Source organism: Amblyomma americanum, chromosome 6, assembly GCF_052857255.1.
Source record: "Amblyomma americanum isolate KBUSLIRL-KWMA chromosome 6, ASM5285725v1, whole genome shotgun sequence".
Classification (NCBI taxonomy): Eukaryota; Metazoa; Arthropoda; class Arachnida; order Ixodida; family Ixodidae; genus Amblyomma; species Amblyomma americanum.
In genome coordinates, this window is record NC_135502.1 from 110,170,180 (window position 1) to 110,314,358 (window position 144,179).

The following is a 144,179-nucleotide window of genomic DNA, read 5'->3' on the forward strand; positions in this document are numbered from 1 at the left end:
AAAAAGGTAGGCGCAAGAGCTGGTCTAAAAGTGCTCATGTCAGCACCCAACCAATTAAGAGGACATGTGTGCCAAAGTCAACAGCGAGCAAAGAAAAATCAATGAAAGAAAAAAGCACCGGAAATAACATGGGAAATGTGTGAAAAGAGGGTTTGTAAAATACCTCTGTCATGCGGACGCACCTACATTAGTCAAACAGGGAGCTGTTTGAATGAACGGCTTCGAGAGCACAAAAGATCCCTAAAGGGCGCCATCAGCAGTGAATTAGCAAAACATTGCAGAGAGCATGAATGTGACCTGCAGCTTGGCCACACAATGGCTATCACGTCATATTTTGATCAACGGGCCAGGGAGATTGAAGAAGCCTTCAACATCCGACCAAAGAGCGACGTATGTGTCTGCATACCTTCAATAGTGCTTCGTGACAGAGAAATTGGTTATCTGCGTGCGATGTCTTAATATTTCACCACGTGTACATCTTATGCATTTGTCGTGCTTCTGTTCTTTCCTTATTGCACGAGCAAGATGTATATACTCGATCGAACGTGGATTAAAAATCCTGTTAGTCAGCGTTTATTCCCGCCTCTCTATTCTTTGTTTCGTGCTGCGCTGCTCCCGCCACAAGAACATTAAGTGTGCCAAAATTTTACACCACCAAGGAAGTATGAATTCAAAAAGTCGCCCGATCCCGCCCATATAACAGGAAATAGCAGCGCAATACAGATGTAATTTCAGCCTATTAGATGTGCTCTTTGCATTTAAATGAATACATGCAGGAGACGCATATGTATGCACCATTTAACACACAATGTACGGAGCACTACGGCACCAGCATATAATAATGGCCAATTTTTTCTCTAGCTCTGAGAAATCTGAAAAATAAAGCAATACAAACATAATACAGGCTGAAAGTTGATGCACCTCAAGCAAACATTCTAAAGGGTACAAAAGCATATATGCACACGCAAAAGCAAACGCATGTAAAGAACAACCTGGGTGCCAAAAGAAAAGACGATATGGGCGTACGATACAGATACGCGGTTTCAGGTCACGGATATTCTGCAGGGTGAAACCTCCCTCTGGCTTTGCCTCTCGCACGAGCCTCGGAGTAAGCTTGAGCGTGTAAGAGAGAAAAAAAGGAGGAAAAGAGGAAAAAAAATTAATTCTACGAGGCGAAAATAAAAAAACGAGCATAAACCAACATACCTTGACGACGTTGCCAACGGAAACCCGGGGATGAAATAAAATGCTGCAACTATATACATGAATTCAACGCAGCCTTCTGTCCTGCGCCTTCTCACGGCACAGCGAACGCTCAAACATACGCCTTACATCCTCTTTACACCCCCGTTTTATTTTCTTGTGACTAAGTGTGGAGATAAGACTGCTTGGAGCCGGATGGAAAGGGGGGACGTCTTGAGGTAGGAGCCCTGGCGCGCCGCACCCATGGTATAGCAGACCACGCGTGCGGCACAATACGGCGTGGGAGGCGAGATCAAGGGGATCAAGCACAGGTAATCCGGTGAGGGCGGGTTGAAAGTCAGCGACGCGAACACAACACAAACTATACCGCTGCGACAGGACGGCAATGTAGGTAGAGCAGGTTAATCCATCGGCTCTCGCAGTCTGGTGGGCTTCCGAAGATCTCTCCCGCCTATATGACCGCAGTGGACGACCACGCTGCCACCAACAACACGCCACAGTCGTCGGAGGCGCTGAGGGATGCAGAGTGCGCGCTAGGAGTCGCCCATTGCCTTGAAATCCGCTGCCGCGAACGACGCCTGTAAGAGCGCCATTGTGGTGTAGGGCCGTGAAGCTGCGCAAAAGACTTGCGATGCGCCGCGCGCCGCTGCATCAGTTCCAAAAGGAATTATGTGGGCACGCCGAGGTGCGCGGGAAAGCTGCCATGAATCCGTAGCTAAGAAGTTCACGACAGCCCAGTGATGAGAGCAATAGCTGCCGCGCGCTGGGGCTTTCGCGCGAGCGGCTAGGGGATGCGCCAATACGTGTGCGCAAGATGGCTTCCGTCCAGCGAGGAAGCCGGGCGAGCGCAGCGAGGAATCCGGACGAGCGATGGGGGGCCATTACTGCGCCTCTGCTAGACAGCGGCGCAACGAGGACTGCTGGCAGTTGGAGATGCCTGCAGGGACCGCCGCACCGTGTTGAAGTTGGAAACACTATAGAAGACTGGCATGTTGGTGATCGCCGCTCCCGGCGGTGCGATGAAAAGGCAGACCGCCGTCGCCTGCCTGCCTGCAGCATGGAGCCGACCGCACACGAGACAGATGCGGGGGTGAAAAGCGCTTCTTTCGGCTGTTCCAACAAAACTGCTTGATCTCTCAAAACGGCGAGTGCAAGAGCAAAACCTTCTCTCCCCGTAGCTTTTGGCACGAGGGAGAGAGAAAAGGGAGCGAGAAGTCAATTTGTATTTTTTGTTGAAAAGCATTGGTCCCAAAAACGTGCTCCCAGTTACCTTTCTGGGACCAAAATGCTATGATTTGGTTTTGTTTCTGCTCAACACCCTCGAAAAAACGTTTCTAGGACATTAGGGGGCGCACTTCCCTTTTGCTTGTGTTTCTGTGTCCTGCCTCTACGTCCTGGAAATGTTCGATAAATGTTTTACTGGGACTGGGACATGCTATCTTTTCTGGGCGCACCTGGGGAGGTACGTTGTTTGCTAGGGTACTGGACGTTGTCAAACGCTTTCGTGAGGTCTATAGGTCTAGTAGCTCGTGTGCTTGCCGTGTCTGGGGCGTAGAATTTCTTCCGAGATTTGAAGCATCACGTCCTGCGTGGACAGGTTGCTTCTGAATCCCAGCATCGCATGGGGGAAGAGGTCCTGTTCGTGCATGTGGGCTTGGGGACGGCCGAGAATGACGTGTTCGAAGAGTTTTGCTAAGCATGAGGTGAGCGAGATGGGACGGAGGTTCGTCAATTGAAGTGGTTCTCCTGGCTTTGGATTAATGGTGACCTTATCGTGGGTACATTCCGGAGGGAGGGTGCCCTCCCTCCAGTGTTTGTTGAACAGTTCGGTTACGGCTTGGATCGAATTTTCGTGCAGGTTCCGTAATGATTTGTTGTTGATTTTATCTGCGCCCGGCGCCGACGTGGTGCGCAGTTTGTGCATGACTGCTCTCACTTCCCACGTCGATATGTCTTCGTCGAGCTCGGGGTTCGTAGGGCCAGAATATTGGGGGAGTGGGGTCCTAGCTGTGGTTGTGAGATACTTGTCTTTTAAGTTTTGGATCAGGGTAGTGTCGTCCACATCTAAGTTGTGAACGATGCGGGTGACGTTACGTTGTTGGAAGTCTAGTGTTTTCTGGTTCCAAGAGGCAACGTAGAAGTTTCCACGTGTCTTTCAGTGCCAGATTTTTTTCCATGCGGTTGCAAATCTGGCCCCACTGTTGACCGGTTAGGTGTGCTGCAAGTTCTTCGATCTTTTTTACTAAGGCCGCTATCCTTAGTTTAAGAGGTCTGTTGTGTTTGTTTTTAGCCATCTTTCTTGCATACTGGAGTGTGCGTCCCACATGTGGGGAAGTCTGCTGTCCACGATTTCCGTTTCCCGATTGCTCGGGACTTGGGATGTGGCACTTCCGACGTCCTTCGTGAGCGTATTCACCCATTTTGAAAGGTGTTCTATCTCAGCAGGGGATTAATTCCTTCCAGAGATTCCCAAATTTATCTCAGTCCGTGATTGTTAGTTGTCGTTTTACAGAGGGGGTTATTGACTTTAGTGCGAAGGTTGTTTGAATGACGTAGTGGCCGCTGCCTAGGGAGATCTGCGTGTTGGTCCACTGACATTGTGCGATGTTTTTGGTGATCGTGAGATCGGGGGTGGTGTTTAGCTGCATGCTGTTTCCTATGTGCGTGTGCTGTTGCTATCGCCATCAGAGCAGCCTAGACAAACTCTTCTCCACCCAAACCAAATTCAAAGCATGGGAGAATGGTTCTCTTGTCTTACTACTTACGTTTGTCAAGGACACGTCTCTCTGCAATGAAGGTAAAATTGACCAAAACAGCTAACACGCGACCACGCTATACCACGTGGCAACAGCGGTCGCGTAGCGCCTCAACTGATACCTGTACTTTCGATCCGCTATATATGTGCCAGTATAGCGGCCATCGAAATGAGACCCCCCCGCCCCCCGGGACCACCATTTCCATAAAATTTGGAGGCCATCGGTTTGACGCAGAATGTTCGAAATTTTGATATGTTTGATTTGATATGTTCACGAGGATAAAATTACTGAGATGAACCCCAAAATATGTGTGGGATTCGCACCGACGACGTTTCAACCCCAAGCCATGCAGTTAGAATACCTTCAGACGGCCATTATGGCCGAACTGTTCGTCGCGCAGGGGGTTCCAGATGGTGTCAGACGATTCGCCGTGTCGCCATGCACACGGTTATGAAATTTATTAACTGATATGACGAGGAAATATACCGAATATAGTGAGGGTGACTGTAAATTGCAATAGTATAGTGAAAAACCCATGAGGTAGATGGCGCTGTTCGTGTTTTATTTGCGCTTCGCCTCTCTCGAAACGCGGTCGCTGCGGTCGGGTTCGAACCCTGAAACTCCGGCTCAGTAGCTGAGCGCCCTAACCATTGAGCCACCGCGGCGGGTAAGCCGGACAACGCAGTAACACTGACGAGTGCACTCCGAAGCGAGAGGCTTGGCTTCGGAGCACGCCGCCATGTTGGCTGCTATCTCATTGGGGTCCTTAAGCATCTGCTGTGTTGCGTACGCTATGTGTGTGAAGACACCGTCCCGTTTCTTGGACACTTTTCGATGCATCCGAACCCCACATCCGCTTCCAGCGTTTCGACCAATCAGGTGTGGGCGCTGCGGCCGATCGGAACAGTTTCGACTTATGACAGAAACTCGGTACCCGTCCTCCGGCGTGTCTGTGCTGCGATTGAATGAATGAATGAATGAATGAATGAGCTATTTATTTAGAAAGGGAGGCTCAGGGCCGTTTGTTGGGGAATTGGGTGGTTAAGGAAGGGAAGAGTAGGGGTCTACTGATACATGAAGGGACGGTATGGGAGGTCTAGCCACGCTTTACACTGCTTTGTAAGGCCACTTAGCATATTTGCCGATATCTTCTCAGATGCCGTTAGCTCCGGCTCTGGTTAATGCACGAAATTCCTCGCCATCGGTGGGAAAACCATGCTTGGAACTCTGAACAATGCCAGACTAGGTGGTACAGGTAAGCACGACACATACAGCCACAGTACGGGCACTCCATAACGTTTACGACGACCATGCTGATGTGTCCAACAACTTTGCTCTCCTAACGTGCAGACTAGAGCGTGCCAAAAAGAGGAGTCGTGCACGACTTCCGGCCGTTACACCACCGGGATACCTTGATACCTCAGCTGCTCTGACACGGCATGAGCAGATCTAAATTCATCAATAAGATCATCGCCGATGCCGCCTACACGCCAAACATCGTCCGTAAATGGCTTACCGGCCTTCGCTGGCATCAAGGGGCAACGTTGTCGTTATGGAGAAGGAAGAATGAAAAGGATAGCACACGGGCGTGTTCACTGTCGTGCTAAACCATGTCCGCTGCCATGTGCATGCGGTAGGAGAGTCCAGAGATGTGAGAATACAGAAGAGACGCGCGTGACAACAACCGCGTCTGCCGAAGCGACGACGACGACTTTAGCAACACGTATACCACCGGTGGCACGCAGCCCTCGCCAGGCGCTAAATAACAGCCTCGAATAATAATTTAATAATTGGTTTTGGGGGAAAGGAAATGGCGCAGTATCTGTCTCATATATCGTTGGACACCTGAACCGCGCCGTAAGGGAAGGGATAAAGGAGGGAGTGAAAGAAGAAAGGAAGAAGAGGTGCCGTAGTGGAGGGCTCCGGAATAATTTCGACCACCTGGGGGTCTTTAACGTGCACTGACATCGCACAGCACACGGGCGCCTTACCGTTTTTCCTCCATAAAAACGCAGCCGCCGCGGTCGGGTTCGAACCCGGTTTTAAGTTCCCCGTTTTGGGGGCGAGCTTCCAAAGCCTCGAGGCTTCCCTCTAGGACCCCATACATGCGGGAGTTGTTACTTGAACGAGTTTCAAAATATGCTGTTTCCCTTTATTCTGCCCGTTCACGTTACCTCTGAACCTGTTTTTACCATCCAAGCGTTAGTTTAAATTGTGTTATATTGTCAAAGCGAATATACAGAGTACGCTTGCAGTGCTCAGAAAGGAGTCGCGGAGTCAGCCATGCGGATAAAGGAGGGAGTGAAACAAGGAAGGGAGAAAGAGGTGCCGAAGTGCAGGGCTTCTTTCATTTCATTTCTCCATTCTGCCTGCTGTCCTTTATTTCCGCTTCCCCAGCTCAGGTGCTTCAGTATCGATGGCAGATGCCGGGGCGAGCAAAAATCTTTTCCTTCCTTTTTACTATTATTTTTAATAAAACCACTACCACCACCACCACCACCCCGCTGCCTCTACAAGCTGCCGGCACGTCTTTCTCTTTTTCTTCTTCTTTCTGCCTACCCCCCTCCCCTCCCCCAACCTCGGCGCTGTTCTTTGTTTTCCTATGCCACGGCCAGTGGCTCAATGGTTATGGCACTCGGCTGCTGATCCAAAAGACGCGGGTTTGATTCCGTCCCGAGGCGAAATTCGCGCGGCTGGGACTTTTGAGGAAAGAAAAGTGCGCAGTAACTGTCTCATATTATCGTGGACTCAATAATAATAATAATAATTGGTTTTGGGGGAAAGGAAATGGCGCAGTATCTGTCTCATATATCGTTGGACACCTGAGCCGCGCCGTAAGGGAAGGGATAAGGGAGGGAGTGATAGAAGAAAGGAAGAAAGGTGCCGTAGTGGAGGGCTCCGGAATAATTTCGACCACCTGGGGATCTTTAACGTGCACTGACATCGCACAGCACACGGGCGCCTTAGCGTTTTTCCTCCATAAAAACGCAGCCGCCGCGGTCGGGTTCGAACCCGGGAACTCCGGATCAGTAGTCGAGCGCCCTAACCACTGAGCCACCGCGGCGGGTCGTGGACTCAGCCGCAGCCACAACTGGAACGGCGAGGAGGACAGGGGGAAAGTTTTGGTTTGGCTTATGGGTGTTTAACGTCCCAAAGCGACTCGGGCTGTGAGGGACGCCATATTGAAGGGCTACGAGAATTTCGACCACCTGGGGTTTAACGTACAGTGACGTTGCACGGTACACGGGCCTCTAGAATTTGAGAAAATTGATTTTTGGGGAAAGGAAATGGCGCAGCATCTGTTTCACATTTCGGCGGGCACCTGAACCGCGCCGTAAGGGTAGGGATAAAGGTGGGGGTGAAAGAAGAAAGGAAGAAAGAGGTGCCGTAGTGGAGGGCTCCAGAATAATTCTGACCACCTGTTACACGCAGTGACCGAACTTTCCGCGACTTCTACCTCGGACGATTAACAACTGGACGCCTAAATCCAGTTGTAGTCAACATAGTGCTGTGCGCGTGTTTTTATGCGTTGCATATTGCAATCACTCAGTTCAGCCCTTGGGCGCGTCCGGGCAGCCACCAAACCACGTGACGTGACGTCACGACAGCCGGAGGAAAAGCTGAGCCCCAACTCGCGCGGTCGCGCGCGGCCGCAGCCACCACCTGACTCCCGCTCCTCCCGCTAGGGGCGCTGCGCCGGCGCGTGACGTCACGGAGGAAAAGCTGGACCCCAACTAGCGCGGTCGCGCGCGGCCGCAGCCACCACCTGACTCCCGCTCCTCCCGCTAGGGGCGCTGCGCTATGATTGACGTCACGGCATATGTATAAATGAGCTGCGCTCCTTCGCCGGGACAGTCTTATACCCCTGTCACACGGGCATTTCGAGGGCCCTCGAACCGATAGTCTATCGACTCAAAGGCGATCGAGCGCTGCTACACGGGCAGTTTCAATGGCGATCGAGTCAATAGCCTATCGAGTCAAAGGAGCAGCACGGAACTCCATCGAGATATGCAACGCATTCTTGGCTTAACCAAGCTAAGCCTGGCCATTTTTTATTGCTCCATCATGAACGAATCATGTGCACAACCTGGACACATTTCTTATTGTGTAAACAGTTTGGGTATATTACCTCCCTCCCCCTATCCTCTCTTCCTGTCCCCTTACCTCTTTCATTTCTTTTCTCCATTCTAACTGATATCCTTCATTTCCGCTGTCCCAGCTCAGGTGCTTCAGTATCGATGGTAGATGCCGGGGCTGACAAAAATCTTTTCTTCCCTTTTTATTTTTTTATTCTAATAAAAACCATTTACTACTTACTACTACCACCCGGAGATCTTTAACGTGCACAGACATCGCACTGCAAAGGGGCGCCTTTGCGCTTCGCCTCCATCGAAACGCAGCCGCCGCGTTCTGGTTCGAACCCGGGTACTCCGGATCAGTAGCCGAGCACCCTGCCTCAGTGGTTACGGCGCTCGGCTACTGATCTTAAGCAGATTTTAAGATTTTAAGCAGTTTGACTCTTATGCTATTCCGGCCCGGAGCCGTACCTCGTCGCACATTAGCTAAGGCCGTGTTAAAGCCGCGTAACTCAAAAGGGGCATCATTGTCTGGATTCGGCTTGCCCGCGTACTCGTACTCGGGACCAACCGGGTCCTCTGTGCGACAGAGATACCTGTCACACAGGGTGTCCGCGAGGTGAGCCGTTGTATTTTGGTACCCGTGCAAAGCCCGCCGGAGCTGTCGTTGAGTTTCCCCTCTCATTTGAGCGGGGTCGATGAGACTGCGAAAGAGGTGTCATGTCCCTTTCGAGCTCATCTGACGCGCTGCCGAATTACACTTCTCTGTCCAGTTTGAATCGGTGAGCAGGGCAGCATACGCCGCAGCCTTCTCCGTGAGGTCGACAGTGAGGTGACTGTCCACTGCGGAGATCTCTTCGGTGGTCTGAAGTGTCGTGACGTGTTATCTCTGTATAGTGTTCAGCAGCTTTGCCCACTCCGCATAACCGCCGGAAAAGAGCACGGACGATATCACCTGTGTCCGAAACTTATGCCAATCGGTCAATTTGGCCTGGTCCCACTTTTTGCGAGCCGCCTTCGCCAGAAGAGTTGTCCGGAGAAGGCTGTGATCGCTACCAAGAGTGTCCCCTAGGTTGTCCCAGGAGGCGTCTCTGGTGTTCTTAACGAGAGACAAGTCAGGGCATGGTGTCTTGCGTAACCAAGTTGCCCACACGTGTGGGACAAGCCGGATCCGTGAACAGCGTAAGACGAAGTGTGGAGATGAGCTCCACCAGCTTGCGTCATCTGACCTTCTCAAAGTGGTAGCTCCAATTAAGGCTGGGAGCATTAAGTCCCCAATGATCACTAGAGGTTCCTTGTCAGCCAATTTGAGCGCGCGGTAAAAGACTTCGTTGAAGGTCACGCGTGGTTTATACGGGGGGCAGTAAATGTTAAGGACATGTATTGACGGTTCACATAGCTTAAGTAGCAATATCTTGACCATGCTATATTCCCGTTCAGTCTCTAGTTCGAGGTCGACTAGGACAGCGGTGTACGCCTTTTTCACCAGGATGAACGTGGTAGGAATCCCCTGAGCTGTGAATTTGGAGTCCGCGCCAGGTTCCTGAAGGGCCAGGACCGCCGGTACGGTACCGAGGTGCTGCAGGTACAACTGGAGGTACGGCCGTTTTCTCCAGCGCCGTAGGCCCCTGCAGTTCCATTGGATGATCTCGAATTGCTCCGAATTGTTGGCTTTCCGCTGGGGTCGGCTAGCCATCGTAAATGAAATTTTTTTTTTAATTTGGGGGGGGGGGGGGGGGGCGCCTCACCCCCGAAGCTGATGCGACCCAAGGGAGAGGCACCAGCACCTCCGGAGACAGAGCAACCGGAAAGTTTTCTAGCGAGCTTGTGGCACGGCGAAGGAACATCTTCCGCCTGCGGATCTCTGGTCGCGGAGACCGGGAGCGGGAGCGGCTGAGTTGATTTACAATTTGGTCCTGAACGACAGAGAGAGCATCAGCGACCTGTGTCCTTATGGTGGGGATGACTTCTGTCAAGTCGGCCTGGAGAAGATCCTGAGTGGAGCCCCAGACCGCTTCTACAATTTGGCCTGACAGTGCATGAACTTCGCTTTCCAGGATTGACAAGCGGCGCTCCACCATTGGAAGCCAGCCTGCCGACCACTGTGCTGTCCGACTGCTGCGACATGCTAGACAGCCCGGATGCGACCGAGGCAGTCTCGTCCCGGTTCTCCGGCTCGGCTTCGTGTATGGGCTCGAAAGGCCCAGCTTGGGGTTCTTTACGTCCCCCTAACTTAGCCTCGAGATCCTGAATTTTGCTCGCTAATAATTCTGTTTGGCGCCTAAGTCAAACATTTCTCCGCTGTGGGGCGGCTTCCGTTGGCGAGAGGGAGAGAGTCCCGGAGACAGCCCTAGCCCAATCACTCACCTTGTTTTGGGCGGTCGCCAGGGGCGGGACATCCCCGGCGCTGAAGTTCGGCGACGTCGCCTGGGTCCCGGACATCACATGCGTTTTGACATGCCCTGTAGTGACACTGCGGCTGCGCTCCTTTCGAGTCCCAGGCACAATACAAGCTGAAGAGGTTGCCATCGCCCTAGCTGCTTCTGATTCAAAATCCAAACACATAATAACACTCACGTTTGGCATGTCGCAATTATGAGGCTGGCTGGATAACTCCACTAGCTGAACGAATACTAAGGAACTGCAGCCGGGATACCGATCCTACACACCGCTGCCTGGTTTGGACTCCGGGCCATCAGGGCCTAGCAGGAAACGAAGCTGCAGACGCGGCGGCCCGAGCACTCATTCACCGGGCGTTCCCATTGGCTCCTGAGCACCTGGAACCTGAAGGTAGCTACTTACTCTCCTTCAAAGCTATCACATCCTATTATAAGGATAGGCATCGCCTCTACCCGGCCCCTGCAAAGGGACTGGGGAAGCAAACGAACGCGTTCTACTCCGATTATTCACGAACACAATGCTGTGCCCGGCAGTACTAAAACACTTCGATCCCGCGTTCACTGGCAGGTGCAGACACTGTGGGGATGTGGCTGACGCCTACCACATGGTTTGGGCTTGCCAGCGCAACTCAGCTCTCTCCCCCACCCCAACCCTACCAGAGAGGAATGGGAGGCGGCCCTGCTTGGCTGTTCGGACCTTCAGTCCCAAAAGGCTTTGGTCAAGAGGGCTAAGCTGGCGGCTTCGACCAGTGGGGTCCCGGAATAAGAACTCCACCCATTGCGGGGCTCTTTAAAGAGCCTCACCTCTTTCATTAAATAAAGGCTTTTCACCCACCCGCCTACCCGCTCCTATCAATCTTTTCCCCCTTCCCCACCTCCTTCTATGACACGCTGGCAGTGGGCGTGGAGGCTAACCCTTTAGTAGACAGGACCGTGTGTTCCCCCTTTCCATCCTTCCATCATCCACTGAAGAAGAAGAATGTCCAGGCTTGTTCGCGGCGCAGAACTGGAGGCCATCATCATCATCATCACCAACTGGAATTCCTGTCCTTGGCTGCGTTCCAATACTCCCAAGTAGACGGCTACTTAGACGTCTAGCCGGACAGCCGCCGTCTTGGGACGCGTTCCATTTCTCGGCGAAGCAGTCTCATAAGACTGCTTCGCCGAAGTCCACATCGATGCAGGCTAACTTGCTGTCTAAAGATGGCGGAGCTGATATACGCGGATGAGCGAGTCGTGCTCTTGCGGGCGTCGGACTGTACACGGAGTATAGGAAAGGAAAAATGTGAGTCATTCCATAATGTTATTTGGTACGCAAACTAGTGGCTAATTAATCTTCGTGGACGTGCGATTCCTAGCAGTGAATCACGCAGGAGAAAATCGTGCAGTTGAGAGCTTTGCTACAGCAGCGGACGCTGTAGGTCTGTTTACGTGATCCGGACGATGCCGGATCTTAATTAGCACTTGATTTTAGAGAATACTCGTCGCTGTCGTTGGTTTCCTCGACGGGCGTTAAGACGGCTGGCGTGACGGTTAACAATGTGTTCTTCTGTTGCTGTATTAGTTGCATCAACTCTTTCGCGTGCATTCTTTTTTATCTCTACACTCTCAGAACAAATACACCGGCATGTTGCGAATTGATTTTAGTCGTTGCAGGATTAAAGATCGCTGCTGTATTTAGGTCTCTCGCTGTCTCCGAGTGCCACGTAGGGCAGACAGCGGGTTTAATGTCATGTATGTGTTTTCCTGTTGCAGTGTATATTAGCCGTATCGTATTTCGCGCATATTAATTACAGTCTTTCGTATTCTTATGTTTACAGGACCGTCTGGACGAGCACGTTCGAGGAGCATGTACAGTTGAGCATCAATAATAAAAGAATAATCGCATATCTCTTTAGCGTCGTCTTCGGAGAGCGGTCCCGTCTGCTACAAGTAGACTGACCGATAGGCACATCCACCAGTCCGGTTTACGCGCAAATTCATTCCAGAAGAAATGTGTAAACTTGTTGAAAACACGTTTTTAATTATCTTTATTGCTCAGTTTGTGAAAAATAGTAGTACAACTGTTCATAAGCTTTAGTTACATTATTATGCCGCGAGGCGGCGTGAGCACTAGACAAGTTCCAATACATGGACATGTAGACTGCTTCCTAGACGTCACACTAGACGTCTTGTTAGACGTCTAGAGTATTGGAACGCAGCCCTTGATGCGCGGAGTGTGCGTCCGAGCCGACTTCCGCTTGGCTTGAGTCGGTGGTGCTCTCGGCTTGATGTTTCCGGTACTTGCCGACGCAGCCGGCACCACCGGTGAGGTGGGCACCCGCGCAGAGCAGACATCGGGGGGTGCACTCGTGTTGTGCTTGGCCCTCAGAGGTAGTGGGCATCTGAGAGCCGCATCGGGCACAGCGTCCCGAGTGTGGACGCGAGCAGATGTCAGCCCGGTGCCCCACCGTGCTGCATAGACGGCCGGCACGCGGGGATCGTTTTCTTGTACAGCCTCACAGGGATGCCCCGGTCGCAGCAGAAGGTTTGTCGGGGCCCTTTCCGTTGAAAGGTGACCACTGCGACGTTGCTGTCGCCCACTCCAGCTTCTGCTTGAGGGAAGCCGTCGTTTCGCTGCGGTGAAAGTTGATCATCCCCTTGCAGACCTCGCCAGAAGCTTTGGCGTGCCGCGGCTGGCGGTAGCCGACCGTCGGCGTCACTTCACCGAGTAGCTTCTCAGCGGCTGGCCGAGTTCAGTCCGCACACTAATTTTGGTCATCCAGAGAGTTGCACCTCTCCGCAGTCAGGTATGATGTGGTCTCCGGTTGATTTCGACCACCTGAGGATTTTTAACGTGCGCTGACATCGCACAGCACGCGGGTGCCTTCGCGTTTCGCCTCCATCGAAGCGCGGCCGCCGCGGTCGGGTTTGAAGCCGGGTACACCGGCTCAGTAGACGAGCGCCTTAACCACTGAGCCACCGCGGCGGGTCACTGTTAAGCATACATAAGTGCAGTCTTGTAACTTTTCCGGAGACCTCCACTGCACCTCTTCCTTTCTTCTTTCGCTCCCTCCTTTATCCCTTCCCTCACGGCGCAGTTCGGCTGTCTGTCGGAGCATTATTACGTTTTTGTTTCTTGCTTGGCTGGAGGACGCTCCGCGGGACCGTTGACGGAATCGCTGTGGATCGTAGTCATTGCGCAAGTTGGCCTTAACATGAGAGGCACGCAAGCAGTTCATCTTACGCCTTTTTACACCGATTCCTGCAACCCAATTTACTGTTGCCGCACAGTTCGGCCTACCCGAGAATTCGTCTCAACGAAGTTGTTCTTAACGGGAGTGAACCGATTATCTATAGAACTTACTACCAATACCTTGAGACATGGCCAGACGTGAGGAAAAACCTGGTACCGCTTGCTTCCTCACCTTTGATAGTGTGTCCTATGACTGACCAAATATAGCTTGCAGGTCAAGAACTGCAGATCAGATAGCCAACGCTGGGTTCTCTATGGGATGCATACCTTATAAAATCAGAGGTAGAGAATGGTTGATAGTTTTGTTTTTATTACCTACATTCAGACATGGGGATAGTATTTACATTTTTACATGCATTACATATGTTGACATTGTGACATCATTATTATGCTTGATCATTTTTCAATGTTTAACAGCACTTCGGGATCTAAGAAAATGATTTTCGACATCTATAGTTAAGAAAGTAGGTGTATGTACAAGACGGCATAAATACACCACAGAACCTCGGTGATTCATTTTTTACAGAAGTGGTAAAAACAAATGAATAAAACATCCCGAGACAAAAAAAAAACCAGCAGTGTGCATATCCTTGTGAAAGCCGCAAGTCCCTCGTCCAGACTAGGGCAACTGCAACAATAAAGACGTTGCAGACTGCGCCCCCTTCCGTTTTCCCCTACGTATTGCCTCAACTTAATGTCCCCGTTAAGCAGTTGGGTGCCTTATGACATGTGATGCTTAACATTGGCCAATGCATGACATGTACCGGCCAGATACCACTAAAGACGAAAAATTTCTGGTCGTCACAACGGCCACCTACAAAGTGAGAGGGTTCTTGTGTTACGGCAAACACACCAATCCTTCGTTGCCCATTTGGGTCCATGAAATGTCCTGTGTAGAAAGCAGAGGACTAAAACATTACAATGTGCAGATGTCCACTGATCAATGCAAACAAGGACCTGAGTGTACACAGAACTTGAAATTTTCACTCAATGTACCCTTTACCCAGATGATGTCTGCCGCTGTGCCACTGCACCAAAGACAAATTTGGTGTGCACCACGGATTACAATTTGCCAACTTATCCTGTCAGCGGATTATGGGGTGCACCACGCCCCGTATATACAGCCTGTGCACTCTATACCCTGTGCCACGCATGGGGTTCCATCCTAAACGGGCGCTATGCCATGTCTGGCAACAATTCACAGCAGCGATTGCAAAGCGCATGAGATGGATGAAAAAAAGCGTATCATCCGCAAAAAAATTAGGGACGCAGAACCAGATCACCGAGGGTCCACAGCTCATACTATTCAGCATAGATGAATCTTTCCAGGCAGCTGGAGTATCTTAATCTGAACCTAAGTCAATTCGTATCAAGCCGCAACACATCCATATCCTCGAGTTTGACCTCAAGGCCAATTTTACGTGCTTAAAGAGTCCAGCTCAAAATCTGAAAAGCTAGAACATTCAAAAAACAAACACAATGAACACATATCGTTAAAAGGTGCTTGCAGTTGTAACGGCAGCTTGAGTCATTAAATTACTAGGCTAAAACCGCATAAAATAGCATGCATACCTGACCAGCCGGTATGCCGACACAAAGTTCTGACGTATTCAAATAAACAACATTGTCAAGAAGTGCAGAGATCTGTGTAGAGGTGAGACAGTCAATTGCAGGAGTACACAGATTGCTGCAGCACTTTTGATCTGGACAGGCATCATCAGCAACAAGTGCCTATCCACACAGTAATGGCGCAGTTTTGCAGCAATGTAGGATACTGCTGGTAAGAGCGATATACCTATGATAAGAAGTGATAAAAAAAATAGCACATAGAGCAACAAATAGACGAACCTCATAGCAAGGCTGTAATACATTCTGTTCATATTCAGGCTTACTATCACAAACTCGCGCAGTAAATTCGCGTAAACAGCCTACGCAATAAAGGGAGCAGGGGTTGCAACAGAGAGCAACTGCCATGAACTGAACACGTAACAAAGCAGACCTCCAGAAGTGCAGGAAGCTGGGCACACTGGGAAACCATTGGTACACAGAACGAGAACTGCCACAAAACTTCAAGAAACAGGGGTAGTTTTCCTTTTTTCTGTTGGAGTCCAAGGAAGCAGAATCACAGTCTGTGGCAGACACGTACACATGAGCACTTTCAATGTTCTTGGTTTCATAAAGGGTGCATGAGATGTTGTCGCATTTAAGTCTTCTTCTTGGGAAGCGTGCTGTCAAGCCGAAAGTAGTTTGGCTTCGCTTCGGTCTTTGGCCTGTTGTATTCCAGATGATCGTAGCCATCAGCATCTGCATGTGAGAGCATAAAAGAAGAGAAACTTTTGTTAATAGTGCGCAGCTAATTTGGTTTACAGAAGCCTGAGGTTATGGTATTTGTTAATGCAGCTATAATTGGTGGCATTAAAGGTACCAGAGGCAAAAATTACAACTGTTTCACGAGCCGAAACTATCACAGCCCTTCTCAACCATGTTCACTGAAACTATAGCATGAAATACTCCACATTTTATAACAAACCGACTGACTGAATTGCACAATAATTCCTACGATGAAGCAAAATGCTGAAAAGGACGCTTCAAACATAGAATGAAGCTTTCACAGCAAAAAACTTCAGATGCCACTTCAATGAAGTTACAGCAACTTCAAATTACAAGAAGTAAAGGTTTGGTTTATACGGTTTAACATCCCAAAGCAACTCTGGCTACGAGGGATGCTGTAGTGGAGGGCTCCAGACAATCTCGACCACTTGTTCGACATTACCCAGAACATCTGGTGTTCTTTAATGTACACCGACATCACACAGTACGCAGACCTTCAGCATTTCGCCTCCATCAAATTGCAACCGCTGCTGCCGGTACCGAACCCGCGTCTTCAGGGTCAGCAACCGAGCACCATAACCACTGAGCCACCATGGTGGCTCAAGAAGTAAAGATAACCAAGCTTTTACTAGTAAACAGTGTTGTGCTCCACAGAACTGGAACATGCAATTTCTCCATTTATGGAAGTAACGCAAAATCAACACCCCAATGCTCACGATCACTAAAAGAACAGTTATACACTGCAGAAGTACTTGCTGTTGGGCTAGTTGGTTCACCATAATGCTGAACGGCGCAAAGGAACAAACACAGGAAGATATAGGCACTCTTTCTGTCTCTGTGTCTTCCTGTGTTTGTTCTTTTGCGCCATTCAACTTTAAGAGTTATACACATGACCCTTACAAAAATTCTAATAGACAGTCTACACACACTCTGTGGACTAAAATTTTTGTGAAGAAATGCTGACTCATGTTTGTTGCAAGTGTGCGAAAACGACCAGGCAATGCAAAAAAAAAAAAAGCTCCCGCAAAAGTGCCTATACTGGGGACCCACAGTGTTACAGAAAGCCACAGGCTTCCCATATTTCATTTAGTAAAGGAGTGGTAGCAAAAGCAACCAATGGATATGATTTACAGCATCTTCAAGCAATTGAAATTATGCGTTCAACACCCCTTATAACCTGGTGCCACAAGAGACTGATGTTTATGGGATCAGTTGTCTTTCGGGCCACTAGATGTCACTGGAGGTCACCAGAGGCTGCATCTTGAAGGTGTCCGCTAAGTGCTGTATAAATAGACATGAGATTAAACTGGGCATGTTCACTTGCTCCAAAAAGGGGCAAACGCTGCCACCAATGCGTTGGAATGCAATAGTTATGTAGAAGCTTGCATCGCCTTTAAATCAATAACAAACATTCCAGTTTCTACTTTCAAACGTTTTAATATAAATTTTAAGAGCACAGCAACAATTTTAGCAGTATAAACTGCTGCATTACAATAATTAATGCTATTGAAAGTACAGCTTTAGCACAGCTAACATAACAGGAAAGACGCACCATCTGTCTTTACACAGTCACCACCACTGCACTAGGGGCTCTAACCAATTGGCTTGAACCGAAGCGGGCATGTTCACTTTGTGGATGCAGTTAAAACTTGATTTAACGAAGTTGAGGGGAGCCGTGAATTATTTCGTTAAATCGAGAACTTCGTTAAATTGAATGAGGCATTTCTTGGGCACATAATTCAGTACATTCGATTACAGTAAAACCTCGTTAAAACGTACCCGCTTAAACAGTACTTTCGTTTTAAAAGTAGTAAAGTCAAGTCCCCGACTGAGCACCCATTGAACATAATGCATTTTGCATCCGCATAAACCGTACCAGCTTATCGCGGTCGTATCGGTTAGCACGTACCATTTTCACTTTTCGTCGCACTCGCGCGTGACGAATTCACGCCGGTAGCACCGACCCAAAGGACGGTTCGGCTAGCGGCGCAACAATCTTCCCTAAATACCGCCGACGGGACGGCAAGCCACACAGCTAATGACAAATTGGCACCAAAGTTGGTAATCATACAACTAGCGCAATCTTTTGGGGGTCCGTATGGTCATCGTCATGACTCCCCGCACTACTTTCGAGTGGGTAGCGCCAACACCACGACCGGCGCCGCTAGCGCGTATGAAAAGAAACAACAAAAATTCTTACTCGATAAGAAAGGCCCGAGGGGACTACAAATTTATTTTCCGCCAAAGAAGTCGGTGATCTTTGCCTGCGTGCGCTTTGTGAGCAACGGCCGCACCGATTTCTCGTAGGTCTGAAGTGCTTCCAGCGCGTCTTCCGTCCTCTCGTGTGCGCCGGCAAAATGTCGCAGCAGATCGAGAGCATCCATCACCTGACCTGGTGTCGGCACGGGAGCTTCGGCACCTGCAGGGTCGTCGGCAGCGTCTTCAGCCGTCACTCCCTCCACGCTTCCTACAAGCCGCAACATATCGGCATCAGTCAAAACTTCCGTTGTGACTGCGTTTGCGTCGGCGTTCACGTAGTCTGAGAAACTTATGCCTGTGGGCACTTCATCCACTGAGCGAAGGTGTTCCCAGGCATCTTCATCCTCGTGCACGGCGCTCGCGCAGTACGGACCAGCTTCGGCAGTTTCAGGGCCTAGTGTACCGAAACCGGCAGTCCTGAAGCAGTTGACAATTATCGACGGCCTCAATGCTCTCCAAGCCGCCGCCACCATCTCAACCGCCATAAAAATATCTATTTCCATCTCGCGCTTCAGCTCCAGGTTGAGGAGAACTCTGTCGACGACTCGACGCTTGTATGCGCACTTCACGCTATTAATTATCCCTTGATCCAAGGGCTGAACCACGGACGTTGCATTTGGGGGGAAGTAGCGGAGCTCCACGTTGGTCAGCTCGACCTCTGCAACGTAGTGGGCCGTGCAGTTATCCAGCAACAGGCACACTTTCCTTTTCTGGCGACACATGTAGCTGTCAAATTCCTTCAGCCATGTAGCGAAAATGGCACGCGACATCCACGCCTTTGAATTGGCCACGTACTTCACAGGAAGCTTTTTGGTGCCTTTAAAACAGCGCGGCCTCGCACTCTTTCCGATGACAAGCGGGTCTCGTTCGTCGGTGCCGTCCATGTTGACGCACAGCAAAAGAGTCAGCCTTTGTTTGCTTTGTTTGCCGCCGTGGCACGCCTGCCCCTTCAGGGCGAGTGTTTTTTTAGGCAGCATTTGGTAGAATAGACCGCTCTCGTCGGCGTTGTAGACGTCGCTGGGGGCATATTTTCCCAGAATGTCGGGCACGTTTTCAGACTGCCAGTCGCCGACTACAGCCATGCTTACGCTGCTCGCTTCACCGCATAAGCACTTTCCCGACGATGCCGTGTCGTTCTTTGAAGTGCAACAGCCAGCCGGGACTTGCCTTGAACTCGTTGTCGCCCAGCAAGCACGCGAAAGAGCGAGCTTTTTGTTGGAGCAGGTCTCCACTCACGGGAATACTATTCTTCGCCCGCAAATCCATAAACCAGGCGAAGAGGGCCTCTTCCATTTTGCTTTGAGGAGTGGTCTTCAGCGTTTTTTTGCGCGAGATTCCCCGACGAAGTGGCGCGGAGGATGTCATCTTTCCCTTTCAATATTGTGGAGAGAGTACTCGCTGGAATGCCATGTGATGCAGCCACGTCACATTTCTTCTGTCCACTTGTCACAGCACGAATTATGTCCGCTTTCTCGTCCAGGGTAAGCCTTTTTCGTTTCTTGCAGGGCTCCATCTGCTAGTCAGGAGGGTTAGCGGCGCGCTTGCTCGCACACACCACGTCCGCGTTCACGATAGCAAGGCTAGACTGATGGAGGCCTAACAAGCTGAGCTTGACAAAGACGTGCGTTCAAAGGCGCGGGGAAATCCGCACAAGAGCGAACACAGAGCACAACACACAAACACACACACAAAAAACACGTGAACTGCAACAGCGCCATCTATGAAATGTGGCACGAAACTTTTTTACTGCTGGCGCCATCTCGTGAGCTCGACTCAAAATTAAAACTCGTTTTGCGCCGCGCAGTTTGAAAAAAGCGACGGGATGAAGATGCTCCGCGCTGTTACCGCTGACTCGCAATCAATAAATTTTGGGGTGCTGTCTACAAAATAGACCAAAAATTAACACTTTTTCACCTTTATTTCTCGAAAAAAGGTTCGTTAAATCGGGACAGATCACGGAATCGGTTTCGTTATTTCGGGTTAGTCAAAGCATTGAACCCTATGGGCGTCTGAGGGGGAATTAGGATACCTTCGTTAAATCGAGATTTTCGTTAAATCGGGTTTCGTTAAATCGAGTTTTGACTGTATTTCTGCTTGCTGAGGGCACTGTTGCTGCTGCTGATGATGGTGATAATTCAGTGATAGAACTGCAGACTCACCACTGCTCGATCGGCCTGCAAGCTGCCGCGTGTCAGGGCAGATGGGAACAGTCATGTTGCTGATGTCTCCCTTGTCCTTCACCTCGTCGTAGAAGGGCTCCTTCTTGTCCACGTATGACTTCAGGTCCTCTATGCTCTGGTAAATGTTGGGCTTGAAGTCGAAGTCCTTGCAGTTGCTTTCATAGTCATTGCCTCCACAGGCTCCTGATGTACAGGATTGACAAAGGAAATAGAATAAGGATGTGTTACTGAGACTGCTACCAGTACTGTGCTGCACACCAAGCCTGTGCCACACTGCGGAAACATAACAGTGACATCACCCAAACACATTTGCCAGTGAGCCATCAACAAGTTACCGAACCAATTCATTCCCCTAACATATTGTCTCACTGCACAAACATCAAAGAAACAAGACATTTATTGCGGTGCTGCCTTGGTATGACAGGTTTCGGAAACCAGAAGTAGAAACAAACAGCACTCATCAACACAGTTTCGCATCTTTGCCGGCTGGGTGAATTTCCTGGCGACAATACACCAGCCAAAGCACGCACTTTGCAGTGATCGACCGCTTTTGTGCTTTTTCTGAATACAAACATCATTTACAAAAACGTTTCCTTTCATCGCTTTGTTGTCTGCTGCAGTGCAGCGTCTTTCAGGCAGGCAAATGTCGGCAGGTAGGCTACTGTCGTTGACACCGCCGGCTAGTTTGCGGCTTGTGTGCCTCAATCCTGCCCACTCCTCCGCTGGGGCCGCCGTAGAGGAGCACCATCTGGTCACCGTTCCATTCTTGTGTGCAAATTAGCGTGCACTCCTGACGAGCGTGGCTTTCCAAGGCCCCTTTCTTCTCTGGCGCGGCCCCTCTCTGCCTGTAGTGACACTTCCGTCTTCTGCGCTTACAACAGCACCAGCCGGACTACTCACGGGGTTGAGAGTGACAGCCAGCAACGTCTCTTCGTGGGTGCTGGCAGACGAGTCTGTGAGGTGCTCATGCAAACATGCAGTTGTCATTTCGCCGAAGAAAATAAGCTATTGCGATGGGCGACGAGACAATTCTTGTGAGACGTAGTGGAGGATGTACCATCGGTACAAGCTCAAGGATAGACTTCTGGACGAATTTCCTGCAAAGTTGGGCTCGGATTTCATAGTGAGAACGAGTTATTTGTCAAGGTATCTTGAAAACCGAGACTTAAAAATGAGTAATGTTGCGCTGTTTCTTTGAAATTCTTTGATGAGGAATGTTTGATATAGGCATTTCAGTTTGTACCGCACTTGTTTCGGAAGTGAGACAGCGTAATGTGTAGGCAAGTTTTATGTCATATGTTTGCGTCGTCCAAGCCAGAATCGACGGCACAGAACATCAGCATAACTACAGCTGCAGCAGCCACACACAGCAGTTATTCGTCCTATATTTTTACTACCAAATTCACGAGCCGCTCGGAAGCTCAAGGTGTCAATGGTTTCCGCGGCTATGCATGAAAAGAGGCAGCAGAGAAGCACAGCCAAAATTGTTTTTTCGGTGCGACAAGGAGTTCGCCAACAGTTGTCGCAGAAGTCTACGATATGTGTTACTGGACGAAAGGGATGCGTTTCCAATGAGTTCCATGTTGATGCAGCATGACAGGGTTGGTAACACTACGAAAACATGTTGGTGAGCGGAGTTTGCACATTGTTTCCGCAGTGTGACTCTGCCTTCACCACACTCGAGCAACAGTGAACAGCTGTGACTTATTCTCAATCAGCCAAATTGTTATACACCTTCACAGAAAATAATGAACACAGAAGTTAATGAATCTGCATAATTCAGGATTGCTCATGTCAGACAAAAACTGAAATCATCACCCATTTTATGCAGGCATTCAATTAAAAAAAAAAGCAGCAATTTCTGGAAACAACCTACACAATGCAAAGCTCCGGAAGCAGTACCTTTGAGGCTGTGGGTGTCCTGGTCATCGTCTTCGCAGCAGCCCAGCTTTGCTTTCTCAATGTTGCTCTTGGTGCAGTTCAAATCATTGTGAATGTGCTTGATATTGGACGCTCCCGATGCATTGTTGAGTGCACCATCCAATTGAACAGCTTGGAAAGCATACACAGGATTGTCAAAGTGACGTCGATCTACACAGAACGACCACAACACACGGTGAACCACCCAACCAAGTGAGGAGTGCCAGAAAAACTAGCAAAAACGAAAGAGAAAGACCCTTTGCTACAAAGCCATGCCAAGCCATGCAAACACCAAAAGAAAAAAAGATAATGAAGCATGCAAGCACGCATGCACATGCCCCCTATAATTGTCAACATGCTTACCTGGTGGTGGCCTCGGGTCAGCTGTGTATCTGCAAGATTAAAAATTTCCCATAAGATGACCTGCACCATGCACCCTTCAGTGATCATTGCTGAAGAGAGATCTTTAGAGGTCTCAAACCTTTTATGCAGAGATAATGTTGACTCCATTACTTTTCAGAACGCAGTTGCACAGAGACTACAACCTTATGAATCAGTTTACAAATGTGCAACTTCACTTTTCTCTCTTCCAAAGCATTAATGGTCACATCCTGACCTCATAGATATGAAATGGAGCTGACAAAGACTTCAAAAATTTTCGGCAGCTTTGTTGATAAGGCGATACCAAGCAAAATGAACCAAGCAATGGTAAAAACAAATGACATTTGCCAATATACGGTAAGCTCCTTCTCAGATCTTTGCTCCGGACCAATGCATTTCACTACTAATGGCAGCCATCTAATTGCAGCCATGCACAACAAAGGTGGCAAACAAAAATGGGTACAAGTTCATGCTCTGTCAGAACTGGCAATCACCACATGATTAAATTTTCATGCTAAAAAAAAAATTGAGAAATCATCGTTAACACAGAGTAGACCGACAAGGAGTCTTACTTTTTTGTTGCTTTATATACTCAGTGGAGCTTTTCTTGAAGCATGCATATCAACTTCTAGGCAGCCAACATTACCGACTACTGTTCCAAGCACAATGTTTTGAACCACGTGCTTTGAGCCTTACACAGTGAAGAGAACCAATGAGGAGACTCACGTCACATAGGCCAGCTCATTCTTGAGATGGTTGACCCTTCTCCTGTAGTAGAACACAACGCAGATGACAATGACTGCCACCAGCAGAATGGCCACACAGGTGCCGACCACAATCCCCGAGTTGGACTTTGGCTCCTCTTCAAAGTACATCACGCTTCTGTCCACAAGGCCTGCCCGCAAAAAAAGAAATCACGAGTGAGTTGTAATGAAGGTTTTAAAGCTTCTGCGACTAAAACAAAAAGGCAAGCAGATATGGGTAAAGAACTGTGAAAATTATGAGCCATGGCACTGTGCACAGAGTACTCACGAACATTGCAGTGTTCCCCTCCGAACCCGTGGCGGCACACACAACCCATCACAGGGCTGCACACAAAGTTCTCCTTGCAGTCGCATGACTGCATGCAATGGTCTCCATAGAAGCCTTCAGCACAGACTAGGACAAGAAGAAAAAGCATTTTCATAAGCAGATTTCATAAAGGTTTTCTCTGAAGCAATGTCCAAACTCCATACAATGACACCTTTTTGTTCAACTTTCTCTGCATGCACCGCAAGGTCAAAACATTCTCTCGGCTCTTAACACATTAATTGACCATTTGCGTTGCATGCGCGTTGGAGGCGCAGCCAGTGCCCTCTATAGGCAATTTGGTTTTGGTTGGAAAACATGAGCCGGCTGTGCATTCCTGCGCTGTAGTGCGGCGACTGACGCGAGCTCCTTGCCTCGCTTTTGCTGCGTGTTTGAAAATGCCAGCTCACTGCATGGCCTACAGCTACACGAATTGCGAAAGGGAGCACGAAGTTCTTTCAGAACGTTCCTGTCCAGCACGTTTCGAAACAGTGTTCCTGCTATTTTTCACACTTGCTGACAAGTGCACACAGCTCAGTCATTCTAGAGGAGTTTTGCCATCGACGCACAGGCATATTCGGTGAAAACCGAATGATATATACTAGTATGGACATTCACCATAAATGCTAGAATGTCAAGCTGTGCTATCTGAACAGCAGGAGCATGGCAGAGCGCAACCTCGCGCACATTCGCGCATTCTAACGCTCCTGCAGTCCGTTAGCACGCAAAGCGACGCTCTGAACAGTGATTGAGATAGTACAACGGGTCGTTTACTAATCAGTTAAGTGTGCCCTGTGACAAAAGGTGCTGTACGAAGTTAGCAGAAACTCCTGCTCTATCAAGAAAGCGTACCAATGACGAGAAAGGACCGTAACAACGATGTACTATGCGTTGTCACATAAACACCGGTATTCACAGACGGTGCGCATGCCGACCTCACCAAACCTAATTTATCATTTATTGTTTGAAGATTCATCATCAAGTTCCCTACATAATCTTCCTCCTTGAAGGTCCAGCCGCGATGAGCCTGGCGAACAGCTGAGGTAGCAGAGTGCAGGTAATGCCACACATGGTTGTTTTTCAGGCTACAACGTGAAGAATCTTCTCTCCATTCCATTTATAAAAATGGAAATTGGATATTCTCCTCCTCTATCATCCTCTTTCGTTAGCAAATGCACGTTTCCAGAAAAGAAACAAAACCAAAACAACAAAACAAACGCAGGTGAAATGCCAAACACTGCCTTGCACATGTTTGCTCGAGAACCGCTTTCCAACCAAAAGTGCCGGCGGAGCTTGCCTGTTTGCACAACACGTGGCACTCACTTTTCCGCAAATGGTCGATTACTAACAGCATTTGCTACCACTCTCTTCATTAGCTAGGTGACATGCAGCAGGTCCTCACTCGAAAGGTTTATTCTTGTGGGGCAAGTTGATATTCGAAAGTTTGATGCTCATTAAGGTTTCCTTTAAGCACAAACTTGTGATAAAACCATCACTCTGCACAAGGCTGCTATGAAGCAAACATCTGCGCAATTCCTTGATGTGATTCTCCATTTAAAAATGCACAATTCAAGCCCAACTAGAACAATGTGACCAAGATGATCAATCGAACTCAAAATTCATAATAATGAATTACGAATAACCATTGAATCATTGAGTTTTGGCACAATTCATGCCAGTGACTCGCAGCAGTGGATCCGGCTTTTCAAGCCAACTGAAATTTACAAACTGCCTGTCTTCCATGTATTTTAACATATCGAATAATAGTACCCATTTTTTATACAAAAGCATGTGAAAGCAAACAGCTTGTTGGTACCAAAACGTAGTGGCAATGGTATGCCATACATTTTGAATGAGCACTTTTTGTAAACTTACGCTTCTAAGTTGTGAAGGCTGTATACTTTGCAGAACACAAGAGCTTCATACAGGGTGCAGATGCCAAAGAAAGCATTTTGTTCTTTAAACATGAGCAGCAAGAGAATAGGTACTTCAGTGTATTTATGACAAGGATTCTACTTTCGTATATTTGATTACAGCATAGCAGCTGATGTGAATGACAAAATTACTCTATCTACTGACTGTGTGCATTCACTACAGCAGTGATGTGCACACAATGCTTACCACATCATGAGCTCCCTCAGGTTATAACTGGGTGCAATGCGGATTAGAATATTATGCAGCTCTGTCTGTAACATGCTAAGTTTGTTCATAAAGAAAACTTGCTCAAAACAATGTGGTCAGTTCATGTAATGTCAGTGTCACATTCTATTTTCTGAACTGAATCGACGTCTGGAGCTCAATATAATGATTACTACCAATTTTTAAGTGAACTCAAACAAACTTTTATTGTGAGAATTTGTCAACTGGACTTCTTTTGTCATGCAAAATGACCAGTAAACTTTTATAGATATCACCAGAGATCACAAAGCCCATAGGGTTTGCCATTGAACATATGTTCTAATTGCCTTTCATTTGCAAGTGTTTTAGTTCTCCAACTCTGCTTTTTATTACCCATGGTGAATTCCACATCCAGTGCTCTCATTTTGTCAAAGAACATGTATGTACCACCTGGGACACTGTACACACTTCTGGAATTAGTGCTTGTAGTTTTGTGTGGATGTTGCACATATCAATAATAATAAAAAAATTTGGATGCCTAAGAATAAATAATCCACATATTCTTTCTACATCCCAAAGCAAATATTAAGGACGTCTGGATACCCACTACAAATAACCACAGAAGCAGGTGTTTGCATTTGCAATGGACATCTTTGGGATATATACGGTCACTTGGGAGTTGTCAAAAGGTTTTGGACTGGTTCCCCTTTGAAAGAAGAAAATACTTTTTTCACCAGTATGGCAGCACTTTTTGCTTAACTCTTTCATGTTTTATAATCTACTGCAAACTGGAAGTAAAACAAAAAATATATGCTAAACACAGCTCAGGCAGTAGGTGTGAACTCACTCTCGGTGCAACGGGAGCCCATCCAGCCAGGCTTGCATCTGCATTTGCCATCACTAGCCCGACAAAGGCCTCCATTTTGACAGGTGCATTTCTGGGTGCAGTTGAATCCATATGTCCCATTGGTGCAGGCTGCAATGACATATGAGCAGGGAAGAGAATTGCAATGTTTCGTTTTATTTACCAATTTAGCTTGTATAGAACTACTCTCTCCCGAAAAAAAAAAAATGTTAATTCTGGTTTTGTGTGCTGACATAGGCCACAAAACTATTACACTATACCTGTGCTACATGGGATGCATTGGCATGCCCTGTACTGGATAGATGTCACTGATTCGTTACAACGGGAAAAAGACTCATGGCGTGTGTTAAACAGTGAAGCAGAAAGAGAAGAAAGAAGATGCTACAAAGAGCACTTAGGCAGAAGTATGGGATAGGGAGAGTGTGAGAAGGTGAACACCAGAAACGTTACACAGCAAATGCCAGATAGCATATTGAAATAACTAAGAGTGATGCAACATGTCTTTGAAGCCTTCCTTTACACTGTATAAGGAGTGAAGTTATCACCGAGTGCAATACACTGACATGGCACATAACATTGCTCAGCACGGTATTTTGCTGTGAACAAAATTGATACAAAAATGAAGTGGACATCTGCACAACTAAAAAAAAAAAGCAGCTAACTTCGCATGAAAATAACTGTTACTGTTTCCACATGCAGATGGTAGTAATATGCCATATATATACACGTAATGAATGCCCTCACATAGTGAAAGCACCCTCTACTTTGTTCCTGGAGTAGCATGCCAGGCCAACAACCAGGCAGACCTCTCCAGTCCCATAAAAAGTCCCTCCTCATCCTCTACTTTGGCTGTCAAAAAGTGCTATTTTTGTTCCCTCGTGCAGGAATTCTGGTGTGCAGGAATTAACTGAAGGTAACTGAGGAGGCGTTTTTCTCCTGCAGTAGAATTAGCTAAGCTTATAGTGATGGAATGAATTTAGTGTAACAGGCGTCTTTTGTTTCTGGTGCTCATAGGCTTTGTTATGCTAAGGAGAGAGCCACTTACGTGTGGTGCAGTTGTCGCCTTGCCAACCGGGCATGCAAAGGCAGGCGCCTGTCACCGAGTTGCATTCGCCGCCGTTCTGGCACCTGCATTTCTGAGCACAGTTGTCACCCCACCTATCCACTGGGCAAGCTGAAAAATAAATGGAATGAGATGAGGTGTGAAGACAGTTCTGAGAAGAGTGTTATTCTAAAGCTGCTTGCAATATGTTTATTAGCGCTTCACACTGCAAGATAGCTATGCCATATGTTTACCCTTCACAGTGCCCTTTGTTCAGGAGGATGGACACCAAACTTTTGCTTGCGTGTTTTCTTCTTTCAAATATTGCACAGACATGGATCACCTCATGGTACATGGATCACCTCATAGTACATGGATAACCTCATGGTATTCGCTTACACTCTAAATGATTTCTAATTGAATTGATGCTGTTTCGGTTTCATCAACGAAATGATGGCTATGATGTGTGGCTGGTGTTTAGAACATGCGAGTCAAGAAAAATATGGCATTACAGCTCAGACCATTTATAACGTAACCGCTTATAATTCGGGGCCGCATTATACGCGGCTTTTTGTGACAACCGCTTCGTTTCCCATAGAGTTCACACTCTATGCCATAGTATTGGTGTGCCATAGTATTGGCACACCGCTTAATACGCGGCAGCGCATCACCGGAGACCGCGTATAGTGTGGTGTACCGGAGAGCGCGAGGTGCATGCTTCCCAGATTGCGCAAGAAGGGGGAAACAGGCAGGGCGGGGGAGCGTTGTCAGCGTGGTTCAAGGCAAGACGGAAGGCAGGAGAGGATAGAAAAAAAATAGAAGTCGCAAAGCAGGCGTTTTACCTCTCACTCTCTGATGCGCCTCCATTGGGCGCACTGCTTGGACAAAACTGGAAAGCACGTGATGGCACGGCCAGACGAGCATGCTGGAGCGGCGGCGGCGATGAGCGCATGGCATGACGCTGCAAGCACTGCTCGTAACACGTGCGACAGCGTCTTGTCACGCCTGAGCCCATGAGCGAGATATGTGTCGTCACGTGTAGCAAAAACTTGACAACAAAAGGCAAGTCTACCAGCCTTTGGCGCCTGCTCCTCCAAAAGTCAGGAAACAGCAAGCTCTCGAAACCAAGCAGAGCATTATGAAGGACGTCGAGAGTGGGTTTGAAAAGGCTATGGTGACAAAAAAGTATGGTGTCGCCGACGTTACTGTGTCCGCCATTTTTAAGAACAGCGACAAGTTGCAACAGCTGCAGGAAGACTCCGTGTCGCTTGCAAGGAAGCGGATTTGTGCGTCAAAGTAAAATGATGTCGCCGCTTTGTTTGAATGGTTTCGCGAGGTCCGGGCCCAGAGTGTTCCTATGAGCGGCTCGATATTGCAAGCCAAGGCCAGGTGCCTTGCAAACATTTCGGGCATGATGGTTTCAACCCAGCACGGGTCGTCGTCGTCGTCGCCGACCCTGACAGTGTTGCTTGTGAAGTAGCCGCCTTAGATGAAGACATCGTGGCAGCGGTGCGTGGTCGCGATGAGCCTCTATCTAAGGATGAGCCCGACGATGTGAGTGAAAGAGCAGCAGAAATTTTGTGCAAAGATGTGCTCGACTGCTGCAAGAAACTGTGCCTCTACTGCGCTCAGAGAAACCTCAGCGAGCAAGCACCCAAGTGCTTCACTGTTTTTGAAGACGCCATTAGCAACGCAGCTCAATCGCAGTGCCAGACTAAAATAATGTCGTTCTTTCATTCATTACGACGCTTCGTCATAAAGATCAAATAAACTTCTTTGTTGCCAGTGATTGCAGTGTTGTGCATCTGATACATTGTCAGGTGCACTTTGAAAGGTAGGCTGGTCATCCTGAAAACGCGAATGCATGGAAAAACTAAGTTTTCGTTACAGTGCAGTACTGTTTATAATGCGGATTTTCCCGACTCGCCGGTATGCGTTATAAGCGGTCTATACTGTATAACTGCTTATATGTTGTCATTCCAGCTCTTGAAGCAGGCTGGCTTGAGTGTTGCAGTGAACTGGAACTATGTATCAGCAATTATATTGCAGCTTTTGTCGTGCCTTACATGACCTAGCTGAAAGGTCAACTACACGTCACAGCCATCGTTCGGTTGATGAAACCGAAACTGCATCAAGAAGAAATCAAATTAAAAATTACTTAGCAGTAGTAAGTGAATACCGCATGGTGATCCATGTAATCTAATGTCTGACGCATCATTTGTTAGAAGAAAACAGTGAATTAAAATTAGGCATCCACAGTCCTTTAGCCTTTTCAGGCCCAAATTACTTTTCAATAAAAATTTGACACAGATTTGCCAGTTAATTCACAAAAAAGAGAAAATCTGGGCACAGCCTTCTCTTTATCCATTTTTTTTTTCCCTGTAATTCCAAATGGAATCATTGGGACCTGGTGGATGTGTAATGTGTAATGAGATGAGCTCAGTGAAAAAATGCTTTCCTTTTAAGAGCATTGAGACATGCCAGTCTTTGTAGATATATAGGTACAGTTGACGACCGATTTTTCAGACTCTCTAGGGACCACGAAAACGACCAAAAAATCAGGCAGTCCGGAAAATCAAATTTCACCGAAAAAATCATGAAGTTATTACCAATATGCTGGCGGAAGGGGTCAGTTGTATTGCATACATTCTAAAGCTCCTTATGACTAAATTTCGCCATGCGAAATTTCGCTGCTTTCACGAGCTTGGCCTGGCTGTGCTGCTCTCGACATGTCGCGATGAACGTGCAGGTTACGACAAAGTCTAAACGGGGAAGCGATAATGTTGCTGCGGGAACTGTGCTGCGCCAGTCAGTACGATGGGCCCGGAATGACAATGCAAAGATGGCGAAACAATAAGAACCTAGACACTGCCGAAGCTTGCTTAAGAAAGCAAAAAGCGTCGGAACGAAGTCTGGGTGCTGCGGTGACATTCGAGGCCTTCCTGCCCATGAATAAAACACTTCGTGATAGACTGCACACGCATTTAAACATAGTACCTCGTCCGTACCTGTCACAAAGTAATTCCCGCACAGTCTTGATGTGCTTGACGGTGCCCAAGGGCGGCACGATCGTCGAGCCGGCGAACTGCTTTTATCCACGCTTCGCATTGAAGGCTGTCCAGGGAAGCGCTCGCAAAGCGAAAAAATCCGAGCTTACTTCCCTTTACATATTGGGCATTGCTGCCGTATGCAACACATTTCGTAGGTATCGCCAAATGCGTCGTGCTGAACGCTCGACGGCTGCAGTAATGCACCCCACGTAGGAAGCCGGTTTGTTTACACTTCCACGACCGGTCTCGAGTGGAGCGAGCGACCCTTCCAATATGTTTCGCGACACCGCCTCCAGGGGATGGGCGCATGCGCAGTCGCGTTGTGAAAAAGGCGGATTGTTCTAATGTTTGCTTTTCTGAGACACTGTGTGTAAGAGGCAGGGCAACCAAGTATATTTTTTTCCTGTTTTAATGCCTTGACAATATTCAGCTTGCTCCATTAAGTAAAATTTTTAAAATGAAATTCTAAAAGCTTGAGAGACTGCAAAATTTTTTCAGTGTAATAGTGTGGCAAAAGTGCTTCTTGTGGAAGAGGTTCGCATTATTCTTTTTATTCTCTCTTTGTAAGCAGTTACCGTACTGCGTCGTCAAGGGCAATTTTATTTTTAGCCAATTTATTCATGGTTTTCAACCAGCAGCGTCATTGTGCAACCGCTCGGTTTTTTGCATTGTCTTGTGGTTTTCAATCTCATGTGACGGCTGAAATCACATGCAAGTTTATCGCTTTCCGCATTCTTGCGATGACTAGTTCTTCACCTGATGGATCGATATTAATATCTGACACCTCACCACATGAAGCGGGCACCTCTTGAGACTTCTTGCTTTACTCTCTAAAATTATTGGATTTGGAATTTAGTCATCTACTTTGAAGAAAAGCATTTTTTCTTACATATAAAGTGCATAAAAGTAAGAAAAGGTGATATCTTTAAAAAACATAAGCGAGGTGCAGGATCTCAAACACATATTCTTCTTTAGCGCTTCCACCCCCCAATGATTCCATTTGGAAGCATTGATATTTGCGAGCTCTTCAATAACTCTTACATGAGGTTTTACGAAAGAATTTATTTTGAATGAATAACATCAAGCCTATGTACTAATTTACGTCCTCATAAGAATCAAACACCATTTCTTTTCTTGTACACGGTCAAAGGGAGTAACCGGTATTGCTTGGTATTGGCAGTAGCACTTCTGCAGTGTTTATACTCCCTTCCTAAGCAGCAGCATTTCTCTATGAGGCGAAAGATTTCTATTATAAAGCGTAAATAGCTAAATGCTGCATTCACCATAAAAGCAGCTGTAGCTGCAGTAATTAAGCCGTATGAAGTCTGTGGCGTTTTAAAGCGGGCGATTCCAACTACAATTGCTGGGCCAGAGAGGGTTAAGTGACAATTGGCTAGCTTCTCACATTTCATGCCCTGCCCATACCCATTTCTTCTTCTTGATTTCACCTAGGACGTCACTAACTTTGTTCTTTAACCCATCCTGCCCTCCCTCGTGGAGTAGCAGGGCCAGGGTCATTTTACCACCAGCCGAACTCTCCTCCTTTCCTCTTATTAAAATTTCTCTCTCTCTGCACTACCTCCTTGTCTCTTAACATTATAAGTATTCTTCTCCACACTTCTCTCCATTCTTTTTCATAGATTGCTGTGCTGCATTCAATATCACTTCATCACATTGTGAACGTCAATTTGTTTCCACAGTGCAGCAGACATACAGAGGAGAAAGCCTGTGTGTACACAGACAGGGTCCTGGTTTTTGCACTACAATTTCACTACAACTCCACTGCATATCTAGAGAAGGACAAGAAGAATTCAGTGCGGTTAGTGGAAACAGGTCACTCACACTCGCTGCACCGCAGGCCCATGTAGCCGGCACTGCACTGACACTTGCCAGTGATGTGGTTGCAGGGGCGGCCATCACTGTGCATGCACTCGACACACACCTCCGAGCAATTCTGGCCAAAGGAGCCGGCGGAGCATGCTGCGAGAAGCCAGAGAGGGTGCAATGCAGGAGCTGCCAAGGCTGATGTTAACCACGAGTACAGAGCAACCACATTCAATTAGTGAAAACGACCGTGTGAAGAAAACCAGGCAACATCTAGGGTGGGGATATAACGTGAAGCCCGACTCCCAAGTTGAGGCCGCCATTGACTCAACAGGCTCATCTAGATCAGCACACGAGCATTTCTGGCTGAATGCAAGTAGTGTTACCTAAACAGGACAGAAGAAAAAAAAAACGAGGCAACACAGGTGCAATAAAATCTTAGCTGTAGGTCAGCGCCGCCACTGCCTCACTCTTACCTTCTGTCATTCTTAATTAGCACTGTTTGAATTCAATCATGAAATGACAGGCCACCCACACCTCCTTGGCATTTCTGGACTTTGCTCACATCGATATGTGACCTCCTGGGGATTAAACTCTCCCTAGAAATGCAAAACGTACTACAGAACTGCTGTTTCACTAAATATAAGCAGTATACGTAACAGGCACCTAAAAGGCAATTGTTACGTCATTCATTAGATAGCAGAATAACCACGGTACAGGAAGCCATGATAAACAAAAGTGGAACCCACAGAGATACATGACCATAGATTGGGAGTATGCAAGCGTTCATAGACACAACCTGAGAAGAAAGGTATTCTGATTCAATATTAATCAGTTAGTGACATCCAGCGCTGTTACTCATAACTATTACATAAACATTAAGTGCACATGCAAGATTAAGCTTAAGCTTGCAACAAATTGAACGAAAATGGAACTCAATGCTTATGCACTATTTGTTGCATGTTAACAAGGTTCACAAGACAACGACATAGTAACATACAAAGTACAAACAACATCTCCGAAGAACTTTTTAAATTTATTGATCTTAGTAGCATTTAAAAACAATGAATTTTTGCTTACGATATGGCGAATTTTCAACTCCCATTCAATTAATAAAGCCCTTGTGCAGTGCGTGCACATACCATGAGCTCCCAAAGCAGATTTATCTCTTGCACATAACCTTTCATGTACAAACGAACACAAATTAAACCAGCGGTACATGGGATGAACTGCTTCTGCACAGGTACAAGTGTTGTGAATGAAACGGCAGCTCAATACATATTGACAGGGCATAATGGCAGACTTCTGACACCATCTCCTTGAAGCTGTGAGCGCTTTAGAGTGGATTGCACAAGAGCTTTGCTCTCAGTTGTATGTATCTGTGTTCCATATATAGGCCTCGTGCTCATGATACACTAAACAAAATGACAATCGTGCTCTCGGCTGCAGTTATTGGTTTGGCTCATAAATGTTTAGTGACTAGATAACCAGAAGTAAGGAGTGTTTTAAGAACGTGTAAAGTCAACTGGAGTGCTGCAAAAGAGGAACCTTCACAAAATTTGTGACAGCAACTACAAAGTATTTACATTTAAAGAGACACTGAGCACAAACTGAAGTTGACCTGTACTAATAAAATACCACTTTTAAACAATAAAGAGGCTGTTTTCACTAAAAATGAAGCTTTGATAAGCCAGAAAAGGCCAGAAAATGAAATACAGGTACTGCCTCCACTGGCTACTTTCACAAGAAAGCTGCAATAATGTCAAGACCGATTCTTCTATGCAGATCTCGGAGGTAGGCTTCACTGCCATTCACTTCCAAACAGTAATCAGTCTTTTTCATTACTGATATCGTAAATTTCGAATCGAGTGGAGGGCAAAAAAAAAAAGTGCCATTTTTAAATCAATTTTTCTCAACAATAAATCCTCCTTTTGCTGCCGGACTAACATCAACATAGCCATAAGGAGGCAAACAAGTGATTTCTGCTAAGAGCAAAAATTAGATGGGGAGTTGTTGGTGTTCCTTTATGCAAGCATGGTATAAGACAAAATGAAGAGAGACTCACGTTCATTACAGTCCTTGCCCGTCCACCCGCGTTCGCAGATGCAGACGCCAGTCTCGGGATTGCAAGAGGAATTGTTCTTGCAGTCGCACACGTTTTCACATGACGCTCCCCACTGACCACGAGGACACTGGCTCTCGCAAGACACACCTGCGGGCGAAGCAAGGTTTGCGTTAGCTACTGATTTTCACTCGAAACTGTAGAAAATCAAGTTACACCTTTGAACATAAGGACCCGATTCTGAAAGACCTTTGAGGTGATCGTATGGCAGGGGTATTAGACAGATTAGGACGGAGTCACAGGAACAAGTTCCCTACCTTATTTTCACATATCAAGAAATCAAACCAGCATATAGTTGACTCCTCAAAAAAGTTCTCCAAGCTATTCTAGCATAGTGCCAATGTGCAACCTTGAGGAGATCATGGAAATTGCTTGCCGCTTTAGCATATGAGAAATTAACAGGTGATATACAACATTCCCAAAGGTGAAAACTATAATTCCTTCATGGATGTTGTATTGAGAATACGTGCAAGTGACAGTAAATATGAAATGATAGCAAGACCAACTTATAACAAATTGTTTACGAGTGAGCCAGCAGCAATGAGGTAAGGAAGAATCCTGGGGGTATGCTCTTAGTGACCGTCACATTGAACAAATGGCTTATCACTAGGGAATGTTCATTTTAGCTGTGCGAGAAAATGAGCATAGAGCCTGCTGCAACACCATGCAAATTACAGCTTACTAGAGGATGAGATATGACCACTAGTAAGCAAAAACAAAGCCAAACACACTCACCTTTGATGCCAGGAGCACAGTTGCACTTCCCAGAAACGTGGTCACATCCCAGAGAGTGCTCCCAGTTGCACTTGCACTTGTTCTCACAGTTCTGTCCATACCTCCCGTGCTGATGAGGTAGCCATGCAAAGAAGAGAAAAAAAGAGAAAGCGAGGTCAGGAAATTAGTTACGCAGTGCATGCTTACCATTACGTGTCAAAGACAACTGTATCGCTGATCCTGAAGAAGGTGCAGAAATTTTACTTCTTTACTAGTGTGGACTGCATAGCTATGATTTGAAGCAGAGTCACAAAAGCTGAATTCAGTTTAAGCAAGTGAAATGAAGATCTACTTGGTTTGCATAATATGCGACACATTTACTGCAGCTACCATTTTAACAATAGCTAACTATTTTCCAGCCCAAAGAAAATGTTCTTGTCGACTAAAATTTCTGTACAAACTAATAGTGTGACACTACAGTGAACTCACATTAATTTGTACTCACTTATATTAGAATAGCTTGTCTGTCCACACTGACATCTTGGTACTGTCAACATTTCTATAAAAGAGATTCCCTGAATTCAAAAATCATGTAACTTGAAAAAGTTTTGGTCCTCTTCAAGTCCAAATAATCGAGAGTCAGCTGCATTCAAACTTCAGGCTTGAAAATTGAAGTTTCAGGCAAACTAAAACTGTGCGAATTTGCAATCTGAACAGCGCAATTTTGAAAGAGCAAAGCTAGCACTCACATCACATTTCAACTCGCAGACCTCGCCCAGGTAGCCAGGTGAGCAAGTACACTCTCCAGTCACTGGGTTGCAGGCTGCTCCATTCTTGCACTTGCACTTGCTCTGGCAGTTGAGGCCATAGGTTCCCACAGGGCACAGCTCATTGCACCTCGACTTGGCGTAACCTGATGGAGGAACACATCAAGAACAAGTGTGAGCACTCTTCGAGGCTTGGTATCTGGAATAAAATGCCCGAAATATAGGGTGCTCAAAGGCCCCTTTGAGGAGAGATAACAAAACTGATTTCACTGAAGATGGAGAACTAATACCAAGGGCTTCACTCAGAGAGCATCAGGGGAGAGAAAATAAGTTTCAATTAAAAACTGATAACATTAAGCCACCATTTAATGGCACCTACCTTAAAGAGTCTTTGATGACAAACTAAATTGGCTGGTATCAATAGAGAACGCAACTTAAAAATTGAGGTGCAACCCACAGAACAAGGAGATGGCAAACATTGTGAGGTAGTGGGGCACATTACCAGAGGAGCAAAACATTCAGAGTCGATCATACTAGGCACGTACAAAGGTGCTACCAGCACCTACCGAATTTCTTGCAGCCTTCAGGCAAATTTTAGTGAAAAGTCAAGTGCGCTGAGAATGATATACGACCTCAGCCACAGAAATAATGTAGTAGAGCTGGGCCCATATTCAGGAAGTATCCACAAGGTGGGCATGCACATTTCAATCTGCGCTGATTGATTGCAGCCTTCAAATGTGCAAACGATGGCAGGTGACCTGTTTCTTCTGTCACCTTGGCTGAAAACAGTAATTGCAGCTCACAAGTAAACATTACACAACCTGCACTACAAATCCTTATGATTTATAATGAAGCACTCAAAAGCAGAAACAGGTGGCTGTGTTTGATTTAACCCCTCCTGGTCAGGTGCAGTTTACCCATGGAGAAGGAGGAGGAAAAACTTTAATAAACAAAAAGTACTGCACCGGTCAGCATTCTATCGAGTCTTCCTACCTCTCATGGAGAAACCTCGTCATGATTTGGTTATAAACATTCATTTAAAGCATAGTCCGACAACTGACCGGACGAACACATTTTCACTGTCAGGCGATGCCTAACAGATGACCAAAAAGGGTTAAAGGTGATGGGACCATCTATACAATGTGATCTGAGGTGGTGAAAGTGTTAACTACTTTCAGAAGCAGAGCATGCCCAATTTAAACTATGCCCATTGGGACATGTCCACTTAGTGTGCACTTCCAGATACAGGCTCTGGTGACAACAGTACTAAGCGCTATTGTACTCTCCTGGCACAAGAGTTTGCAGAAGCAGAATTTACACTGCCCAGAATTTTCGCTGCTGAATGTTTGCTTCAGTGAGTTAGTATATTTATGCTGCAATGCTAAAGAAAACAGCCTCCAGGAAGCACATACCTGGAGGACACTGGCAAAGGCCATTGACATGTGAACAGATTCCATTGTTCTCGCAGCTGCAGTTCTGGGAGCAGTTGGTGCCGAACTTGCCAGCAGGGCAACGCTCACTGCAGCTGCAATATTGGCAAAGACGGATCGTCACAACAGTCCAAGACAAAAGAAACAGTGATGAAAGGACACAACAAATAAAAAAAGATATCATTTGAGCTAAATGCGCTCATTTTGCAGAGAAAAATCAGTTTTAATGGTTGCTGCATTTATATGGCATTACACAGGACACGACAACACCAGAGAGGGGCACATTTTTCCCATGTAGGTGTGCCCGGATGTGAACAGTTCCTTCTCTTATCCTGCCCTCCATAAATTCATACAGGCATGAGAAATCAATGAGGCAAACCCATCCAACCAGCCTCCATTCAGGCTCTACCGAGCTCTAAAGGACTGAACTCCCTTCAAGTGCAGTCTACAATTTTGAATTAATCTTCTTGCTAATGATAGACAATATTTTCACAGTAAACAGTTTACTAAAGCCTCCAGGGAAACTCTTGTATTGGCAGTACTGCAAAGTATTGTCCTGCCCAAGTCAGTGGCAAATCTAAGCCTTAGCAGCAAAAAGCAGCATTTCACCAGCTGCCAAACGCAAACGCCACAGTTTGGATGAACTGCTTCCAAGATCCAAGGTGGCAGCTGAAGCTACTTAGTACATGCCACCTAAATCTGCTATCCTAAGCTGACGCTAACTTCATTCAAACAGTGCTCGGAAACCCTGTCCATGTCTTGGCTCCAATCCTTTCCAGCTTAAGATGGATGAAAAATAATAAAGCATGCAGATGCACTGCCTCTCAAGAAACCAGAATGGGCACTTAAGCTGCACCTTAAGGGTATGGCATGATAGTGTTAATGGGTTAATAACCATACAGTCAAAAAACCGCTTACTACGGCTGCAGTTATAATGCTGCTCGCTTATAATGAACGAGGGTGGTGCTATCGTGGACATATGAATTAGGGCAATGGGACAGTGTCTCAGATACAACGAAGAACTGCGGCGGCACAACTCAGAACGAACGAAGAGGCATTGTAAATTCGGCCCGGCAGTCAAAGAACCCGTGCATACATTAAGTGAGGAGCCCCTGCGTCACTTGCCCTCGGAAAATATGGGAACCCAAAATTGCAATAGAAAAGTGAGACATCGCTGACAAAGGCGCAGTTTCACCGAGTAGTGGCATCAGAAACCAATGCCTAGAAAGGCGACCCCTGAGTTGGTGAAAGGCACTGCAAACTTTTGTGTTAACAGGCTTCTGCGCATGAGGAACAGCTGCGACTGGCAGCTGTCGTTTGTGATCGACAAGTCCCACACATTCTGATACTTTCGGAAGTACGCTTTCGTACGCTACAGGTCGAACACAAAGGCCTACATAATGCGTCACTTTTTGATGTTATTCCGGGAGCTTGCAACCACTATAAGTTTCATAAAGAGACGCAAAATTTTTTCATCGAGTGGCTGGTTGAGTTCAACCATATAGGAAAAAAAAAGGAGCTCCTGCTCGTTTTTGACAACTTTGCGACGTACCCCGTGTTGCTATTCTCTGTCTGTGGTGATGGCATTCTGCTCACCACCGAGTGAAAAGTGCAAGATTCAGCCACAGGACACAGGTGTCATTCATGTGCTCAAGGTGTCCTAGCATCAGCGCTACATACAGCACATGCTGATAGTAACTGACACCCAAGGCGGCGACGTCACAGTTCAGATATCTTCGTTCGCCACTTTGGAAATGATTAGAGCCCTGCAGATAGAACTGACAGCGGAGTGCATTGGTTTCGTAAAGCATGGTTTATAGGCGAAGAAACGACTGAAGATACTGTTGAAGATCTGCAACAACACATGTGGATTTGTAACAACCCTTTGTTGGTTCACAGATGACTGGACATGACTTCGACCGGGGAGACTTCGTGAGATATGGATCATGATGCCAGCATTGCAAAGTGATACACTGACAAAACCATTGTACGTGAAGTGCGAGCACTCCCCGAGCGCCAAGAGTCTGATGACAAGGAGAGAGACCTGCCACCGGATGCGTGAACGTTTTAACCATGATTAGTTAAATCGTGCTCTAAGCAGCTTGTTGCTTGGCCTTGCCAAGAAACATACATATTACCACTCTGTAGAGCTTGGAAAGTGCCATGATATGATCTCCCCTGAGGAAGCCGGTGCACATAACAAGCTTTTCTAAGAAACAAACGCCAGTTTCGAAAGACTTCAGTTCAGTTGTTATTGACTGGCTCCAGTATGACAGTAGAATGGTGACTAATGTTCAGTTATAAGAGATTAAAAACAGATACAAATGCGTTAAAATGCAACTAACTGAAATTAATGCTGCAGTTTAAATTCCCTCGGTAATCTGAACTCGCTTAAATCAAACTTGTGGTTCATTCAAACTGATGCTAAAGTTAATAGAAAGGCAACCTTTAACTGAAATACCACATAACCTAACCAATTTTTAGTTCCCTACGAATCTGAATAACTGAGAGTCGGCAGTATGGTGAGCACATGTGCAAGTGCATGCACTCACCATGACTACACAGCAAATCATTACACTTCTATGAAAATACAACCTTGCTCAATCATGAAGTCATTACACTGAGACTCATACAATAATTACACACACAAAAATTTAAATGAAAGAGAACATGAGCTTCGACTACATTCGTTTGCACGTACTTGGAGCCAATGAAGCCTGGTTCACAGACACATGTGCCGTCGACAGGGTCACAGGTGCCGTCATTTTCACAGCTGCAAGTGAGTGCACACTCTGGCCCATAGAAAAGTGGCATGCAGGGACGGGAACAGGTCTCCCCGTTCCAGCCGGGCTTGCACTTGCAGTAGCCAGTCCAAGGGTGGCACCTGTTATCGGAGACACGCCAAATGAAGAGATATGGGTGTATTGGTATTAAATAGGCTTATGCAAAAGTTGGTTTTTTGGTTTGAAGCGAATAGTAATTTTCTTCAAACAATTTCGAAGTGAATATTTCGTTACTTCTGATACAAAAAGTTTAAACGGCTCAATAGCCATTTTCAAAATTATATATATTTTTCAAACACAAAAGGCCATTACATAAAAAAAAGAGGATGCATAGAAGCTTTATCACATTCATTGAAGCTGTGCTGACAAACTTCAAAAATCGCACAGAAATTGCCATCAGAAATAGAGAGCCGACCTGCATGCGGTGCAGACATTTATGCGCTGCGTGTGACCTATATGCGAGGTCTCCAACTGCTGCTCTTAATTGCGATTGCATTGTTACGCAACTGTTTCTTTTAAGCGATAACTCCATGACACCTGTGAGGAGTACGCACCGTGCGCCCATCACCATCCCATGTCAAGCGTCAGAAAGGGGCACTCATCTCCGTGTTTCTCTTCCTAGCTTCCCGTTGTACTCATGCCGTCGCACTTGTTTAGCGAATTTCACGCAGAGAAAAGTGCCTGCAGCAGCTGCAGTTACCTCAGAATCGTTCTGTGGAAGTCAAGGGAGCCGTACGTCCTCCAATTAGAGAGATTTAGCATAGAGGGAATCGTTTCCGCAGGGACTAATACTGTACATGTGCAGATCGCTCTCCAGGCGCCGGTCAGCTGTTTGCACATCGGCGCAGCGGCAGCCAGCATGTGCACACTCGAATATTATCGAACATTAGCAAATGCCTAGTATTAAACAATGAAAAGAACATATAACCACAATGTCTGATCACAGCCTTTCTTGGGTTGGTTCTAAGAGTAACAGTACTGAAATTTTGATCAGATTTTCCTTAACAATGCACACACTATCACCCCTCATGCGTTGCAATACCCGGTATAGAAAAACAGTAACTTAGAAGCAGGTTTTTCTACAATGTGATATATAGGCTCACATAGGCTTTTGAACTCTTGAACTAAATTAAGCTGACAGTGGCATGATATGAAAAAGCAGATGTGCAAATGTGGTGAAATTTGTAAACTTTGGTTACATAAAACCATTACACAGATGGCCACAGGCGACTTGCAAGCACCCGAGATTGCGGACATTGCAAATGCACTGAGGGTGCTCACATGGATGCTTTGCTCCCCGGCATGTTTGCAATACTCAAAAGTGGTTAAAAGCTCAAATTAAAATCCTCCCGAGTGTGTGCTTCTTAATGAACTTTGTTTTTTTTTTTGCTTCTCGCATTTCAGTAAACTGTTGCACAGTGAGTAGCAACCAAAAAAAAACAGTGCAAGGACCTTGCATTTAATTGCACCGGTAGGCCCGCAAGAATGGTGCATCAACGAGTGCAAATTTTGAACCAAACGGGCATTGGCTTGTCAGATATACTGCTAATTTAATCATTTTGAATCTAGCAGCACGGTAACATGCTCAGCTAAGATGATTACTTTACAGCAGCAGAAGCATAGTAGCAAGCAGAGTATGCAACAAGAATGCTCATCAATCAATGAATTTTGTGTATTACTTGATTTGTCAGCTTTTCTTTAAATGCTGAATGCACTTTCCAAAAATGTTCAAGCTTGAAAAATTATATAAACAGCATATTCTAATGCATTAAATGCACACTAAAACGAGAGCACTAACTGCTAGCAGCACTTACATGATAGAATTTTCTTTGTCGCACTGACACACATGCTCGCATCCTGGTCCATACAGTTCATCTGTGCAGGCTGCAGAAGAAAACAAAGCAAAGAACAGTACATTAAAAATAGTCTGCATATTCTAAATAATAAGGGCCAAAAATTAATGTGCATTCATGCACATATGCTTCTATTCCTGCCTTTTAGCTGGCTATATGCGATATTTCCAACATGTCTTACTCGTTAAACAGGCACAATGACTTAAGCGCATATTATTTTGTATTACACACTAGCACTACTAAGATCATATTTCAAAGAAAAGGCAGTATAAAATTCAGGTGTATCCAGATGCCAGCATTAAATTCAATAGTCAGATAGTGCCAAAATGACTGACAGCGGAGTAGAAAATACAATGGGTCGCCAAGACTGCTTTCACATTAGTGTTTAGCATTCTGGAAGGTTTCCTTGAGTGGACAGCATCAAAAGCAAGCTGTGCTCGCTGGCTCCACCAAGCCATCAGCCTTACCTCTGCCTTCACATCGTGGTCCAGTAAAACCAGGAAGGCAGATGCAGTGGCCGTTGGTAACATTGCAACCGGCACCATTTTCACAGTCGCATTTCTGCAAGTATACATGGAAAAAACAATAACATCAGATGATTCACACAAGAACATCCCAGCACATCAGAGCCAATGTGCTGTGCAAGTAATACAAACATTACTTGGCTGTTCAAGAGCCAACCTGCTAGTCTCAAATAGTCTAAAGGCAGAAAATTTAGTTATACTAAATTTAACACATGCGTAAGTTGTGATAAATACTTCTGCGAAATGAATGGGCAACACAGGGTATGTACTAAACACTAATAAATCAATGCCTGAAACCTACAAATAAATATGAGATTCACTCAAATTATTAAGGTTTTGTGTTCCCTCCTATGTGTGCAAAGTGGATGCAGTTTAGTTCAGCTGATAGTAACCTTGCTGTAACTGATTAGGCTTTAATATTGTAAGCATTAAAAGCTGTAAAAGTTATTGCACCAAAGAAAATGCCTTTTAAGCACTTCTTTAATCATATAGATACCGAGACAGCAAACAATGTACGATGAATATCTTATTAAGGTTCATACATCCGAAGCCGGATCTGGATATCCAAAGGAAGAATGAAGCAGATCCAAAAGTGGACATCCAAATCTGGACGTCCGGTGGGCATCTAGAATCCCGGACATCCAAATCCGGATGTCCGGTGGGCTTACGAGGGGCGTCCTACTTAGGACAAATTTTGAAAACGGGCAGGACAAAAAAATCACTTCAGTAAACCGGTATACAGTCGAACCCACTTATAACGATACCGGCTTTAACAATATATCTTTTATAACAATGAAAAGCTATGGTAAAATCTATGGTTTAAAGCTATGGTTTCTATGGTAAAATCCGCTTACTACAATGCCCCGATACCGCATTATCGGTTATAACAAAGAAGTCTGGCTCCTGAGTGCTCGTGCCAAAAGGTAGTGGAATGCAAAATCCTTGAAAACAAAAAAAAAAGAAATTCCACCCTCCCCGCCGCGCACTCATACAATAGAACCTGTTTTCCGGCCTTGTCCGCATGCATCGCTAGCCTCGCGCAACTCTCTCCCACCGCCCTTCTACCCCTCCGAACACAAATGGGCTCCGCCCATAACTCTACGCTGCGCCACCCTCCGAAACACGAATAGACCTCGCCAAAGCGCTGACAGCGCTGATCTGCTCACTCGCCCCTCATTCTGCGCAGTTCTGCCAACGGATGTGGTTGTTTGTGTTAGTTGATTGCGTCAAAGTCGTTCCTGGCCATGTGGTTTCATTGTCTTGGTTGAATCACCACCAAAACAGAAGATGGTTGATCCGCCCGCTGATTATCGGATGACGTTGCCGGTGAAAAGAAAATGCACAGCTATCGATTTGGAGACAAAGTGCAGTATCGTGAAGGACTACAAAGACGGTAAGAAAGTGTGTGACTTGGTTAAGAAGTACGCACTATCGCAACCGACGATGCCGACGATCATTCGCTCCGCTGAGAAGTTCGACAAAGAAAAGTGCTGGCTTGACAGTGGGCGCAAGCGCGTTCAAAAAGGTGCCTATACGGAGGTGGAGGAGGCCCTCTACGAGTGGCTTCTTGGTGCCCGTGCCCAGAACTTGCCAATCACTGGGCCAATTCTGGCCACAAAGGCGAAGCAGTTTGCCCTGCTGATTAACAATAAGGACTTCCAGTCAGGTAGAGGCTGGATACAGCGCTTCAAAGAAAAGCATGGCATTGTCTACAAAGCAGTCATCAGTGAGGGAGCTTCGCTTGATGTGCAGGCAAAGGAGAAGTAGCTGCAGGAAACACTGCCCTGCATCCTCGACAACTATGTTAACGCCGATGTATAAAATGGGGAAATGGCGACGAAACGGGGCTGTTTTCCCAGATGTTGCCCTCCAAGACGCATGCACTGAAAGGAGACACGTGCAAGGGTGGCAAAAACAGCAAGCTGCGCCTCACTGTGTTTTTGTGTGCCAATATGGACGGGAGCGACAAGTGCCCTGCATTTGTCATTGGGAAGTCAAAAAATCCCCGCTGCTTCCGTGGTGCTGCCAGGATACCAGTACGCTCCCGTAACAATCACAAGGCATGGATGAGGCAAAAACTTTTTCGCGAGTGGCTGTTGGAGTTTGATCAGCGCATCGAGCGATCGAAGAGGAAGATGGCGCTCGTCCTGGGTAATTGTAGTGCCCACCACTCCATGCCAAAGCTCTCAAACGTGGAAGTTTTTTCCTGCCTCCGAACACGACGGAAGGCTTGCAGCCCATGGACACCGGCGTGATTGCCAATTTTAAGGTGATGTATCGTCGCCACGTCCTGAGCAAGTTAGTCCTGTTGATGGACATGGCCGCGCGGACAAGAAGCAGGGAGCAACCAGACTTGAAAATCAATCTGCTGATGGTCGTACAGTTTATATTTGGTGCGTGGTCTGAAGCTGGCACTTCTACGGTGTGGAACTGCTTTAGGAAAGTGTGCTTTGTCCGAGGCAGGAGTGACTTAGACGAAGCCTGCGAAGTTCCCACCGACGAAGTGATGCCAGAACGTTGGTCCGCAGTCGATGAGGATGCTTCACCACTCGAAGAGTTTCAGCATGCGGACGACGCATTAGTAAAATCAGAACTTCTCACCGATGAGGCGATCGTCGCAAACGTGCTTGAATCAGACAGTGACGACGACACTGACGGCGACAGCGGCAGCGATGACACGGCAGGGCAGGCTGCCTCAACGTTGTCCTCGCACGAGGCCCTGCAGTTGATTCAGTCCCTCCAGGGCTTCGTTTTCACGAGGGACCTTCCGCTGCACTACGCGGAGTACCTGGATGCCATGGAGAAGGATGTCGGCAAGCTTCGCGTGGGGCAAGCAAGCCTGACTGACATGGGGTTTTCTCGTGCAAGCCAGTGAGTAGTAGTACATGGCAGGATGCTTGTGGCGATTTCCCCCCAGTGTTTCTTCAGGATTTCTCAAGCTGAAAGGTGGCCGCGCCAACCTCCTCATATTTTTTACAAGGCCCCTTTTGGGGCTACCAAAGCAATGCCTTGGAGGTGCTCGCAGGTCACTTGCCATCTGTGACCCCTCTTTGCAGTTGTTATGCCTTTTTTTGTGCAACCCGTTTATAACAATTATCGGTTATAACAATAGAATTTTCGTGGCACTTGAATATTGTTATAAGTGGACTCAACTTCGTGTCTGGTTGTTGTAGAAGGCAGGGAGGGCTAGAGAGCTGCCCACTGAGGGCTCTTATTAGAAGCTCAAATTAGCTTGGCGACCTCTAGTCTTATTTCTTTGCAACACTGATGCTGCTGAAAAACTTATCCATATTGCAGGCTGTAAGAGTAGCACGTGGCGTTGTGTCTGCACTCTTTAGCACAGTTGTGTGAACACAGATGCCGCGCTAACTTCGTATTCGGCACGCCCGCGGTGGCCCGCACACCTAAGCGATCAACCTTTCAGCGGAAGAGTCCTTCTACAAAAGAATCTCTGCAGAACTCCGCTTGTGCATTGAATCTATCGTGTGGACGTAACCTTCCCGGCTGTCTAACTCACTGTGAGGACGTTTCACGGAGAATACGAGTGGGTGCAGTGCTGCATCCTGGACATCACAGGCCCTTCCGCTAACATGTCCTTTCTGCCCCACTCCAGCCAAGGAGGCAGTGCTTAGCCATTTTTTGACAGCTTGATCTGGACTTAGTGCAGCATGCGACTAACAATGCAGACATAGCTACCACCCAAACCACCAGCCAGATGCACGCATGTGGACACATGCGCTTCACACCGAGCCTTAATTCGAGCTGAAAGGTTAATTTGAGCAATGAACAAAAAGCGAGTCTCAAACAATGCGAACGATTGATATTGGTATAGTGCCCCAGTATTCTAGAGCATATTAATTTTGGTCCACCATGTTTGTTTATATTTATCGGATTCTTGCTAAACTTGAATCGTGAATTCAGTATTGCTTTTAACCAAAAAGAAATGCCTTCTAGTGATTCCGAACATTAAACTACAATTTTAAACACTTCAGTAGCTACTTATACACTTTATCTTTATTCCTGATTGCAAAAGAAATAGCCGGCTTAAAAACCAAAACTTGCCAAAACCAATCCCGAGCCCCGCTGAAGTAAATAACAAATATGGCTGGCGTTCTTTGTGGCTGTATAGTGCCTATATAGTGGCTGTCTGCTTGCGAGCTCGATTTGCCGATCTTTTTCGTCGCCAAGCGCTGTTCGAGGATGGTGTGACTGTTGAGATCGACAAATAAGTATCTCATGCATCAGTATGTGATATCTGCTTTTGGTAAAGAACATCCGACAGGAAGAGAAAGAAGCAATTTGCCATTAAGCATCGTTGTACTCTGTAGTTGGGCAGTGGAATAATTCTTGTGAGAATGGTTACTGAAGGGAAGCAAATGTGTGAAAATGCACCCTGGGGCGGTCAAGTAATACCGGTAAATGAAAAAAAACTTGGAAATTAGAAAAAGTTTCCGTGTGTCGCATCGTCGTCTTGTGCCTGTACACCTAGCCTGTACTGCCGAACTCAACTGGAATGCGCGAAATGCAGCGAAAGGTGAGCCCATTTGTCTGATGCGCTCGAGTGGTGCTGTACGAAGGAAAGAAAGCAAATATTTAGAACAGGTACAGAATTTCAGAAATATTCGCGCTCAAGTACAGCCTGATAGGAATGCAACCCCGTGCAGGAACAAGCACTTCATCCCTATGCTGCGTAAATTTTCCTTCATTCGCTCTGCATGCCACAGCTCGAGTGTTCTAGACAAACGTGCTCACCTCTGTATACATGGACAAATCAGCGTGACAGTGTTTGCTGCGATTTTGTAATTTTCCGCATATATATATTTTGTGTCGTGCTTTTCGCTTCGGAAGAAGCCCTCTCGTGCAATAAATGATTTTTCGTTGCACCTATTGCTAGTTTTTTGTTCTAAGTGATAACAGTGGCCTACCGAGGGCCTGCAGCAAAAAGCATGCAGAAACCGCTTGAGTAACCTGGATATGCATGCTACTCTGTGATGGTCCCAGAAATATCCATAAGTCCGCGTTCGGACGTCCGTCGGATAAACTACACATGGTCCGCAGTCTTGCATCGGATAGTCCGACGGATGTCCGGTGGTTGACTTTGGGTAAAAAATGGGTGTTCCAAAGAACATCCGAAAGTCCGAAGCAGGATGGCCGTCGGACTTCCGACGGACGTCAATGGCCATGTGGGTATACGTGTAACTATAATCAAAATGATCAACACTTTCTTATAGTATATAGAACATATATCACCCACCATACAACAGGTGGCCATGACAGCATTATTACAGGTGCTTCACTAGCTATATCAGAGTTTAAGCCTCCAACATTTATAGTCAACTATAGAAGGCACGGCTGTCCCCCCTTGTTATTTTCATACTTAACTAGGTGCAATTTTTACATTGACTTTTAATGTGAAAAACTTCATTTCAAGACATTAATGTTTTCTAAATGTGCAAATACATTCTTCTTTGCAAGAAAGAAGCATACAAAGAGAGGCTAAAACATAAGTTAGAAAGCCTATGCGGGTAACAGCAAAACTTTGTTTCTTTAGAAATGCAAACAGAATGAGTCAGGTATGAGGCAGTATTAATGGGTATATTGTAATAATTTATTCCTATGTATATAAGTCTAACCCCGCTCTTATGTTTTTCGTGGGATTACGGGCAAAAGATGCACAAGCCGGGAAATGTAGAAGCTGAACATAGCGTGTGAAAAAATTGTGCATCACTGTCTGCAGACTTTTTTTTTCGTAAGTGCAACATGCTTCTCAAGAATTTGCAAGGCTTTGTGGCTCTCGCAATCATTCTGTAAGCACACAAAAGTCCTAAATGCCCTGTGATGGCTCTCCTTCTGCCTGAGCAACTGTCAGTAGAGAAGAGGCAACAGCAAGGAGGCGGTGAAGTTGCAGGTCGCTTTAATTTTACACAATCCTTATCTATTACAATCTACAAACAGTGTCTCTTAAGCTATGGACGAAAGAGAAAAAGGGAGTGATAGAAGCAAAAGCCTCGGAACTAATCTGCAGAATCTTACAGTGCTGCCCATGTGCTTTCTGCCATGGCACAGTTTCGTTTTTATGCCTACAGTCCTTTGCGGTCCCGTCGAAGCAGTGACCGAACTGCACCAGCCGCAGAACATGGTGCCAGTCAAGCGCTGTGAAACAATGCTGAGTCCCGCTTTGGCCGGCGTATTGTCGCTGTTCCACACGTGCGCTAAGCGTAAGCTGTCAAAATGCCGCCATTGGGTAAAGTATTGGAGTGAGGGGATAGTATTTGTGACACACCGAGCTAGAGTGCCACCATAACTGCCATGTAACAGCCAAGTTTGTATTGCATGAGTATCTATAGAAGTTAGAGCAGGACTCGCTCACAAAAACATAGCAGGCGGTAAAATGCACCGCTGGGGACGTAATAGCGGGATTATACTGTGTATGGCAAAACAAGGTAGCAAACATAACAAACACTGGAGTGCCCATGAAAGTTGCATGGCTCTACATCTAAACAACTCTGTCAAACTGCTGTTCTTCATTTATCAACTAATGCAGTATGGTGGGTCTTTGGAGAACAACTTGGCATTTTGATCTTTGTGCCAAGGTAGTTGATCTGTGCCGGGAGGCTTGTACCTGAGCAATGTTTTGACCTCCAAACCCAACTGAGCCCTTGTGCATCTTGTGGCCATACCTTGCTGCAGTTGAGGCCGTATGTTCCGACAGGGCACTCGTCCTGGCAGCGTTCGCCCACATACCCAGGTCCACAAAGACACTGGCCGGTCAGGTGTTCGCACAGGGCACCATTGTAGCAGTGGCAGCGCTGGCTGCAGTTGGTCCCATAGAAACCAGCCGGGCACGGATTTGCGCACACAGCACCCTGAGAAGAAATGTGAAGGCTTGCATCACGAGCTACATAAAAGCACTTCCACTGGGACACCTTATATTGTGGTTCTGCAAGGAATACAAGGCACAAACCAAAACAATTTTTCTGTCAGAATAATAAGCGACCAAAACAGAAGCAAGGAACACCTTTGCAATGTTTGTAGCAGCCAAAAAGATCTCGATAAAATCTGGAAGTGGATGAGTAAAAGAGTCAGAGAGGCACCAGTTGAAATTGATGAGCAGAACAAAATTAAAACCGCTTTATATTTTATGGAATGCAATACAGCAGAACCTCGTTATAACGAAATGGTTTATAATGAAATAATGAACATGATGAAGGACTGGAAGCACGGAAGTTGCTGAACACAGGCTATCATGAGGCTACGTATATACCGAAGGATTGTCATTTCCTTTCAACTTCATTATAATGAAGTTAAACTGTATTAACAAAACAAAAAATGTAAAATATGAATGTTGTCTTTAAGGACAGCATGAAACTGATATATGCAGCCAAATTATTAGTTCAAATACACAACACATTGTTAACTCTCATGCAATGTGAAATTTCTTTGCCAAAGTTGCATATCATGACCTCGGAATGGCAGGCACACATTTTGGTATCCTAAACATAACTGTCCATGTCACAGGAGAAGCAACACCTTGGTACATTGCATTTGTTATCAGAGATAAATACTGGAGTCCTTTGCAGGGTAGTTTTTTCTCTAGACAGTTGCGCAGGTTTCTGGTTGCAAATATAACATGATCTTCCAGAAACTACCTTTGGCAAATTCAAGCAAATGTGACACAGCAGAGTTCCTAACTGCTGTGGCTATCGCAGCACATGCACAGGCTGATGTCCTGAGCCTTGTCTTCTTATGACACACAGGCAACAAAACTGCACCCAGGCATGACGCAAAAGCATCAGAAGTGCAGGACACATGGTGATATGACTCACCGTCCATCCCTCAGGACAGAAGCAGCGCCCAGTGACGGGGTCACAGGTGCCGCCGTTCTGGCAGTTGCACTTGCTCGAACACTGATCTCCGTGTGTGCCAGCTGGGCATACTTCATGGCATCTGCAAAAGGGCATGGGAAAAAAATAAACATACGTACATATACAGAAGGCCATATGGATCCAGTGAAACACAAAAGCAGGTAGATCGACACACGGTGAAAGAACAAACTTTAATAACAATGTTTCAACCAAGATCTGGTCAAAATATTGGTATTAAAATTGTTTGTTCCTTCACTGTGCATCAATCTACCTGCTTTTTCATATATATATACATACAGTATATATACTACTGGCAAGTTGTGCCTGCAACAAAGGCCAATCACCTTACCTTACAAAAGTAATGCATTGCATACCAGGCACATTATTAAAAGAACGTCTGAATTTAAAAGGTAGAAAAATGGCAAATTGAGCAATGGCTGCCAGAAAAATTAGGTGTAATGAAAAGCTGCGGTAATTTTCAGCTGGTGAGAAGGATGCTCTGTCGTCAGTTATGCCGCTTTATTTGCATGCTATGATCGTTCTTCAAAAAGCCTACATGTCTGACGAGCCTGTTTGATATGCATGAAAACAGTAAAAAAGATGGTGCCTTTTTTTTTATATGACAGCCCATCACCTCCGATATAGCTGCACTATACCAATTACCCCCAAAATTACAATGGTTTGTACAGACCAATAAAATTTTATGTACTGTTAAAGTAGTCATCATCACACCATTAGCCATCTATCTAGAACTGAAATACTTATGACACGACATAATTAATAGCTCTCCCATTCAAACATGGACTATAATAATTATTATCCAGTGCAGGAATAAATTTCAAGTCTTCAGATATTTTTCTAGAGCATGCCATAATTGCACACAAAAAATTCCCACTCTCTCATATGATTAATTTGCAGTTTCTGTTGGGACCTCATATGTCCATGTCCTGACACTACTTCCAGAGTCCCAATTACATCTCTTCTGACTCATCCTCATCACGAAGAGTTCAGTAAAAAATTTGCACATTTTAGGATTTTGAAGCACTCACAAGTGTGCTTCTAAACACACTCATCAGATCCATTCTAGCGCTACTGTGAAATGCAGAAGCATTCATCCTAAAACAATCTTTGGAAATTTTTTTGCAAGCATGCCTTGAAATGGTTCTACACGGCCTGTCATAAAGTGCTTTTAATATGAATTGCAGCCATCTGCAGTATGTTACACCCAGAAGTAACGAACATAAAACAGTATAAAGTCATGTGCGCTTTTCCATGAACTGCCCGTGTTCCAATGTATGCTGCTAATACATTTTTGGTTGTGATGTTGATAAATGAGCGGTTTTAGTCTCAACGCGGTCTGTTAACATCTTGATAAAGGAGCGGCCAGTCACTCACAGCGGACCCCTGTAGCCGGGAGCACAGGTGCAGGCTCCAGAGACATGGTCGCAGAGCGCACCGTTTTCACACCGGCACAACTGTCCACACTCATAGCCATATTTTCCACTGTCACAGGGCTCATTGCAGTCAATACCTTGCCAGCCTAGCAAAAAACATCACAAAAAAAAATAGCAAGGGACGTGAAACAGAAGTTCATGGTAGAGAGTTTCATCCATGACAATGACCAAGTAACTGTGTGAAGATAGTTAAAATGCATTATACTACTTCATTTCACAAATGGTTTGCAGCACTGCAAATGTTAAAGCTCTCCTGTCCAGTCAGGGCCAAGGAAGACAACAAATAGTCCCTCAAATATTCTGAGCAGCATTGTGGCCAGCCATTTTTCCTACATTTTTTGCACTAATTGAAAAGGCAGTTCAAGATGGGGTTTTGAAAGTATAGTGAGCATTTCATTCACAGGTTAAATTAGCAGCGAAAAGCTGCACAAATGCAGCACTGCTGTGGCTTGCTGCAAAATGGTGCATTGCTTTTTGTAAACATGGCATCCGTCGAACTGGCCAAGTCTCTAGCACACAGCAGCTAGACACTGGTGCTCTTTCCATCCCAGGGACGAAGCCACCAGTTGCAGGGGTGAGGAGCTCTGAGGAACAAGTTTTGCACAACAAGCCATTCTGATTGGATAAGATTGCCGCATACTTCACAGCACTGTAAAGGACTTGCGAGATGGAGTATAAATAAAAGCTCCAGGCAATAGAAGTTCCATTTAAGGTGTTAATTAGGTAAGAGGTTGATAAAAGTATGTAAGAAAATTTCAGTGTTTGGAACCTTTCTATCACGACGCCAATTAAGTGGTACAACAGACTCGCATTAAATTGAACAGACTCAATTCGAGCAAGTGGCTTATTCAAAACGACATATGACCCCATCAACATTATCTATTAAAAAGGCTCCACGTAATTTGAACCAATTTTCAGTACCCTTTGAGATTTAATTGTTGAGAGTCTACAGTATAAGTGACTGGATGCAGTAACTTCCGGACTAAGCTCAGGTCCCAAGCAATATAGATTCATATCTTAGCCAAAAAATTTGTGGCACTGCAACCCAAATATTTCTATTCAACAGTGCTGGTTGTCACCCATGGATGATATTTTTTGCAATGCTGAAATTTTGATTATCCCATGATGACACCATTATCCATGATTCACAGTACAAATGTGGATGTAGACACACAAAGAAACAGAGACTTAGCATTAGGAGTAAGCATCCTTTTGCATACTTTCAGAAAGTCCTACCCACTGAAGGGACTGTATATACAGTACCGGGTGCCCCAGCTAACTTGAGCCAAGGGTTAAAAAATAAATTATTAGAGACAGGCGTAAAACCAGTTGCATATTGCTGACAGGCATCTTGCACACCACAGGCAACTTTTTGTTTCACAAGTAATTAACATTTTAATTAAGTTTAATTGTCTAAATTAATAAATATTGACTTTAGACAACAAACTGCATTTGAAGAGTTCTAGAGCACCTTCAGAAACCCTCATTCCATCACTTACAATTAGAAAACCCTTGCGCGTGTCTTTTTCCCAGCTCCAAAGAAAGCCCGCGAAATACAAAAATAAATCACGTGACTAAAGCATTCGTGCGCCATAATCATGCTGCTTTCAAGTGTGGTTTGAGCAAACGAAATCACCTGCAGCCTTGACTTGACGGCAGGACATTATGTTGGCAGTGGTTTTCTCGTCTGCGTCAGCCAGTTGGCACACATGACGATGCGAGTTGCCGCCACCAACATACTGGCCTGCCGCTGCTGCGGGCTGTCGAGTCAAGGCTGCAGGTGATTTCGTTTGCTCAAACCACATTTGAAAGCAGCATGATTGTGGCGCACGAATGCTTTAGTCACGTGATTTATTTTTGTATTTCGCGGGCTTTTTTTGGAGCTGGGAAAAAAAGACACGCGCAAGGGTTTTCTTATCGTAAATGATGGAATGAGGGTTTCTGAAGGTGCTCTAGAACTCTTCAAATGCAGTTTGTTGTCTAAAGTCAATATTTTTTCATTTAGATAATTAAACTTAAACTATTAATTAATTGCAAAAAAATTGCCTGTGGTGCACAAGATGGCTGTCACCAATATGCAACTGGTTTCACTCGCCTGTATCTAATAATTTATTTTTTAGCCCTTGGCACAAGTTAGCTGGGACACCTGGTATATATACACACATATATACAGCAAGTGCCAAAAGAAAAAAGCAAGTGCATATCCAGAGCTGCACCCCCTCGTCAACAGCAAGAGAAAAAAAATTCAGAAAATAAGCCATCATTACAAACAAATATGTTTTCCAAGTTAGTTTCATTTTGTCTCCAGTCATGATCAAGAATTTAATGAATTTTCATGACTGAATGCGACAGACACGCCAGTCCAATGTCAATATGTTTCTTCACACGCCTCTATACTGTTCTTGTGCTACTAAGTTTCTCCATAAACATAACCTAACAAGGCCAGATGAAAATTCCGATAGTTTGTTGCTTCTTTCTGAATAGCTGGCAGCAAACGAAAAAATCACAAAGCTTCTTTCACTTAGATATGTGATATCGCAACATAATCTTCAGAACAAGCAATACAAGGCCCTTATTCCAGCCACTTTTGAGCCACCTTCAACGAATATCTCCAACTGTAACAAGCTGCACCTCAAGAAGGAGCACTAGTTTCCTTGGCTGTGCAATTAAAAGTGTTAGGTTACCTCCTGCAGTTCTAAAAACCTGGCTTTCAGCCGGTTTTGTCTCACAGTACATAATTATTTCTTAATTTGTTTTTCTCCCAGAGGAAAGCAGTCTGAATCCTCTATACAGAGAAGATGGTCATAGCAAAACGTAGTTGAGTAACCAAGAAATTGAGAAAAGCTGACCTGGCTTGCAAGAGCAGGCCCCACTGACAGGATCACATCTGGCACCATTCTTGCATGGACAGTCCCTGTGACAAGCCTTGCCCCACTTGCCATCTGGGCATGCTGCAGAGCAGAAATATGCAAAAAAGCTTAAAAAGGATGCGTCAGTTCTTTAAAAAAATAGTCTCCAAAGTCTCTGCAAAAAGCCATTTGCCGATGCTGATGCATCCAAATATGAACAGCCTGTGTGCAGTGCTTGAAATTTTCCATAACCGTTGCAATTACAGATCCTAAAACCCGCACAAGGAGGTTAAAAATTTACAGCTTGATTGCAAGGTGTTTGTCAAAGAAAAAAACAAAAAGAGAAACATGAATAATTGTTCAGTGATTATATAAGCTTTTTAACTAATGGCCATACTCCGTGGCTTGAAACTTCACTGGTTGGCAGAGCGATTCTTTAAATATGAAATTGCAAGAGACTTTTATAGAGGCAAGCTGTATTTCATGCTGCAAACTCTTATCTATTCCAGATTAGAGTGAGAATTAAGAAGATAAAAGTTAAAAGCACAGCACTGCAGCTTTGTTAGAACACAAGAGAAAACAGAGAAAAGCTGTTGGTACTATGGTTAGTACAAAGGTAGCAGTAAACTTACAGTAAATCACTGATGTTTCCGTAAAAGAGGGAGAAAGAGAGAGAGGGGAGAGGGAGAAATGCCAGAAACAGGTCACTTTACAATTGAGTCATTGTACAAGAGAAAACAAGCAAACATGCAAATGGCAACTGTACATTAGACAGACATCACAGGTACCACTTTTGCAAGGGTGTTAGAAGAATGCTATGTTAACTAGCTGATAGCCGTTCTAACGAAGTGTTCCAGGTGGAACATTTTATAGTATCACAGGAAATACAGCAACTTACATGTTCTGCACTTCCCCCATCCCCACTAGTCTGATGAAGGAGCTTTAGCTGCGTGCCTTGGATGAACATCGATAAACTTAGTTCAGGCAACGCAAAAGCATGCATGCTTTCAAAACCGTGCTGCCAGGACTTGTGTAAGAGTGAAGCGCTCACAGAAGTTGCAGGTAGGGCCGCCCCAGCCTGGCTGGCACTCGCAGGTTTCAGGACTGGAGCAAGTTCCATGAATGCACGGGTTGTTGCAAAGTGCTGAAGCACGCAAGGGGGAGGGGGGTGGAGACATGGAGGCATTTTTTCAAGCCATCGATATATTTCATGCTTTAAAAACAATGCTGATAGCTTCACATAAAGAAAATTGAAGAAGAAATATTTATCTATCATCACTTTTAGTGCAAAGAAACAATAATTATTTACTTATACAGATGGCGTCGTGCAGCTGTTAAAGGGACCCTAAAATGATTTCATTTCATTTCATTTCAATTTATTTGTTTCATACTGGTTTACAGAAACTGGAGCAAATTTAGGCAAAAGGCAAGAAGCCTGACAAAGGTTTTTGCTCCACATGCAGTCGATGGGCATATTCTAATGCAACATATCTGTAGAGGTGGTCTTTGCAGGTGTTCGAGTCAAATTTGAAAGCTCTGAGGGACCCCATAATTTAGAAATAATTTTTAAAAATCGCTGCTCGCAACAGCTCGCACAAGGTTTGGCCAGAATGTCCACTGACGTCATCTGGGTAGAGGATGTGGTGGTGAGATAATGCCCAAATCGGTTTCAAGCTACTGCAAGCAGCGATTTTTTGAAATTATATCTAAATTATAGAGTCCATGAAGAGCATTCAAATTTAACTCAAATACCTACAGAAGCCACTCTCTACAGTTCTGTTGCACTAGAATATGCCCATCGAAATCATTTCAGGGTTCATTTAATGCTACTTTTCTATGTTTCTATGCCAGAGGACTGCTAACAGTATGAGATTTTTATTCAATTTTATTCAGGACTGTACCTTTCTCAGTTAAATATAATTTTTAAAATTTCGTCTGCAGATAGAGCATGTACAAACCAGCATCATTTGTGAAAAAAAAAATCTAGAGGAACTGGGAGAGCATCCCAAATTTCATTAAATATAGGTCTAACCCAAACACATATAGTAAGAGACTTGTACTCAAAATGAAAAGGGCTAACAGTCCTTTTCACAACACAAACAACACAACCAAACAAACACAAGCACAAACAAACACAAGCACAAACAAAGGCTTTAAAATAATATATGCCATGTTGGGTTTCTCAATTTGCGGAAAGCTTAAACTCATCATGTTAATACGACAACAGGTTTCCCTTGGCCGTAGTGGATACATTTCAATCCAAGTGAAATAACTCGGTGTGCCAAGGTGTCAGAGCATATTAAATAACATTCAAAATTAATCTATAGCCCTCCATTGATACAGCAACCTTCAACTGATTTATATGCATACGCACTCACATTTCATCCTTATGCAGTGCAATCAAAAACCTATCCAGAGAGTACAACAATTTTGAAGGCAGCAGGAAGTCTTGACTACTTCCCACAACAAAAAGTACAGCAGTGTACATAATAAATATCCTTCAAAATTTACCTCTTGTTATAAAACAAGCAATACTCCAGAAAGTTTTGGCACTTTCTTGTATACGTCATATGCATTTTCAAGCATAACATTTATGGAAATATCAATTATCAGTTTATTCAAAACTTTCTTTCAAACTATGATGTGCACAGATATATTTTTATTTTCAACCTTTGGTTGGTGCCTGAGTCTCCTCTAGGCTGCAGATGTTAAAGTTTGCGTTCAAAGAGATTCTATTGTACAGAAAAGCTAGAAAAGCACAGCCAGCCAACTTACGCAAACACCGTGACCCATCAGCTGTCTCCACAAAACCTTTGCAGCAGACCTTGACCGTTCGAGTGCTCTCTTTAACTTCCGTCTTGTAAGCAACCATGTGAGCAATCCTGCAATCAATGTCATCACAGTCTGTTTAACAGTAATGCTTGGCACTGCATTCATACCGGCAACCGCAGCTAAACATGATTTTAATGGAGATACCTGCCAGAACTAAGGACACACTAGCATGTGAGAGAGTGCAAAAAAAAAAAACTAACCTGTACTTGGAGCATCGAGGTGGGAATGCCAAACACCAAGTGTAGGTACGGACTTGATAAGGTTTGTTGTATGAAACTCGCACAGTGGTAAGGTACCTGCGTTGAGACAAAAGAGCTACTGCATGTTCTTGTGCCCATTTTGCATAGCGCAAAAATGAACTAGGCATTAAAATATGCATGATACGTGCTTACGCACCAAACAAACAAGAACTTACGTTTCTTGCTTTGTACAAACATTCGGTCCATCATCCAATGTGAAGGATGTTGGGAACACAATAACGAGCAAAATAGATGCACATCTGAAATGAGGTTAAGTAAAGAAATTCAAGTAAGATACATAGTTCAATCAGGTTACAAATGACAACACTGTTGCTGTAAAAAAAAGAAAAGACTGAAAACTGAGCTCGGGGGTGGGCACGGATAATGTGATGAATGGTTTTTCTCTGTCGCCTTTTCTTGTATTTTGTATTTTCTGTGTTCTGCACATGCGGACAGTTATCAAGCATGTACAAATTCCAGTAACTCAAAAATAAAGCTTCAGTTTTATTTTCTTCAGTTTTTAGCTATTCCATATCACAACCTACAATTATACATCTCTTTGACACTGTTGCTTGTTTTCTTTATATATTTGTGCTTTGAACCTTGTACTGTTGTGCATACACTGGTCTATTATACTCAGTTCATTTAGATATATGAGGCCCCCTGTTGCAGTTAAAACTATTGGGCCTTTTGCTGTAACTATGCCCTGTAACCATGCAATGCACTGCAAATACAACATAAAAATGTTGAAAAGTTGTTAGTGCCACTGTATCTTGTCTGCCTCCTCGTCTCTGTTATACAAACCTTGGCTGCCTTCCACCACGCCGACGTACTACCAAGCCGCCCACTACAAGTGTTATACTGACACTTCACACAACTTAACTGTGGTGGAAGTTGAAGGTACTTACAGGGCATGCCTAAACATGGAAGAGTAAGGAGTTGTCATGATGACTGCCTGGTTTGGTGGCTGATCTCAGCGACCTATAGGACTAGCTTCAGCGTCTAGCTTGCTCTAGATCCCGGCACAATAGGGTTTCCTCTTTTGCAGCAACATTTCACCTGAGGTACATTCCTATCTGCAGCAGAAACAAAAAAAGGGCATTGCACATAATTACTTTGATTGTTAGAGAAAAATAAAAACAGCAGCCCTTATAAGAATTATGCAGGCACAATTCTACAACCTAGTAGATGCTTAATAAATGAACAATACACAGAATAAAAATGCTGAAAGTGATTTTTTCCAGTTTATTGCCTTGAAATTAAGAAACCAAATGCTGGTCAAGATTCCAAAATGACCAGACACTACTGTGGACTCTAATAATCACCAAACATCTCCACTCATAAATGGCCATAATTTCCATGACCAAGAGTAAGTGCCGAAGCAGTTCTAAGAAACCCAACGAGGAATGAAATCACAAAGCACAATAATTATAGGTGTACACAAATAGGTGGAAACGAGGCAGAGGCTCCCCTAATAAGCTAGAGTGAGAAGACACAGATATAATCCTATATTCTTCCCAGCTACACAGAAGATATGGAACATGTGGTACCATGAACTCGTGTGCCCCCCTTATGAATACACATTCACGCACCTATGACAACAATGGTATACAACCAGTCCAGCTTTCAAGATTTCACTGAATGAAACCACTTGCTAGGCACTCTTGTATATACATGCAAGCAAAAGTTATTTGTCGCAAAGAAGTAATGGCCAAACTGCAGGGAAAACTGTGGTGCATATACACATATCCGCCATAATTTGTCACAACTTTGCAAGAAAGAACTTTGGTGAAGAAATTTAGTTGCATCCAGAGTATGCAGAGCATGGTGCATTAATTTGCACTCATAACATGGTGCATTAATTTACATTCATAATTAGGCAGCAAAATACCTAATCTGGGTTCCGTGTAGACCTGGCATTGAAAGCAAGTTTTTTTTTTTTTTCACTAACAATACGTAGACTTCATAAACTTTGAGTACGACTAAGCAAGGAGGCTAATATCTTGGTTGTGCAGTGGAGCCATTATGGCACTGAGGCTCTAAATTAGCGTAAGGTAATGAGAACCCTTGTCCTTGTGGTTACAGACCTTTTGACCATTAGGGGTTCTGTAAATGCTTCATTATATGCCTGAAGCAAATCCCGTTGCCCCGTTACTTTTGGAAAAGATGGTACATAAGCATGTAGTACTTGTATCACATACGACGAGTGCCTTATAAATGAGCCATTCAACCCAGAGACTGTCACTGTAATAAAGGCGCTCTGTGTGTGACCCAATGATACAAAAAATATGAAAAGATCACATCCTAACATATCTTTCATCAGGTACACTGGACAACCGACGCACATGGAAAAATAATAAATGACAGCGGCAGCTTTAGCTGTCAAGAACATGTTTTCATCAGCGGGCGCCACGTTTAATCGTGAATTGTCCTCACGCATGAATAGTAATAAACTCTCTCAGTTCGTGAACGTGAGAAATGCTGTTGCTGGTCTAGAGAATCATGGGATCCTGTGGAACAGCCGCCACGTCCTCCCCATTTCGCAATAACGGATCGGAAGCAACACGCGTAGGCCGAGCTCGCGACCGCAGCCAACAAAACAAGCAGCAGCTCAGTGAAAATACGCGGCGATAACTGCTGCCGCGGCTGCGTCGACAAAAGGCTCGGGATAAAAAGCGCGATGACTCAAGGGAGCGCGACAGATTGCGCGGCTGCCTCGGCTTCCTGTCTTGGCGTGACGGAAAGCCGAACCCGATACGAGCGGCGCCGACCGCCGAGCCGTGTGACTAAACCGGCCCAGATGCTCGGCACCCGATCGTACGTGAGCAACGCCGTTGGCACGGCCTGGAAAACAGGCTGCGTATTCACATAAGAAGAGGTCGCGCACCCTCGTTCGAAGGAGACGGGGCATCGCCTGACGCACGAACGCCTTGCAATCCGATACTTCGGGGATGCGGTGAGGTAGCTCGCCAGATGCGAGGTGAAGATGTGAGGTCAGCACCGTTTCGCCTAAGCGGTGTAAGAATTAAGGAGATCTCTGTCAAGTTTCGGTTTCATCGTTTTGTGTGTGTGTGTATGTGTGTTTACCTGTTGCGCATGTGCTGCCGTTAAGTCTGGGCAGTGTACGTGATCAAGATCACGACCCTGCCAGAGGGGCCAGATGCTCTCGATGACGGCTATAGTAATCTCTGGGCCGCTTCCCTTCGTCTGCTAAGTTCTTGTGTTTCGCTGCTAATTAAGTGTCTCGCTGTGAGGTCTTCGTTAGTAGTCCTCACGCAGGTTCCCATACACGGCGTTAGTAAACCCCGACTCGGTAAACTCCCCGTACCTGGATCATGGCCGGATACATCGGCAGCGGATTTAACAATGGGCAGGGAGGAAAGACGCCCCTTACCCGAAACCCCGTGCACGTTGAAGAAACCCAGGTGGTCGAAATTTCCGGAGCCCTTCACTATGGCGTCCCTCACAGCCTGAGTAGCTTTGAGATGTTAAAGCCCCAAAAACCCTAAACCCTTACCCAATAAAGAAATTTCCTATGAACGCTGGCCGCCATTTAATTATTTTTTACGAACAAAAGAAAGTTCTAGAAATGTTCCCATTCTCATCTGCCCATCTCCAACTCGGCTGCTCATGCGTAAAATCAGTTGTTAGAACACATTTACGCCGGTGTATCGATCTAGGCCCTCTTCGGAATTATTGGAGAGGCTACCACGATACGGCGCGTAACGACAGTAATGACTACACTGTTAGAGGTACCAAGTTGGTGCGAACAGCTGCGTATTGTGAGCCGACCGCCTATCGGATCCAGATACGCGAAGTACGCAGACGTCGATTGCAAAAGGAGATTTCCAGTACAACACCGGATTCAGCGTAAACGTGCGCAAGTGTCTCCGCGGAAACCAGCTGTATACCCCCACATGCGGGTTCTAATGTTGGCGGAGTGCTTTCAAGTTTTTCCGTCCCACACACGGGGTATACGTGCATCGTCGAACGCCGAAGCTGCTGTTCATGGCGCGCGTTGATACCCGTTAGCGCGCGGCCGGTGTCAAAGGCTTGCGTGTGCCCACGTGAAGCTATTTCCCCGACTTGTGCTTCTCTGGGGCAAATAAGTAAAGTAATAAGCTGAACCCCTGCAACTCAGGCCTGGAGAGCAGGTGAAAGCAATTTTACAACGCAAGCAGTGATATCGGTAAGGTGGGCAGCCCCACAGCTAGGGGCCAACACGTCTCTTGAAGCAGTCTGGTCTATAGCGTTGTAGTGAGTTTGAAAATACGTATCAGCGATTACACTGCAGGTCTTTTCGTGCGTCTCGTGGCCTGGCCGCTCCCAACGCGTCACAACCACCGTTAGGTTGATGAAACCGAAAAATCATGGAGAAGAAATTCGATTATAAACTATTTAACAGTCGTAGGCGAATAGCCCCGTGGTGAGCCCTGTATGTCTAGCGCGTGTTATAGTGCATGTTCCAATGTCTGGCCCATCATTTGAAAGAAGAAAACGCGCCGCCAAAATGAGGTGTCTATATATAGTCCTTTAAGGGAGGACCATTAATGCTACGCAGATCAGTCGCACCAGATTGTCTGATCACCTGCCAATTTTGAGTGCGTAAGCACTAATCCGATGGGTACCAACCCCAAGCAAAAGCGCTCCGTCCCGCGGCACTGCCCGCTCATCAGTCGTCTTCTGCGTGGAACAAATCCGTGCTTTCTAACTGATTCGAATGTAGTAAACATTAGCTGTAGTTTATTTTTTTAATTTACGACATAAGATGCCGTCTACCGAAGATGGTCTCCCACTGAACTACATCCCTGCGAAATATGTCCTGATCGCTGCACGGATCGATATGGCGCGTCACCTGTAGTACGCCGGTGTATGGCAGAAATTCAAACAAGCGGCCCATGGGCGGGTTTAAAACGACGGAGTGGGAGGAGGAGGAAAGGGGAATTGGGGGGGGTTGACCGCATTGGCCACCGTTTCTTTGTTCTCAAGACAGAAGTTCAAGAAGCGCACTGTGCAAGCAAGACCGCCCGCTGCGAGAGGTGCCCACATATCCAGCCCTGCTGCGGCGGCGCTGCATCGACCGCCGACCTCAATTTGTTCTCGCTTGCTGCCAAAAGAATTTATTGCGAGGCGCTCGCCGCCGCTCTTGAGCGGCTCCCGAGACACGAAATCACGAGCGCTTATCAGGTTGATGATCGTCTGAGTAGACGCGCCGAACGACCGGTTTCTACTCATTTAAAAACGAAGCGCCAGCTCACTGTCTTTCAATCCACCATTCCATTAGTGCTTACTCGAAGCAATGCATTAGTGTCGCCTGCGCTGCATTGGACAGAAAGAGAAGGTGGCGACCAGGTTAGCATTTCTCTCCCTGGCCGTGATCACGCGTGACTCACCGGCGGCACAGAGCGGCCGGGCAGTTTGGCGGATGGATGGATTTCCCAAACGCATGGGGAGCAATTCCTTACACCGTGTGTTCACGACTGCCGTATTTACTCTCGAAGGCATTCCTTTGAAAAAAAAAATGCTAACTGGGGACAGCGTTGACTACAAAGGTTAAAATTAACTGTGTTGGGCTCCGGAATAATTTAAAGATCCCCAGGTGGCCGAAATTATTCCGGAGCCCTCCACTACGGCACGTCTTTCTTCCTTTCTTCTTTCACTCCCTCCTTTATCCCTTCCCTTCGGTGCGATTCACGTGTCCAAAGATATATGAGACAGATGCTGCGCCATTTTCCTTTCCCCACAAAACAATTATATATTATTATATCTCGTTTGAATGATTAATGTAAGAGGTGCCTTTATGCGAGCGCGCTTGTGCGCTAGTAAATAAGGTATGCTGTGTAGACTCTTAAACAAACAATAAGTAAATAAAGGCACCCAGTTACGTCGATTCCAGTAGTGAGGATGCATTATTTTCTGTGCTTCTAGGACCCCGTCGTGGGGCATCACAAGCCGGACGGACTAATTAGCGCGAGAATTAGCACACCGCATTGAAATGAATTTGAACGCGGCAGTTGATATTTGTAGAACCGATGTGCTCACTGCAGAGTTATCGCACCAGGGTGCGCCGCGAGATGAGCGTCGTCAAGGTTAAACCGCTTAACAGAAACTCGCCATATGCGTCGCAGCAGCCGCGGTATGGCTGTCGTAAGCACCATGACAGCGCCATCGCGCAAGGTGACTCCGCACCCAGGGTGCTTGCGGTCTGGCTTCCCGCAGAAGGAAGATGGCATCTTTATCATACCGTGTTACCGTTGCCAGAGTACTGGGAGCCCGCGTGCCATCAGTGCGCATGCGCAGATCTCCTTGAGGGCGCCAGATGGCGCTAGCCACCTGGCAGCTGCGCGGACGCCTGCCACATCAGGACCAATCAGCGCGTGCGCACACTAGTGGTGGGCGGGCTCCAGGTACTCCGGTAACGGTAACATGATACACGGTGTGCTAAAGGCATCTAAGGCTTCTGGGCCGGCTTCCTCGTCACACGAAGAGGAAGCTTCGACGGTTTTTGCAACCATGACCCGGTTGAGGACGTTTACAATACGCCCTCCTTTACGCAGTCGAACTTCTAAATTTAACTAGAGAAAAAAATTTGTCCAAAGTATTCAAACAACGAATCAGGCTCCCTTAATTACACGCGATGTGAACGGGACCAAAGCGTAAACACGTATAAACCGGGAGCTCGAATTAAGCGAGTTCGAATGAAAGATTCCACCTTACGGCAGTGAAATAAGCACCGTGGGACGCACAAGCCCCACCACTCTGAAGAAAGGGTCAAGAATTCATCGCCATGCAGCGCATCACGCTGGAAAATACAACGGTGCTCAAAGCACGAGCAAAGATTACAATTACTTCATTGACAAAGGATCATAGCTATTAGGCTCGTACCGCGTTTGCTTCCGGTTTGTCATCTTTCCTGGAGTACGACCTGTGGCGCTCGCCGACCATTGTTTCCAACATCGAGATACATAAAAACGAGTGCGTTCACTGACCGGAGAATTCTCGATTCACTTCCAGCGTTGCTAACGTTCATTGTGGGTGGTACCAATCACGGGGTAAGGCACATACTGGATGCCACACTTTCCGCCGCGCCAAAAAGACAAGGAAAATAATTTGCGTGTGCATGTCTGACGGGGGAAGTCCTAAGAAATCGTCTCGGGCCCTTCAAACTGGAGGATCAATAATTTAGCACGTTTCAAGAACACATTTCTCGTTGAAACAATTAAGCGGTCTGCAAATGCAAAAGGCATAGCGGCGCCGCTATAATTAGGCCAGGGATTAGACATTAAAGTATGAAAATGCTTTCGCAACTGGCCGCGGCAGTTCTTTCTGCTCGACAGAGCGTGCCCCTGGGAAGGAGCCAATTAGACTAAAGCCTCGGACAGTGTTGGCCCGGTTTCCGCTTCACGAACAATGGGTCACGTTTAAGAAGTGGTGGGGGGGGGGGGGGCATAAAATAGGGGACCAGAGCTTTATTTTCAAACAAAAAAGCTGGCTGCAGACAATTGTAGTAACCCTGGATTCCGCCAGTCAGCCGATTACTCGCGGACAACTTTTTATGGCAATGCAGCAGAGGCTAGGCAGGAAAGGTAATGATTGCCCCCCCCCCCCTCACCCTTTCTCCAAATTCCCCCTTCACCGCTCCGCACGAGCAATCAATTGTCACTGGTCAGCTGGTCACTCCTATCTGGCTAGTAGATCGCGTGTCTCTCATCTAGGGCGCTACTTCTCGCGGATGCAGCCCACACTGACTCCGCAAATTAAACAAAAAAGTACAAAATCCGGATTTCGCGGGCCGGAAAACTACGCACGCTGCTTTTGTTCATTCTGGCGAGTAGCCTGATTGCAGGGCTCGGCCACGCGTGCGCTGCGTCAAGCCAGCTCGTGCATGAAGGTTGTTAGAGCCACGCAGTACGCGAGAACCGCAGTTGAAAAAAGCATGCACCAATACGGGTGCCGGCGGAGATCCGTATGCAACTTCACTGCCTATATAGTAGAGGACGAATACACCGTGTTTTGAACTACTGCTGCGGCTGTGACAACTTGCTTCACTTTTACGAAGGCGCGTGACATCCCCCCCCCCTCCCCCACCAAAAAGAAAGCGCAATCCGGCTTTGTTATATGGTGGCAGCACCACAGTTCACACCTCAATAAAGTGGTGATAAACCGCGGAATTTAATTGAAAAATGTGATTAGGGAGGTTTAGAATAGGGGTGACGCCAGTGCGCATGCAGGACAATGACCCGAGGGGCATTCATCATTTTTCCAACTATCATTTTTTCTCTCCATATCTCGTTGCGTTGTCCTCAACTTAAGCTGAACCCTTTTCGTTAGCATCCCGGTTTCTACCCCATAGGTGACTATACCGGTAAGATATGCAGCTGTTGTATACTTTTCTCTTGATAGATATTGGCAAACTGCCATTCATCAGGCGTCCCCAGAGTGCACATTCTGCTTTTATAAAGGCAGCAGGAACGCCCCACCACATTGACATTCCCGCTCGTTCGTTTCGCGAAGCAACAACAAGAAGTAATATCAGACGCACCCACGACGTTTCACACCGACCACTTCCGGAGTCGCATCACGCGCCAGAGCTGCATGCAGCCGCCGACGACGACAAGACGTCGCCACGTGATCGCCAACGGAGAGGCTGCCAAGCGAGCCCAGTCACGAGACGCCGACGACCCGCCACGCCGTTCGCCCCCGCTGCCTCTGCCGCGGCGACAAGCGCGGCGCCGTCGGTACCGCGCAGGATTCCAGTGGCATCGTACGTCGATCGAGCAGCGAGGAGTTCAGACAGCGAATCAATCAAAACAGTTTCGCGACCCAACGCCACTAACCGGGAGGGGTGCCCTTTGTCAAATTAAGTATAACAAACTCCAGACAATATGACCTGCTGTTACTACAGCGGAAGCTTTCAAGGGGGAACCCCTGGGTGACTTTAGCGCTGTACGGTGGCGACCTCCGGTGGTCGACCAAACGCAGGTTTTCTTGTACCACGGCTGAGAATGCGTGTTTCGCTGCTCAGTCTTGATCGGCTAGGCGTATTTCGCCAGCCGGAGATATTCGCTCCGCGGCGCGCAGCGCTCCCAATAAGGATGAGACTAGGGTTGGTTTCTGGAACAGGCGCTTCGTTCTGTGTTCCCCCGTAACTGTGCAACGCACGTGCCTCAACATGAGCAGCGCTCTCCCTTGATTCGTGAAGAAGAGCTTGAATTAGCCGGTGAGATGCCGTCGGTTGCGGAAGGACCACGGCAAGTGTGCCCGTTTTGCCGCGCGATTTGAAACATCGCCGGATAACCCCGTGCGTTTGTTTACATTTACCGCCATTTAGCCGAGTAGTATTGACAATTTCTATAGTAGGACACAAGTTTAAAAAACAGCAGTTGCTAACACTGGGCCACGGCCCGCGGCGTACTGCATTACTCCGCTGTCTAGTCACAGTTGTAAACAAAATTAACTTTTTAATGTTTGACAACATATTAAACAAAGCCATGTATCGAAATTCTCCCCACCGCTCCCACCGGGAGGAGGAGGGGTGCCTCCAAATTGCCTTCTCCTGCAACACGATAAGCGGCTTTCCCGCAGAGCTTGGAACACCACTGCGTGAGCGCTGATTGGTCCCGACGCGGCAGGCGCGCACGAAGCTGACAGGTACGTGGCGCCATCTCGCGCCCTTAGGGCGTTCCGAGCACGCGCAGTAGCGCCTCTCGGAATAGGATCACGGTAGCGGATCGCGCTTTCTCTAATGACAACTTCTACAAAGCTCCTTCGGTCAAAGTATGCTTGCCTTAGCGAACAGCAGTGGGCCGGTCCGTGCCCGACTCGGTTACCCTTGCTGCGATTAAACGGGCACAGAGAGACACACTGAAGTAGGCCATTTTTGTTCCCTGGATTCTGAGAACAGGAAACAGACGCCGAAGTACCTGTGCGACTGGTTACTTCATCCAGTCAAATCTCGTGAATTCGAACTCGCTTCACATGAATTGGCGCTTTTGTCCCGTCAACATCTGTGCACTATCGGAAGCCTGCCTTCATTCAGTCTGCACCATTAGAACAAATTCCCGGCCCCTCTGCAAGTTCGAATAGTCGAGAGTCGCTTATGTGGTATGATTACGGTGATATGAAAAGAAAAGCGCCAATAAAAATACATTGCAAATAAAGAGGGGAAACAACCGGTAACAGTTATTAGACGTTTTTAGCATACCGGAGACGGAGCAGCGGAGACATACCGTTTTACCGGACCTCTCCTGCACACGCGTAGCAGCTCCCCCTAAGCCCAACCATGCGCAAGAAGGGTCGGTAAACCAGTATACGTCTCCGGTAGTACGTCCCCGGTATGCTAAAAACGTCTATTAACCTCAGCAGCCACGCTGGAGTCTGCAGGAGTCTGGAAAGAACGGTTACATCCAAAGCGTACGAAAACACACGAGACCGGGGAACAGGGTGAGCACCCCCAGGAATACGAAACTAGTGCTTCGAATTTAGGAAAGGCCCGCACAGTTGAGGCGTCTACTAATTCAATTAGCTTTCGAAACCGGCAAGGCACGCAAACAACAGGCCTGCAGTCAACGCGAGCGTGAATCGGCCGGGAGGGAGGCGCGCTGCAAACCGAAACAGGCGCCGCTGCTAACAACGGAAAAGAGGCAGATGCTAGCCCGCCACGAAGGGAGTGATTCACCGCGGAAAACATTCGCACAGGCGCGTCATTTAGCTACCGTTTCTCCCGCAGGCATTTTTATTCCATTTTCTTCCTTTATGCGGATACACCTGCGCAGATATTTGAAAAAATGAATTTGCACGCACGCGAACACAATTACTTCGCCGTTTATTCACGCAGAAATACTGGATGCCAGTGGTTGCCATCAAAAGCAGTGACGCAGCGGAAAGCGAAACAGAGGACAATTCTCGAGGAATAGGAAACGAAAGGAAGAACCAGCAGGCAATGGCTGGAGTCGTTCTCGCTTCTCGAATAACAACAGCAGGGCACGGAGAAATACGGCGGAATGCGGCAGCAGCCCGCGCAACTTTGGAAACAATTAACGCGCCACCCTCGTAGTGAGTCAGAGAAGTCGGAGCCGTACGTTGCGACGCGAAAGCAAGAATAACCGCGCCCGGAGGCAAGTATGTGCCTGTGTAAACTGCGGTGGAACAAGAGAAGAAGGCGAAGCACCGCCGTCGCCGAAAGGCGCCCCAGATGGGGTAAAAACTGGATCGCGCGCCGCGATAGCGCGCCGCTCCCCTCGCCGCGAGACGACTGGGCGCATTGCGAAACCGGGGAGCATGCCGGCGAGCTTCTTTGTCTGCGGCGGCGGGCGGCGCGCAGCAAATTTCATTTCGTTGAGGGGCGAAGAGGACGACGGCACGACGGGGAGAGGGGGGGGGGGGGGGGGGCGGCAGCAGCGAACCCCGGAGGTGCCCGGAGGGATTAGAAACGCCCGGGGCTCTTTGGAAGAGCTGCGGGGCTGGGAGCGCGCTGAAGCGGCGCCCCGTTTGCACAGCTCGCTCTCTCAGTCGTTGTCGCTCATGCCAGTTATTTCGGCCGCAACGGTCGTTGCGCAATGTTAGAACGCGCGCCGATGTCGAGAGTTGCGAGAGGGACGCGGATGCAAGTGCTGCAGTGCTATCCGGGACCGAAGGCGTACGTCAGCACGATGAGGGAACAGCCCCTGCCAGATGCGAGCCATAAGGAAGTTGCACGACGGATGGCTTCGGCTGCGCGCGACTGCTTCGGTGGATCTTTTGGCACAGTGAGACTGAGAGACGGAATGCTGCTGGGCGTCTCTTTTCTCTCGTCTCTGAGACCCTTTTACTCATTTCCGACGATCATCGTGCTACGGTAGGCCTGAACACCGCACGCCCAGCAAAGAAAACACTGCGATCTGTCGCTGTGGGCTGCTGCCAGGACACCTTCGCGTAACAAAGTGGACTGCGCTGCACGTGTAAACGCTTCCCATTTCATTCCAGCGCCCTCCGTCACAAGTGTCGAGCTTCGTAGTAGGCCGTGTGAAAAGACAACGGAAATTTAAAGCCCAGGCTCACGGCAACAAATGCTGCAGAGTTGCCCTTAGAACAACAGTTGCGTACTCAGAATATGCATAGGGCGTTGCCCCGCCGCGGTGGCTCAGTGGTTAGGGCGCTCGACTACTGATCCGGAGTTCCCGGGTTCGAACCCGACCGCGGCGGCTGCGTTTTTATGGAGGCGAAACGCTAAGGCGCCCGTGTGCTGTGCGATGTCAGTGCACGTTAAAGATCCCCAGGTGGTCGAAATTATTCCGGAGCCCTCCACTAAGGCACCTCTCTCTTCCTTTCTTCTTTCACTCCCTCCTTTACCCTTTCCTTACGGCGCGGTTCAGGTGTCCAACGATATATGAGACAGATACTGCGCCATTTCCTTTCCCCCCAAAACCAATTATTATTATTATTATTATTATTATTATTATTATTATTATTATTATTATTATTATTATTATTATTATTATTATTCGCCGCACACATTTGAGAGTTAGAGCATAGCGCGATGCGCTGCAACGGGTCGCCACTGCTCAAACTCAGAGGGCGCCAGGTGCCGACAAGCTGCAGCAAGCTGCAGGCCCGCCTGCCGCGTCGGGACAGACCAGCTCGTACACCCTGGCGACGCGCGGTAGCGGGTCGCCCTATGCTATAACTCTCTATTTACATAGTGTTCCGTATGCTTTGTATGTATATGGCTCGCACACTATATTAGCCAACTCCCCGAAGTCATTCCCGCTGTCGCTTAGCGCTTCGAAAATTCATCGCATCTGAAACAAGCACGGCAACCGTTCCGTCTTGCCGAGAACAGGTGCGGACGTAAGTAAACGGAGCACGCTATTCCGTTCTAATCTGCCCGCTATCAGCCTGCCGGTTTCAATTAGGTACCGCGTGATAAATGTTAGAAGGCAATAGCGTGCTCAGTTTACTTTTGTCCGCGTCTGCACATGTATAGGTATACTGCGAAGAAGTTACAGTAAGGCCACTTAAGAGAAGCAGTGTCTCGACCAACACCCCCGAAGAGAAAAAGGAAACAGAAAAACAAAGACTCCCTGGGAAGAAACGCCGGCAAGGAGAGTAATCGCTCAACTTTGAAGAGACAAAAACAAAAGTACATAACAACGCAAAGACAACCACGAGTACGAACGCTGCACTAATGAAAGTTTCTACCGGCAGGGCCGTCAGAGAATATCCCGCAAACGATCCGTGCGCGCCGGCTGCGCGAGTTATAAAAACTCTGGAAAGGGACAGCGGGCCGCAGATCAGAGGAGCCTCGCCGCTCCCGAAGGTGACAGCGTAATCCGGGGCCCAGACGGCGGGTCGCCGGATTCATTTGCGACCCCGGCCCCGTCGGAAGTAAATAACGGCTTCGCTCGGATCACGAATATAACGTTTTCTCGAGCGAGTCTCCGCCACCGCTGCAGCCGCATTCGGCGTCAGCGCCACGTTTGGGGCGCACGTTCGCAAAACGACGTCTCCCCCTCGTCTTCCCTCTCCGGTGCGAAAGCCAAGGATGCCGCCTCTCGCGCCGTGGGTGGGAGCATCGAGGGCGCTGCGTTTAATGCCTGCCTCCCTCCTCGCGCTTGAGCCGATCCCGCAGATTCACGGCTGAATGCGCTAATGTGACAGAACAACCTATATGCGGGACATCTTTAATTGCGGGGCGGGATATGTTCACGACACATTAATGCGTAAGTGTGTCTCCGAAGACGCAGAGAACGACTGCTTCAGAACTGCATTTTTTTCTACTTTAACAACTCCCGTTATGCCCTGAGGCAATAAACAAAGTAGTAAACAACACAGAAAAGAGCTTATCACAGTTGACTGCTGGGCCAGGGAGCATTTTGATGAATTCATTGCGTAGAGGAAGACGAGAGACAACACGACTTGGTGGTCAAGCGCTTATTTTCTTCTTTGTGTCTTTCTACAGAACGAAGCGGCCGAGGAAAAAGGGCTGAATAACCTTGTCACGTCCAGTCCTGTCGTGCCCTGTCTTCTCCTGCGCTTCGGGTTTTCGAGAACGGAATACTGGCGCAACATTTCCAGTCGCCGAGGGAGGAAAGCGTGACAACGTGCATTCGCCGATGAAGCGAGAGAGGGCAGGAAGGAAAGCACGCGCTGACGAGCTTCGCGAGTGATTTCTGCTAATGCCGGTGGAACAAGAGGAAAAGCTGGCGCCACCATCTATGCGAGTTTCTTAACTCTTTCCTTATCGCGAAAAAGTGGCCGATTTTGAGTGTTTTAAGTAAAAGTTATTTCTTCAAGAAGTGCTAAATGCACTACGCATTGTAATAAATCCAACTGTAGCTTAATGGTTATGCTTCCGAACAAAAAAAAACACAAGTCAAAGTTATGTGTGTGCAAAACTTTTGGCGAATTTACTGCTTAATTACAAGTTAATTACAATCGGCACTGAAAGCAGGCCATTCCACAAGGTTGTCAACACCCCTGTCACGAAGGGCATTTCGATGGCCCTCGAACCGATTATCTATCGACTCAAAGGCTATTGAGCGCTGCTACACGGGCAGTTTCAAAGGCCATCGAGTCGATAGTCTATCGAGTCAACGGAGCTGCGCGGAACTCTATCGAGATTTCGAGGGTCTTCGAGCGCTGCCCAGGGTTGCTAGCGTTGCTTCGAGCGCCGCCAACGCACGCTCTTGTGCGCGATACGTTCACGGCACAGTTCTCGTAAACCTTAATGCAAGCAGTAAAATATTAGTTTTTACAATAATTTAGCAATTGTATTGGTCTGGTAAACTCTCCATAGGAAAGACGGAAACGCCAGCTGTATCAGTGTTGTCAGAGCATACTGCGGCAACAAACAGTACAAAATGCAATGCCTTTCAAGACAACCAGTAGGCTTTTAACGATAACTAAAAACCTCCTACGACTATAAAAAGTTATCTAAACATTTAGTTTAGATTTAGAAAAACATTGTTATTTACGCTAAACCGAAAGTAGCGATTGTGGTGCCACACAAACTTTGCGTAAAACACGAACCATTTCAATGGCCATTGAGATTTGCTGTTACTAAGAAGCGCCAACAGAGACAAGACGTAAGAAGTGACACTCTGTTGGCGCTTCTTTTCTTAGTAGCATGCACCAACTAGCCCAGCAAAAAGTTCTACTTGAGATTTGCCGTGTAGCAGCGACACAAATCCTTCGAGTTCGATAGCGATTGAGAATCTCGAAGGCTTTTGACTCGATGGTCATTCAAACTGGCCGTGTGACAGGGGTACAACTCACCACTGCTGCTCGAAAAAAAAGTGATCAGTGCAGCTTTTCGCCTTCCAGGAGCGCGCGGCGTGACAGACGCCATGATTGCCGACCAGCGGAGTAGGTCTGGCCAAAGTTTAATTTCACACGTCGCCTCCTCGCGTTAGAATATAAAAAAAAGCAAAACAGAATGTAAAGAAGTGGTGTTATAGAAATACCCGCCGCGGTGGCTCAGTGGTTAGAGCGTTCGACTACTGATCCGGAGTTCCCGGGTTCGAAACCGACCGCGGCGGCTGCGTCTTTGTGGAGGAAAAACGCTAAGGCGCCCGTGTGCTGTGCGATGTCAGTGCACGTTAAAGATCCCCAGGTGGTCGAAATTATTCCGGAGCCCTCCACTACGGCACCTCCTTCCTTTCTTCTTTCACTCCCTCCCTTGTCCCTTCCCTTACGGCGCGGTTCAGGTGTCCAACGATATATGAGACAGATACTGCGCCATTTCCTTTCCCCCAAAACCAATTATTATTATTATTATTATTATATTGTAGAACAAACTAGATGGCGCAGCTTGTCCAGGAGCACCGTCTTGAATTTTCGGCGGCATGTTCAAAACGTCGGCCGTATATGACCTATGCCCTATGGCGCGCAAAGGAAAAAAGTGCACACTGCCCCGAAGACGTGCACCCCGCCGCAGATCCAGAAGAAGGAAACAGGCAGCGCATATCAACGGCTGTGGCAACGATTTATAAAGGACACCAGCCTTACTAACCTCAGCGACACCATGGCATCGGTGGGATTCGCAGGTCAACTCGTCACGCCGACGTCACCGAAGCCATAAACGTCCATGCACTCACAACGAGTGAAATAACCAGAACAGGCAGGCCGGACGCGCTGAGGCCACGAGCCAATAGTAACCTTTCTTGGTATGGCGTTGCGCACACGACGAGACGAACACAGGAAAGAGTAGGACGACAGAAAGAGCGCAAACATATTGCATGAGACAGGAACGACGTAAATTCCCCACACCCCAGCACCTGACGCGTCGCGCACCACAGGCGTGTCTCCCCCCCCCCCCCCCCCCCCTCCTTTCATACACACAGCGTGGCCGCTTGGCTGCGCTTGGGTGGATGCCCACAATTACTCCCTTATTATAACGAGATACAATAAGGCATCCAGCTTGGACGGACAACACTGCCACCACGCGAACACCGATAGTGGCCATTTAAACGCAACGAGGCTCAGACAATGCGCCGCAGAAAATGAAATCTGTGTCTGCTGTGAAGCCAATGGGGGACGGACGCTCGTAGTGCCTATCTGTGCGCACGATATCAGTGCCGACACCGCATTCGCGGCGACGCTTGAACATGAGAAGCGCTGATGTGAGCGCGTGTAATCTTCCTGTGAAGCGTTAGCAAAAAAAAAAACAGATAGGCGGAGGTCATCGGCGAGACACAGGATAACGAAGAGTCACGACAATCGAGGTCGCCACAAACAAAACAAGAATGCGCTACGTCTGCCGTATCGCGCTGTCTTCGTCTCCACGAGCATTACACTTTAAAACGCGGGGCGCCTGTTTCATTTCGAACCTGCAGGCACAAAGGGTCACCTTTAATGACTTTAACTTATCTAATCACGACAGCGCAATGCCATATTGGGGGTCGAGCAAGCCACGCGCTCCGAGATAGAGACAGAGCTCTGCGCAGTCAGCGTTCGACGGGAGCAGACATTTAATCGATAAGAGGCCGGCGCAATGTAGAGAGGAGGGGCAGCACTTTGCACACGGTCTCCCGCAATCTCATCCTTGAGGAAAAAGGCCTGGGTATGTAGCTCTAAACTGTCCATACATAGCTTTGGTTTTAACAAGCCCCATCATCAGTAATTACCGAAGAAAAAAGTATACACCCTTTGGTGTCATAGTTGACCTGTACCGACAGGGTACAGCGCCCTAATCACAAAGGGACCACCCTCTCCGAAAACGGAGGTGTCGCCATCACTGGCCGATTTCGCAATCAAAATGCGTGCGTCGACACAGATTTTTTTGGGACCTGGATACGCTGCAGAGGCTACGCTACACAGCCAACCCGTTCTTTAGACTGGTGGGGATATTTTTAAGTTTTCTCGGCGATAAGAGCATCTCTTGCTACAGAAAAACGTCGGCGCACCCAGAAAGAGGCAAAGAATGCAAGGAATAATGTTTTACTCAGAACAATAACTGCATGCAGTGAGCGTTTTTGCGCTTCACCGACCCCCTAGTCAAGGTCACCGCTGAAAAGAGCGAGCTCGTGCTCATCAACCCAACGCCATGTACAGAGACTCACAAGGGTGAAGAAAGAAAGCCTTCACCTTCCAACGGTTCGAGCAACGGAGTGGCAATACAAGCCGCACAATACAGGGAGGCCTGCCCGCATGCAAATGCGGTGAACCGAGACGCTCTGAAACGGATGTGGCGCGTGTGGTTACGCTTGCGCGCAAGCGTTTCGTCTCCGAAGCCCCGGTGGGTACAAGTGGCCTCGAAGCGAGCACCTGCTGACAAGAGTTCGCTTTCCCTGTTCACCGCACACGCAACTCTACGGACGAGCATGTCGCGTTGTGTGCTTCCCTCCGAAGGATTGCCTTCCGGGGCAGCCGTTCGAGCGGATCAGCGTTGCAACTGCGACAAGGGCTCGCCACAACGCGACGACGGTATAGCTCACGCGGCTTCTTGCATGCACGGGCCATCGGCTCCGCTCGATGGGGCAGCAGCACGCGGCGGCAGGAAAAGCCCGCGGCTCGTGCGCCGAGCGGGGAAGTCCCGCCAACTGGGACGTCCGCGGCGCACGACCCGATCGAGGTCGCCGCCAACAAGGGCGGCCGGATGGGTCGCCCTTGTTCTATACCCTGTTCGGCGCGCCGAAACAACACCCCTCTCCCGTGCCGCCCGGCGTTTAACGGGCTGCGCTGCTTACCACCAGCCATCCACACAATGCGAGCGTCCAACTGTGTCCGTAACACGCGGACGAGCGTCGCGTACCGGAGATCCCGGGAGACGGGGATGAGGTGTGACATTGACTTTAAACGGGTGGCGCCATCTGACGGCGCCGGCGCTCTTTCATAATACGGCTTGCGTAACTTCCCTCGGCTCTCTGAATGGGCCGAAATTTGAGATGTTTGTGGTTTCTCACGTCACCTACGACAGTGAGACGAGCTGCCCAAAGCAAATCAAAAATGTAGAGACACTTAAGATAGAAAACTTCCACGGCGCCCTCAAAAACTGGCTGTTTAGCTCCTAAACACATATTTGCTAACTGAGTCGCTTTGGGACGTTAAACCCCCATTAAACCATAAACCAAGCCTCCAGAAATAGGCAGCAGGCTCTGGTCAGCTCTTGAGTCCGAGTTCCGCAACATTCGGCGGTTAAGCAACTGTGGCACGGCGCGAGATCGCAACTTGATGTGGCAACTTTGTGCTTGTTTACCATGCATGTTATGTTCGCATTCACTCAGAGAGGGCGCTCAACATTAAAGCAACCGGAAGGGGAAGGACCGCGACACCATCATCATTATCATGCCTCCCTTGACACTGGTCCGGGCATCTTATATTGGCAGTCTACTGTACTACCCCGTGTCCACCAAATGAGACCTGCGAGCACATGCACGTCTCGTCCACGAATCGAAAGAAAAAAGAAAACAGCACGGCCAGCGGCCAATGGTGTCCCGAAATAGGGATTGCCACCCAGCGCAACCACCTTCCGCACATCCCTTTGTCAATTCAGTACAGTGCTGTAAAAAAAAAAAAAAACTGATCACTGGAGAGACTGCATTGGAGAAATGTGAAAGCATTTGCGTTTGCCTCGACGTTGGTGGCTCCTAGTCGACGCATTTCTACACCTACTTACCCACTCCGTTAAGATCCAACCGCCACTCTCAGATCTCCGATGCTACCACTCGACGATGTTAACTATTTTGTTGCTGTACTCTGACAGATTGCGTCCGCGTTTCCGGTTCCTTTTCTCTTCCCCGTTTAATCCCCTCATTCCCTTCCCCAGTGCAGGGTAGCCAACCGGAAACCTTTCTGGCTATCGTCCCTGCCTTCCCCCTTCTGTTTACCTTGATTAACCAAACTAATTAACCTCGCTAAATATCACCGTTAATTAGTATCATTGGTAGGTGACATGAAATAGTTCATTATTATGATCATTATTTAGGGTTATTAATAGTTAATGTTAACGACCGATTATTACTTATTCTGGCTCAATATTGTTTAATCATTGACTTTATATACTTCACATCACTCTTCAGATCATGACTGATGACGTCACATTAGACGACACATTTAGTGGACAAATTTGCGGACACGTCCGGTGCCGACATGTATCCTAGTAGCGCTTTCGCATGAATAAATGTTTCCTCCTCCTCGGATGTTGGCCCGAATGCTGGCCACGATCCTCAGCCGCTTTGCCGGCAAGTCCTATCTCGCTCGTTCTTCCCACTCACTACAGCCGTTCCCGAACAGTGCGAGCGATGCTCAAATTCTAGGCTTCATCGGATTGTTCTCGCAGAAGGTGAGGGGGAAAGAGAAACGACCTCCGACTTGTTCAGCCAGATACAGCCTTGACCTGCAGCGCCCGCTCCCGTCAATGTGCAGCGCATCAGCAGACGCTGCGAGCAGTCAAAACACGACGCCGTCGCTCCTTCCAGACGGGGTATAGTGGCGCTGGAGGCACGTCACCACGTTGACCTTAATCACTTGGGTGCGGCAGTCTTGTTCTTAACTTTCTTACACGGATAACTCAAGTGGCACTTTCTCTCATGCGAATGACGTCAGCGTCGACGTCGTGAGACGTATTCGCATTCTCGGCAAAGAGGGGGCGGGAGAGTGGGCAGTTTCGAGAGCGTGCAGTCAATGCACATTGTAATTCCTATCGACATTCCCTGAATTTTTAAGGGATTCGGATTTTGAAATTTGTAGCCGACTTTGCACTTTTAATGGCTGACTGTTTATTGAGTCATTGATTTTAATTATAACATTACCAGAGCTCACAGCGGACATCACAGGGGTGATAACACAACATCAACACCGAATGCCAAACGGTGATTGACTGAATATGAGAATAGCACTTTATTAGGACCCATTCGCATATTCAGTCAATCACCGTTTGGCATTCGGTGTTAATATTGTGTTGATATGGCACTTTATTGGGAACCCGCCGCGGTGGCTCAGTGGTTACGGCGCTCGGCTACTGATCCGGAGTTCCCGGGTTCGAACCCGACCGCGGCGGCTGCGTTTTTATGGAGGAAAAAGGCCAAGGCGCCCGTGTGCTGTGCGATGGCAGTGCACGTTAGAGATCCCCAGGTGGTCGAAATTACTCCGGAGCCCTCCACTACGGACCTATTTGTTCCTCTCTTCTTTCACTCCCTCCTTTAACCCCTTCCCTTACGGCGCGGTTCAAGTGTCCAACGATGAGACAGAAACTGCGCAATTTCCTTTCCCCAAAAACCTATTATTATTATTATTATTATTATTATTATTATTATTATTATTATTATTATTATTATTATTGGGAACAGGGAGAATGGGATGAGGAAGAGATGTGGAGTGTCACTGTCACTTTTCTCTCGGGGACACCAAGATACCTTGGAAGTTTATTAACGCCAGGACAGAAAGGAAGCTAACTTTTCCAGCGGTGCTTTCAGAAAGTGAGGATTGTCGCACGAAGGGCTTAGCGTCACACGTACACTACCGGGACGCTGAAACACTTGGTTGGTTACAACGGCATCCTGGGGGAGGGCGAAGTTATCTTTGATGCTAACCACAATTGGGTTCTAAAGTTCCTTGTCCAAATGTCCCGACAAACGAACACAAACAGTGTGAATCTTTCTACTGCAGAACACTCTGCAACTAACATACACTCTTACGGGGGCAATCAAATGAAATTGATCCGACAACATTGATGTTATCGCCATGTCTGAAAAGTTCTACGCGCCGGAGCAGCAGCTTTTTGTATCCTCACTTGCTAACACTAACCACGGTGCTAAACTAAAGTATACGCATGAGCTCGCTTCTGCTTGCCTGTACCTCGTGACATTACCCGATTTCTCTCTCTCTCTGCACACACACACACACACACACACACACACACACACACACACACACACACACACACACACACACACACACACACACACACACACACACACACACACACACACACACACACACACACACACACACACACACGTGCAATGTAGTGGTGGTAAGTCCTCGTGACTTTCGAGGCTTCCAACCCAGAGTACATTCCTCCCGACGACCCACTTCGTAAAGCTTACGCACAAACCCCGAGCGAGGCGCCTGACCGGTGCAGCCAAAACAAGTGACGCAACAAGTGCGCCGACAAAGGAGCCCCACAGGGGGCTGCCACAAGCTGTCCAGGATGACGAGCACGGTTGAGAACACCAACTTCGTCACTCCACTAAGCTCCACCCCCAGGCTCACTCCCCCCTCAGGCAAAGAATTTCAAGGAAAGGGGCTTGGGGGGCACTGGAAGGACAACTTAAACCGCGAAGAAAAGTTCCGGGAACCTGAAAGAGCTTCAAGCCATGAAGAAAAGAGTCCCCGAGAGGCCCGCGGTCTTCAGATTGTTGCAAATCCGACCCTGCATCCGACGCGCGCGCGAGCGAGCGCCCGAGTGCAGGCGCGGATATCTGTCATGTACTACATCTGCGCCACGTTCGCACCTGCTCGCGCGACGCGCCTCGCTCATGAGGAGACAGGATCCAGCGTACGCCCGTGCGCGTAGGCGCTCCGCCCATATGCCTAGGATGTGTCCATCGAGTTGGGGCTTAATATGCCCCCCAAGTACGTATTGCATCACGAAAAGCGTGCTTGGCTTGGCAGCTACCAGAAACCGAACCATGACTGTGGCGACCTGCGCTATTGCCCACTGCGCCAATACCTCACTAGCAAATCTGAAAAACCCGGGGCATGTGTGAAGCCTCAAACTTTGACGGAGCGCCAGGGGCGGAGGCCTTGCGCAGCTGCTCCGTCAACGGATTATCTTTCAACGGATTATGTAACGCAATGCGGAGACAAAGCGTCTGAAACGGGCGGCTGAGAAGTTGTCGTAGAGAAGGAACGGATGTTACCGCAGTTCAACCGCAACAATCCAAATGTTCGCCCCTAAATTGTTTTCATTATTGATTCTCGACATTACCACGTTCCTGGGCTTGCAGAGGGCATGTCTACAATAGTCGTGCACAGTGCAGGTCCCGATTCTCGTCCTGTGCGCCAGTGTTACCGCGAGCCTTTGTTCGCGCTTATTCAAGAGCAAAATACACAAACTGTGCTGCACAGTTAGAAACCAGAACGATTACTGTGCATTGGTAAACATTAATCAAACAGTGCGAGAAAAAGGTTGGATCCCGCATTTCGCAAAGCGCGCCGTAGCCGTTCTTCGCGTGCTTGCACTGCGTATAATATCAGGATGACGAAATGGTACCAAAAGGAAAGGCGCTGGATTCTTACTTCGTCTCCAGAGATGAGCATGCAGTTGCTTTCGGCGAATCGAAATTAGTTGATAGCTGAACAAGTTATGATTTTCGCACCCGCGTCACCTCACGGGGCGTGCATGAGACCTGTTCCAACCATAGAGTTACTGAACATAGATTCAACCCAAGCTCTATACTGCAGTGATTTGTGGTGAAACAGATGGCGGCATGGATGCGCGTTCCGCATGCAGCGAGGAGCGCCGCTACACTTTAAGCGCTGCCAAGAGGTAGATACGTCGACGAGGAAAAGCTGCACGATCTGTGCGAATTGGACGCGTTCGACCGGTGAGAGACGACAGCGGGACTTCTAGCAAAAAAGCTAAAATGTTTCATGAATGAATGAATAAGGGACACTATGCAAAATTCTCCAGGTAGGCCCCGCAACATTTGACCCAAACAAGATGGCCGACCATCCGCTTCGAGCACAACTATAAAGTATCTTCTTTTTTTATTTCAATCTTTCCGAAACGTGTTTCATTCTTTGATTTTCGCTATCTTGTCTTGGTGAAATGTGACACGGACGCTCTGTGAGGTATGGGAAAGCCCACTTCCGGAATTTTGCACAGGGTGACACCCGAACCATGCCCTGAGGGATGAAAGAGGTTGCAAGAAGGAGGGGGTTCTTCAACGTACACTGACATCACACAGCACGAGGGTAACTTTCGCCTTCGACTCCATCGAAACGAACCCCATGCACTCACATGTACCCGGCCGCAGAATGCGTGAGCGCTACCTCTCGTAAACGATTGGTTGACCGCCGCGGGCTTTGGCCGAAGCCTCCCGCAAGCCGAACGTCGATCGCTAAAGGAAGTAAAGGGTCGATTACCCCTTGTGCATATCTATCCACTATAGTACTCGTAAACTAGTGAAAAGCTTCTTATAGCACTGCGCGCCTGCAGTGCGCTGAACTGAACGACTGCAGGTTTGGAGATAACGGATACACTTTGAGAACCAGCACGACTTCATCGGACTAAACTTATTGCACCGGTGCCAAATATTTAGTTGATATTCCCTGCGACGCTAGCGACGCGTGATGTTCAGCGGCAATATGGAGGAACGTTGAACAGCGTGCCGGAACGTCGTTTTACGCTGACGTGCTATACGCGTAGTATAGCAGAAGTGGTTCATTATTACAAAAATGAAGATGTTGCCAGCCGCGGCAACTTTAGTATCTGCAGCACCCGAGCTGCGGCCGGCGTAAATAACGGGACAGGGAGATAATCAAGAAGCACAGAGGGGATCGATAGCGAGAAAGGAGGAGGGAGAGGTTTATACACTGTTTACAGTATTCGAAAAATATTTAAAAAAGATGAAGTTTGCGGAGCTCGCGCGCGAGTGTCGTAGGTACTGTCCGAATCATAAGCGCGCGCGAGCGACCACAGCACATAATTACAACAACATTGTAAAACCGTTTAATATACAAAGCCGCACGCACTTAACGGCCTGTCCCTAATGCATCACGCGCGCGGCGCACCGCGCAAGCGGCCGGGGCGGGGCGCAGCAGCACGCACGGAGCGTTCACGTCACGCGCGCATTACCTGGCGATGAGCAAGTGGGACGTCAGGCCCGCCCACTCGATGTACGCAAGCTTTAATTAAAGAAAAAAATCTCTGCACTAAGAAATGATCAGTTTATCCTCAGCCCTACCTGGAGTGGCCAAGGTGCAAATACCACTACAAAAGCAGCTGTTTTCTCCTACTAACTACGCCTTGTACACTCTGAACAGAAAGGGCTAAAAAGGAAACGAACTGTCAATAGCTAACATTGTATAACAGGAGGGTGAATTTGTTTTATAATATGCACTGCATCTGCTTATGTATTTTTTTGTTTTGTAGCCACTCCCCTCTTTGATGCCTTTGGCCCCGAGGGTTCAATAAATGAAATGAAATATAGGCGTACTAGTGCTTAGAGAGCGGGGCTCGGGACAGGGCGTCGCAGAACGGATGGAACAAGGCGAGAAACAACGACCAGCCGCCACATCCATCGGCGCCAGAGGAGCTAACAGCTTTCCAAAGACTGCAGACATTTCCCTCCACGCGACAATTACGCCATTCGATGCGGGAAGAATTCAAAGGAAGCGACAATGTCACTGGGTTTCCTCAGCACGTGGGCGAAACGCTCTCGCTGTACTACACAGCCAGTAGAACGCCGCCGAACCATGGAAGCGCTCCGTTGGGATCAGCAAACAGATCGGCGGCAGCCCCCCCGACACTTGAGTCAGCAAGGCAGATAGGGCACGCTGCCGACGCTCGCTGGGGGACCATCGACGCTGGTGTCAGGGGACAGACAATGAGCGGCCGCACTGTCACGGGGTGCATTTGCGAAAAGACTAATATCATCCTAGGCCCTATCGTCGGCACAATGTCCAGCGCACCTGGTCCGCTTCTGTTCCCTTAAAAGCGTTCAATCACCGGAGTAATTACTGATAATTTTACTTTAATGACCCAGGGGCAGCCTGTCCAAAGAACACTACGGCGAATGCCACGGCGATGTATGTTGTTGCGATTTTCCCTGTATAATTATAATTGTTTTTACTTTTTTTCCTTGTTCTGCGCGTTGTATTTAACACATTGTTCCTATCGCACTTAATCCGTTATTTTGCCCCCCTTACTCAATGCCCTTCTGAGCCCTGTAAGATATTTTAAATAAATTAATTAAAATAAATAAATAAAATGTGTTACGACTGCACGAGTTGAGGTCAAAGCCCCATTTTTGCCCGAGCATCTCTTGTTTGGACCTTACGTATGAAGCAAACCTACAGTCATCGAAACCAAGGAATGTGCAGGGGGCATTTGCGAAATCATTAGAGCAATTATTTCATAGCTGAAAGATAATTGGTGTGAAAGCCGAAGAGAAAACGGTCACATGAAACCTGCCGCATCCGAACGTACGACCTCCGAATTTCGCGCACGGCGCCTGTGGGAGAAGAAAAGAAAAGAAAAAAAAAGACGCAGAAAAGCAGAGGGTCTGCCAGCCTGAACAGAGGAAGTTCAGAGAAAGGTGTTGGGGAGAGTGTGCCCATTGAAAAATCGGCCGGCACACGCCTGCACTGACACGCACAATGGAGAAAAAAAAAAAACTGAATTCCACTGACCCGAGCCCAAGCATAAGGCTACGAAGGAAACCTGCATACCAATTTCAAAATGTCGGAAGGTGAAAAAAAGGTCACCCACGCCAGGAACCCAAAAGGGTTTCGGTTCCTCCTCCAAAGAATTTTAACAGCCCCAATCAGTCCTGAGTACGTGGCCCCTCAGCCTCTGCATAAAGTACAACCCCGTGACCCCGGGTATGGCTCCCCGCCCAACTGACGCATGCTTCTAAGCACGCGGCTCATCCAAGGGAAGAAGAAACTCGTGCATGGCCGTCCTCTGCTAGTGACCACAATACGTTGCACTGGGGCGGCAGCGGCTGGACGAAAAAAAAAAATAACTACAGCGGCAGACATACCGCCGCTGCAAATCCAACGCGTCACCAGCAACTCCCGAGGAGACGGCAGCTCAAGGCACGCGGCGACTCCCCTCGGATGCCTGCCTCGCTTGTGGCAGCCCGTGCCGTCGAGCAGCACTCACTGCTGGGCTGGTTGGATCGCACTTTAGGAGAACATTGCCCGGTCATCTCCCTTGGTCCGCGCCTTGGTTAACGCTCCCAAGGAGTCGTCGACCCCGCTTTCAACTTGTGGCGTTTCTGCCGGCACTCCGCGGACGCTGTGCTAGAGAGCAGATGCCTAGAATGCCACAAACATCGAAGAACTCACCGCGTGCCACTGCCCACTCTCTCCCAGACGCGCTTGGCTTCAGCCAGAACTACGACAGAGAGCCTCGGTGAACAGCGGTTGGCGCCGTGCGGGGGTTGTTGCCGTTGACAGCCACAGTCGAATGCATGTCCAACATTCTTGGTGAAAATTTTTGAATATTGGAAAACTAATGTACTGACATGGATGTATTGAGGACAATTGCCCACTCTTCCGATATGCAGGGAAATCTTTTGTAGTGCTTCCATGGTTTGGTTTAATTTATTGGGGTTTAACGTCCCAAAGCGACTGAGGCTATGAGGGACGCCGTAGTGAAGGGCTCCGGAAATTTCGACCATCTGAGGTTCTTTAACGTGCATAGTGCTTCCATCGCTCGCATAGAGCAGCTAAGACTGCCACAGAAAACTAATGGGGGACGCTTTTTGACGATAGCAAGAACGTTAATAGCTAAAAAAAATGCAAAGATGCCGGCAGGAGATCTGAAGATATATTGATTTTTATAGTGAGATCTTACAATATAGGGGGAAAATGTATTCCCGTTAAAAATGTATGTAACGTCGTGCTGTGTGAACGACCTTTTTTTCCTGTTCGTTTTTGTTTGTTTTTGCTTGGCCGCGTGATACACAGCGCGGCACATCCGTCAAAAGAAGTAAAGCCACGGTCACCATCGCAGTACTTGCCGATTATTCGGTCCGGTCACATGCGCGCAAAGTGACCTGAGAACTTCTAACTGCGCGTAAGCGCGTCTACTTGGGACAGCAGCATCGCGTAACATACCGGAAGCCCACGTAGCCGCACAAGAGGCGTAGTTTGCCACGTCGAAAGTGAACTGGAATGCGATTTACGGCCCCGTGGTTGCACGTAGGCCACGAGGGACGGCTTAGTTAGGAGGGCTGCATATTAATTTCGAACTCCTGGGGTTTTTTTTAGCGACAGGCAATTTGTTTCATTTCTACTCCCTCCCCTTCCCTCCCCCCCCCCCCTCCCCTAAAAAAAATGCGGCTGCCCCGTCCTGGTTTGCATACTGCGACTAGAGTCACTAAATTTAGTGACTCTAACTGCGACCTCAGACTCCGAAAAAATGGATGGTGTTGACAGCTGCCTAATAAAGCGACGACGGCATCTTCGTTACAAAACGAAGCGGCTGTTCTACCGACCCCGCCTGCAGCTTTTGTCGAAAAAATAGAGCCCGGGGCCGGGGGGGGGGGGGGGGGGGGGGAGGGGGGGGCTTTTGGCAGTGCAGCATCTGTCGAAATACTAATTTTCGAAGAGATGTGATCGACAGATCCTCTCACCTTCAATCGATTTCGAACAATGGCGATGAAAAACGAGCCACAACGCGTCGCCAAGCAGGAAACCCTTTAGGTTCTTTACGTTTTACAAAGTCTCTACGTTTACCCATAGAAGCGCAGTCTTCAAGCGAAGAACGAAGAGTCGCACGACGTTTGCTCGTAGACTGATTGTAGCGCATTCAGCGTGCTTTTTCATGCCTTCCTTTTTTTGCCGTCTCATTACCCGCTTCAACGCTACAACACCCACCACCTGACACGCGTCCAGCGGAGATAAGGATAACGCCGAATTTCAACGCGGCGAAAGCGCGCCCTTATACCACTCGAGTGGTCATATTACTCCCAGCAATGCACACAAAGAATGGCGTCACTGCGAGAGCCGAGCAAATCTGCCAAGTAGCAGATAACGCCGTAAAAATAGGCGGAACCTTTGTGGGATGTGTGCACCACAGATAAGGGTAACGGGCAGTAAAAGGACGCGCTCGCGGATCGTATATTCTGTCCAGCTTGGACAAGGCGGTGCAATTGCACGCCGCGCCGATAAGCTGCACGATATCCGCGCACACGAGTTCAGCCGCGCCAACAACAGACAAAGTCGAGAGTTTCTTGGAGAGACCGGTCGTGTTCCGCTGAGGTGCGGAATTTACCGTGCAGCGCCAGTTAAGCATAGCAGCGCACTTCATGCGTTACCATGCACAAAATGTGAGCTGGAAAATCCTGCCAGCAAAAGGTGCACTCTGAAAGAGACAAGAAAGTCATTCCACGGTGATCTTTCGGTTCCCGCCGCTGCGGTGCCCTAGAACACAGCTGACTGCCTTTTTACTCCCATACAGGTGTTTGGTTTATGGTTTATGGGTGTTTAACGTCCCAAAGCGACTCAGGCTATGAGGGACGCCGTAGTGAAGGGCTCCGGAGATTTTGACCACCTGGGGTTCTTTAACGTGCACTGACATCGTACAGTACACGGGTCTCTAGAATTTCGCCTCCATCGAAATTCGACCCCCGCGGCCGGGATCGAACCCGCGTCTTTCGGGCCATCAGCCGAGCGCCATAACCACTCGGCCACCGCGGCGGCTTCACGGATGGCATTGCCTTGCTAAGTCACTCATGAGATGAACTGCAAAGCATGCTCATTGAGTTAGGCAGAGCAGAACGGTTGGTCTAAAAATTAACGTGCAGAAAACTAAAGTATTGTTCAACAGCCTAGCAAGGGAACAGCAGTTCACAATTGGTATCGAGGTGCTGGAAGTGTTAAAAGAATACACCCTACTTAGGACAGGTAGTGACCGCTGATCCCGACCATTAGAGGGAAGTAACTAGAATAAGGATGGGGTGGAGCACACGTGGCAGGTTCTCTCAGATCATGAATGGCACGTTTGCCAATATCCCTCAAGAGATGAGTATACAAAGTGTCCCAGCTAACAAAATCAGCGTACAAAAAGTGACGAGAGGAGAGGGAAAGGCGCGAAGGCGCTGAAAATCAAATTTTGACTGCAGATAACAGCTTGTACAAAGCGCATCAAAAAAAAAAAACTCTTGCCGGAGGATACTCGTTAAGCGGCTTCATATAACATCACAGACATACCGCAACTTTATTAGAGCCCCTTTAATAACTGAACGCTCTGGTACGCAACTACACATATCAGCACGCGTTAGTAAGATCCGGCGTCTTTTATACCTTCGTTCCCATCGGCACCTTTTATTGCTTGTAAACAGCATCACTCGCCTATTTCTGCAGGGTGACTTGGGCTTGTAATTACTTCGGCGATCAGACTGACGCCTCTGAACTAACTTCAGCCTCTCCACGGGCGTACGCCGATCCTGTCTCACTTGCAAGGCCACCAGCGCGAGACTGCTTCTATTCCGAAGTGACGGTCGAGACGTCACCCTCGGTGGGGCGGCAAAGCACGAGTAAGAAATCAAGTAATAATAACTTGGTTACTAGGCGCGGGCCAAGGCACAGAGCAGGGACAGGCGGCGTCATGCAGGGAGGGAGGTTTCGGAGTATATTTAGAACAGCGGCTCGTTGTTTAAAACATGCACGCGAATTTGAGAAGGCTGACACTTTCGCGCTGCTTTTCACACGCGCACGACAAAAAAAAAAGGAGAAAAACAAGCTACCCTCTTTTAGTGTCAGCGACCATTTTTCGTAAGCGGAAGAGCATGCTTTTGTAAGCGAACTTTTGCAGGTTACGTAAACGGTGCCGCCGTCAAAGAAGACGGACACGGAGTGACATGCTAGGAAAAGGCCATGTGCGGTACGCCGAGGTTGTTTAGCTTCTGTTGCGTTGAACGGCCACATGAAATTCAGGAAAAAAGAAAAGGAAGCCCTGGAAGAGCTTTTCGTTGTTTAAATGCTGGTAAGGTTTAACACAGTGCTGTTAGCACGTCTGTGTAAAAAAAAAAGAAAAAGCCATAATACGAGTGCCAAACAATAACCTTCCGCCCTCCTAATTTCCGTTACGTCATTACAACTATCGCCGCATGCCTAACTATGGTTATGATTTGCAGGGGTTTTAAGTCCCAAAGCGACTCAGGCTATGAGGGACGCCGTAGTGGAAGGCTCCGGATAATTTCGACCACCGTGGGGTTCTTTAACTGCACTGACATCGCACAGTACACGGGCCTCTAGAATTTCGCCTCCATCGAAATTCGACCGCCGCGGCCGGGATCCAACCCGCGTCTTTCGGGTCAGCACCGGGAGCACTATAACCACTGAGCCACCGCAGCAGCTCCCAAATACGATCAGTTTAAAGTGCAATGCATGGCGTGGCAAGTGCAAGCAGAATGCACAGGAAAGGTTCCGTGATTTTGCTTCTCTATGCCCTGCGTGTAAAGCTACAGTGAACCGACAATGGTGCGGACCCCTCGATCACTGCAGAGACAGCGAAAAATTGCACTTTGGTCTATCATGCCCGTGAAGATAAGCGCGTCCCCTGCGCTTGTCTCCCGATAGCGGGAGCACGTGCATATATGCAGGCCAGCGGCTATCAGTGTATGCGCGGCTATCAGTGTAAGTACGCCCACAGGCTGTGCCGCACTCGAGTTGACGACTTCCTCCACACGCTGGTCAAACAAACGCCGCTCTCGAGTAAAGCTCCCGCTGGCGCCTACTTCAGAGAGTTTCATCGAGGTATGCATCCGCTTGAGCAAGGCTCGAACTGAGCATGCGCTGTAGGCGCTTCGCGTTAACAGCTCGCGCTAGGCTTTTCGATGTCGGAAAATGAAAAGGACGTTAATGTCACGAGAAAACCGATTATTCTTACAATACGGGCCCCGCCGCGGTGGCTCAGTGGTTAGGGCGCTCGACTACTGATTCGGAGTTCCCGGGTTTCGAACCCGACCGCGGCGGCTGCGTTTTTATGGAGGAAAAACGCTAAGGCGCCCGTGTGCTGTGCGATGTCAGTGCACGTTAAAGATCCCCAGGTGGTCGAAATTATTCCGGAGCCCTCCACTACGGCACCTCTTCTTCCTTTCTTCTTTCACTCCCTCCTTTATCCCTTCCCTCACGGCGCGGTTCAGGTGTCCAACGATATATGAGACAGATACTGCGCCATTTCCTTTCCCCCAGAACCAATTATTATTATTATTATTACAATACGGCACTGGCCATGAGGCACGTGCTAGAAGCGCGCGGATCACAAGCAGCAGTGATCCCGAAAAGTTAGTCTCAACTAATCGGCGGAAACCACAGCGCGAAAAGAAAGATGACAATAATGAACACACAAGACGCTGCCTTGTGCGTTCCTGCTTGTCTTGTTCTTTTAGCGCTGTGGTTTCCGTCGATTAGCAAAAGTCCTCATTTAATCTCAACTGTTGATGGTTTAACTAGCTGAAACCTTAGGGTATACGGCGCCTTCACGGCCGCTGTAAAGCTCTCGAATTTGTTTAGTACTACAAAGGGAGCGTCGGCCACACGGTCGTTCAACTTCCCAAACACGACCACGGTGGAGAAACGGGCGATAGTGCACGCATGCGCGCTGGCGACGAGACCAGACGAGCAGCGGGGGTTGTGTCCGCCAGCAGAACAGCCGAGAGACGACACACTGTGCGCGTGCTCTCAGTCCTGCATGGGCCACTGAATGACCGCTAGGCCGACGCTCCCTAAAAAAATAGTAATGAGGCGCAGCTGAGTATACACTGAAACCGACGTTCCCGCACTGCTGAGCCTTGAATCGAACTGATGGGCGCGTTGCTACACTGCCTTTGACTACATCGTAAGAGCATCAGGCAGTCATGAATCGCTAATCGTCTGCGTCAACCAGCTCTTTTTGAGCCTAGAATCAAAATCACATTAGAGAAGGTCAGTGGAGTCGTACGTTTACCTCAGCAGAGAGTAGCGTAGTAATCAGCAGCTTCGGAATGCGCCACCTAGATCGGCTCTCGGTGAGGACCGCGAACGTGACATCAACAGGGAGAACCGTGCATCAGTAAAAATAAGCGAACAGCCCCAAAAAGAAGTGCTTTTCAACAACCGCCGAATAATCGGCATGCTTAGCAAGCAAGAAAGGTATCCAACCCACCCTTAGAATTACCTCCGCAAGTGTTTTCTATCTTACTAAAATGATAGCTAGCTGTCAATAGTCGCTTCTTCACGTCGTGAGCCGCGATCGCCGAGCACGTCGAAAAATACAGGCTGCGTGTAACATATGCTACACTCAGGAGGAAAACAGCTACATTTCTAGCGAAACTACGCATCTGAGGGGCGAGGGAAGCTAAATTTAAAGCAATCATTGTGGTTAACGGGTGATTGAAGGTCAAGCTATGCCGATGCCTTGGACTTGCGTACTGTCTCTTGACGGTCATTCAAGTTGGGGAAATGATAAATGATATCACTGTTTCGTATTCGACTCTTAATTCGATATCAAAGTGGTGACATGAGCAAGCCTGCGCAAAAGTTTATGCGGAAGGACGGCAGTGAGGGTCAGTAAACATCCACGAACGGCGAATAAAAGCACTTCACACTTTCAGTTCCCTAATCAATGCGGCGAAAACCGGTTAACTCGAACTTCTGGTTTAACCGAACTGACGCTTTTGTCCACTCAACATTGCGTCAATTAAGGAGAGACCCCTTCGATTTCGAATCATGGGAATTCGTCTGCAACTTCGGCACGCAGGGCTCACACCAACTTCGAGCTCTCAGTCTCACGGACAGGTCGCGGTCCAGATTTATGTGACAAGCATTTACCTTTGCGAGTCGCTCTATGCAAACTTTGACTGGGGCTCACGAGCGCTTTGGCCCTTTTCAGCCTTTAGCTCGTGCGCGGCGGGGCTGAACGAGCAACGGCAGCGACGCGAGCGCACGCGGAGGCCGCCACGCACTACCGCCATGTCTCGAGTGGTTCGAAAACACGCTCCCTTCCCCCATGCAACCCTCAGTAGTCCGGTTCGCAGACCGCCGCTGCCACAGACACAATGCGAAATGCACGCAACGGCCGGCTACTCCGGAAACGCTAACCGCCGTGTCGTGCCGCGCCAGCCATCCAAGGCCTCGATGAACAGAGAGAGAGAGAGAGAGAGAGGGGGGGAAGCTGTCGAGCTGGCGAGGCGACTTACAGCTACAAATTTCCTTTTCTCTTCGATACTCCCTTCGAACCAACCAGCCAGGATTGCGGTAGAAGCGGCCGCTACACTGCGCACATTGCACACCCTTAATTCATGTCAAAGCAATGCTATGTGCTTAACGAATGCCGCCATTGATGAAACCGGATCGATTAGGATCACCCGAGGTTCTTCAAATAGCGTCGCAATAGCCTCACACTGGCGTCTTTCCACACCGCCTCTATCGGAATGCAGGAAACACGGCCGGGATCAAACCCGCGGCCTTGGGAACAGCAGCCATAGCCAGTTCATTCTGCAGTGCACGGTTCGTGCAGTTCGAAAGCGTGGAATAAGCTAACAGCAGCCTTCGATATGAAAGTACAGGCGCCAGTGCTCTCGCAGGCACAGCGGTATGCTGAGGGTAGGCGTCGAGCGGTGTAGTCTCCAAGGGTGCCCTGTGCTCCAAAGAAAGAGGTCGGGCTTCAACTGCACTCGTGCCTTCGTAACGTCAATAGCCCCTGACAGATATTCGGGTGGTGAAGCCGGTCTCGAGCACAGTGAACTGTGGTCATTTGAGGGAGAAAAAAATGGACGCCAGGGGGCGTGGATGGGGATGGTATTTTGCGGTATGTTTTGCATTCTTTCCCTTCTGACGGGTAAGGCGCAAACGAGCTCTGCACTCTACTAGAGCATACCATCGCCGATGAATGGTTTATGGCTGTGCTGAAAAGACCACAGGAAGGCTCTCGCACTTTCTAACGGAACGCACTCGGCTACAAAACTCGAATCCGGCGAATAAATTTATAACGGTGCGCAAACGCGGCGCCAAGTCGTCTCGCGCAGTTACACACCGCCTTTCGCTCGACTGCTCTTTTTGGGCTTGGCCGAAGTGAGCGGCCGCGCTATGCACCGTCGCCGGCCAAGGAGGCCCGCCGACGTCGCTTTGAAAACAAAGCGGCAAAAAACTTGGAAACCGGTTCCGCCGCCGCGGTTACGAGCGGCGGAAAACGGCCGCTACGGCACGCGCTCACACTTCTGGTGCTGCTGCTGCCGCCGCCGCTTCGACGAACCCCGAATGCAGTGGCCGCCAAACTATGGCATACGCCGGATGGCGTCAGGGATTAACTGGAAATTTTGCGCGCGGTAATCTCGCGATCTCGGTGAAACGCCGAACGACTAATACCGCGCCCGCTGCTGCTTAACGTAGATTATTACCGTGTGCCCGTATACGCGGTAACACTGTTTTCTGATTCGACGAATAGTTCGTACATTTGACGCTTAACAGCCGAAGAAAAATCGTCTTTACCATGTTCAAAAAGGGCTTTAATGGGGGGTTTTGGAACTCACACGCAGAGTCATCAGGGTTCTTTCAGTCTGAACCAGAACAGGTATTTCAATGAGCGAATTTGAGGACGATCCTTTGAAGGGGCGGCCTTGTTTGCGCAGCGCTTATCTTGGAATTTCTTCGATGAAAGAAACTGGGTTTTCCACCGATTTCCTATACAAAAACCTTGCGCTGGTGGCGGGGGCTTCCTTATCAAATCCGCCCATGAAAAGATCATTGCACAATGTAATTTCTGTTGGCCCGCTGCCACTGTGGCAAAAAGCGGAGTCACTGAACGTTGTCGAAGCGGCTGGAAAATATTCGCTAAGGGTAGAAAGACGTGAACCGAAACTACAGGTAGCGCACGTCTATCGACAAGAACCGACGAGGTGTTCGACACGTGTCGAGCGTGGATTATGAGCTGTGAACAACAAAACGAGTCTCTCCTCATGACAACGAGTGAACCAGACTGGATGCACCAAACTAAAAACGGGTGCACTACAAACGCAGTCCCATAAATCAGGATCCCTCGTTGAGCTGTCAGAGCAAACGATATTTACGTTCATCAAACAACGACTGATTGAGAAACCTGAGACGGTTAATCCAATGTTGATACTCGTAACTTTCTTTGACCGAATCGAAATACCAAAACACGCACTTACTTTGAGACCGGCGTCGGTTTCGTCTCCCAGAACGCTTAAATCATACCACGGCCACTGAGTAGGATTTATGGGCAGCGCACAACTTCGGCAAAACAAGATATCGGTCTACACAGATTTGCATACGTTGTTCGCTTAGAGGCTAGCGCTCCCTTCTCGTAATCTGCCCTTGACTCGAAGGTCAGTTCAACGCGAATTTATGAAGGATATAACATCCGTCGCTATAGCACGCTTCAGACCGGCAAAGGGGGCAAAATGGAGGATTCATGGATTGCAGTAGTCTTGTCAACGTTTCGATACGCGTACATGATTAAACTGTATAGCAGCGAGCAGCGCCGAAAAAAAACAAATGTCGCGTCACATAGAACGAAGACTTCATTACACGCACGCATCCGGCCAAGGCGCTGCGCGATGTCGAAGCCACTTCATGAAACGAGCCTACGCGTACGATGACGACAGCCGTGTTTATTATGGCGGAGTTGGCATCGGCTTGAAGAAATGATTTCCGTCCTTGCTTCTCGTAGTATACAAAAGCTGCCACTACGGACCGGCAGATCACGTCGGCACTCATGGACGGAGAGTCTAGCAACAGGGATGAATATGCGAAGCTTCTGAGCTAAGCGGTTTTACTAAGACACAATATTAAGGCATTCCGCGAAGAGCAACGACAGTGCTGCCGTACCTTCATAGTGCCCGTGTCTGCTGCGCCTGGAAATCAATGGGTGAGAGTGGAGGGAGCTTGTGCCGGTGTTGTGGATAAAGACGAAAGGAAACGGACTACGCAACCACAGCTTCCACGGCGTCGCGTGCGGTGACACAGGTTGCGTGCTGTGGCGAATGTCAAAACGACACTCGCGCGCGTGTATCGTAATGTGTCCGCAGGTGCCGCTTGCGTCGTCGATATGCCGGGAGCGTAAACGATCGGTGCTGCTATGTTTCCGTCCGAACGTTCGATGACAGCTCCCAGGTGACTGCGCCGAAATAATTGATGCGGACGAACGCCAGAGTCTATTCCCGGCTGCGGAGCATCCCTATTTCGAGTGCGGATCATCGCACTGCTCATCTTTCAGCCTCACAGGTTCCGGTAAGCTGTCAACTTTGCCGAAAAATATATCGCGACACAACAGAAAGGACTGCTGCATTACGAGATATCGAGGAATGAGAAACGGAAGCCCAACTATGAAGGAATAACAAAATATACGCTACACGAATTTTGAGCATCGTTTTGGATAATACGGAATGCTTCGCGTCGGAGTACTTGACTTGCATGTCGTGCGCCCCGCTAACTTGGAACATGGAATCGCCGGTCTATTTAGAGAAGCCTGCTTGATAGGCTCGAAGTAATTATTCCAATCTGGAGCCCCAAAAGCTGGGTCACCGGTTAAGCCCAATGCCTACCGCATTTTTGGCAAGTGGAAGTAAAGCAGCACGGTATAAATCACGTGCACGCATTCCACTGAACGAGACGGTATTGTGGCCAACTGGCAAGCGCCTATCTCTAGATAAACAAACATAACAAGAGGGCAAAGCGCTCGGGATGAGATGCGGCGACAACACAGCCTCGTCGACCGCGGAGCGCGCCACCAACCGAACAACGTGACGCGGAAAGAGAGGTCGTGGACGCAGTCGTCGTTGCGCTAAAGCTGCGGATGGCCATGCGCCCCCGTTGCCGACGGTGTTTGCCATTCCTCGGAAGTCCCCCAGCGTAGCAGCAATGCGGGCGCAACAACAAAACGACCTACCCGGATTCGGCGGCCGAGCCAGTCGCTGATTCCCGACATCCTGCTTCTGGCGTGGTCCACTTTTTCACGGCGTACCCTGGGCGGCTGGCGCCGCTCGCTGGTCACAAATAATCCTCCGTGAGCGAGGGGGGCTTAACAACACGATGCGGCCCAGCTATGCCGTCACCAAGTTTTTCGAAAAGGCAAACGACTTATTTTCCGCACTGAGGTTGTCCACAGGCTGAGCGCGTCGACGAGTCGTTCTTCGACGGGCAGCGAATCAGTCACGACCGCGTCGACGACGCCACGAACGGCAGGCACGCAACGGCAGCGAGGAAACTAGCGCCCGCGAACCCACCACCAGCGCTGGCAGAGCACTCTCAAACTGCCGCACACCACCAGCGGGGAGGACGGGGAGGAGGAGGAAAAGAGCGAGAAGAGAGGAGGAAAGATGCCAGCGTCCGCGACGTCACAAGAGCGGAGCCCTACCACGTGATTTCCGACGAACGCCACCGCCGCCGCCCCAAAGAGAACGTGACGTCACCGTCACGTGACTCCTTCCTCCGAAACTAGCGAGAACGGCGCAGGCGTGGCTCTGGCGGTTTGGCAGGCGCGCCAAGCCGCCGCGCGACGCGCTGTTATCGGTACAGCTGAGCGAGGTGCTCTCTCGTTTCTGGCATCCGTTCGCAGTTGTCTTGCTCTGCCCGCCTCACAGCAAAGCAAAAAAGGGGCCGCTGTGCTCTCGTGATAAGACAATGCGTCCTTTCCTGACTTCCCAAACTGGGCTGTTCCTTGAGTTTCCTCCGCATCCGATATACTGCTGCGCGCAGCATATGTGGAAAGTGCCGTTCGTTCCGGCCCGTGAGAACAGAATGAGTACGTGCATCGCTGGTAGAAGCAGTCAGCACGAAGCAGGAAAACTAGGAAGAAAGAGGGGAAATAGTGTAGGCAGTAAGAAACCAACCAAAGGGCAAAGTTTCTTGGCGAAGGATGGAATGCCCCTGCAACCACTTGACGTACTCCTTAGGCAACTGTGCCGCTTGGCTTTACTTGGAGTGAGCCCTCCCAGCAAACTGGCCATCAACCTAATCTCGTCGAAAAGCCTTCAGGAATAGCCTTTTTTTTTCATGATCGTGCATCCTGGAATCTCATTTTATTTTTCTGTTGTGCGTGCGAAGGTACGTGCTGAAGGGTTTCTTCGATGAAGAGATGACACCATTTCAAAAAAGGAGTTCCTGAGGAAACCATCGTCAGCCTAAATACGTCCACTGCTGGACAAATGCTTCTCCCATGTCTCTCCAATTAACCCTGTCCTCCTGAGCGAGCGTCGGTCACTTTATCCCCACAGCCTCCCTAATTCCATCTGCTGCTCTGCCGCCTTCTGCTACGCTTGCCGTCGCTTGGAATCCACTCCGTTACCCTTCGCGACCGTCGCTCGTCTTGCTCTCGCATTACACGTCCTGGCCACTCATATTTCTTCTTCTTGATTTTCCCTAGGATACCATTAGCTCTCGTTCAATCCATGACCCCACTATTGTCTTTTCCCGTTTCTTAACGTCACACCATTCATTTTTCTTTCCACAGCTCGTTATTTTGTCCTTAGTTTAAGTTCAAACCTTTTTGTTAGCCTCCGCGTTTCTGCCCCATAGAACTGGCAAAATACAGCTGTTATATACTTTCCTCTTGAGGGAATTTTTTTTAAGTTTATCTGCAGGGATAAGAGTATGCAAATAAGCCAACAACTGCGCTGCCATCTGTAGACTTCTCCAAAACGTTCAAAACGCAAACAAACTACTATATACGCCTACACCATCTACACCCGAGGCAGCGTCACCGTGACGTGTCTTGCAAGTAATTAAATTTTCGTTATGATTCGCGTGGTTACGTGCAGAAAAAAAAAAAGTAGAGTGCCTTTTACTCTAAAAGCAGCCTCGACTCGACGACTTTTCCGAACAAAGCAGTTTTTTTTTTCTTTTGCTTCAGTGGGTCAAGACTGTCATTACCGCGAATGCGGCAGCATTATTCGCCATTCGGGATTCCTCAGCGACGCCGCAAATGGCAGCACGGATATTTTCACGCCATTTAGGAAACAACAGCGGCCCCTTTTGGGCGCCGACCCCGGAGAATGCGGGCCGTCTTCCCCATTAGGACTCTGACTGCAAAGAATGAAGGATGGTGGCTGTGTCACCGAGTGGGTGCTGCGGGCGGCACGGGCGACCTCCCCCTATTATTGCAACGAAAGATACGTCCGCAACTGGGACGGCGTCCAGCTAGGGACTCGACAAGGGATCCATCATCGGTCGGAGTACAGCGAAGCAATGGCGGCCGAGTCAGAGAGCCGTCGCGAAGCTTGGCAAGCAAGCGGAAAGAAAGGCCCATCCAGAGACAGGTCTCGTCGTCATTAGCGGTCTTACCGCGGCCGGTTTCCTGTTGAATGTTTCTTTTGAGCCGTATACGGATGAATGCGCGGATGAGAGATAATACGCCGAGAGCCTTTCGCGTGAAAAAGCTCTTTGGAGGTTGTTCTGTTGACAACGGGTGCATGCTTTGTATGCGAACGTGTATTTGCAGAACTTTCTGTTGAGTCCCTCACGGAGTGGAGTAAAAAAAAGCATTTTTTTTTTCTTCGGGCTGGAGGCTTTACAGCAGCGCCTGGCGAGCGGTAGTGATTTTCTGCGGCACCTGTGAATGTTATAACTGAGGCACACGTTAATCTGCAGCATAAGGGGGCCATGCTTTGGAGAAGGTCATCACTATTACGGAAGCATACGTAGAAGACATGGCGAAGCTCGCAGGTCTAACTCTCGCTTTTCTAATGAAGTACACGCGCGGAGCACGAAAATGAACTCATTAGGTAGTCCGCCGCACCATTTTCGATTACAATGTATTTAGAAGTTAAAATAAAAAGACTCCAATGGCTGTTAGAAAAATAATAATAATAATTCAAATTTCGGGCAATCATTTTTTTATCTGTAAACTTCAAAAAGGTTCATGGAATATCAACGATTCAAATATTATTCGAGCAGACTATTTGTTATTCTTTCATATGACAATGTCAGTTTTTTTTTCTCTATTCTACCTGGATTCTTCCTGCTTTATGAGTCATTTGTTGCTTGCTTAAATCTAAGTTAACGGGAAAGTGAGGCCAACTACATCCAACTATTGTTCTCAGTAGAAATTCTCTCTCTGGCTCCTTCTGGTTATGTTCAAGTTTGTCCGGCAGCGACAGACGCTTTCATCTCCAGGAGAATTGGATTTAACAATCTTCCCACTGTAAGCAGAATGAAATGCGTGACGTGAAAAAGGCTGGTTGCCGCCGTTTTTAATTTGAACGGCGGTTGATCATAGCCTCTGGGATCCGTTCCCGGAAACGGATGTCGACGCAAGCAGTGTACTTGCGAAATCGGCCGATGATTGCGACACCTGTATTTCACTTTTTCGTCTTTTTTGCAGCTTATAAAAGCCGAAGAGAGTGGTCTCTTAGTTCACAGAATACGGTGCCCTATGTACACAGGCCGGCTTCTATTTGACCTCATTGTTCCTTTGAAGGTCTGGCGTTGCCGCTTCTTTATCACCAGCCAGGTGTCCCACAAGCACAGTAATACGATCATGACTGTTTTGCAATCTGCGCTTCCTCGTTAATTTACGTCTCACTAAGCCTTTCGTATTTTCCTTCCAACGTCAAACCGCAATATCATTCAAAGATGCGCAACAGATGGCGCGACACGTATGACTGAACTACGCTTAAGGTTACATATATAGACTATCGCGTTAACAGGCACATGGAAAAGCACGCGCCCGGAGCATGAGCCCAGCGAATTGACGCGAGTCGCGAGAAGCGCGGTGTTCTTCTTAAAAGTCGCGCGAACTGGTGAATCCTCACGGCGCCGGGCCCGCAGCTTGAAGGGCGTCCGACACGGGCGCACGCCGTCGTGACAGTGCAATGAGCAAGACGCGAAGTTTTGTGTCTTCAGCGAAAGCCCCTTGTGGATTCCAAGGATGGGGGACAGAGACAGAAGGCTTCTTCTCTATCTAGACGACGCGCTGTCGAGATCAGGGCACGACAACCTTGCACTAATCTCACCTCCCCCCCCCCCCCTTCCCCGTCCTGTTTCTTCTAGTCCTCCAGATACAATTGTAGATGCATTATCGCGATCAGAATTTTACAGAACGCCTGTTCTCGGGAGAAATAAAAAGTTTATCGTAGTGACGCCTCGCGACTCGGTTGTTTGCATCTGTTACCAGTGGAAACAGAGCTCCCCCCATACCTTGACAAATTTCAGGGGGACTAGATTACGTGAATGCGCCGAAATGCATTTTTTTCTTGCATACTGCCGTCCACCAAACTTTTGATCGCGATAGTGCATGTTAACAAAAGCAAGCTATGCAAAGTACATGTAATAGATTAGATGACTCTAAAATGGGGACCTCATAGTTAATATCATATACCTGGTGTTTCAAGGAAGACTACGTAATTCTTAAAAATAGTTTTTTTTGGGCGGCAAAAATATGGCCTTTTCAGCATATATTATCCCCAGACACTAGAAAACCGGTGAATCTTTTCAAGTAGTAAGCTTGTTAACTAATCTTTAATTATTAACATTTTAACTATTAGAGTTAGGCGCCTAGTTGCAATTAGAAATTTGTAGCCGGTCGTTAGTAATAGCCATATCAGTTTTTAGAATTTAGAAAACGCGATTACCCTTGGCTGTGGCTCGACAAAATTTGGCTTTTTTGACTAGTTACGTGCACTGAAAAGGTTGCCTTGCCGGCATGATTTTCGAAAGCGCATATATGTTGGCACGATGTAGCCAAATTTCGTCGAGCTACAGCGCCGAGGATAATCGCGTTTTCTGAAATTCTAAAGACTGATACGGCTATTAATAACGAGCGGCTACAAATCACGAATTTCAACATGTTGCTTAGCTGTGATAGTCAAAAAGTTAATTATCAGAAATTAGTTAACCAGCTTACGACTTAAGACAAGTCACCGGCTTTCCCGGTGTCCGCCAACACTGGTAATACTATGCTACAAAAGCTATACTTTTATCCCAAAATACCTATTTTTGGAAATTACTTTCCTGAAACACCAGGTATATATAAGATTCTTATGTAAACTGCTCTCTCATTCTCTGTTATGTTATCAACTTTCATTCAAGCTTTACTGCGCTGCGAAGGCAATTTCAGTGACGCGATCAGTTGCACTAATACTGTGGCTTCTAATCTCTTTAATGGCCAAACTGCAGGGGAATCAAAAAAGTCATGATTTCCGTATTACGCGAGCTAATGCATCGCATTTAAACCCCATCAAATTATAAAGGAGTCAAAGAAGAAGTCACAGTTACCGCATTATGCAAGCTGATGCATCCACATTTAAACGCTACCAAATTATGAAAGAATCGAAGCAAAAGTAACGGCTGCCGCATTATGATATCTAATGTTTCCACAATTTAAAAAAAAACCGAAGTTCCGGAATTTTTCGCTAAAACTGAGGCAATCGGTATGTCGCGAATTCAGGACATTGGGGAGTTTTAAAATGGTGTGACACCAAGGAGTTTTACAATACCGGGACCCTATCGAGGAGGGACGAGGGTCCCCATGTTCTAAAGCTTCCTATTGGGTGCATGGTCCGTTCAGCGCAACTTCCGAGCTTTGTAAAAGATGCACTTATACTGTTATTGCTTCAACGGAGGAGCAGACTACATTTGTAGCATACAGAAATCTTTTTTCCCTATGCAACTCGACAATGTGAGGCATATTTGGCCAGTGTTGTGAAGCCGTTTTTTCTGTCCCCCTGTTACATGGTAACGTGACGTTTCTGGGCTGTCTATTCTAGTCCACTTTACACGTACAGCTGCCCACAAAAGTTTTCGGAACGCCTAAATCACGAAAAACGTCAATTGCCTCGATGACTAGAAGCTCAGTCAGGTACTGAGGGGTGCATTGTGCAGGTCACGCTGGGAACTACAAAGTACGCGCAACACAGCTCAATGCAGAGAACAAAAAAATTGGTATGGGTGCACGGACACCAGGGAATAGAAGAGAACGAGGCTGCTCACACAGCCGCCCGAGCGTCAATGCTTCGGAACCGAAGTGCACGCCGCTACCCATCGTCGCCTCGTCATCGCCGTCTCTAGACGGTGCCGAACAGTTGGGTACTTGAACATCTTTTTTTCGAAAAAGATTTAATTAGAATAGTACTTATTCCAACATTATGCTCGTTTTACTCCTCATCTCATTTCATTTTCAATGTTGCTACCCCTAGCGCCATCTCTCGGATCGCATACTCACTAGTCCCTCAATGAATAATAATTAATTGGTTTTTGGGGAAAGCAAATGGCGCAGTATCTGTCTCATATCGTTGGACACCTGGACCGCGCCGTAAGGGAAGGGATAAAGGAGGGAGTGAAAGAAGGAAGGAAGAGGTGCCGTAGTGGGGAGCACCGGAATAATTTCGACCACCTGGGGATCTTTAACGTGCACTGACATAGCACAGCACACGGGCGCCTTGGCGTTTTTCCTCCATAAAAACGCAGCCGCCGCGGTCGGGTTCGAACCCGGGAACTCCGGAGCAGTAGTCGAGCGCCCTAACGGTAGTCCCTCAATGATAATTGAAATTTGCGGTGTGGTAGCGGTGCATCTGGATATCCCTCGAAAATTTGGATTGCCATTGACTCAATGGGCACTGAGATTGCCTGTGTGGTCCCTCCATCCGAAGAGGAAACGTCGGAGTAGGGCGTAGGAAAGGGCAGAGAACATGGCGGGAAAGAGGGTGGAAGAGTGATGCAAGTTTCTTGAGCAGCGCTCTCCAAGGTTAGAGAGGGGAATCCTTGCGCAAGCGGACTGAGGCTTCCCCTCTCCTCTGCCCTAGTTCATTTTCGTGGTTCGTGCAGTATAGTTTCCATATTTTCAAAAGAAGCACGCTCCCTTTAGCGGACTACACTTGCAAAGGCTTGTGCAACACGTTATGTGTCAGCAGAAAGTAGAAAATTGCCCAGTGAAACGAGTTTCAATATATAGTCTTAACAGATTCAGAATGGCGCAAATTCACGACAAACCAAATATAACGAATTACCAAAAACAACGTTTCAAGCCTCTGACATTGGCACAGGGAATCATCCGGTGAGCGTACATACGACGCGTAAAGAATTGTTTAACGAACAAAATTTCGCCTCGCCTTACGACAATATATACTTATCACAAAATGAGACATGTGGAGTTGTTAACAGCTGGCAAACAGTCGAAAATTCGCGCCCCCTTCCTACACACAGGTTCCTCACTATGGCGCCATGTATGTTCAACAGGAAAGGTGGCTGCAAAGAAAAAGCATGGACAAAAATTTTCGTACAAGCTCTACGTGGAAATCATTACATGGCCTACGTCTGCCAGCTAGGTCACCATTTCGAGAAACTAGCTATTAAAGGGTTCAAACGAAAGTTGTTTCAGTGAACGGTGCTTGCGAACCATTTGTTAGGCAATGTGTTAAACCGTGATTAAAAAAACGGCTTAACAATCCTATGGCTTGACATGCTGTGAAAGGTGTCACTCTGCATCATGGTAACCCCATTTCTTAACACAACGCGTTAAACCATAGAACTGTACAAATTATGCCACGAAAACGCGGAAGTACTCTGTGCCAGCTAAATTTAATGGAAGTAGTGATCATACGTGCTTTACGAGAAGAAAAGCAAGACGATAAAAAAGACACAAGCAAATGGTGCGCGACTTTGTTGTCTCGGGTATTCTTTCGACTAATATTGTTTGTATACTCTATGCTGTTTTGTGCTGGCGAAATACTACTAACGGTGCTGTATGTGAGTTTAGACAAGGAACCTTGCTCTAAGTACATAATTGTTTTGATATACGCAAAGAAAGCTTTGTTTGCTTAGGTAAATCAGGATTTACGATAGTGTATGTATAAAGGGGGAATAAATTTTGATTTAGTTTATGCTGAGTTTATTGGACGGATTTAGCGCCGCCGGGAGCAGTACACAAATTCTCGTGTAATGAACCAAGTCTCCCGAATCTCAGCATTGGACAAGAGCACACACACAATAGCCCACACTTGTCTGACGTAAAGCGCTCTAATACGTAGAAAAATGGTGAAGGCCGAATGCTCACCATCGGTTATACGGGAGTCTAGGTTTGTGCACGCTTCTATATGTTATGTAATAATTTCATTACCTGTATGTCTTATTGATGTATGCACAACTTGGACTGGCGTATGTTTCACTGTCACTTATTAGTCTGCTTTATGCACTTATATATATATATATATATATATATTTATTACTGCAGCAGTAGCTGCAGATTGCGTTCCCAAAATCCAAATGCTGTGTTTTCTTTTCTCTTTTTTTTCCTCTTTATATTTTTACCATGCGCTGCCTCTGTTTGCCATGTATTGGGGTGCGGGCCTAGTCAAGCCTATGTCAGGCTTTTTGTCTGTACTCCAAACATCCTTGAGATGTTGAATAAAGATTGTATTGTATTGTATTGTAAATATGAAACAAACTCATGCAAAGGCGGGAATAAATAAATAAATAAAGGAAGGAAGGAAGGAAGGAAGGAAGGAAGGAAGGAAGGAAGGAAGGAAGGAAGGAAGGAAGGAAGGAAGGAAGGAAGGAAGGAAGGAAGGAAGGAAGGAAGGAAGGAAGGAAGGAAGGAAGGAAGGAAGTGTGCCCGGTTGCGCTGTTCCACCCAAAATGAAAAGAAAAAATGTTTAAAGCTTCGTGGCGCTACAGCGGTATGGCGTTCGCCGCCAGTGCAAAAAAAAAAAAACTGATTATATTTCTATTGGTTGAAGTTGAGCGTATCACGAGGAGAGAGGCCGTTGCCAACCTTGGGTGAAGGCGGTCGCATACGTTGCTACAACGCCGCTTCTCTTGTCCCCGCTTCAGTGCGTCCCGTCCCCCACATTGCCCGCACGACCAGAAAATATTAATCCTGAATGAAGGTCGCAGAGCTGCTTCGACTCGTGAGCATATTTGTTGGTGGTTTTTACGAACGGTGAGTCACTATTCTACAGTCGGTTTTCCTGAGGGCTGCACCGGAGTTGTTCGTACATCGCCGCGCTCGTGCCTCTACGTCGTTAACCTCAAACGTTATGTAATAGTTTTGTGCGGCTAACTAATTCTCCATGCTGTTCAGCCAATAAGGCTGTTTGTGTCCCAGCTGGTGACGACTCCGCACACAGTTCACCGCGTTATCTAGAAGACACTTATCACAGAGCGGCTATCGATGCCCTCATCCTCTCCGAGCTAGATGTGCTGGGAAACAGAGCCGCTTTTCCCAGGGATATATATATATATATATATATATATATATATATATATATATATATATATATATATATATATATATATATATATATATATATATATATATATATATATATATATTCTTTCGAATAAAGATTTCCGCCTCTCTTGGCAGCAAATGTAATAGTTCGCGGTATAAAGTTCATTGGCGACGCGTAGTTGTGACCTGAGCTCCGTTGAAAACTGAAAATTTGTTTTTGAAGAATGTGAGTGAGTGAATAAACTTTAATGCCATAACTGTAATTCGTGAGGAATAGTGAGGCGGCGTGTCCCCCTGGTGGCGACGACTGCCTGGGCCCACGAATTTAAGGCTACTTCAGGAGTGCAAACTGCTGGGCTAGTTGGTTCATATTGCATAGAAAAGGAACCAGCGAAAATAGCCTTCTTTGTTCTTGTCTTGCGTCTATTTTCGCTGGTTCCTTTTTATTAAGACTACTTGTTATGGTTTTTGAGGAAAGGAAATGCCGCAGTAACTGTCTAACATAAGTAGAACGTTCAGTTGGGCTAGTTGTTGCTGTGGCCCAGTGGTTTGAGCATCCGCCTCGCATGCGGGAGGTGCGGTGTTGGATCCCCAGTGCCGCCGGGTGCCCACCGGTGATACAATGGGTACGAGCTTTCCTTTGACCTGGTGCTGGTCTTCTTTAGGGTGAAATTCTTGAGAAATCGGTCTCTGACCCAATCATGAAAAGAAAGAGCCACAAGCTGGGCTTCTACCGCACGAGGCGGAATTAGAGTTGCTTGACGTCGGAGCTTATCTCTGATCCGTCAAGGCACTGTTTTACGAAATATACTAACACCTCGGTCGACCACTCGAACCGCGCCGTAAGGGAAGGGATAAAGGAGGGAGTGAAATAAGAAAGGAAGAAAGAGGTGCCTTAGTGCAGGTCTCCGGAATAATTTCGACCGCTCGGGGATCTTAACGTGCATTGACATCGCACAGCACACGGGCGCCTTGTGCGGTTCGCCTCCATCGAAACACAGCCGCCGCGGTCGGGTTCGAACCCGGGTACTCCGGATCAGTAGCCAAGTGCCCTGACCTGAGCTCCGTTAGTTTACGGAATTGGGCCACGGGACGCGCCGAACGCTGAGATTCCCAGCTTCGTTTCTGTTCTTAGGTATCGTCTAACACAGCTGGCCCACCCGTTCAAACAAACTGAGCTAGGGGCGACATTCTCCGCACTCATTGAAGTACGCCGACAGCTGCCGCGAATGCGCAGCTCTGCAGGGCAAGCACAACAAGCCCAGCTGCGCGATTCCGCCGGTAGGGGGGAAAGGGCCAACCGCTAGCTGCGTCTGTTTCGAGCTAATCGCTAGGAAGCGACGTGCATGACGAATCGTCGAGCACGCGTCATATCCCGCGCTGGAAGCGCACGCGAGAGAGGGAAGCCCTTCAGCAGGTGCTTCCGTTTTTCTCGCGCTCGCCTCTGCGACACCGGGGGACGAAGGGCGCGCGCCGCCAAGGCCAATGACATCCGCATCGCGTGCACGGATGGATGGATGACAATGGCTTTACCCTTTGTATCCGGCAATAACTCGCGCCATCTAGCCTAAGGTACTTCTCCCCTCCCCCCTTCACCGCTAAACATTAAATCATTTTTTTTTCTCAGTTTCGACTTTCCCTTTTGAAATGTCTAATTTGTCTATCTTTTTCACAAATTCACTCCTTTCTTGACTTCCTCCACCGATCTTCTAACCGCTCAGGCGGCTTCGAATGGTTTGGTGCGCGATGCGCTCCATGCGAGAATGCCTTACCTGAATGCGCATCGATCCCCTTCCGGAAAGCTCAGTCCAGTGTGAGACACTCGATTGAAATAGAAAGTCACCTTGGCGGTTTCGCGTGACTTGCTGCGAGGACAAGTCATGGTTAGAAGGAGACCGCAGAGGCGGAAGTTATCGAGCCAATCACAACACGACAGCTAATGTTGTGTCGCTTTTTAGTGCGCCAGCAATAAAACTTCCAATCTCAGATATCGCCGACGTTTGACCGAAGCCTCTGGCGGGTGGCGACATGATCACCGGGTTGTGGGCAATCTGCCAGCAGGCTTTATGGTCAACTATGCGAAGCGCTTCACGGCAGAACATTCCGTGAAACAACGGCAGGCTTCGGAAAATAGATCTGTGCTGCGTATGCTTACGGACACGTTCTATAACCGGTACTGTAACACCCTGCAGTCAAAATTCCTGTGGAACTGATCGCTCTGTGAACGTTTGCATTGAGTGTGCCTAGTCATAACCTTGCCATGACCAGCAAAACAGCGGCTGAAGTGTGCTAGCGCACATCATTAGTTTTTGACTGAACCATGCTAAATTTTAGGCTACCATTTTTTTCTGCTCACATGCCAAATTTCAAAGACATTCTCCAGTAGCGAGCCCCTCTAACTGCCGCCATTTGCAAATACAGATTTATTCTGCGGCAAAAGTATGCGAGGGGGCGTAGCAATTACAAATGGCTGTACCGTACCCAGCAATTCTGGACAAAAGCAGAAACGCGGAGGACAAGGAAAACGGTTCAGCTTAAATTGGGGACCACGCAGCGAGCTACGGAAATGAATATGATAGGTGTAATGTTAAGAGACCGGAAGCGGGCAGAGTGTGTGAGGGAACAAACGCGGGTTAATTACATGCTAGTCGAAATCAGGAGGAAGAAATTGGCTTGGGCAGGGCATGTAATGCGAAGGCAAGATAACCGCTGGTCCTTAATGGCAACGGAGTGGATTCCAAGAGACGGAAAGCTTAGCAGGGGGCGGCAGAAAGTTAGGTGGGCGGAAGGGAGATTAAGAAGTTCGCGGGGATATGGTTGCCGAAGCTGGCACACGGCAGGGATAATTGGAGAGATGTGGGAGGTGCCTTTGTGCTGCAGTGGGCGTCGTCAGGATGATGATAGGCAGGAAACAGAAGGTGACGCGATTTTGTCACCGTGCCCTGGGGAGTGGGCTTCTGAGCCAAGCGATCCCGCACCGCTTCTACAACTTCCTCCCTTCACCTTTCAGCACCCACTTCCCGCAGTATGGGGACAAACAGCCGTTCTTGATCCCTTTCCTGTCAATTCCCTGTAGCTTTGCCAAAAAAGGCTGTTCCAACCTAATTGCCGTCATATTGTCCGCTGGACTGCTGTTTTTTCACCTAGCGCTACGAACCGCCCCCAGGGCGTCAGCTTCCGCAGGAGCAGTGGATTGTATCCCCCTCCCCGCCATCTAGAAGTTACCTTCGACCCCTCCGCGAAAAAAATCCTGGCTACGTGCCTGGCTGGAATGCTTCAACGCGTTAGACCTTTCACCTCCCCCCACCCACATTCCCACGCTTTTTGGTGTCTTGGATAGTCACATGGTCGTGCTAGTGTGCGCAATACCTCAATACATCAACAGACGAGAACAGTGTGTTTAATATCTTAAATGCGTTGGTGAGAGTCAGCAGTCGCACGCGAGTTCCGAGATCGCCTTCTGGACTGTATGCTATGCGAGCAACGAACCAGTTCCTACTCGATCACGCGAGGTCACATCTGGCACGAGTGTGACAGGCGCTGAGCACCAACGCTTCGATACAGCAGCATCGACATGGAGACAACAATAGAGGCAATACGAAAGGAATTGCAGCATGGCTTGTAAGCCAGCGATGACTAACGCGGTCGCAATCACGAATGCTCGCAAGTGTTTCTCCCTCCGCGGCTAACGAAAGGTTAAGAACCGCTTTAAAGAGGTGGCAATTTGGCATGAAGACGCGGCAGCTGTTTGCAATCGCAGAGTGAGTTTAAGCCCCTACAGTTGCAAGACTTACACGAGCTGCGGGTAAGCGGTGCACTGCGCGAGATTCCTTTGCAACGGCGGCCGTATAGAGGGGAACTCCTTACCGCGTCCCCATCAGCGTCCGAATACGTCGTAGCTGAAAACTCCGCACGTATGCTGCCCAAAGGCAGTGTAGTCCAGTTGGGCCGCATAGATAAGAGACACACGGAGCTGCATGCGAGCGATGGTGCTGGAGTGCCCAACTCTGGTCATGTGGCATTGGGCTGAGGGGGGGGGGGGGTGCAATAGATTCTTCTTTATTCTGGGGAAAGGCGCAACATGTGCCAGAAGCTTGTCATTGGAAAAAGAATAAATCTCTGCAGGCATAGTACCGTCTGCAAGCGAAAGGTGTTAATTAAACCGAAACTGAACGAAGTTAGTGTGCGATAAACGAAAGCAGCGAGAGAAATATAATTACACAAGAAACCCAAATACATTTCCCTCCAGCGTAGTACCAACTCCTATAGAACAGTCGTAACAATTAAAAAACAGAAAACTATTCGACGTTGCTGTTCTCGCTTCAAAGGCAAAACATGAGAAAGGCAGGTACGACAGGAGAAACGAAAGCCAAACTCGCCAAAAGTCAGTTTGCGCTATTGAGGCATCGCAGCAAATAGGACAGAGAACCGGCCGAAGCAACTGAACTGTGTGCGTGCGTGTGTGTGTGTGTGTGTGTGTGTGTGTGTGTGTGTGTGTGTGTGTGTGTGTGTGTGTGTGTGTGTGTGTGTGTGTGTGTGTGTGTGTGTGTGTGTGTGTGTGTGTGTGTGTGTGTGTGTGTGTGTGTGTGTGTGTGTGTGTGTGTGTGTGTGTGTGTGTGTGTGTGTGTGTGTGTGTGTGTGTGTGTGTGTGTGTGTGTGTGTGTGTGTGTGTGTGTGTGTGTGTGTGTGTGTGTGCGTGCGTGCGTGCGTGCGTGCGTGCGTGCGTGCGTGCGTGTGCATTCATGCTGTGAACTATCCAATTATAAGAACTAGAAGTTAATGAGTCGTTTAGCTGTCCTTCTATGATGCCCGTAAACGCTTTTATTTGACTTCTCTGTCGGAAAGGGCCACGTTTTTTGGCTGATTTTGTTTGTGAAGCTTCTGTCGGTACCGCAAAAACCACTAGAAATAGCAACATTGCTGTTCACAACAGGAAAGCGCTCCATCGGAGCAGGAGTGCTGCGAATGCGAAGCACATCGAAGAAGAACTTCCTTGAAGGACAGCAGAACCAACGCCTTCCCTAACCGTTTATGTGAGGCCCCAGACAGCGTATATGTTCCCTGTGCAAAGACGGAAAATCTATTATTCGAAGCGATAACTGAAGACTGAGTGCTGCGGGGCAGATACATCGCCTGAGTCGCTGCTGCGGATGAATTTCCTCCGGCTCATGTATGAGAACACGTTGATAAAATCAGGGAAGAACCTTCTCTAGGTCCCTGTGGACGGGACAGTACATTCGGATTCCTATAGGTATTATAGTGCTGCAGACGGAATGTCATGGTCCCTCTGGCGGAAGACTACCAACGGGTCTTAGTTTCACCTAGAATAAAGTGTTTCTCCAGTCAGAAAACAAAACAGAAAATTTTCTGTCGTCACAACAGAGCCTCTGTAATGTTTTTTTTCTTTTCCCGTGAGCTTGCAAGAACAAATTCTTGCAGTAACAACATTTTGTCTAGTTACTGCGAAAAAGTATACAGAACTACAGACTGCAGAAAAGTACGAAAAAAAAAATGTAGTACTACAGAAAAACAGCACCAAACAACAGAAACAAGTGTCGTTAGGACAAAACTGCAAAATATTTTGTCGGGTTCTTCACATGGTTCTGTCGCTTTTTCGACTGGCCCCTGCGTATGTCTTGTGCTCTTGAGCCATTAGAGCGCGACAATTGAGATCGACAGCGTTATGAAGCAAAAGGAGAACCCTTTCCATTGACGATTATCAGCTAACAGCGTCACTATGTGTAGGCTATGTTATGCGTTAGTGTAACGCACGACCGTGCTCCAAGCATTTCGGCTGTCGCTCTTAATTGCCGATTTCAGAATTTCAACCAGGAAAAGTTAACCCTTGCGAACAGGAAATGGTGAGAGTACAAGCGATGACAGTGAATTACATTAACGAAAAGCACTTAAGCTCAAAGGCTGTACACGGAAGCTAGGTGGAGACTTTTCCCGACAGCACATTTATTCTTACATATTATTCACTTTAGATATCGGTGATATCAATCGAAATCAATCAGGAGTCGAGTACGCATCTTGATAAGCTGAGAAGGCTAACAGCAGAGGTGAATACGGGAAACACTGGTGCACAATGCCACACATGGAGGCGCGTGGTGTAGACAGATAAATACAACTGTACAAAGACTGGCTCTTTAATTAAAGGTTCCACAGCACCGGTAAGTTCCCCGCTAATTACAGTCATCGTTGGTGTAAAACGTTTAAGATTAATAAAAAATGAGATATCTGCGTCCGGAAAACACTGCAAGAGAGTGGTCTGGTACCGGAAAGTAAAAAAAAAAAACCCTTTTGTTCAAGACATTGCTCTCAACGAACGTAGCTCGTTTAACGCGAAAACATGGTATAAATCTAGCAGAACGTGGGCAATCAATCAAAGGTGCATTGTCGAAGCTACTGCACCAGGCGCGAACAAGGGCACCGTCTCGAAAACAATAAGGCCTGCGCTCGCAGCTACACGGCACAAAGGCTGCACTGCACAGCATGGGCGCGCCGTGAAAGGACGTCTCGACGGACGCTTCCTGAAGACACCAGGAGTGACAAGCCGCGGCAGCAAATATTTTTTTTCTGCTTTAGTTTTTTTTTCTACAGTACGCGCTTACGCTTACGGTGACGGCATCTTTAAAGCATCCGGTACGTAGCAAGATGCGTGGTTGTGCATCGAGATGTGCCTCATTCGAACGAGCTTAAATCGGCGTGAATAAGGGTGTGGCCCTCATTCCTTCGGGAGTACGCGTACGTTCCACTTTCATAATTTCGGTAAGAACAAGAAAAAAAAATGCTGTAGATATGTGCATAAGACTGCTTGTCATGCACGTCAGTCGGCTGGCTTTTTTTTTTTAAACTTGTAGGAAAAAAATAAAATGAAGAATACACGTACACGGGCGGAAGGTCGTCTTTACAGCCAAACGAAGGCAGCGCGAGAATCACGAGCGCGCCCGGAAACCGAATGTCTACACGCACTTTTTGCAACGACGATGAGGTCATTTCGATTTTTTGTAAACGTTTATTGGCAGGTCAATTCGTTCTTCACTGAATGACTCACCAATCCAAGGAGAACAACTATAATAGTTGGTATTGTGAGTTTCCAAGGTCATAGCTCAGCAATTTGTAGCCTTGACGTGGTTGTAATGCTTGTTTCGCGCCCTAAACTGAAATTAGCTACAGTACAGCTACAGTTAATACATTTCTGAAGACACCAGGGTAGCATAGACACCTAAATTTTGGGTGCGTGTTTTGCTGCGTGTAATAATGCGTAAGGCATTATTATACATGGATTACCACCTGATATTCTCCTACAACGGCTAAACAATTTATAACCGCATTTACTTCTCGTGCTGTTTCGGTTTCGGTTTCCCCGCGGCGGGGTGGCTCAGTGGTTATGGCGCTCAGCTGCTGACCCGAAAGACACGGGTTCGATCCCGGTCGCGGCGGTCGAATTTCGATGGAGGCGAAACTCTAGAGAGGTCGTGTATTGTGCGATGTCAGTGCACGTTACAGAACCCCAGGTGGCCGAAATTTCCGGAGCCCTTCAATACGGCGTCCCTCATAGCCTGAGTCGACTTTGGGACGTTAAACCCAGAAGAAGCGAACAGCCGAATGAGGAATGTGACGTCAACTTACCTGTCACGTGAGACATGAAAAAACTGCAGTATAATTGCTGCTTCCTCATTCGTTGTCATTCCGGCTCTTGACAAAGGCCGGCTTCAGCACTGCACTAAACTACAAACGATGAAACAGCGATTATACGGACGTTTTTTCATGCCTCACGTGACACAAAAGCACACAACCCGACGTCAAAGCCATCGTTTGGTTTTTGACACCGAAACCTGAACAGCATGACAGAAAAAAAAATCGATTATAAATCATTTAGCGGTCGTAGGCGAATATCACGTGGTGATTCATGCGTAGTAGCGTCTTCCGCATCATTATACAGAAGAAGAGATGCCACCAAAATTAGGGGTCTATACTCCTTTAAGGCAGCGTATATATGCCGCGTGCCGTCTTACACACATCGGGCAGTGAGCTCCCACTTGCGGCGCCCATCCATGGCTTCAAACTGCCTCGCCGCGGACGATGAGCGCGCAGGGTTCCAATGAGGAAGTAGGCGTGGCATCGCACCAAGAAAGCAGCGAGTCATCGGCGGCAGCGAATTTGGCGGCGTCGATGTGCGCGCTACGGGGAAGGCTCTCCGCGGACGAGCACGGGGGAGACTCTCCGACGGGCAGAGCAAACGTGGCTCATCGGTGCCGGCGTGTGTTGCGTGCCGTACGCCCAACACCCTGCAGAGCACCCCTCTCCTCCTCCTCCTCTTCGGCGCCCTCTTTCTTTCACGCTGACCGCTGCCAAGTTTTCTGGCTGTCCTGCCGTGGGCAGGAAGGCAGGCAGGCGTTGACTGGACGGTGCGTTGGACGGCGGTCAAAACGGGCCGGTTGGAAAAAGCGCGGGCGAAGAAAGTGAGCGGGGAAAATGACGAAGTAGGCGTGGAGGCTCATCCTCCAAAAGGAAGCGCGAACGCTTAGGAGATCTACGCTCGTAAACAAATACGCAGAGCTGATGGTAGGTTCGTCGTTAACGAGACATAGCTTTACCTCGGGCGTTTTTTTTTTTCTATCTCCGCTGAGCACTCGCAACTCTCGGTGGTCACGATCCTTCCTGCATCACGAACTTACCGCCGGCCAACGCTATTACGGCCGCAAAGGCAACCAGTAGCGTCGTTTTTACCGTCGGACTGGACACCTGCGATTATGAGTGTCACCTGCGACCTGTTCAAATTTCTTGCTTGCCTGCTCCGTGTTCGTCACACGTCATCATCACCGCCAGCCTAGCTACACCAACTGCAAGTCAAAGGCCTCTGCCATTAGCCCCCCCCCCCCCCCCCCCCCAACCTCTCCTTTAACCCTTTCCTGCGGCAGCTGCGGCCTCCTTACGTTACTTACGCAAGGAGGCCGCCTCTACGAGAAAACACCACAAGGTGTCCTCGCGAGACAGTCATAACTGAGTCAACCCTTGCCTGCAGCTGTGGTGTGTTTAGTCTATGCACCCTCTTCCTTTTTCAACATCCATGGGCGAAAGAGTGGCAAGTCGGGCGGAGAGAGAGAGAAAGTAAATAGCATTACTAAAACACCCAGTAAATGAACTCTCATTACTCAATGCAAGACTTGTAATAAAAAAAAATGAACGGTGATTACACAACTGGTAAAGCGGGAAAGAAGTGCTAGCTGCATGCTACAATATAGGGACATTTAGAAGGAGCTGGATACTACCGGTTAGGGGCATAAGGGAGTAGCGGGGCTCCTGTGCGCAGGAGAGTAGCATGCGCTACTGTCCTGTGCCTGCGCACTGACGCCCGCTATTCCCCTACGCCCCTAACCGGTATCGTCATTCCAATCTAAAGAATCCAATGACTGCGCAGTGAAAGTTGCAGCCTTGCGGGATGCCCGGATGAGGGATGCTTTTTGACGACAACGACGAGAACAAACACGCGCTTCGCCGGGAACCTTCGCATTAGCAGCTGCTAAGAAATGGTAAATGATCGCAAAAAAAAGGCGCAGTGTAACTGCTGCCTTCTCACAAGGCACATGAACCACGCACTGAGGAAAGGAAAGGCCCAGTAACTGCCTCAGTTCTCGGTGAACACCTCAACCGCGCCGTGAGGGAAGGGAGAAAGATGGGAGTGAAAGAAGGGGAAAGAACAGACGTACGCCGGAAAGAAGGGGCCGAAAGGAGTGACAGCCGGCCTATTGGAGAGGTCTGAATCAGTTTCGGCTACTTCGGGTGCAGGGACATTGCACATAAGGGCGCAATTTGCATTTCGCTTACATAGAAATGTCAGCTTCCAAAAAACGTGAATGCCAGTTTGATAACTGCCACCGCGCGTGTGCTTTTGTACTAGCCAGCCCTCTCCCAGCAGGTTTAACTTGGCACGGAGCGGTTACTGGAAGCCGGATACCGAAGCTCTTCGCGGCAGCCCACAACGGCGCAAGGCACGCACGTACAACGCTGGAATCGAGACCAGCGTCAAGTCTCAGCCAGGGCTTCTTCGTACCCGTTTCCCGGTAAGAGGAATGCGTCTCAGAACACCGCTCATTCGCATGCATCGAGTCCTCGAGACTTTGCCCACTGATAGCAGCGGCGTCGTTTCCGCGAGAACAGGGGAGAACTAGCTTGGGCGGCCGAGATCCGATCGACGACGTGCCGGAGAAAGAAGGATGAACCTGAGTCAGCCCGGCGGAAACAATGGAGCGGGCGGTGCTCTCCGGTTGCGGTCGGCGCGACTGCGCGAGGGCTATTCATGACGCGGCGGCCATCGGAGTCCTCTCCAGGGCCGGAAACTGGCGGAAAGTGGAGACGCCGCCATGCCAAGATTCCCCTCGCGCTAGTGGTACACGCGACTTTCGATCGCGGTCTGAGCAACGCGCGCGTGTGCGCATGCGCATCAATGAGAGTTGAGCGGTCGCTGGACACAGCGCCCTCATCTCGAACGTTCTGAACTGCGGTCCACACATTCCATGTGTGCCGCCACGTGATTTTTCGATGGCTTCTTTCCCACACAGCCATGCGACAGGATTAGTTCTCTTCTGTTCTTCCAGGGACTTAGATAGGGTCTGGAACCTTCGAGTCCCCCGCAAAAATTGATTGCAGGTTTGATGAATCTTTAAGGCATGTTCAGTCATAATGCACGGCGTGGTGGCTTAGTACCCGTGGCATTCATCTGCACAGTGCAAGGACGCGGGATCGAATCCCGACCGTGGCGACCGAATTTCGATGGAGGCAAGATGTAAAAGACGCTCGCCCACTGTGCGATGTCTATTCCTGTTAAAGAACGGCACGTGGTCGAAGCTGATCCGGAGCCCTCCACTACGGCATCCCTCATAGCCAATGAGCAGCTACAAGACGTTGGACACCATATCCCACATACAGCACATCATATTACTCAATCATGACACACAGAGTACGGGGACGAAACTTGACACACACACACACACACACACACACACACACACACACACACACACACACACACACACACACACACACACACACACACACACACACACACACACACACACACACACACACACACACACACACACACACACACACACACACACACACACACACACACACACACACACACACACACACACACACACACACACACACACACACACACACACACACGCGCGCGCGCGCGCGCGCGGCCTGGGACTAGTAATGATTTCGTATTAAAATGTAATCCAGTTGAGGCATGTGGCGCGATGCAAAATTCAATTCTGAACTCCACGTTGAAGTAACCTGGCGCAAATCGTAGAGGAAAGTACATTCTCCGCAGAAATTTACGCCAATTTACGTAAAGTACACTTGTCCGGTCGACATTAGGATATGCTGATTTAACCTGGAGTCCTCATCAGAAGCATCTAGTTATTAAGGCAGACTGCGTTCAGTATTCAGCATGGATGTTCATACTGCCAACGTTAGACCAAAGCCTTTTGAAACTAATGAATTAAGGCCAGCCTCCAAACTCTCTCCCGGGGCTGAATAATTTAAAGATTGAAATTCATGAATATGTTTTATCGTGGATACAAGTGAAAGGAAAAAAGGTGCGCGTTATGGCACAAATGACGGCAGCCAATAGCCACCGAAACCAAGGAGCATAGGGGACGTCTTTTTTATTTGTAGTTTTTCATCAATGGGAGATTAGTGAAATCATGAAGAAGGACAACCACATGCCGCTGGTGGGATCCGAACCCACGACCTCCGAATTTCGCGTCCGGTACTCTACCAACTGAGCTACGGCAACAGCTGTACAATCTCCTACTTTTAGGGGTATTTATGTGTAGTGCATAAGCTAACCTTGAGGGTGTTCACCAACGCCACCCTCGTCCATAGTGGCGGACGTAGTACGGCCTTTATTACCTCGAGTGCCACGTAGGAAGATAGTCGAACGTTGAGGGCGGAAGCTGTGCGAGAACCCTATTATGCTACCTATGGCATCAAGGTTGTCAGATTTATAATATCCAGGTTACATTACCTACACCCGTTGAAACATTGCTCACGAACTAATCACAATAAACAAATAGGACAAAACTAGAGGAAAATTAACTTACATTCTTTTGCAATCGTTTGGCGGCTACATGAATTGAATTGTGCGTCTACAAACATACTGAGAACTAGAATTCAGAAGCGTTTTGTGAAGTGTTTTTGTCGTTTATTTGGCATTCCGTACGTTCGAGCGCTTGACTCGTGTCGTTGTCTATAGCTTAATTTGTGTTCCTTGTTGTATTGCGCAGTTCCTGCCCTTGCGCTGCTCTTCTCCAAGTGGCTCTGCTGCCTTTGCTTATTTTTTTTACATTGTGTCCGTGTTGTAATTTCTTCTGCTTGGGCCCAGAGAGCTCTTCAGTATGCTCAAAAATAAATCGTCGTCATCATCGCCATCATCATCAGCCTGGCCACTCCCACTGCAGGACAAAGGCATCTCCCATATCGCTCCAATTAACTCTGACCTGTGGCAGCTGCGGCCACCCTATCCCAGCAAACTTCTTAATCTCCTCCGCCCACCTAACTTTCTGCCGCCCCCTGCTACGCTTCCTTTCTCTTGGAATCCATTCTGTTGCCATCGGATATCTTGTCGTTGCATTACGTTCTTTGCCCAAGCCCACTTCTTCCTCTTGATTTCGGCTAGAATGTGACTAACCCGTGTTTTATATCTGACATTTTCTGCCCCCTTCCTGTCTCTTAACGTTACGCCTATCATTTTTCTTTCCATGGATCGCTGCGTTGTCCTTAACTTAAGCTGAACTCTTTTCGTTAGCCTCCACGTTTCTGCCCCGTAGGTGAGAACCTGTAAGATACAGCTGTTCTTTCTACGTCAGACCCGAACAAAAGTTCGGCCCGTCCGCAGGCTTGATATATCCCAAAAGATATATCAAGCCTGCGTGGCCCAGTGAATGTTTAGTAGTTATAGTTTATGGGGGTTTGACGTCCCAAAGCGACGCAGGCTATGAGGTACGCCATAGTGAAGGACTCCGGAAATTTCGACCACCTGGGGTTATTTAACGTGCACTGGCATCAAACAGTACACGGGCCTCTAGAGTTTCGCCTCCATCGAAATTCGACCGCCGCGGCCGGGATCGAACCCACTCCATTGAATGTACACACATAGTTCTCCCCTTATACGAGTGTTTCCCGTGCTCTCTGCTACAGGCCTCTGGGCCTACATAAACACGCAACACTGTTTTGTGGCGTATATTTAGTTGAATATATGCATGACAGAATGCGTATTTAAATCAAAATTGCAAGAAATCTCAAGAAAAAGCATGAAAGGCTTTGGAGCCGCTTGGGCGCTGGGAACAGAAATCCGGTCTAGACAAATCAACCAACTTGGGAGGCTGCTCAGAGCGCCCCTATTGTTTGACACCTGTTGAAAACCTGGCTACGTGGAAGCACATTCACTATACTCTGACTTCCAATGGCACTTAGGCTGCGGGAATGATGCGTTTTTAAAGAATTCTGTAAAAGAAAAACGTGTATTTATAATATACGCTAGGCTGACGAGGACCATCTTTTTCTCTTGAGGGATGTTGGTAAACTGCCATTCATGATCTTAAAGAACCTGCCAAGTGCGCTTCACCCCATTCTTATTCTTCCAGTTATTTCACTCTTGTGATCCGGATCTGCCGTCATTATCTGCCATAAGTACATTATTCCCTTACCACTTACAACACCTCACTACCAATTGTAAACTGCGGTCCCCTTCCCAGATTGTTGAACAATATTTTGGTTTTCTGCATATTAAATTTTAGACACACAGTACTGCTCTGCCTGTCTAACTCATTGATCATGCCTTGCAGTTAAAAAAAAACATTAATTAATAAATAGAAGAATTCAGCGCTAATAAATGTGGAATACTAGCAGCGTAATGAGGACCTTAAGAGGAAGAATGCGGTTTTCGAAGCAGCGCAACACTAGGGATAGAAAGAGAAAAACTTCGACACACTCCGTTGTTCACTGGAACGAAGAAGCGGAGGCGATAGCTGTCATGACCCGTCCTCACTCTCCCACTAAACCTACCCAGATCATGTGAACATTATTGATGACACGTTCCCAACAGCGTCCACTTCTGAGCCCACAAGAGCGAAACCATCCTGGATAGCATCATCGTTGGATAGGAACTGAATGCGGAGGTGTTCAGGTGCGACTATACTGCCGAGGCGAAGGCAGCGATTCCCCATCCACCCCGTTTAAACGCCATAGCGTTAAGGAGCTGGCATCGCGGAAAATTCGGCGCCGGCATCGATGAGCGTGAGCGAGAAATCCACGAAAAATCCCAAGAGAAGCAACCCAAGAGACAGGTTGGCCATCTACAGGTCACGTGACCTTACGGCGTTATCACAACCTGCCCACCGGATCGTGAGAAAGCTACGCACCATGGTGGCAAGTGGAGATAAATATCGGCCTCGAGAGGTTGCTCGGGAAGGGTAACCTGGGTTTCACGAGCCTCACAGGTGGCAGCACCTGCCATCGCAGTGCAGTGTCGCATTGCCTAACCCCTGCGCCACTGCGCCAAGAATGGCATGAGGACTCCCAAGCATCTATGACTGCTAAGTAGAGAATGACAAATTCAGCACATATGGGCATTAACCCATTACAGCGACAGTGTCTTACCCTTAAGGAAGAGCTTGAGTGTCCCCTCCATTTTTGTTTCTCATAGACACAAACATGCACGTACTACATATCTTGGAACTGATGGCAAGCACCTCGCCGCTTATATCCGAGCGAATCACCGCGTAGCCAGTTGTGTATGTTGCACAAGAAAGCGTGACAGACGGCACGTAGCTGAAATGAGAGACCCTTGTCGCTCGAAAGCATTTTTCGCGGTCCAAGTGCTCAAGACGCTACAATTCGCTTGGCCAGCGTATTGCACCGCGAGAAGAAATATGGTTGCGGTTCGTTTCTGCGAAAGCCGCCCCTCCATGCGCATAACTAGTTTCTTTTTCGCCTTTATTTTGTAGCAGTCAAGGGTAGTTACAAACACTCATGTGAACCTCACATTTAATTAATGAAAAACATCTTTCTTTTTCTTTTCTCTCCGTGCTTCTCAAGTACGCTGGCAAACCTTTCTTTTCAGTTCCGGGTTCAAGTAATTTGTAATGGCGCGCCTCAAATGCGACAGCTGTTACAGCCGTAGCTATAATAGTGCCGTTCCTTCATATACCTTGTCTCTCTGTATTTATGTATCACCGAAATGTGTTACACAAATACCCGAGGCGGAAATAGGATCAATAAAAAACTGCTCTCCCCGGAGATGAAACGTGACCCGTTATGCGGGCCACGGTGCCGTTCGTTCTCGAAAGGCGAGAATGAAGGAAGAGAGAAAAAATGAAACAGCGGTTACGTGTACTACGCTCTCTTCTTTTCGGTTCGAGATATGTTTCCGCAAAAGGAGGAATTTCCTCCCAAGAGCACCAGCTAGCGCGCCAGGCGCAGCCGTCAGGGCGATTGCCTTCCGCGCACACATTACACCGATCGGGTCCTGATATAATTTATAAGCGGTTCATCTTTTACCCCACCTTCTTTTTAACGTTCATTCTTCTGAGCTGCAAGATCGATGAAACGTGCTGGATCTATATAAGGCCCCAGAGAAGAGAGGTCGACTGTCAGAGGGACATAAAATGTGGCCGTGGCGGGGAAAAGTAAATCAAACATTGTTCGCGCTGCGAAGAGATACGCGTGCAAGCCGACAAGAGGAAAAAAACAAACAAAGGAAAAATGATCCCGCCGTTGAGAGTATACGTCTAAGGAGAAGGTATTGGCGACCTTTCGCGGAAGCGTGGGTCGTGTCGCCGAAGGTACCGGTCGGCAAGCCGTGGACTACCGGCGCGGGTAAGAAAGCAGTGAAACAGAAGGAACCCTGTTCTCGAGGTGTCGCACTACTTAGTCACGTTATCAATCAATATTTTGTCTGCGCGAAGTCCACGCCGTGAGTCATGTGATACAGAAGAAGGTCGCAAGTGTTGTGCGATCTCATGGCGTGTGTATATAGGTGAAACAAAGTTGCAGAATCTATACAAAGCTCTATAGTCAGATACAAGTCAAGAAGTTAACAGCTAATGCCCCTTCAAAGGAGGACTTTCAGCCAATGCTGTGGACAAGTCGTCAAACCGCACGTGGCTGGCTAACGCCTCCGTGATATGAATTAACCGTGACGTCATGGGAATCCGTCGACACCATTGGCGGGAGGACCTCCGTTGAGGTGCATTATAGCCGCTGCCTTTTGGGGCCGTATTCCATAAAGTGTCCCTTTTAGAGTGGCCATTTTCTCGTCCGTCTGGTACTCTGTCGTTTGTCACTCATATATACCCGCGGCTTACAAGCGTCTGTGGAAAGCAGCCCGGCCATTGGCTAGAAGGCAACCCGACGTCACCGTTGGCTGCATATCAGCCAATAGCAGCCAGTAGGCAGATCCGGTCGTCTGCTGTTGACAGAGCGCTTGGATTTACCTCACCAGTGGCTGCATATCGCATTCAATGCCAGCCAACGGTGAGGTCAGGTCGCCAAACGCCAATGGCCGGACCGCTTTCCACAGACGCTTGTAAGCCGCGGGTATATCTGAGTGACCAACGACACAGGACCCTGCAGACAGACGCGAAAATGGCCACTTTAAAATGGACAGCTTATGGAATACGGCCCTTAGACTTCGACTACAAGTGCTTCTTCACCAAGACACGGTTGAACGTGCCGCACAGGCAGCGATGGCCACTGTGATTTTCGACAGGGACAAATGTCGATGTAAAGGACAAATGTCGGCTCATGTAAGGAAGTCATCGAACGGTGCAGATTTCAGGAGTTCCCTTTTCGATCCCAGTTTCATAGCAAATGGGGAAAACGCGAGGGTCTAGACTACCCTATTTTGCAATTCGCTTGCCTTGCCTCGCCACTTTCTGTAATGTACAGTTGCAGGCAATATAAACGGCAACGCTTAATTCGCATTTAGAAACCAGTGTAATTTTGAAGCGACAGCTACATTACGGTAGCATTTCGAGCCTTCAGCGTGGCGGCGCCGCCACGCTGTCACGTGGTTGGTCACGTGGTGCGGAGCAGCTGCCGGCGGCGTGGCGCCGTGGCTGATCACGTGGTTGGTCACGTGACCAAGCTTCACTCAGCCAGTTGTAGCTTTCGCGTCACTCCTGGTTTAACCAGAGCTAAACCACCACCTTTTTTTTTTACTCCTCGATACATATTGAAGAAATTGCTTGGAAAAAAAGACAACTGTGCTCCTCAGCCACGCAGGGTAGTAATCATTGCTTGGGTGATAATAAAGTTTTCCCTTTAATACTCGTTGTGTTTGTGCTTGATTCGCTGCATCCCTTTGACGTCGGCCGAGAGGGCAGATCCTTGTGCACTCAGTGTCCTGTTAAAGCGTTTGGCAATCACTTTTTCTGTGGATAGATTTTGCACCGAAGGACGTCTCGTTACTGAACGTTCTATAGATTGCTGGCATGCACCATTCGTCCTCGCAGTTTTCAGTGAAGCTTGCTGTACATTCAGTTCAGCTGGCATCATGCAGATAAGACGCCTTAACGAAATGGTGACGTTGCCGAATGCATAGCCGGACAGATATGATTGGCGGATTTCTGTTTCTGACAGACCAGAACAACTATTTTTAGATTCTTGAAAAACTCCGAAGAGCTTGCTTGGCTGTCTCGCTTTCTTGAAGTTTCATTGACTTTATATTAAAGATTTTCATGGCATATTTACTGAACTGCATAGCTCGGTTATACGCCTTTGGGTCATTCAGAGGAGATACGATCGCAGCTACAAAGCATTTAATTCTTGACAGAAATTGGACGAATATGGCCTGCACCGTAATTGGAAGAAAAAGACACGGTCTCAGTACACGGATGCCTTAGCAGTCCACTCGCATAGAAATTGAGCAGCCGCTAATTCCGTGTGCTGGATTATCTTGTAATTGATTACTTATGCATAACGTCACTTTCCTAGCAATAAATGCTACGGTGAAAAAAAAGTAAAGAACGCGCACAACGCTCAGCCTGTAGGGTGCCGTCAGCGGAAATGAAAGGTGGGACTTTCGAATTCCGGCTCGTACAGCTGCGCAATTTCTCCCAGCGTCAACAGTAACGGATAGCCTGGCAGGCGGGATTGCAAGCTTGTGCAAGATGACTTTCTCTGAAAGCTGGTTTGGCTCCGCCCTCCGTTTCGTTCCCTGCACTGAACGGGACGTGCTGAGGAGTTAAGACTAGGCCCTCCAGAAGTGGCAGACGTCGCGCGGAAGTCGCTAAGATGGCCGAGAGGGAAAAAGGCGGGCGTTCCTTCTCGTTTTTGTTTTCTTCTTTTTTTTTTCATTTTACACGCTCGGGCCGAAAAGGGGACGGTGCTGCAGCCGCTATTGTGCGGCTGTCCGAGCCACTCGTGAGCGACGCCTTTCGGAGAGCGAACTTTGAGCGGAACGGAGCGGTTCGGCATATAGATCACGCTTCCTTCCACAATGCGTCCGGTTCGGGTCTCGTTTCCTCTTCGCATCGTTCCTTTTGGGCCGCTCCGCCTGCACCGCGTCGCACGGGGAAGTCACAGCGAGAGATGATGGCGTCACGCAGCCTGGCCCTGGCAGCGGCGGACAATTGCAGCGGTTTTCGGCAATTTCAGGGGTCACAATGTGTGGGCCTCTTCGCTTGTGTGCATGCGTGCGTGTGTGAGTGCGTGTGTGCGTGCGTGCGAGTTTTAGAGACGCTGGTTGAAGTAACTAATCGTGGCCGCCCAGAGGCAATCGAGGACGTAATTAGCGGCAGATTGCAATTAAGTAAAGTTAGTATGATAAATAAGACACGGAATATGTAGAGTATTTAGGCAACTCAATTGTAGCTTATTCCTCGGAACTGCGTTTTCATCCATTAGGTGCAGCCGACAAAAAGGGTGGCGGTAACTGTTGAAGTTCACCTAGTAGAACATTCTAAGAGCAAAACACTAATAACTTAAGGCTCATTGTAACTACAAACGCTGCAGGGATGCTGTTCTCGTCAGTGAAAACCCAGAGAAAGTTCATTTCACCCAGATGTCTCTACCTGTAGGTGTCGTTTTGTGATTTTATATATATAGCTGCATAACGAGGGCTTTCCGCTATTAAGGGGTCGTATAAATCCCAGCAAGTCGTTATGAGAAATCTCGGCGTTAACCTCCTCGCCAGTAACGATGTGTCACCTGTGGTCACGCCTTCCGAATCAAGAAAACAAGTAACGTCACAGCTCCGAAACCATGTGATCAGCTTCACTTGACCGAAGGTCTGAAACGGCTTTCCAAACCGAAGAGTGTCTGATGCAGCGTCTTGAGCCCACCACCAACAGTAGGCGAAGGGAGTGGGAAATTTTAATGAGAAACTTCTTTACTCGAGAGTTAATTCCTTGACACTTTCACACTATTTTCTTGGTTATCTGCTACTGGCTGGTAAAATAGTACTGATTAGCACATGTTTGAGCGCCATAGCACCACTGCACTGCACTGGACCTTTTACGTGGACAGAAAGCTCAGTACACGGCGTTTTAAAGCGATAGCGTTAGGAAGGCCATGAATGCGAAGATGTCAGGAAAACCAAGCAAAAGATAGAACTCATGGAAGAACGGCGTTATCGCGGAGCACTGGTGAGGGCGAGGGCGGAAGACACAGCTGCTGGCGAAGCGCCATCAAAACGTGCTCTCGGTTTAGAAAAAGCCCACGCTGAAAGTAATCATATCGATAAAATAGAATGGGGGGGGTATCTTATCGGCAGACAATGACCACATCGAAGCAGCCTTTACACAATTCTACCAGAGGCTTTTTTCGTGGCATCCGGCAGACGCAGTTGCATTTAAGCATCAGTTTCTTGGTGCAATGCCACGGCTGGACGAAGAAAGGAAAAAGAAAATGGAACTAGAAATAACTGAAAACGAAGTAGGGCGTGCGATAGATGAATTAAACCTCGGAAAATCACCAGGACCAGATGGATTCAGTGCGGCATTTTATAAAGAATTTAAGCATGAAATTGCCCCGGTGCTATGTAGAATGTTTAACGAAGCCTATGGAATAAACTTTTTGCCTCCGTCTTTTGGGACCTCCCATACGGTACTCATACCGAAAACTGATGATATAGAGAAATTAAAATCTGTTACCGCATATCGACCGATAGCACTCACTAATGTCGACTACAAAATTTTTATGAAGGTATTGGCACGAAGACTACAGACAGTGATAAAGGAAATTGTTGGACCCCACCAGACATGTGGAATAAAAGGGCGATCAATTTTTTCCAACATTCACAAAGCACGCAGTGTACTTGAAACCTGCGATGCAATTAATGGGCGGGTGGCCATGCTTCAGATTGATCTCGAAAAAGCTTTTGATTGTGTTTCTCATGAAATCTTGTTTTCCGTTTTAGACCATGTGAATGTCGGTTCAGTTATCCGCAAGGGTGTAGCCATGGCGTATCGAAACTGCACGACAAGATTGATTGTTAACAAGTGCTTGGGGGCCCCCATTAGCGTGCAGCGTTCGGTGCGTCAGGGCTGCCCCCTCAGCCCTCTCTTATTTTGTATTTACATCGAAACACTGTGTAGGAAAATATTAGAAGACAATAGTATTAATGGCTTTAGGTTGCAAGCTGCTGAAGTTAAGCTGTTGGCGTATGCTGACGACGTTGCTGTATTCACGGTTGATCAGGAGAGCATAAGCGAAGCTGTCGGGTGTGTACGCGAGTTCAGCGAAGTCACCGGTAGCGGGGTTAATTGGTCCAAATGCCTCGGACTCTGGCATGGATGGTGGCCATCCCACCCGGACCATTTTGCCAACGTACCGTGGACGACGACACCGGGCAAGTATTTGGGCGTTCCGCTCGATGCTTATCGTGAAAGCGAGGAGTATTGGAAACAGCAAACGAAAGAAGCACGTGACAGAGCTGGAAAATGGAAAGGCACCAACCTCTCCATTTTCGCCAGAGCTACAGTCTGCAACCTGTTTTTTATTAGCAAGCTCTGGTATGTGATGCAGGTTTTGCATTGCTCTCGGGTGCACATTCAGAAGTTACACCGGATTTTTGCCGTCTTTATATGGTCTTCCGAATGGGAACGTTGCAGCAGAACGAACCTGTTCCGGCGGGTAAAAGACGGGGGGTTGGGGCTAGGGCACCTCTTTTTAAGGCAGCTGGTGAACCGTTTTTTGTTTTTTCGCGACGTCTCAGACCCGTTCTTGCGCACCGTGTGCCAGGTCAGGCTGCGGCGTTTGCTGCCCGAGTTTGTTGTTACCACAGAAGAGCTCTCGGGTGGAATTTTTGGTTACTACAAAGAGATTGTAGCAAGTGTTAGGTTTCTTTCAGCGCGTTTTTCTAGCGATTATTTGTATAAAACTAAAAGAAAGAAGTTGTACCATGATCTTTGTGATATTGTTTTCCCAGAGCCTATGTACAGGGCCTTGTACAGTGGAGGTCCTGGAGCTGATGTTTTAAAAAGGGTAAAGAAAATGCAGGTGCCACCAGGAGTAAAGACCTTCTTTTTTAAATTACACACCGGGACACTCCCAGTTAAAAAGTTTTTGGAAGGAAAGGATTTCTTTTTGCCGTGGGGATCGAACTGCTTAATTTGTAAACAGCCCGAAACAATAGACCATGTTTTTTTGCATTGCTGGGAAGGGGTTTATTTTTGGGATGTGTTACAAAGGACAATAAAGAAAGAGCTACCACTTGACGCGCAGGGAATTCGTTATTTAAGCACAGACAATGAGGATGGGGTACCATTTGATCTCATAATGCTCTTGGGCCTCCACAGTATATGGCGCTCCAGAATGGCAGGCTATTATTGTGACAAAGACGCACGACCTGCCCGCATTTATTTTCGGGAAAGAATGGACTGCTTTCTGGCCATCCAGAAAGCAACTGCGGAGCCTCCCGAGTGGCTCTCGAGGCTAGAGCCGCTCTGTATGCTTCGTGAATTTTAGTATGACGAAGCCAGACTGAAGAAGGCCTTCACCCTGCAGAAGGCCTTGGAGTGGTACCTCTATTGCATTTGTCGTCCCTTCCTTTCTCCAAGATAGACCACTCTCCATACCAACATGGGTCGCATTAACACAAAGGGTGCTTTTGGGGGAAAGTCCACTCTCCTGCCCAAGCCCAGGCCGTGGCTCCATTCGGCCAGAAGAAGGCGGGGAACTTGGGTCACGAAAGACTACTTCAGTGTTGAATTTCTCCATGTGACTCTCTTTCCCAATGAATTCCCCGTCTCCCAAGGCAGCCTGGGTCGCATTAACACAGAGGGAGCTTTCTAGGCAACGCCCCCTCTTCGAACTTAACTGAAGCAGCACCGCCATAACAGCCAGAAGGAGAAGGAGACAGCTTTCGGTTACGAAACACTTCGGCAGTGCTGAACTTTCCGTGTACTTCCTTTAACCTTGAATGCCCCATTTCCCAAGGCCATCTGGAACACATAAACACAAAGGGCGCTTTCTAGGGAACGGCCACTCTTATACCCTAACCTAGGCAGCGCCCCATTCGACCAGAAGAAGGAGGGAGCCTTCCTTTACGAAAGACTATGACAATGCTGAACTTTCTGTGTACTCCCTTTTCCCATGAAAAGGGAGTACACAGAAGTACACGTCCTTATCTCCTCCGCGTGGTCACGGGCATAGCCCGTCTTACGAAACCTAACCATGTACCGGTGTCGACATGTGTGCGTTGTCAAGGATTTGCTGAGGCTTCGGGAATGCACGATATACGGCTGAGTATTAGCCGAGTTACCAAAAACCCACTATTCCCGTAACGACTGTCTTCTTCTCTTGTGGTGTGTTCTGTAAACAACTTTAGTGGCCGTCTCGGCGGCATATGTTTGTCGCGTGTGCGAAAGAGAAAACATATGTTAGGAAAGTGGTAACCGCTGTGCAGTGGGTGCTGTGGGAGAGGGTGGTCGCGTTTGTGCTGTTTGTGTATTTGATTGCAGCCTCTCCTTTCCCAAATGTTTTATCAGCACTCCTCCAACCTGTGATTAGTTGGCGGAAACCTTATTTCCCTTTCCCTAACCCCTGATTGGTGAGGTGAGTCGCTTGTAATCTTATTGGTTGCTGTCCCCGCTAACGGCGGAGACAGGGTTTAAAAACAAGCGCTCTGGATTGAACGGGGGCTGAATTCGTCTGATCAATGGTTTAGTCATGCAAATAGTTTTCTCCTTGCTTTGTTCCTTCTCGTTTTATTTATGTTGTAAATCAATAGTTAACCTTCTTCTGTCTTCGAGTAACGTGAATGTTTGCGAGTTAGAACCACCGGGTCATCAAGAAATCCCGATTTCATCATCAACAAAGTGTTTCCTCTCATCGCCACCTGAAGGGGGAAACTCAACTGAGGCGGTGAAAGAAGACAGGAAGAAAGACGTGCCGTAGTGGACGGCTCCAGAATAATTTCGGCCACCTGGGGATCTTATAATTGGTTTTGGAGGAAAGGAAATGGCGCAGTATCTGTCTCATATATCGCTGGACACCTGAACCACGCCGTAAGGGAAGGAATAAGGAGGGAGTGCAAGAACCACCTGGGGATCTTTGGGGCCCTAATTTCACAAACCAAATCTCTGTCCTCTTGGTTTTGTCTACATGTACATTTATGCGAAGTTGGTATTTATCTACCTCACATTCATAGATGCCTGGAACTCCCCATACTACTCCTGGATCAATGTTGCAGCGGTCAAACGGAGTGTCACTGCCCCGGCCGGCAGGTGGCTGTTTCCAACAGAGCCACCAGTGGGACTTGAGAAACTCAGGTTGCTCTCCTCGGCCGAGAAACCACTCACGACCAATCATTAACTGCCACAAGCCGCGGGTGTAGTTTGCTCCAAAACCGGTTTGGCACGTTATGATGAATTCACACGGTCACGTGCCCGACGTAGGTGGCAGTTGGGCCATCCGCTTATCTCGACCCGTCGACGACGCGAGGATGCCGCTGAACGGGACCCTTAAAGCTAACCCGTTAAAGGGGAGGGGGAAATAAAAATTGAAGGGGCCACTTAAGCTCCGTCTTCAGGGTATGAAGCGTAATGGAGTAATTCCCATATGTGCGGAATTGGTCATTCTCTACTTCAAATTCATAGTTCCCTGGGAGCCCTACTACCACTTCTGGCGCAGTGGCGTAGCGGTTAAGCGATAGGTCACTGCCCAGAACGGCAGCTGCTGCCACCAGTCCTCCTTGTGCGACCCAGGTTGCTATTCCCTAGTGACCAATCGGCAACGCTGGGCCACCTGCCACGGTGGGTAGTTTTCTCACATTCTGATGGGTAGGTTGTGATGACGCCGCAAGGGCACGTCACCGGGGTGGCCCAACTGCCTCCTAGGTTGCACTCTGTGGACCGCTTGCCAGAGCCACGCCTGGCACGCCCGTGATTCTTCACTCACGATGCCGACAACGCGACGCCGAATTTTCTGGTGAATGTGGCCTTTTACGCTATCACGTTAAAATCCTTTCGTTTCCGCTTGCCGTGGCTTCCTTGCTGTAAAAGCTGCAAAAGGACCGCAGCTCCCGTTTTACAGCCACACGTGCGATGCAGCTGTGGAATAGGGAAGTCAGCGCCAGCCCTCCGCCGGGCGTCGGATGACCGAGGATAACTGCCGGTACCCCCGGCATTCCTTCGGGTCAAACGACCACTGGGCCGGTTGCCCAAGGCATTCGGCACACGACTGAGGTCCGTCCGCAAGGCGGTCCCAACCAGGAACCGAGGCTGAGATGGCTCTGCCTCCACCCGTGCACATTCCGCGAGAGGCGCCCAGACCAGCTGGGCCACCGCGCGTCCTCCCGGCGGCGATGGGTACCCGTCCTCAGAGCGTAACCTCCCATTGAAACAGGATTCCCACCAGGAAGACATCCCTAGCCGCCTCCCATCTCCCTGGTAACCGGAGCGTCGCTGCTCTCGACCACGGATATGGTGATGACATCTCGGCTTCAGGTAGCTTATATGCAAGACACGTTTCGGGTACATATAAAAGGAAGAGAAAAGGAGTCTCGATTTGCTTGCCCTCTACGGAAGAAAGAGCTCCTATCCTCCACACTCTCCTTCTCCCCATGAATGCCCCCCTCAAGCACGAATGCTCTCTCAAGCCGACCTGGGTCGCATTGCAACCCAGGGCGCCTGTATCGGGAGCGCCCGCCCTTCGAACCTAACCAAGCCGATTTGAACTATAATCTGAACGACTTGGGCCGTGCCACCTTCTGGCCAGCGAGAGAAGGAGGGACCCTTCGGCACGCGTTGCTCCCCTACAGTCCGGCCGTACCTTCGCTGACAAGAGACCGTGTCAACGCGTACGCAGGTCACCTCGGGGAAAGTCTTGCACAGCGCCGTCACTGTTGTAGGCGCGCTTATTTTTCGAGAAAACATGAGATATGATCACCGACAGGCTAGCAAATCTGGTATGAATGGACCTACAGAGCAGATCTTTTGTTGTTTTTTGTGCATATGTTTGCGCGATTTCTTGCTCCGCATAAAACCTCATAATGCATGTGCTATGGGATGTCAGTGCACGCTGCAGTGTTCGAAATTATTCCGGAGACCTTCACTACGGCACCCCTTCCTTTCTTATTTCACTCCATACTTTATCATTTCCCTTACGCCGCGGTTCGGGCGTCCGCCGAGATATGTGAGACAGTTACTGCGTCATAACCTGTCCTCAAAAACCAATTTTATATTTTAAAATTTTCTCTTGTTTTTACGCCTCCCACCCCCTCATTTTTCTTTCCGCCACTCAAATCATTCATTCATTCATTCATTCATTCATTCATTCATTCATTCATTCATTCATTCATTCATTCATTCATTCATTCGTTCATTGTATCCTTTCTTTTTCTGCTGCTACTTCCTCTCGGTCATCACGTCTTCCTGCATGCGTGCAATAGACATAAAGTTATATTTTCATATGTAAGCGCCTGTTTGTCTGCGTTGTGCTTCTGTGTCCAGTCCAGCTTAAATGGCACTTTTAGCATTTTAGCACATTTAGTTCCAATATCAGGGCAGATATTAACTTGGTTCATTTGATTCTAATTTGTGGTTTCCAAGTGAGATTATTTCGTTTGCTTAAAAACATGTCTACCCTATCAAGAGATGCTGGTTGCTGAGAATTGGAGTGCCATTTTAGTGACATGGGCGGGAAGTAGTAATTTCAACCATGAAAAAACTGCGTTGCCGTGCAAGGCTGAGTTATCATCGTAGAAAATAAAAAAAAATTAGCTTTTCTCACTCGAATTGCGGCCTGAACACCACCACTCCGAATATTGTACCAATGCATACTGCTTGTCATTTTAGGCATTTGTTTACTGAAGAGAAGTTTTTCAGCTTATCCTCAGCCAGCGAATGCTTTGAGCATTATACATGATATTCCCGCTTCATTGTTTTTGAATACTGCAGCATTTGTAGGCTCCGAAACAGTAGCTAATCAGTTTGCAATAACATCAGCATCTGACCCAAATCACGAGAAATCTATCAACGGACCTGAAAGGAGCTATTAACATCGTCAGTCATCGTCTTTCTGCGCCCGGAATTTACGTGGAAGACAGAGTGAAAAATGGCGCGCGATTCAGTGTGGTTAGCCCAAATGAGAATTAGGTGCGCTATAGAACTTCGGTTTTCCCTTGCCTTTCAATGAGAGGCTCGGTTTTTGAGGCCAGGTAGGCTTCAGACAAACATCGGCGAAATAGGACTTCACTCCGCCTAAAGGGTATGGACCGATGTCGTTAACGGGTTAATGCCGATGTACGCGGAATTGGTCCTTTTCTACCTTACATTCATAGATTGCTGGGAGTCCTCATATCACTCCTGGAGCAGTGGTGCAGCGGTTAAGCAATGCGCCACTGCCCTGCGATGCCAGGTGTTGCTGCCGGTGGGGCTTATAATAATCAGGTTGCTCAACCTCTGGAGAGAAATCATTGATTCAAATGCCGCCTGCCAAGGTGGTCAGTTTGCTCACAATCGGTGGGCAGGTTGTGATCACGTCACAAGGTCACCTGACTTAGGTGGCCCACCAAGAAAAAGCTATTAAGTGGCGGAATAGAGCATCCAATGATAACACAACAAAAAGTATAGACGATTATTGCGATTGACACTGCAAAGTATGCGTTGGCAATAGTCTCCAGCGGCTGCATGGAACAGCCGCTGACGGCTTCAGACAGTGCTGGCGGGTGGCGTGGTCCAGTGCGTCAGTCATCGCGTGACACACATTATACCCATGCTCCACTCTTCCGATCCAGTCTAGCAACTACAGTGAGATAAGCCATACACACTATTCCCCATCCGCCTTCCGTTGCCTCCCACCCTATCTTAGTATTCCCTCTCCCCCTTTCCCTATTTTATACCCGCTTCTCTAAACGTGGAGAGGGGAATTCCCTGCCTCCAGGTTTCCGTCGGTCAACCGAGGCTTCAGGCGGATCGACGGAGAGATTTTTCCCGACATAAGCGTGTGTAGAGATGTGTATAGACTATATTTGGTTTGACCTACTCGCGACGACGAGACAGCCTGCACATTTCCGGGCGCACCGCCGGCGAGAGGCGTTCGTCAGAAAGCGCCCTCAATTGTAATGCGCCCCAGGTTGGCTTGGGAGGGGGCTTGGGAGAAGAAGGGACAGAAAAGTGCAGCGCACCTGGCACGGGAAGGCTTTTGCCGGGTATAGCGCAAGGAACCCGAGATGCCCTTTTCTTTTCCTTGTGGTTTCCCGAAACGCATTGTTGGGCGCATATGGTGGGTCTTGGATTTATTTTTATAGTGATAGAACTTATAGTGGGCATGCCACGCATTTAGGCATTGTGTGTTGGTCTGAAGCCTGCTATGTGGAAGGAGGGTCCACCGTCCGAAACCGTTGGTAAATACAACCTTTGTCCGTAAAGTTCCGAGACTGAGTCCATTAAAAAAATGCGTTTAACATTGAAATCATTTGTGCAGCGCCCCTTCGGAATAGTCTCCCTTGCAGTCTATACACAGCTTCCAACGCTTCTTGACATCTTGGAAACAGTTGGAAAACGTTTCTTTTGGCAGGGCTGTGATTCTTCACAAACGGCGCCGAAAAGCGTCGTCGAATTTTCTGGTGAATGTGGCCTTTAACGCTATCACGTTAAAATCATTTCGTTTCCGTTTGCGCAGCTTCCTTGCTGCAAAAACTGCAAGAGGACGGCAGCTCCCGTTTTACAGCCACACGTGCGATGCAGCTGTGGAATAGGGAAGTCAGTGCCAGCCCTCCGCCGGGCGTCGGATGACCGAGGATAACTGCCGGTACCCCCGGCGTTCCTTCGGGTCAAACGACCACTGGGCCGGTTGCCCAAGGCATTCGGCACACGACTGAGGTCCGTCCACGAGGCGGTCCCAGCCAGGAACCGTGGCTGAGATGGCTCTGCCTCCACCCGTGCAAATTCCGCGAGAGGCGCCCAGACCAGCTGGGCCACCGCGCGTCCTCCCGGCGGCGATGGGTTCCCGTCCTCAGAGCGTAACCTCCCATTGAAACAGGATTCCCACCAGGAAGACATCCCTAGCCGCCTCCCATCTCCCTGGTAACCGGAGCATCGCTGCTCTCGTCCACGGATATGGTGATGACATCTCGGCTTCAGGTAGCATATATACAAGGCACGTTGCGGGAAGCCACAAGGAAAAGAAAACGAATCTCAGGCTCCTTGCCCTCTCCATGGAGAAGGCCTTGGAGTGCTACCTCTATTGTATTTTTCGTCCCTTCCTTTATCCAAGAATGACCCCTCTCTCATTCCAACATGGGTCGCATTAACACAAGGGGTGCTTTTTTGGGGAAAGTCCACTCTTCTGCCCAATCCCAGGCCGTGGCTCCATTCGGCCAGAAGAAGGCGGGAGACTTGGGTCACGAAAGACTACCGCAGTATTGAGCTTCTCCGTGTACTCTTTTTCCCAATGAATGCCCCGTCGCCCAAGGCAACCTGGGTCGCATTAACACAGAGGGAGCTTTCTAGGGAACGCCCACTCTTCGAACCTAACCGAGACAGCACCACCATAACAGCCAGAAGAAGGAGAAAACTTTCGGTTACGAAACACTTCGGCAGTGGTGACCTTTCCGTGTACTTCCTTTAACCTTGAATGCCCCGTCTCCCAAGGCAACCTGGGTTGCATTAACACAAACGGCGCTTTCTAGGTAACGCCCACTCTTGGAACCTAACCGGCAGCGCTGCCATAACAGCCAGAAGGAGAAGGAGAGAGCTTTCGGTTACGAAAAACTACGGCAGTGCTGAACTTTCCGTGTACTCCCTTTCATCATGAATGCCACATTTCTCAAGGCCATCTGGGGCGCATTACCACAAAGGGCGCTTTCTAGGGAACGTCAACTCTTAGAGCCTAGGCAGCGCCCCATTCGACGAGAAGAAGGACGGAGCCTTCGTTTAGGAAAGACAACGGCAGTGCTGAACTCACCGTGTACTCCCTTTCCCCATGAATGCCCTTTCTCCCAAGGCAATCTGGGACGAATTAACACAAAAAGCGTTTTCTAGGGAACGGCCAATCTTATAACCAAACTTAGGCAGCGCCCCATTCGGCCCGAAGGAGGGAGCCTTCGTTTACGAAAGAGAACAGCAATGCTGAACTTTCTATATACTCCATTTCCCCACGAATGCCCCGTCTCCCAAGTCAGTATGCAACGTATTAGGACAGAGGGAGCTTTCTGTAGAAAGTGCACTCTCCACGTGGATGGATGGATGGATGGACGGACGGACGGACGGACGGACGGTGGATGGATGGATGGATGGATGGATGGATGGATGGATGGATGGATGGATGGATGGATGGATGGATGGATGGATGGATGGATGGATGGATGGATGGATGGATGGATGGATGGATGGATGGATGGAGAGTCTGCTTCGATAGGTGCGGTGGCAGTTGCCCCATGCTCGTGCTTGTTTTATATAATTCTGTAAGAATTCCGGCAAAGTCAGCAATATCTACCAATTCGCCATTTTTGTTTACACCTGTTTTTAATCCTGGGCCTTACCTCGCGGCCCAGCTTTTGAGCCCCCAATCTTCCAACCGCTTTTTTTTTCTAACTTCTACCCCCGATTCATTCACTTCATATTTGTTATCTCTAAATTCTAGGGCCTCAGGAAGAGTGACGGGGCCAGCATGGACATACAGATGGATAGTGTCATATCCTAGTAAATGATGTTGAATTGTTTCTACAGAAGTTAGACACACAGCACACGGGTCATATGGGTTCTTTTTCGGCAGCTTAATTCGCCTTCTAAGGAAATCTTATCTAGCTTCAAAGAGTAGGGCGCTGCCTCTTCGTTATCATCGAACGATTCCTTCCCGATTTTACTTTTTCGGTTTCTGCGGCAATAGAGAGTGACCTCCACAGCGCTGTCACTGAGTTAGAAGTCACGTTTCGTTTCAGAGCGAAAAAACTCTACTCCTCCCATGCTGAGCCTGAAGGTCTTGACCTCTAACGGGAGGCGCGCCGCATGTGCAAAATCGCACGTGGAAATTGCCTCGATCTGCTCCTCCTCGCCAGCTGTGTCACGTAATTCGCTCGTGCCGCTGCGCCGCTGCGCCGACCGGTGCTCTGGACGCTCACTCTTGCAATTGTGGCACGTGACGCATCACGTGATTTGCTCTCTCTGAAACAATTTGCACTCGCTGAAATCTCGAAAAAAAAAAAGGATGAACCAAAGCGTAAACCATGTCTAACCATGCTTAACCGAGCTCTCACTCTGTGTACCTTGACTCAGCTGAGTTGAGCCACAGCCACTTATTTTGTGGCGCACCTGAGGCAGTCACCAATAGAGGCTTGCACATGGCCTGAAGTAGAAATGTTTGCATCTGATTATGATGATGCTTGTAATGTGGCACAAGGGCAACTTGGTCAAAGAGGACCATGGCACAAGATGCTAGACGAGGTGATAGCTCCTTTCATAAAACATTTGACCACAGAGAAAGCCGAGCATCAGGCTAGTGGATAACCATTCAAAAACCGGTGGGCGCCTGGTGGCACTGGGTATCGAACCTCGCACCTCCCGCACACGATGCGGATGCTCAAACCACTAGGCCAGCACTGTAGGTAAAGGTAAGCCACTGCGCGCATCGGACGGCAGGCCACGAGTCACGAGACACCCGCCGTCACCTCCCTCTTCAGCGCTGCACTCTGACAGGCCTGACTGTGACTCTGCTTAATACATCATCAGCAATGCTGTGAAATGTAAGCAAGGAGTCCGCATAAAAAGAAAGGGAGGCGTGTTACTCCACGCTTGTTTTGTGGCCGAGTGGCTTAAGGCACGAGAACGCGACAGCGTGTAGTCAGCTCACAAAATAACGCGAATAACAAATTTATATGCAGTAAGCCTGCAGGCAAAACATTTATTATTTTTCGCTCACCCCAAGGAACGCACTACTTTTTGATCCCGGATGTAGGCAACACAAACAAGAGCGCTAGCTCTGATAGCATTGCACCTGATGTATGAAACGGAGTATAGTTGCCAAATATTTTTTTTTCTGTCCGTGAGTTTCGGAAATGTTTTATGTATGAATTTATAGCACTGTGCAGAAATGAGTTTGAAATGTAAGTCTATGTATGTTCTAGTATGTTCTAGCAGACGTCGTTTGCAGATTTTTGGCCCGTGTTTTTGTTGCACAAAGCAAAAATCAGTAAGGTTTCACTTTTAAAGTCATGAGGTTTGAGATTTGTGGTGATAATTAAAAAAAAAACTGAAATTTTACGGCGATTTTCGCTTCTGTTTATTGATAGTTTTATTTTAACGTGCCTCGGCAGAGGATGTTGGATGCATTGCTAGCCGTCTCGGAGTGATTCGCGTTGCGGCAGAGCGGTTCATCTTGATTCGACGAGCGGACTCGAATTTCGCCGTCCGTTTGTTCTGTTCTTTTGTTTACGTCGCCCACTTGGCCAGGTGCGGTCCAGGAGGCATGCTTTTCACATTGTTCCATCCGAATTACCGGTTGTTAAAGCAGTCCACAGAGCAGAAGGAGCAACTGCGACCAGAAGCCACGCGCTATACAAAATGTTTACGAAGAAAACGCAACATCGGCCGCCAAGCAGAAGACGCCGCCACAGAGCCAAGTTATGGCGTCGAGGAGGCGCGAGTTTATCCTCGCCAGAAATGAGCAAGAGGTCTGTTTGCCAGCTTTAATCAAAATATACCAGGTTTTCCAGAGAAGCCCGCCGCTAATTTTTAAAAATAGGCTTTTTGAGGTATGAAGGCGACGTCTGCGGCAGAATAATACCAGCGTCGGCAGACATGAGAAAACAGCTAGGTGAGTGAGCTAATTAGTTAGCCGGTTACCTAATTTATGGTAATTAACTTTGTAACTATCGCAGTTAAGCTACTAGTTGCAATTAGAGAGATTTTGTAGCCGGTTGTTAGTAATAGTCACATCAGGTTTCAGAACTTCGAAAACGTGATTACCCTGGGCGCTGTGGCCAACAAATTTGGCTACATCGTGCCCAGATATATGAGCTTTTGAGAATCTTGCAGGCAATGCATCCTCTCCACTGCTCGCAACTATAGTCTGATATACAACTCAAGATCGGAGCGGCAAGTGCCGCTCAAAAGAGCCCCTCTAGCCAATAGCGTCGACCAATTCTCCTCCTTGACCGATTTGCCTCCTCTCCCCCTGTACCGAAAACTTTGGACATGCTAGTGTGAAATCGCAGGCGGTGGTAAATGAATGGCGGATAACCACGGCTTAATCGGATTAACCACGACGTCATGAAAATCGGTAGACGCCATTACCTGGAGGGCTTCCTTTGAGAAGAATCTGACTCTACCTTCTTGAGTTGTATTCAACTGTGGTCAAAATAGCCATATTTTGTAGACGCACAGTGCCGACAGAAATCGCATTTTCGAAATTCTAAAAGCTGATATGGCTATTACTAGCGACTGGCTGCAAACCTCTATTTGCAACCAGGAAACGAAAAGCCTAATCAGGTTGAGTGGCCGCCCCGCCGCGGTGGCTCAGTGGTTAGGGCGCTCGACTACTGATCCGGAGTTCCCGGGTTCGAAGCCGACCGCGGCGGCTGCGTTTTTATGGAGGAAAAACGCTAAGGCGCCCGTGTGCTGTGCGATGTCAGTGCACGTTAAAGATCCCCAGGTGGTCGAAATTATTCCGGAGCCCTCCACTACGGCACCTCTTCCTTCCTTTCTTCTTTCACTCCCTCCTTTATCCCTTCCCTTGCGGCGCGGTTCAGGTGTCCAACGATATATGAGACAGATACTGCGCCATTTCCTTTCCCCAAAAAACCAATTATTAATTATTATTAATGAGTGGCCACAACATGATTACGAACCCTGCATGTTTTGTTTTTTTCTCATTGGGCTTCATAGCCTGTAGAAAACGCGCATGTTATACCGCAACGCTGAACCTCTTATTTCACCCAGAAGCCATTTCAGTCGAATGTTGATCCAGCTCAGGGACATTTATGATGAAAGTGACTTTCTGCCGGACTGGTTTCCGCTGTTTATACGGCGTCTATCGTTGCTGCCCTTTTAGTCGTGTTGTCTTCGGTGAAGCTGGTCGAGTGTAGCCACCAGCTGAATGCTTTGTAGAAAATCTGTATATACAGCCTCTCCTGTACATACATAAACTCGTATACTAAATACCACGTCGGAAAAAACAACAACGAAAAGCCTAGCAGTAGGGCATCCGATTCGCAACCAAAGTGTCAGCGGTTCGATTCTCGACCATTCACAATTTTTGTTTTCAGCGCAGATCATTTACTCTATACAGTTACATGTCCTAGTTACGTTTGAGTCATAATGCGACGTTCTAATCACCAGCTATCTGATGTTTAAGGCGCTTTTTAAATCCGCCTCTCTACGTTTGGGGTAGCCATCTTTTCGGCCAATCCGTATTTTTCGCCACCAGTCCATAACAACGTCGACGCCAGATTTCCCACACAATGGACCATTAAGGCTGCCGTGTTAAAATGTTTGGTTTGGCTAAGTGAATACTGTTTAGTGGCTCCGGACCAAATTAAGTGGCTATTTTCCGGTTTACATAATCATGATTGCTATAATCATCATCAAGGCTGGGTTGCATCAACTGCAGCAGAAAAGCATCTCCCGTTGATCTGCGATTAGCTGCATAATTTCAGCCAATTTTAACATCACATCGTTAAGGGTCCTGCTCAGCAGAAAGCCTGTCGTTGTCGTCGGCGGCGGAGTGAGCGAGTAATCCCCCAGAGCGAAAAACCGCCCACTTTGGCGGGTGGTGCCCAGTTAAATAAATGACCGGTCACGAGTGGTTATCTTGGAAAGAGCAATCTGGGTCCCACATGCCCCACTGGTGGCCACGTATCTCTCTGCCTGACTGTGCCTGACTCTGCTGTAGTCCCGTCCTTAATTCCCTCCAACTGAGTTTCTGGCTAAGTTTCCCTGCTTGAACAGACTTTTAGTGTCATGGTGGTTTTTGTTACGCCATAGGCGCGCAGAGAATTCCTCAGGTACATTGAGTTTTTTTTTCAAATTTCTGCGACATTTACATTTTTGTATCAGTCTTTGTGCCCATCCCTAATTTCGTCTTTGCACATTTCAGGTTCCGTCCCCCCCCACCTCCATGCCTGCTCACTACTGTTCATCTTAGACTTCCTCATATCGTTTACCTTCTGGTTAGTGGTTAACACTAAGAGTTGTGCTATTTTTTCATGATCTCTACGGTTGGAATCATATGCCCACTCTAAACCAATTGGTGGAATTTTCCACCAGTTAATATAGGCTTCCCACACTAATTAGATCCGACAAAAGAAGTTATATCCAAATAAGTTCACACTGCTCGGGTGAAAGCGCACGTCCTTCTAAAAACACAACGAAGCCGCTGCGGGCATGAAGCGGCTCTAACGATGCCGCAACCCGATGCAATGGCACGAAACACTTCATACCAAAATCTGACCCACTGACAATCAAAGCGCGGAGCCCCGACGTGAACAGCTACGCAGCGAGATAGCGGCGTCTCCAACTGCACCAACGACGGACGGAGTCTCTTCACCAGCAGTGGAAGAAAGAAAAAAAGGGGGAGTGGGGGAGAGGGAACTCCGAAAGTAATTCGCTCCTGAATAATAGAGCACGGCGTGCCGAGAGCAACGTCAGGCGGTCGTGCGAGTACGAGACGCTGCAAGCTTTTGATCCATGCCGGGTTTTTTTTTTTTCTTTCGGCGATCCGAGGTCACTCTGCACCTACTTATCTCTGACGTATTCTGTTCTAGACTTGCGGAGCTCGAAGCGAAGCGTTAACACTGTTCAGTGATGCCTCCAGACCGTTCACACAATGTTCAGCTACGCTTTTAATGCGCGTAGGCTCTAAAAAAAATGTAGTCAGCCTTGCTTACTTTCATCACACGTGCTCAAGACAGCTCCCTAAATATGAAGAGTCGGGCGCACAAAGGTAAGAATGTATAAAAAGTGGCAAGATGATGAGTACAGGGTCACCGAGGTAAGAAGGCCCGTAGAAAGCCTACAAAATTTAGGGATGGCCAATTAATTGGTTTGACGCAGAGGCAATGCGATTGCATGATTCTTTCACATGCCGATCTATACCAATCGTAATTTTATTTAAATTTTGTTTCCTTTGTATTGCAATCGACTATCTATTCCAAATACGATTCTGTTCCAATTCTATCCGTAATCGCTTCTTCTATCGATTTTTGCCGAGTCATTCTTGGTCATCTTCATTCTTACTGAGTCATTCGTGTCCGGCGACTCCCTCTTCTCTCTTACAAGAGGAGGGGAGAAGGTGATGCGGACGCAGGCGGAGAAGGAGAAATCCCCCTAAACACCACCTGCCCCCTACCCCGGTTGGCAGGTAGCGGCTTGACACAAACGCCCACATCGCCACTATCTCTGGATAGTTGTCGCACTCATGGCACCCTCATAATATCTTATTAAAGAACCAAGTCCAAGGGACATCGGAAGGCAGCAGGTCAGCTGAACTGAGTTGAATACACCCCACATGTGCAGTGTTTAGCTGCCCCCAGCTGCCAGCGATGAGATTAAAATATAGAAATTGTTTTGATTAATGAACATAGGATGAGAGAGACAGAGAGAAACAGAAGGGAGCAAAGGCAGGTATGTAATAAAAGGTAGTAGATGGAATGAATTACAAAAATAGTAACATTTGAAGTCACATTTGTACAAAACTTGCAGATTCATTCGTGAAACAGGGCGAAACTGAAGACGAAATTCTCTGTACGTTGCCGACCATAGAAGCTCCTGTATTCTATCCGGGCTATATACTTTTCGTCGTCTAACACTTGTCCCCCTTATCAGCCGGATAAAACGGATGTTCTATTCTTCCACCTGCGCGGCTAAACATGAGATGTACACTTTCAAATACATCGGCAATCCAAGCCTGCTTTGCAGCGCGGACTCCAGAGTGGCTGAAAACATAGCGGGCGAGACGCAGAATGCGTTTTTGCATTGAAACAACGGGAGAATGATGCATGACCAGTCATCTTCCTACGGATGGAGAACGCCACCATTCACGAGAGAGCTCACTACGTTGCCCCTATGTTCTACTTGGGTCAGATCCGCAGGAGCGCGGCTACGACATACCACGCCATGTGGACTACTACGGACGCCACATTGGTCAGAGAAGAGATAGACAGAAGTATTTATTGCGATGAAGGGTGGAGAGGCTGGTCGGAGTAACACGTCTCCGGCCTACTAGTCCACAGTAGGGGAAAGTACAGAGATAAAGAGAGGGTGAGGTGATGACGCCAGTAAACAGTGAGCTATACACGAGATGGTGAATACCAAACACGCGCACAGCCATTGCTCGCACTCAGCTTCAAAGATGGCCGTCCCAACTGATGTCCAGGCCTGTGTAGCACAAAAACTGCAGGCCGTAGAATGTGTTCGCTGTCAGAAATCCAGCATAGGCATAACTACTTCGTTCTTATTTTTGAGCGTCGTATGTTCGCGTGGACTTAATCACTTTTAGACTAGCATTGCGTTCAGTGTTATCTTGGTTCTCGGTTCGAGCGATTTGTGGCTGCATGAAAAAGAAGGTAACTGGAATCACTTGGAAATGGCAGTACCTATTTCACATCTACCAATATAGACAAAAAAAGCCAAATTCAGGCAGATTCCACTGTGGGCACCCAGTCCGAACACGAAGAACTCGAAGGCAATTTGTGCACATATACGGGCATGCTGTAACATTTCGTGATGTAACGACTTAAGTGAAAATCAGACACATCGCAGCTCCCCAAATCAGACGGAAATGAACGTAACACTCTGACCAAAGTCCCAGAGGAGGTATGTCAACGTTTCAAGGTTGGCTTTTCTCTTGTCGTGCCCAACAATTCTGGACACGAGCGTTTTTGAACGAGAAAATGTTTATGAGCGCAATTTTTTACACATAAAGTTTCTTTACAACAATCAATAAACCCGCAGATCTTCCGTCGGTAGACTTGCATTTTCCTTGCTATTAACGGTTTTGCAATCGTCAAAAACGTTCCTCATTGGCTTTCTATGGCAGTCTTAACTGCTCGATGCGAGCGATGTAAACGCTATAAAAGAAAGATTTTTCTACATACCGGAAGAATGGACCATTGCCTTCAATATTTCTATACCAGTAGATTAGAGATATTCAAAATTTTTGTCCAAGAATGTTGGACATGAGGCACAGTGCCAGAAACACGATACGTACAGCCTTGGTCAAAAGTCTTAAGGCCACAGCGTTCAGCTGCAGCGATATGAATGCTTCTAGAATGTTCCGTGTAGCGGATCATTCAAAACACAAGTCAGGCAGGAAGCTTCTCTACCGCAAGAAGAAACTTTCTGCAAGCATTGTGAGGTCATTCGGTCCTTAATAGCGCCGCAATGGCTCTGTTATGCGGCTGAAGCGAAAAACCTTTGGCCTCAAGACTTTTGCAAAGACTGCACTACAATGCAAAAAGGCTGGAGGACTTCGGAAGGTCGATACCTCCTAATCAGCAGCCCGTTAACTTAAGATAAACCTCTCTAAGTACGTGAACAGAATGCACCATACTTAGGTCATTTACGACAACCAAGAAAAGGGCACTCTTGCACGGTCTACGGACAAACCATGAAGAGCGACCCGGGGAAGAGCAGCTGCTCGAGAATCGCTAAAAGACGGCCAACGTCGCCAACTTTCGGCATTTCATTAAAGGGCCGCTCTAAGCTCTCACCGAAGCCAACGAGCCGAAGGAACGAAACAGCAGCGAACGAACAAAGGAACACGTGTGCATGCGAAGGGACGGGAACGAACGAGAACAGTGGACTCTGGCTTCGCGATGCAAAGGCTCCGTTCGCGAAGCGGAGGAACAAACGGGCTGGGGAATGAGCGCAGTGGCACGCGTATCTTGCACGAGCGCACAGACTCCCTCCCCCGTTCCCGGTGGCGATGGGGCTGGAACAGGGAGGGACAATGAAGAAGCATCGAAAGACAACGAAAGAAGGGAGATGCCGGTTCGTAGGGAAGGTGAAGATGGGAACACGGCATCCTGCGACATCCGACCGTGTATGCGGCCGCTATAGCGCAGGATAAAAAAGAGGAAAAAGGGAGAAAGGAAAAAAAGGAGGATCGCAGGAGCACATCTGTGGCCTCAAGATCCATTACAACAGCACCGGTGGCCCAGCGTTGGCGGCGGCGGCCTCCGGGACACTTCGGCGCTGCCACAGATGACCGGTCGCCGCGTCGGTGGCGCGGGGCCAGGGGAAATGGACTCGCAAGAGGTCACGTTGTCAGGCGAGAGCCAAAGACAATGGGGGAAACGAAACGCACACGGACGACGCAACGAAACGGGACCAAAGAGCCAGAGAAACGTTGGTATAAAAAAGAAGGCAGAAGGTGGGGTCTTTGGTGGCGACTTTGGGCTGCTCGGCCAAGCGTTGCGCGCGTCGGCAGGAACAGAGGGACCTGACGGCCAAGGGGAGATGAGCCGTGACATCGGATGTACCCGGGCACCATCCACTATTGCGCGGGCCTGCCCACAGCTGGACACTGCGGGCCGCTGCCCGATGGGGAAAAAAAAAAAAAAAAAGGACGGGCTCCTGTGCACCGCAGCAGCATGCTCTATGTGCTAAACGGACAGGATGTATGCGCTGGCGAACAACAGTTCGTGCTCCTTTTTTTCTTACAAGGGAGATTGGTGCTTTTGATATTAAGGAAAGCGTTCTTTCCTAGTGAAGAAGAGCCGGGATCGGAGGTCGATGGCATGCTCCAGTAAATTGGGAACGGAGTGTCTTTTCATGGAGAGGATATGGTTGAGGGCATATTTGCTGAACCGTATGGACAAACACGCACCTTAGGAAACATATAGGGAGAATATGGCAGAGTCACTGATGGAGATTAAAAGAAAAAGAAAAAAACAGTGGGGTATTCGGAAGGAAGGGTCGAAAAGGACGCCACTAAACACACCGCGTTATTAATTGTAGAGGGACGGAAGTTGTTTCGGCTAACAACACTAAAAGCGTGACTTCTCGGTCATGGGAGCTCGGCAATGGCAGTGACCTTAATAGTGAAGCGATATGAAAACGGCGGATAACATACGCAGAGCCTGCGGTGTGAACAGCATTGTGCATTAAATTAACTTTCATGAAAAGCTGCTCTGCGCACTCAGGCTAACGGGGAATTGGAAATGCCCGAAGCACAGGAAAGAAGGGGCCACGACGCTGCCACAATGTCTCGTCGCTCATCATCTGTATTTCTACAGGTTTTGCTGCTGC

General features: G+C 48.0%; 1 protein-coding gene and 1 long non-coding RNA gene across 5 annotated transcripts; one reads left to right on the forward strand and one right to left on the reverse strand.

The window, feature by feature from the left end:
- Positions 1-11,581: 11,581 nt before the first annotated feature.
- Positions 11,582-12,323, forward strand: LOC144094906 (uncharacterized). The gene is made up of 2 exons (XR_013306617.1): positions 11,582-11,719; positions 12,255-12,323. It is a non-coding gene; the product is annotated as an uncharacterized LOC144094906 (long non-coding RNA).
- Positions 12,324-13,959: 1,636 nt separating this feature from the next.
- Positions 13,960-95,563, reverse strand: LOC144093986 (uncharacterized). 4 transcript variants are annotated; one of them, XM_077627803.1, is made up of 26 exons: positions 95,191-95,563; positions 59,048-59,215; positions 58,316-58,399; positions 58,101-58,196; positions 57,844-57,950; positions 56,120-56,212; positions 55,069-55,170; positions 52,161-52,305; positions 50,727-50,847; positions 49,581-49,766; positions 42,844-42,937; positions 42,338-42,407; positions 40,442-40,624; positions 37,723-37,835; positions 36,293-36,456; positions 35,565-35,673; positions 34,773-34,919; positions 32,726-32,863; positions 27,837-27,965; positions 26,774-26,902; positions 23,773-23,898; positions 23,467-23,635; positions 22,723-22,751; positions 22,342-22,491; positions 20,419-20,622; positions 13,960-15,973 (listed from the first exon to the last, which is right to left on the reverse strand). In XM_077627803.1, the coding sequence occupies exons 2-26, from the start codon at positions 59,083-59,085 to the stop codon at positions 15,873-15,875; spliced, it is 3,027 nt and encodes a 1,008-aa protein (XP_077483929.1). In that variant the 5' UTR covers positions 59,086-59,215; positions 95,191-95,563; the 3' UTR covers positions 13,960-15,872. The 4 variants fall into 4 exon arrangements, with proteins under 4 accessions (XP_077483929.1, XP_077483928.1, XP_077483931.1 ...); XM_077627802.1 differs by having other exon boundaries at positions 22,342-22,530; XM_077627805.1 differs by lacking the exon at positions 32,726-32,863 and having other exon boundaries at positions 95,191-95,561.
- Between the last annotated feature and the right edge of the window lie 48,616 nt (positions 95,564-144,179).

Bases quoted from the DNA above. Each gene is read 5' to 3' on its own strand.
- LOC144093986 (XM_077627802.1), bottom strand. From the start codon at position 59,085: ATGACAACTCCTTACTCTTCCATGTTTAGGCATGCCCT. The intron at 49,767-50,726 runs GTGAGTCATATC...ATTTCTTCTCAG, and splicing joins TCTGTCCTGAGGGATGGACG to GGTGCTGTGTGCGCAAATCC. The intron at 27,966-32,725 runs GTGAGTGACCTG...TTTATTTTTCAG, and splicing joins GGGCCTGCGGTGCAGCGAGT to CTTGCCCAGTGGATAGGTGG.